This window comes from Chaetodon auriga, chromosome 8 (assembly GCF_051107435.1).
Source record: "Chaetodon auriga isolate fChaAug3 chromosome 8, fChaAug3.hap1, whole genome shotgun sequence".
Lineage (NCBI taxonomy): Eukaryota > Metazoa > Chordata > Actinopteri > Chaetodontiformes > Chaetodontidae > Chaetodon > Chaetodon auriga.
The window spans coordinates 19,433,985-19,573,797 of record NC_135081.1 but is presented as its reverse complement, the minus strand read 5'-3'; the positions used below and the strand labels follow the sequence as shown (position 1 = coordinate 19,573,797).

The 139,813-nt window shown below is 43.2% G+C and overlaps 9 protein-coding genes across 16 annotated transcripts; 3 read left to right on the top strand and 6 right to left on the bottom strand.

The window, feature by feature from the left end:
* The first annotated feature begins 22,596 nt into the window (after nt 1-22,596).
* Nucleotides 22,597-43,831, top strand: dpy19l1l (dpy-19-like 1, like (H. sapiens)). Its single transcript, XM_076737211.1, has 22 exons — nt 22,597-22,976; nt 23,426-23,450; nt 23,548-23,635; nt 24,860-24,997; nt 25,566-25,686; nt 28,360-28,453; nt 28,632-28,689; nt 30,301-30,392; nt 30,824-30,923; nt 32,662-32,739; nt 34,579-34,665; nt 34,920-34,979; nt 35,334-35,414; nt 35,628-35,729; nt 36,076-36,147; nt 38,048-38,115; nt 38,342-38,366; nt 39,197-39,316; nt 39,476-39,650; nt 40,343-40,442; nt 41,053-41,178; nt 41,351-43,831. Exons 1-22 carry the CDS (start codon nt 22,754-22,756, stop codon nt 41,520-41,522), a joined length of 2,205 nt encoding a protein of 734 aa, XP_076593326.1. The 5' UTR covers nt 22,597-22,753; the 3' UTR covers nt 41,523-43,831.
* Nucleotides 43,832-46,221: 2,390 nt separating this feature from the next.
* On the bottom strand, nt 46,222-55,001 carry LOC143324359 (uncharacterized). Its single transcript, XM_076736748.1, has 11 exons — nt 54,944-55,001; nt 53,735-54,029; nt 52,841-52,995; nt 52,433-52,712; nt 52,123-52,263; nt 49,709-49,798; nt 48,657-48,721; nt 47,948-48,233; nt 47,686-47,840; nt 47,067-47,346; nt 46,222-46,616 (listed from the first exon to the last, which is right to left on the bottom strand). The coding sequence occupies exons 1-11, from the start codon at nt 54,999-55,001 to the stop codon at nt 46,466-46,468; spliced, it is 1,956 nt and encodes a 651-aa protein (XP_076592863.1). The 3' UTR covers nt 46,222-46,465.
* A 2,856-nt stretch (nt 55,002-57,857) lies between these two features.
* On the top strand, nt 57,858-78,258 carry smarcc1a (SWI/SNF related BAF chromatin remodeling complex subunit C1a). 2 transcript variants are annotated; one of them, XM_076736935.1, is made up of 28 exons: nt 57,858-58,116; nt 59,753-59,872; nt 59,974-60,059; nt 60,305-60,386; nt 60,642-60,734; nt 60,852-60,921; nt 61,114-61,183; nt 61,296-61,371; nt 61,773-61,898; nt 62,937-63,031; nt 63,686-63,816; nt 65,006-65,059; nt 65,176-65,213; nt 66,105-66,226; nt 66,586-66,657; nt 66,809-66,922; nt 67,126-67,279; nt 67,440-67,550; nt 67,700-67,759; nt 68,137-68,395; nt 68,953-69,114; nt 70,446-70,501; nt 70,742-70,898; nt 71,272-71,450; nt 71,829-71,963; nt 72,476-72,812; nt 72,971-73,096; nt 74,297-78,258. In XM_076736935.1, exons 1-28 carry the CDS (start codon nt 57,931-57,933, stop codon nt 74,386-74,388), a joined length of 3,363 nt encoding a protein of 1,120 aa, XP_076593050.1. In that variant the 5' UTR covers nt 57,858-57,930; the 3' UTR covers nt 74,389-78,258. The 2 variants fall into 2 exon arrangements, with proteins under 2 accessions (XP_076593050.1, XP_076593049.1); XM_076736934.1 differs by having other exon boundaries at nt 62,913-63,031.
* Nucleotides 78,259-82,719: 4,461 nt separating this feature from the next.
* On the bottom strand, nt 82,720-92,273 carry LOC143325096 (valine--tRNA ligase). The gene is made up of 29 exons (XM_076737991.1): nt 92,159-92,273; nt 91,273-91,628; nt 91,047-91,190; nt 90,731-90,932; nt 90,531-90,646; nt 90,338-90,413; nt 90,032-90,132; nt 89,814-89,941; nt 89,513-89,677; nt 89,328-89,409; nt 89,129-89,248; nt 88,791-88,899; nt 88,521-88,700; nt 88,225-88,349; nt 87,981-88,084; nt 87,711-87,869; nt 87,269-87,359; nt 87,025-87,130; nt 86,797-86,867; nt 86,289-86,414; nt 86,085-86,189; nt 85,511-85,658; nt 85,175-85,302; nt 84,731-84,886; nt 84,360-84,584; nt 84,129-84,240; nt 83,475-83,650; nt 83,001-83,150; nt 82,720-82,916 (listed from the first exon to the last, which is right to left on the bottom strand). The coding sequence occupies exons 2-29, from the start codon at nt 91,624-91,626 to the stop codon at nt 82,848-82,850; spliced, it is 3,828 nt and encodes a 1,275-aa protein (XP_076594106.1). The 5' UTR covers nt 91,627-91,628; nt 92,159-92,273; the 3' UTR covers nt 82,720-82,847.
* Nucleotides 92,274-93,044: 771 nt separating this feature from the next.
* LOC143324699 (uncharacterized) lies at nt 93,045-96,857 on the bottom strand. Its single transcript, XM_076737401.1, has 3 exons — nt 96,414-96,857; nt 94,720-95,628; nt 93,045-93,937 (listed from the first exon to the last, which is right to left on the bottom strand). The coding sequence occupies exons 1-3, from the start codon at nt 96,726-96,728 to the stop codon at nt 93,422-93,424; spliced, it is 1,740 nt and encodes a 579-aa protein (XP_076593516.1). The 5' UTR covers nt 96,729-96,857; the 3' UTR covers nt 93,045-93,421.
* Nucleotides 96,858-98,573: 1,716 nt separating this feature from the next.
* Nucleotides 98,574-101,383, bottom strand: ino80e (INO80 complex subunit E). Of its 2 annotated transcripts, XM_076737303.1 has the most exons (8): nt 101,299-101,383; nt 100,926-101,008; nt 100,736-100,806; nt 100,605-100,657; nt 100,378-100,459; nt 99,891-100,008; nt 99,475-99,573; nt 98,574-99,006 (listed from the first exon to the last, which is right to left on the bottom strand). In XM_076737303.1, exons 1-8 carry the CDS (start codon nt 101,324-101,326, stop codon nt 98,800-98,802), a joined length of 741 nt encoding a protein of 246 aa, XP_076593418.1. In that variant the 5' UTR covers nt 101,327-101,383; the 3' UTR covers nt 98,574-98,799. The 2 variants fall into 2 exon arrangements, with proteins under 2 accessions (XP_076593418.1, XP_076593419.1); XM_076737304.1 differs by lacking the exon at nt 99,475-99,573 and having other exon boundaries at nt 101,299-101,382.
* Nucleotides 101,384-103,584: 2,201 nt separating this feature from the next.
* Nucleotides 103,585-106,980, top strand: LOC143324163 (zinc-binding protein A33). The gene is made up of 6 exons (XM_076736413.1): nt 103,585-104,257; nt 104,472-104,567; nt 104,787-105,020; nt 105,666-105,688; nt 105,898-106,013; nt 106,094-106,980. The coding sequence occupies exons 1-6, from the start codon at nt 104,192-104,194 to the stop codon at nt 106,645-106,647; spliced, it is 1,089 nt and encodes a 362-aa protein (XP_076592528.1). The 5' UTR covers nt 103,585-104,191; the 3' UTR covers nt 106,648-106,980.
* A 433-nt stretch (nt 106,981-107,413) lies between these two features.
* Nucleotides 107,414-122,329, bottom strand: LOC143324162 (uncharacterized). 2 transcript variants are annotated; one of them, XM_076736411.1, is made up of 11 exons: nt 121,931-122,329; nt 116,597-116,671; nt 116,280-116,300; nt 115,874-116,149; nt 114,181-114,301; nt 113,851-114,026; nt 113,439-113,581; nt 113,024-113,171; nt 112,612-112,793; nt 112,420-112,512; nt 107,414-111,679 (listed from the first exon to the last, which is right to left on the bottom strand). In XM_076736411.1, exons 2-11 carry the CDS (start codon nt 116,640-116,642, stop codon nt 110,981-110,983), a joined length of 1,905 nt encoding a protein of 634 aa, XP_076592526.1. In that variant the 5' UTR covers nt 116,643-116,671; nt 121,931-122,329; the 3' UTR covers nt 107,414-110,980. The 2 variants fall into 2 exon arrangements, with proteins under 2 accessions (XP_076592526.1, XP_076592527.1); XM_076736412.1 differs by lacking the exon at nt 121,931-122,329 and adding an exon at nt 119,946-120,198.
* Nucleotides 122,330-122,865: 536 nt separating this feature from the next.
* On the bottom strand, nt 122,866-139,584 carry LOC143324167 (tubulin beta chain-like). Of its 5 annotated transcripts, none has more exons than XM_076736429.1 (12): nt 139,300-139,584; nt 136,606-136,714; nt 136,233-136,343; nt 135,882-136,126; nt 134,984-135,761; nt 133,313-133,324; nt 126,195-127,816; nt 125,565-125,705; nt 125,247-125,429; nt 125,008-125,133; nt 124,328-124,438; nt 122,866-124,195 (listed from the first exon to the last, which is right to left on the bottom strand). In XM_076736429.1, the coding sequence occupies exons 1-12, from the start codon at nt 139,354-139,356 to the stop codon at nt 123,992-123,994; spliced, it is 3,699 nt and encodes a 1,232-aa protein (XP_076592544.1). In that variant the 5' UTR covers nt 139,357-139,584; the 3' UTR covers nt 122,866-123,991. The 5 variants fall into 5 exon arrangements, with proteins under 5 accessions (XP_076592544.1, XP_076592540.1, XP_076592542.1 ...); XM_076736425.1 differs by lacking the exons at nt 133,313-133,324; nt 134,984-135,761; nt 135,882-136,126; ... (1 more) ...; nt 136,606-136,714; nt 139,300-139,584 and adding exons at nt 129,773-129,835; nt 130,468-131,735; nt 131,884-131,962; ... (1 more) ...; nt 132,774-132,938; nt 133,580-133,656 and having other exon boundaries at nt 126,195-129,601; XM_076736427.1 differs by lacking the exons at nt 133,313-133,324; nt 134,984-135,761; nt 135,882-136,126; ... (1 more) ...; nt 136,606-136,714; nt 139,300-139,584 and adding exons at nt 129,773-129,835; nt 130,468-131,735; nt 131,884-131,962; ... (1 more) ...; nt 132,774-132,938; nt 133,580-133,656 and having other exon boundaries at nt 125,565-125,702; nt 126,195-129,601.
* Between the last annotated feature and the right edge of the window lie 229 nt (nt 139,585-139,813).

Sequence of the window (139,813 nt, the reverse complement as noted above, 5' to 3'; positions counted from 1 at the left end):
CATGTCTTTATGAGTGTGTGTGTGTGTGTGTGTGTGTGTGTGTTCATGTATTACTCATGTTGTGGGGACATATATGTGTTAACACAGTCATGTTGTGGGGACTTGTCATACTTATAGGGACAAAACGCAGATCTCCATAATGTAAATCATTAAATGTCAGGGTGTGTGTGTGTGTGTGTGTGTGTGTGTGTGTCTGAATGAGGGACAAGTTGTAACGTTTTTTGAATAAAAGTGCTTTATATTATTAAGCTAATGTTAGCTGGCAAGTTATGACGTTTTGGCCTCACTGCTGTTTCATGTCATATTTATATTCCAGGGTACAAACATGAAAATATGTGCAAAAGATTTGCGCAGGAAACTAAAACAACACTTTCACCACTGAGAAGGAGGATTTCTACTTAGGAAATATATTCTGGACAAAGTTACAGGTAGGATTTCAGCATCAATGCAGGATTTTTACACACATGTTTGTTTTCATCTGCACAGACACTTAACCCTCAGACTTCCTCTTCTAAAAGATAAAAATGGCTGCTGTCCCAGCCGTGTCCGGCTGGGTACAGTTATAGCAACATTTCACTCCAGGGGCTTGTAATTGAATAACTCCATCCCTATAAAAGCAATTGTACGGTTATTATCTTCTTAGGGCCCCATTTGTGTGGAGTGGCACTTAAGAGCAGGCTAGTCAGAGGGACTAATCTCATATTTGGATTTTCTTAGTCATCAGATTCACCAATGTCATTGCTACACTGCTGCCGCTGCCCATTTCAGCCGGTGTGATGATGATGGGTTCGCTGTGACCTCCTGACTGAGGTGTGTATGTGTGTGTGTGTGTGTGTGTGTGTGTGTGTGTGTGTGTGTGTGTGTGTGAGAGAGGATCCATGCCGTTCTGTATTGGCAGGACTTGGCTCATCAATGAGGTCACTATCGGGTGTGTGTACGTGGTGACGCTGTCAGTGTGTGAGGTCATTTAGCACATTCTCAGGGTTTGCTGGGGAACCGTCGAGATGTTTGGGGGGGAAGTGAATATGGATGAGATTGATGGACTGCCAGGAGGAATTATTTTCCTGTGCTGATCAATGTCACCCAGTTAAAACCTTGTGATTTGATTAGATGGACCACTTAGCTAATCTCCCTCTTTGATTCCATGTTAAGCACATGGAACGAAAAACACTCTCCTAAAGTTAAGCTAAGATAATAATGGTGCAAATAGACTTTAGGAACATTTCGCACAGCTGGAAGGATAATTTTGGTTTATTACAACTTGGTCATATTTTTGCAGTTTTCATACTGATCAAATTAATTGTTGAGATCACTTCATGACATCGTTACAGTGAAGTCCAACAAGGCAAATGAAAACAGGCCAACAGATTATCTAAACATGACAATCAAACATGAATTGTTTTGCTAATTTTTCAAGAAAAAAAGCCATATTCTCTGGTTGTGGCTTCACATGTGTGCAGAAATGCTGCTCTTTGTTGATTTATCATTTTGAAATTTAATTACAAATCTAAATCTTTGGGTTTTAAACTGTTGATCAGTAAAAAACAGCAGTATGAAAACATAATTTTGTGCTCTCGGAAATTAGAATGAGTACTTTTCACTTTATCCAATGCTTTGATTTGTAACCAAATACATGCAAATCTAATAGAAATCCATCAGCCTCAATTTGTGTTAAATGCCACGCAGCAAACGTTAGCATTCTAGCAGGCTAAACTAAGATGGTGAACATGGTAAACATTCCACTAGCTAAACATCAACTTGTTAGCATTGTCATTGCGAGCATGTTAGCATGCTGATATTAGCATTTAGCTCAAAGCAGCACTTTGCCAAAGCACAGCCTCACAGAGCTGCTAGCATGGCTGCAGAGTCTTTTAATCACGTAGTTTTGGCTGCCTGACCTTACTGTAGTTAAAAAACACTAACAGTGAATACTCAAAAATATCACCGCAAAGCATAATCCGCTATCACTGGTCTCCTTGGTGTGTGAAATCATTTTTGAATGATTCATCTGCAGTTTGGATGCAGATGCCAGGTGAGTTTCTTTGAAATGTGCAGGAGGCGGGAACTCTCACAGTGTGTCTCACATCCAGTTGGTTCCTGATTGTTGAAGCCAGAGCTGCACCCAACACACTTTGGCTGCCAACTCCGTCTGCTTCTTCTGCTCCTCCCGGGGGTGAAAGCTGTCAGAGGGCACGCCAGACGATGGGTGTCAGACTAAATAAACGCCAGGCAGCCAGGCTTATTTGTATGGTGTTAACAGTCTGACTGCAAAACCCCCACCACACCCTTTCAACCCGCCAAAAAGAGCCCTGCCTTCATGATGAACCGGGGCCAGAGACGAGCAGAGGAGCGCCAGATCACACAAACGGAGGGATTTACAATTAAAATATACACTCTGGATAAAAAAACACACGGCTGTATGTAACGTGGGTATATTCAGGCAGACACACACAATGAAAGAAGCTCACGTGGGTTCCAGCCAGTATTGATCTTTTAACATAGGATTATACAGTCTGGCTCTATAGGCTTAGCGGCCTTTAATTCCCTCACAGAATAGATAGACTGACTTTGGCTCTATACATATCTGGATCAATGCAAATCTACTTTCACCCCAGCGGTTCAATTTTAAGCGAATTCCATTAGCCATAAGTAAAAGTTTTCTTGGGTAATGTGATTAGGGTGGGGGGGTGGGGGCCCCTCACCGATGGAGTCTTTCTGAAAGCGGTGAAATGTTTCTTTTTTTTTCTCCTTCCTCTCTTCTTCTTCTTCTTCTTCTTGGTCTTCCATCTCGCTCTGCACGCTCTCTCTTTGTCTTTTTCACCGACGTGACCTGCAGCAGTGGACGAGGGAGTGACGATAACGCTGAGATACTGACTGACGGCGATGCAAGGACACGCACACACACACACACACACACACACACACACACACACACACACACACACACACGCATGTTAGCAGACAGATGCAGGATGGTGGAATGATTCTGGTTTTTAAGGACTGTCACAGATTTTTTGTTCTTTCTTTTACTACAGTTTTAATTGTTGCAGAGTGAAAAAAAAACACCCCTGAAGCAGAATTTACACAAGTGCTGAAATGATTGGTCAATTTGATCAATCAGTCGAATTAGAGACAATTTGTAAAACAGAAAATTTAAATTAAAGAATGTAATTTTGATCACTTTTATTAATTAATCCTTGGGTTTTGGAGCGTGCTAAAAAACAAGCAATTTCAAGGCGTTACCTTGAGCTCTGGGAATCAAATTTTTCTTTCAGAGTTATATTGACTCAAAAATTAACAATTATAACAATTATAACAATTTAGCAGCACAAATTTTTCTCTTTAATATATATATATATATATATATATATATATATATATATATACACACACACACACACACACACACACACACAGAGTATCTATATATCTACGTGTGTGTGTGTGTGTGTGTGTGTGTGTGTGTGTGTGTTTATTATGTGGGGTTTTTTTTCTTATCTTCTTTTGTGGACATGCTTTGTGTGTGACATAAACACAAAACAGAATAAATAAAAACATAAAAAATTTAATGATAATCAAATGAATAAAACCCAATGTGAAAAAAAAAAACTTTTTTACATGCTGTTTTTATCTAAATTGGTCTGATTTTTGTCCCCATCGGTATCTGGTATTAAATAACACACCTAATCCTGTTACACACACACACAAACACACACAACAGTAGATGAGACAGTAACAAGACAACTGACGTCCTCTGATTGGACCTAATGCATCTGGGTAAATAGACACACAACAAAAAAACACACACAAGTTATTCTGAACGTTGTCCTGAGTACTAAATTTAATCACAATGACACAACTGCTTGTGTATTAGGACCATTCACAGAGCTCCCAGCAGCCCCGGCTTTACCTACAACAATAGCATCGCTAATATTAGAACAACAGGCCATGATTCCTCTTCACTTCCACTCTCGTCCCTAACCTGATTTTCTTTTCTTTACAGTAATTCGTTTGGTTTCGGAGGCTTGGAGGGCTGTGCAGCAGCAGCTGTCTGTAAAGCGGATGTCTTTGTTGCGTTGACGGGCAGGAAGCAGAGGTCACCGTCCGTCAGTCACCGGCTTTGTTCGGCCGCTTCCATACGTCGGTTAAAGTGCAGGGCGGGACGAGCTCGGCCTGCTGCTGGTTGTTGAGTTTTGGTCCTGGTATTAAAATTCTGTCAATTACAGGAGAAGTGACTTCATGTCTCCATATGTCCTGTATTGACGTCTGCAGCAGGGACACAATGAACATCTTCAGGTTTTGTCTGAGTGAAGGTGGTTTGTCCTGACAAGCAGACTTAAACACATGGACACCTGTTTGCAACACATGCCAAGTCACTGTTGGCTTTTTTTAATATTTTATCAAATCAGGACCAGTTGCCAGGCAACCTGGAGACTCCAGGAAGTTACGTGGACCCGACTGAGGCACAGTCCAGCACGTAATAATAGGATTTTCAGATTTTATCCAGATTAAACAAACAAGACGTAGAAAATATACTTGTACATACATGGATGTAGAGACTGTATCTGTATAACACAGTGATTAAGTGCAGCTTTGAGGTACGTTTCATGTTCTTTTAGGACAATTTCACGTTACTTTATATTTACACTCCACTTACATCTCCGAGGCAAATCCTACTTTTAACCTCTACGCATTTATATGACAGCTGTAGTTATTATTCACGTATTAATAATGAATGAAGAAGAAACAAAACTTTAATAATCCAATCACTCAACGACCTCCCAGATTTATCCTGTGACACTTTGGAGGGTTCCTGACCCCCATGTTGGGAATCCCTGGACTAAAGAGTACACAGAGTTAAAACCCGCTCCACCTCTGATGCTTTAATCTGATCATATTTCATTTTTCTGCAGAGCGAGTGTTTTTACGTTTGATACCTGAAGCACATTTTACTGAAAATGCTTCTGCATGCTTTTACTTAAGCAGAAGTTTGAATGCAGGACATTTACTTTTACTTCATCAAAGAATCTGACTACACCCTCCACCACTGATGGACTGCGAATGGCACTGAGTGGCTAATATCCATTTAATTAAAGGCCAAACTCCAATGACCTCATGATTTAACAGATTTACTTACTTTCCTTCCAACGAGGGGTCTCTCAAACATCTACATAACTTATAGTTGTTACATCAGTTTTCCATCAGGTGACCAAAAACTATTATCTAACCTCCTTTTTTATTTCATTTTATTTCATTTTTATCTATTTTTCCTTTATTTCATTCATCAATATCAAATTCAGGTCATGTGTTTTCATCATGTTTGTGCCTCATGCACATCAGTCGCAAGCTGTTTCAATGTTTGTTTGTGTTTTACTGTTTATATCTCTGTTGTCTTGTTTTCAGCCTCTCTGTGAAGCCTTGCACTGCTCACATTGCACTGACCTCATGAAAACTGCTGTACATTTAAAGTTTGATTGATTTTGATTGCATGGAAATAAATACGTGGAGCTGAAGCTAAAGGCAGTTCATGTAGATCATCTGCACCGCCTGAGAGAAAAATCTTTCAGTGACCACTTATCAGACATGTTAATTAGCTTTGGTTTCCGGACTATGTGGGTCAGACTTTTTTCTTTTCTTTCCTTCTTCCCTTTATCATCATACTTCTCTGTTCTCTCTCTCTCTCAGCATTCATCTGATGAAGCAGTGAGCTGAAGTACTGCAGTAAAAACCCGCCTAACAAGCTGCTGACAGCGCGCTGAATCAGGGGCAGAAGCAAAGAAAACCGTGGAGATGGATTTAAGTATGCCCCTCGTCATTAGCTTCAACATAATCAAATCATTTTACTCATTCAGAAGTTCTCAGGGGCCCGGCCGGGATGACGAACGCTGTCGAGAAGGCTTCACTCTCCGCTCACTCTCGCTCTGCCAGGAGAGCTGCCTGCTGTCCGGTGTGCCGCCGCTGCCAAACGAGGTCACTTAACAGCTTTTAATTGTTCGTGTCTGTCTCCAGACGCTTGGAAAAGTATGTTGGCACTGCTCCGAAAGATGAAGAAAGAAGGGTTTTAGTGAGTTTAAAGCCAGCTGCAGGTGAGACTGTGGCTAAAACACGTGGACTAAAAATGGAGATTGAGACAGAAAATTGTTTCCAACTTATAAAATGGAAAAGTTGGAAAGGAATTAATTCTCATCTTTCTTTCTTTTTTTTTTTTTAACTCGGCTGTGTAATATTCCACTTTGCATCTTCGTGTTTTAATACATCAATCTTTTCAGTTTCTCAAAAAAATGTATTTTATTTTGACATTTTTATTTCAGTATTACAGCAAAAACAGAACCATTTGAAGTCTGTTTGGGGATCATCAGGCAGCATCATGACAATTTCTGTTTAACTCCATCATCAGTGAAAAGGAAACAGACAAATGTGTTTTTAAGGCCAGAGGAAGTGAAATAAATGTTTGTCTTGTTTCTGTCTCTGAAGATTTTCCTCTGTGAGCTCTGAAGTGATTTTCTTGACTCTCTGCAGCACTTTGTCCTGATTGTGTCTAAGGTCAGGACGCTTTTCATGCTGTTATCTCCCCCTAGAGGAGAGTGGAGGAATAACAGCTGCTGCTCAATGTGTCTCCCAGTCAGAGTGAACTAACACACTGGTTTTTAGAATCATCAGGCTTTTGGTCTTATAGCACCATTAGCATTAGCAGCATTTTGTTTTAGCCAGGAAATGCAAACTTTTTACAATTTCATTTTTAACTTCACATCCAAAAAATATGTGTAGATAGTATTTCTGTGTATTTTGCTGTTACACATAATTGACTTAGTATATGTTTATATGTTTTGATCAAAGCAGTGTGTGTGTGTGTGTGTGTGTGTGTGTGTGTGTGTGTGTGTGTGTTATTTTGTGCATGTATGTAAATGGATAAAGGTTTTTTTTTATTATTATTTCATGCACTGGCCTACAAGAAACAATTAATTATTATTAATTATACTAACAATGATTACATAATCCAGAATGCAGAATGAATTGTAGACAGATTCAAAAATAATGAACCAATTTGAGTCATTTTTATAATCATATTTTCAGAAATTCATGTCTAAAGCAAAACTCATAAATCACAGACAAAACACGAACTGTTAATACTGAAGAAATGTGAGAAATGCCAATTAAATAGTCCATCTTATATATAGACTTTTAGTAAAAGCAGCTATAATCAATATGTTTATATTAACATGACTGCCTGTAAGTGACAGCGCTCAGCTGTACGGAGCGTTTCAGCTTGTTTCAGATCACACTTTTTATTCTCAGGGCCACAGCTTCACTGCTTTGTGTCACTCTCGCCATAAAAAGTCCCGCCTGCTCAGCTCCAAACATCAGACGGACACAGTTAGAGATGAGCTGGTGAACGTAGTGAAGCATTTAGCTGCTAAAGAGTCAGATATTTCCCTCAGGGGCTGGTGGAGACCAAAACAGAGCTAAAAGTGGATTAAATGATGAGATTTTATTTTCATCAGGAGCCCAGTTAAAAAATAAACACTGCTGTTCCTCCATATTGTGTCTGCTGGATGTGTAAATAGTCGACTGTTTGATAGCACACTCGACAGATCAGCTTGAACGGTTAAAATGCTTCAAGATTAAACAGCCATTCCACAAGACAGCGTAAAAAAAGTCTTATTTAAACAGAGATTATGCTAAAATTAGATGAGTTTCCTCAAAGATCAAATAAAGTTTATCATCAGTGTGCTTTCGCTCCACCTTCCAGCCCGCGAATGAGACGTGACGTTGAATGCAGGTTATGGGTCGTCTTATCTGCATGTGTGCATCAAAGCGCCTCATGTCCTGGGTCGAGCTGTTGCAGTTTGTTTGTGTTTGGTCTGAGGCCCCGGGGCCCGGCCAGCTCAGTGACAGACGTGCGCTGCTCTTTAACGCCCCCCTGCCCTCCGTCTCTGAGAGATATATTGTTCCCTGGAACTTTTGGTTCCCATGAATCCGAGCTGTGTGTCCGAGCTGGCGGGAGAAGAGCTGCCCGCCACATCAATTCATCAACACCAGCGGCCGCCCGCCTCGCATGTGCTGTCTCCTCCAAGTGTGCCAGAGGTGTGTGTGTGTGTGTGTGTGTGTGTGTGTGTGTGTGTGTGTGTGTGTGTGTGTGGCCTCTGGATAGTGACACACAGCTCCTTTGTCTCTGATCTGTCTCCTCCTGACATTTCCCTGTTCCGTCTCTCTGTTAATCAAATCACAAATGTAAGAAAGAGTATACCTCAATAATAACGCTGAGTATCCATTTTTGTGTTTTTAACAGTGTTCGTGTGACTGTTGCTCATAATGTGATGTGAAAGTGAAGAAAAGTGCCACAGAAGTAAAACTTCAGATGTTTAGAGCAGCCTTTTCTCCGAGTCAGGCATTTTATTTCCTCTACTGAAACTCTAATGCGTTCAGACAGAGTGCGAAGTGGATTTCAGAGTTGCTGCATTGCTTGAGAAGTCATTGAAAGGAAATTAAAAGGAGAGACGAGAGTGGACATAATTGGCTGCTAATTTACAGTACAAATTGAGGCCAAGACACATCAACAGAAGCTGAGAATTCACTCTCATCGCGGTGTTTGTTTGTGTTTGTGGTGTGTTTTGCGTCCGTCGTTCATCTTTGCGTCTGTTAACTTCCAGCTGATGGCTGCTGAGGAAAATAAACACAGACGAGCCAGATTGTTCAGAAGTCACTGGTGCATTGTGCTGTTTGCATCAGCGAGGATACTCTGAAGGCTGTCCGTCCAGCTCTCCTTACTGTAAATCTAACCCAGGGAAGGTCAGACGTGCTCCGCAAATATTTCACAGCATAAATAAATAACACATCTGGAAACTCTGGGTTTCACGTAGGACTGGGAGGCCATGTTGTTCAACATGCTGCCATTTATGAAAAAGAGCGATCAGACAAAAAGAAAAGTTTATCTTTGAATAGTGACTCTGATGAATATCTGCATTTTACAGAGTCAGTGATAAACTGATGAACCAGCACATCATTTGTTTCACTGGACCACAAGTCAGCAAATTCTTAACCTCCGTGCTTTTGTGATCTGGACAGACTCAGAAGATCCCATCATCGTTTATTTTGAACCAACTAAAAGCCAGCGATGGCAGCCTTTGATTTTTAGCCCATTTCCCAGATTAGAATTCCAAACCACAGAAGAAGAGTCTGGGTTTAAGGCCTGAAACTTACGCCCATCTGCTTAATTTGTCGCAGTTTTCTCTGAATTAATCGTTAACGTCATGGTCTACCGTATTAGGTCCCATTTGTGTTACAGCACACAGCGGCAGACGTCACTTATTCCCTCAAACCTGCCTAATTTATTCATTAAATTGTCCACTTCTGCTACAAGAGTCCAGTGACTGTAAAGAAATTAATTATGAGCAGACAATGAATTATTTATCTGTGTTTGGGCCTGAGATGAAACAAATGAGTCGTATGTCTTTTAAAGCTTAATGATGTTTTATCATTTAGTGTGAGCACAGAGGTTTGTGTCACAGTTCTTAATTAATCAAAGTCAAACCAGGCCTGTGTTAAAAAACAGATTTAAACATGGAAATACGGAAACTTCAGCATCTTCATTTTACATATTAAACGACAATTTACGGAATACTGAATTAGAAAGGGTACTTTGGAGTTTTTTTATTGCTGATCAAGATTAATCAAAAAGAAAATTTGTCAGCTGACACATCAGAAAGCGTTGATATAAATCTAATATAAATCTCAAACTTTACTGAGAATGGCAGATTGACCAATTAAAGGCGTAGAAGCCATATGTGTTTTGAATTAGAGTTTTTTAGCATCCATATGAATATGTTAATCCAGCTGCCTTCAGCCTGTGCAGTGATGATTTGTCAAGTTGCTCTTTAACCAAAGATGGGAGTCAATGAGGTTAATCATTTCTCCACTGGCTCCTCTGCCCAGCCAATCTTTCTTCGTTAGGGCCTTGAGCCATCCGTCACGAGGAGAAAAAGCCTCCAAATTCTCTGAGATTGCCCAACAGTTTTTCAGCCTCTCCCTCTGCTCACGCTCAAAACAATCATCAGCGAAGACAAATATGCACAGCGAATGCACAGCTATCGTAAAAATGGCCCCTGTTCCGGGAACGGCCATCTTAATCTGTTCCGCTCTATCATCCGTCCAATTGACAGGGGATGGATCGTGGACCAACCGCGGGCCGGGAGCCTCGCCGCGGCCGGCCTCGCATCGCGTCTTCCTGGATGTTTGGGGGCCGCAGCTGCTCGTCAGGGCTCCTCGAGCCTCCATTCTGTCAGTATCGGCAGCCAAAACTAAATAAAGATGTTTACTGACAGCCTAATGAACGGATGGGCCCTGGTGATTTAACCTTGATGAATGGTCCTCCCAGGTGTTTTCAATAACGACAATAAGCACTGCAAGCCACAGGCCCACAGATACTGGTATAATGCATTATTAGGCCATTAGAGGCAGGCCAAGAGAGACCACTTATGCACTGGCCTATCAATAATGCGGTGTCCCAGTCCACATTTGGGCCCGGGGAATTAGTCATACTGATATTCTATTTAATAAAAAAATCACAAGACGACGCATAAAGAATCTCATTACATTTTAACAGGGTTACAGTAACCCAGGAGGACTGAGAGTTTAATTTTCATAAGAGCATCCATTCCTCAATTATGTCAAGCAGAGAAAATGTAAATGGCAAATGGAATCCTAACAATATCTAACCAGCAGCGCATTGGCAGGAGAGTGAGGGGGGCTATCTGTGTGTGTGTGTGTGTGTGTGTGTGTGTGTGTGTGTGTGTGTGTGTGTGTGTGTGTGTGTGTGTGTGTGCGTGTGTGTGTGCGTGTGTGTGTGGTTTCTGATCATGCAAAAAACAAGGGAGAGAAGCCTACAATTTGTCAGTTGTGCTCGTGTGATTGTGTGTGTGTGTGTGTGTGTGTGTGTGTGTGTGTGTGTGTGTGTGTGTGTGTGGCCTCCCACCCAGTAAAACACACACACGCAGTGAGGTGTGAGCGCTCTGCAGCGGCACTGGAAACTCAAACTGGTTTTAATGTTGTGTTCATCTCTCTGTCCGTGTTCTTCTCCAAAACTCTGTTGTGAATACAGAGCTGATGACTGACGATGACGATGACAGACGCTTGTGATAATGGATCTTTTCGTGATGATGATGATGATTGCTGATTTGAATTTGATGGTGACAGATGATGATTTTTGGCACTTTTTGCTTTGTTTGTCTTATTGTCAGAATGATTGACTAGCTTTGTGGTTCATGAGAGTGTGTGCGTAACAGGCTGCTGCACTTTCTGTGTTATCACCTGAATGGCCTTTATTTGATGCACTTAAACAAGATGAAAAGATGGATTCTGCTGTCGTGTCTGTTAAGTGTGGACCCAGAGGGGATGAGCTCAGTTTAGCATAAAGCATAAAGAGTACCAACACCTCTAAAGCTCATTAATTAACATGTTAAAGCTTCTTTATTTCAAACACACAAACACTAATGTACAAATGATAATTTTTACGCTCAGTCACAATGTCCACCTGCTGTTTGTCTCACTTTACCAGGAAGTCATTTGCACAAGGTGCCGTCTGTGAACTGATGAAATCAACAATCAACTATTATTTATTGGCTGATTCTGCAAAACCCTGAATATCTGCACATGGCCATGAGGGAATGGTTGATAAAGCAGTGAACATCACTTGGAGATCAGTGACTAAACATGGTGACCAGAATGACAGTTGAACACGCTATGCTCCCTTACTTTCTGTCCTCCCACATTAAAGGCAACGCTACTTCCTGTACTGGCACTGAACGCTGGCATTGGACGAGAATCATGAGATGAAAAATTGTCCAATATGGAGTAAGGCTAGCTGTTTCCCATAATGTCAAAGTATTCCTTTAATATATGTAAAACTGAAACTGTTCAACAGCCAAACACTTCTGATAGTGTAAGACCAACATAAACAGTTTGCTTTCTTATGCATTGCTTCTAAATTGTTCCTGTGGGTTTGTAATCCATGCTGCAGGGAACCCTGCTGCCTCTCCAAAGCTGTTTAGTTACAGCTGGCTAACATGCAGCTTCTGCTGCAGCTGGCTGCCTGATATCGAGCGCTGTGGGGTTTGACAGGCAGAAATCTCCAACGCAAAATGGCAAAATAAGTCGTGATGTTGCATAATGTTCGGTTGTATTCCAGCAAACAGCAGGTCAAACAAGCTACGCAACTTCCACGGCTTGTTCTGTAACTCTGGTGTCTTTGCTTCCTAAACACACACAGTGCTTGAAGGATGATGAATTTAGTTGTAATTCTCTTCTAATTGAATGCTTTTCCAATGCAGAATCACTGGTGCAGTACTCATGAGACACATACAGATAAACACACAATCAGCATCTGTATGTCCTGCAGCTCGAGCACACACACACACACTCAGTAAAATGTTTGGTCAGCTCACAGCACGTCTCATCAGAAACCCCAAAGACTGCTGCTGAAAGGTGTCACTCTGCACTCTGGCACCCCGTCTTTCTCTAACACACAAGCTCACAGACTGTCAGTAGCAGCATTGGCATGCAGCTATAAGCGCCTGGGGGCCGAAGCTGAGGGCCCCTGCAATAATAAACTGCTAATTGAAGGACTGCAGTGAGCAGAGAGGTGTTAGCGGGGCGCCCAGCCGCTGAAAGATCACCGCAGCACGCCGGCCGGCCGAGGCGCTGAAAGAGCCCATTACACCTCGCCTCAGTACCTGGACCCTGTGGTAATGAAATCGCACGCTCACACACACGCTGCCTGGAAGAAATCTATACTCTGTACATCTGACCTGGTCTGTGGACAAGCATACAGACGGACAGACGGACAGGGAAGCACTGCGGGAGTGTTTGTCGACACTGAACAAACCTATTCATTTATGTTTATGTCCTTCAGATCTCACATTGGATAACCTGAGATCTGGAACAGCCTTCAGCTGTTAGCGATGTTATAATGCTCATAAATATGAATAAAGCAGGTTACAGCTAATGTTTCTCTGTCAAGTTACTACATGAACATGAGTCATGGTGGTCCAATGCCTTTTCTCTTTTGACGCCAAAAGTGAAGACTGTCCTCTAAAGAACGACAGCATCAGTATCAGTCGTTTATTTTCTACCGTACAATAGTACAAAACACTGTATTTTATTATCCATATCCTTCCATGCGCAATTCAGAAAATTTCTTTTTGGGAAACTGAGTTTCTTCTTCTTCCTCCTCCTCCTCTTCTTCTTCTTCTTCTAAAGGCATTTTTTTTCTTACTTATATACCTTTTGTATATAATGTACATATATATCATTGATTTTTTTTTTTTTTGTATTTCTTTTTATTGTCTCCTTCCTTATTCTTGCTATTATTGCTGTCTGTACCAATGTAAATTCCTTAGTGTAAATCAGTAAAGTTATATTTTATCTTATCTTAAGTATCCAAAAATAACAGTCTGATCTTCCATTATCTTCATCATATTTATAATGGCTTTCCACTGCAATACAAGAGCAATGTTGCCCCTTTCATTTTCATGTCTTTTAGGAGGATTTCATGTATGTTATCAAGTCCATAAGATCTTTATTGATGATTTGCTCTTTTGTAAAAGTGAATCAGCTGTGAATCAACTGGAGACAGCATTTCCAACAAATCACAAAGTTAGTCATCCAGCTAACTAAAGCCGATAAAATCTGCCTGTGACAATTTAGCTATAAATAAAAAGCCTGCCTGTTGTCCACTTATGTCTGAGATCTGGAAGGCCATTACTTCAAAGTCTGCAGTATTATCACTGTAAATGAATACAAGCAGTGCAAGAATGGAACAAGAGCTAATGGTGGCGTTATGGAAGGGTTAACTCAGACTTGTAAGAACAATTTCCCTCCTCAGGAAGTGGAATTTCTAACATTTAATGCAAAATGAAAACCATCCTGCTCTTTTAAAATTGCTGCTAACAACCTAAAAACACACAGCAGGGTACAGCGGCGAAATGGCCAAAATGTTAGAAAGTTACTTAAATCACAACCACCTCCAACAGCTCCACTGCCTCTCCACGCCTCTCTCCCCCCGCCAGCCTCCGTCTCACCCCCTCTGAGAATGAAGTGAAGGGCCCCAGGAGAAACAGCCCCTTATGCGGCGTGCATGAAGCCATGCAGAACGCTCATAATCTTTTAATACTCGCACAGGCAGGAAAGATTAAACCGTCAGGGTGTTGACAAATGACAGAAGAACCTCGTCAAGTGTGCAGGTCACAGCGGTGGACCCATACACACACACACACACACACACACACACATGCAGTACGTACACACTGCGTGCAGGGTCTTCCCATCTTTCCAAACGGTCAGGGTCTCTTCACCTTAATTAAAGCAATTGGCTTTCCAGGTTGCTTCCCCAATACTTGATCAGGTACGTCTGTAGCAGAGGATTAGACGGAGGATTAGTCAAAAATCGCTGTGGTAATGAGAGAGAGAGAGAGAGAGAGAAAGAGAGAGAGAGAGAGAGAGAGAGAGGGCACATACTGGAAGATGAGGGAGGGTTGAGCAGAAAGAGAGGAATAGAAATAAACACAGACAGACAGACAGACAGACAGACAAAGCCATTAGGATGAGAAGGAGACACACAGAGAGTGAATGGGGTTTCATTCATATCACTCACTCCGTCCACTGTGAGGAAACATTAAAGTTGTCTGTTAAAATGTCTGTGTTTCTTTCTCTCTCTGACATTTTTGACTAAATCTTGCCTCATTAGCATGTTTGTAATTACAGTGCAAGTTTCCTTCCAAATCATAGAAAGCTTTTGTTGGGTATTCCTAAAAATCTCTACTTTGAAACATTAAAACGTTGAGTTTTTACTCCACAGAAACCAAATAGGGAATTTCCTTGGCGTTTTATTTTGGTGGAGCGCTCGGATCGTGTAGTCGAACAGAAAGCTCATCACACGTGTGTCTCTATCAAACACACACACAAATGCAGTGTGTTTGGCAGATGGTCCCACACTGCTAACTGGTCCAGTCTCCATTAGCCAAAAGGTCCCAGCTGGGAGGTTAACAGTGGTGGCGGCAAGGGAGTTTGAAGGTGTGTGTGTGTGTGTGTGTGTGTGTGTGTGTGTGTGTGTGTGTGTGTGTGTGTGTGTGTGTGTGTGTTGGGAGGTTGCTGAAGGAGAGCAGGGCCCCTCTGGCATTGTGTAGGGTCTGAAAAGGAGGTCACTAATTTGGGCTAATAATATTACATAGACCCTACTCTGGGCTGGTTAGGTCTTCATTTATGTGTGTGTGCATGTGTTTGTGAGCGTGCTCTTGAACGTCTATGTTAGTGAGGACCAGTTTGAGTTTCAAGCTATGACATTTTTGGATAGACAACCCATTCGAGAGTTTAGACTAAACTTTTGATTAAGATTATTAGGTTGAGGTTATATAAGACAATTAGGTTAAGGTTAAGGTAAGGGTTGTGGTTGGGCATGTAGGCCTAACATTGGGGTTAGGAGCTCGGGAAGGCTTTATGCCTTGCAAACACATACATACATAGCTTACAGCTATGTGTGTGCGTGTGTTTGAGCATCAGAAAGACTCAAAAGTGGAAAGACGGAGAAGACAAAGAGCAACAAAAGAGGAGTGAGCACTGAGAAACATTAACAGCTGTAAATGAGAAGCAGTGTCACCATCTATGACCAAAGCTACAGGAACAATGCTAACATGTAGCTAGCTAAACCACATCGTCTTCCTCTTCGCTGCAGCTAATCCTCAGAGTGTTCGCCCGCTGACTCTGTTGCTGCTGTGCTTCATTTGTCTGCACAGCCGGCGTGGAGCAAAGCCCGTCATATGACTGCATGCTCTGCACATCGGCCTAATCATATGGAAGAGATGATCACAGGGCAGGAAATCGCAGCACAGGGCCAAAGGAAACAATCTTTCTGCACTGACTTAAGCCAATCATGTCCTCTCTCTCAACTCACCGCTTGGCCTCTCGCTTGCCCTCCGTCCCTCATTCAGCTTTTCCTCTTTAGTTGTACTTTGTGTGCTCACAGTGAACACTGAATATTCAAATTAGGATATTTTTAAGCATGCAGGAAGGTGAACTAAGACAATGAATTTATGGATGAATTTCATGACACCATGTTTCATGGCAAAAAAAAAAGTATGAAAGCTTTGAATGTGTGTTTGATTTCACGTGTCTGTGGCACAGCAGTAACGTTCAGAGCTTTAAAGGTTGTGGGTTTGATTTTCAAGTACTTTTATGACTGTTGAAGTGCAGCAACCAGAGGATGACTCAAAAGCTGTAGCTCAGGATGATAAAGGACTGCTCTAAAGTTCTGAGGATGTGGGTTTGTAAAATTAGCTGGAGACGCCTCTGAAACTATTGTGCACTTAAACTTGATTAAACATATTCATGGGTATCTATAGATTCACCATCAGCTCAGCAACAATCAGCCTTATCAAAGATGAAAGGCACCGACTTGCTGATGTGAGTTTTGATAATAATCGTCTGTTATATCAACTAAAACACTGCGCTGAGCCACCGGCAGCTTTCCTTTAATGAAATGAAGCAACGTCTGTGATGTGTATCACACTCTCTTCGGCCTGATGTCTCCTCTCGGTTTATCTCCCCATCAGTGGAGCGGCAGGTGAACCGGCCGACAGCTTTGTCCCGGGAAGCGAGGGATTCAAACGCTCAAGGTCAAGGTGCGCCGGTAATCCGGGCAGCTGTGTTACCAGGATTAAGGCGAGGCCGAGGCCATCGTTCCATCCACCTCGAACCGGCGTTACCATGACATGACAGAAAAGTACTACAGCTGCAGCACCTGTTGGGGTTAAAGACAGTGCTGGATGAAACATCTGATCATGACCACAAAATTCACATATCACACTTCTTGCGCACGTAGACGCTCACATGGCTGCAATCAAGCACACAACCAGGTGGACTGACCCTTTATTTCTCTGTCACTACACTCATGGACTCATTATTTACCAGTTCACTCACTCAGAATCCATAAACTGACCTTAACATAAAGGAAAACTCCCTCCAGCTCAGCTCAGTCTGCCCCAAGAAGTAATCAGATCCTTTACTGAAGTAAAAGTACCAAAACATCCTCCTTTCCAAGAAACAGTCCCACATTAAAAATAAACATTTTTATCAGTAAAAATGTGCTTAAATTATCAAAGTAAATGTACTTCTTCTGCAGTAAAATGCCCCCTGATACATTATTAGATAGTTAATACTGATGTTAGAACAGCATTTCACTGTTGTAGTTTGGACTACTTCATACATATCTGACTGGTTTAGTCCTAAATCAACTCGAGAGAAGATCAGAAGGTAAATCTGAGGGATCGATGGATGATTAATGAGAGAAGAGAAGTAATAAGTAGATAAATCTGTGTTCACTTTTCTGACTTTCTCTGGTCTTTTTTGAAATATTTTGACCAGTTATTTTAGATAAAACCATCTGAACACATGAATACATGTTTTTTTAATTTTTATTCGAAAAGCATATCTGTCAGACAAACATAGTTGACTGGAAAGAACAATATTTGCCTCTGACCTGTAGTTTTTAGAACAGAAATACTGTAGTACCAGTACCTAAAAATTGTACTCAAGTGCACTAGTTGAGTAAATGTACTGTCACTGTCACCTATGGTCTGTCCGCAGACACATCCTGCAGGAATATTAATGTCTGATGGCAAAAATAGCGATACATGCGGTATCTGAAGAAAATGGGCCCAAAAGCAGCGCAGCTACGAGACGTCATGTGTTAAAAAAACAGTCATTTAGTGCCAAATTACACCTACAACTTCATCTGAAGGAACAGGCAAAATATTGCAAAATATACTGCTCTTTCTGTCTGTCACACACAGAGACACACACACACACACTCCTGCGTCCTGAATGATGTGGTGTTGTGGCCCTGGGGCCCCTGGAGAGTGCTAATTGAATTGGTTTCCAGAGAATACTAATGGGCCTTAATGCTGAGATAACTGATCCTCAAACAGCGAGTGATCATTGACAGCATGTGTTTCTGCTCTGTGATAAACATGTCACAGCTACACGGGGGGCCGGTCAGCCTGTAAATTTAAGCCCCCCCCCCGACCCATCAGCTGCCTCACACACACACACACACACACACACACACACACACACACACACACACACACACACACACACAAACCCTTTGACAGCACCATTCCTTATGCACAAAGACATGAATTTAGATAAACTTATATTTAAATAAACTGATAAATGCTGTCAAATTAACCAGTTTGAAGCTGTCACATTGGAGTTTTTTAGTTTTCATTTCAGAGTAAGAGGCTACGGGATTATCAGATTTTAATACCAACCATCATGGTTCAACATAACATGACATAATTATTGGTTAATAAATAATATATTTCTCCACAGGATTGGAGGAGCAAATGCGTTGCTGACAAAGAGCAACCAGAACGCAAACAACTGCATCTTCCATTGCCTGTTCCTGTGGTTGAAAAGCAGTTCCTTAAAAAAGGGATGTTTGCCTCGATGCATTCGCTATCCTCTAACCTCAACCTTTAACATGATCTTAACCTGAACGTATCCCAACTTTAACCCTGAAAGCTTCAAACAACCATCCTTTGAAGAGGTGAAGTCTGGACAAAATGTCCTCAGTCTGGAGGTGAGACACTAGGTTTGGTCTCCAAAGACAGCAGAATTACAAGACCACACAGACACACAGACACACAGACACACACACACACACACACACACACACACACACACACACACACACACACAGTGCAGTGAAGGCCATCTATACAAATAAAACAAACTAATCAAACAAATATGAATCTTGACAAAACATCAGCGGTATTTCACTCAATTTCCAAGCATGTAAACACACACACGTACACACACACTGTCTTCTCACTGTCCCTTGGTTACTTTGGCATCGATGGCTTGCCATTCAAGCCAGAAGCCTCCTCCTCCTCCTCCTCCTCCTCCTCCTCCTCCTCTGCTTCCTCAGTTCTTTCAGCCATCTGGGAGATGTTTGTGCAGCAGAGACGACCTCGTTACTCTGAAAGTTCAGCTTATAAAGAGTTTCACACCTCAGCCTGCTCACTGACAGGACACACACTCACAAAGACACAATGGAGGTGCTTCTTGGATGCTTTACATTGATAAATGATAGCTCTGCATTAAAAAGGAAGGGACTTTCTTCGGCGTGAACGTGGTTCAATTGTCTAATCTGTATGGGCCAGCTGTCTTTAATTAGTGGGAGGTGCTTTAAGACACACACCCCATGAAGTGTCTTGGATAGCTGGTGTCGCCAACCTCCAGCCACAATACTGACTCAGCCAAAAACCGCCCTGACTGTACCCACACACACTCTCGGCCGGCCAGTGCCTCTGCCATGCTGTGTTTGGTGTAAAAACAAATTCTCTCAGTGCAATCGCAAGCTGAGCGAACCATTTTCAATAGCTTGTCCTTCACCGCCGTTCAGACCAGCAACACCTCCGGGTTTCCTGACAACAACTCACCCTCTGTTACTGTATTTCAGCCGGCCACAAATCAGCCGGGAGTTTGAGAAAATACCACCATGAGGGCGAGGAGGAGCGGGGGGCTCTTGGCGGCTTGGAAACTGGGGTTGATGATGAGAGATGTGGCACGCAGGGACGGGCTTTTATCCCATGCGATGTCCACATGTGCTGGTGGTTTTCAGAGTTTGGACAGACAAAGTCAGGATGGTACAAACACACGCCGCTCCAACAACAACTGCTGTAGGGTGGTGTAACAATAAGCGTCCTGTCAGATGTGCGGGGGCAGTGAGAACGTTCGAAAAAGGCACATGAACCAACACAGAGACAATTAGACTGTTTTCAGAGAAACACATATAAACACGACTGTTATGAGGCAACTGAGACAGTCGCCTTTTTATGAAATCAAGCAGGCTTACGTAAGTTTCCTTATTCAGAGGATTTTGTCTCTTTATGTTTAATTCAGTTTTTTGCAAAGGTAATCTTTAGTTGTAAAGATCATTACAAATAAATTCAAACATACAGGAACAAGTAACATGTACAGAGGAAGATGATAAGTACACAAAAATGCAGCAAAATAAGAAAGTACAGTAAAAAAAAAAAAAAAAAAAACATGGATGACTGTAGCATAATGAGAGTTAGACTGAAGGTATTGTGAAGATGAATGAGTAAAAGGAAAGCTGGATTTTTATGAGCCTCAGAGAGACAGAAGAAAAAAAATGTATTTAACATCTCAAATTACAAACGACTGTAAGAAATGTTCCTACAGATCTCGATCAACAAGTGGACTTTGGTTCACAGATCTGTTTACATGCGTACGAGGGTCCTGCTTATGATCAGATTTTCGGGGTAACGTGTTCTGAACGAATGCAGCAGTTTGGCAGAAACTTGGTGTGTTCAGAGGAATGTGAATCACCAGGTTTCTCCTGTTCCATGTGAACATGATGTGATCAAAAGCAGCATGAAACCCAAAGATACTCGTACACGTGTAAACACAAAGTCAGTTTAAGTGCAGCTCCTGTTTCATTCGAGGTTGACAATGCAAAAAGGGTGGAAAGCTCTGAAATATTGTGAGCTTTCTGTCATTGTAGGTGTCAGAAAAACTATTGAATGCTCCCCTTTAATGAAAGAGGGACTTGTGTTCTTGCATAAGGAAACTCAGCATGTCATTATTGTTTTGCTGCTCTTGTTTAAATGAAAACGGGAATAACACTTTATTTTATGGGTCCCTTCTCAGTCATGAATTTTCAAATAATGTGATGATGATCAGATCTTTGCACAGGCAGCTTTGACTCCATGTCTCTCTGTTTCTCTGGTGAATCCGAGCTGGTGGAGAAAACAAGCACACCGTCTCCAAAAACTTCCATCCACCCCCTCAAACCCACCACCACATCAGATTCTCCAAGCAGCTTGAGCGAAGCTGTCACGATGTGTTTTCCCCTCATGCTCCTTCCCTGATCGTCTCCAACCTAAACAGATGAGATCAAGTCATCCTGATGTTCTGTCAGCAGATAGAGCTCCACACCGTCCAGTCTGGAACAAGGGCAGCCATGTCTCTGCCCAAAAGGACCAGAGTCTGCTGGTCTGCTCCACCGCCAGAATCCTCTCTTGATTTATATTTTCACTTAAATACAGTTTCCCTTCTCCCCTTTACGACTGCTGATGCATCTGCATCCACAGATGGCGATAACAAAGCTGCAGCTGTGAAACAGAAATAACAAATGACAAAGAAAACACTATCTTTAAGAAATTAGAGAAAAAATATGAAAGTATGGGAACATAAAGACCAATCGACAGCTTTAAATAATGTGTGAACTAAATGTTTAATCAGCCTCAGACGAACAGTCACTGTTCTGAGAGTCTGAACTGTTGAAGTGAGTTTAAAGTGCAGATGTATTTTGATCCTTTACTGACATCTACTGGGTTGGAAATGCTGGTGGAACTGGTCTGACACCAACAGGAATTAAAAGGACAAATTCTGTGTGACAAATCTTCATATTTCTGGTAAAATTTAATATCCATAAATGTTAATACTCTTAGCTCTGTTCCGTCTAACCTGCCACTTTATCTTTAGTTTGTTTGTATGTAAATTTGCTGTTTCCCGTGGCAGTGATTTCAGAGGTATTATTAATTATCATGACTCTTCATTTCAATTTGTGGTCTGGTTAGGCTTTAAATTATGAAATACTAAATTAAATTCAGTATCTTGTCATAATCTAGTGAGTCAAATTATGAGACACAAAGTCAAAAGCTTCTAAGTAAGAAACTTAAGTTTTAGTGAAATAAGTCAAAATGATAAGATTCATAAATCATCAGCAGTTTTGACTCAATGGGAGGACTTTAATTGATCATCTAAGCCCTCAATTGTTTATTTATTAATCAAGTTTCTAACTCGCAGAAAATGTTGACTCAGCACCAAAAATAAGGTCTTTTTTCATTGCATTTGGATTCATTTTACTTTAACTGTGTGTTTACTATTTTATAACAGAATAAAAATGCATTAACACCCTTTGACAGTGTCATTCTTCATTTCCACATCTCTCTCCATACCTTCTAGAGGTATTCTTCTCCTCATGGATAGTTTATGACCAAGGTTCAGGTTTAGTTTCAGGACATATTTACAGACGGCTGCCAAGAAAGTATTGGACATGCAAAACGATTATTTCCCAGGTGTATTAGAAGAGACAACATTCAGTTTGATGTGGATGAAACCTGTGACCGAATGTAAAAAGCCCTATTGAAGTATATTGCAACATCTGTTACATATACTGCATACAGTACATGCTGCACGATCCAGAAATAATTAAATCTGTAAATAAATAGCAATAAAAGAGTCATAGAAAGATCAAAAATACAATACAAAACGGATACAGATTAAAAAAAATTAGAAAAAAATCTATCTATTCATTATATACAAGAGAAGAAGAAAACTATTGTCTTAGAAATACTACTACCATAGTGCAGTACACATGAGTCAGTACTAAAGTATTGTTAAATAATACAATACTCTGTAGTACCGGCTGTCCGTTGTCGCCATGGTTACCACCAGAAGCTCTTTGCAGTGGCGCCACACGTCCAGCAGGGGGCGAAGTCTCATAAGATTTCAACGAGCGTGGAGCGAGAAAGCAGCGAAAGCATCACTCAGGTAGTAAAGGGGCAGATCCGAGGACCAGATACGAAGCAACCGTGGGGCTGCCTAGCTCACACACCCTCGTCTTCTTCAACGGCGACTCGCTGCCTACGGTCGGCTCTTCCTGGACACAATGGTGGCTAAAAACAGAAAACAGTCCGGGAAGAGTCCAGCGACCCAGACTGACCGCGACAAGAGCCCGCTTGTTTCGCCCCCTGGCAAAAGTAACGCCAGGCGACCAGGCAGGGAAGGCAAAGCTTTCAACAGCTCCCATCCAAACGGGCTCTCCGGCATCAGACACAAGCTCGGGCTAACTCCCGCTGCAGCCGTGAAGCTGGGAATTACTCTTCTCCTCGGTAAGTTAGGAGCGTTAGCCTGCTAGCTTCCTCTAGCTAACGGCTGCTAACACCGCGTATTCTAACCTAGTAGCATTAGCGGGTGCGCTAAATTAAGTTATCTCCGCCACTGATCAGTTGGCTAACGTTAGCTCACCTAAACGCTAGCTCACCAGCGTTAGCTACCTATTGTTGCTGTTCATTAAAATCGCGTTAAAGTAGTCTGTGTTCTCCTCTGCTTATGTGGCACGTCAGTTCTTCACGTGTTAACAGGTTTTCTGGCAAAGTTGAAGCTAACGTCCTGTGATTTCTCCTCAAAATGCACCTCAGTAGCCACCCATGCCATTTATCCGAGTCTTCACCCTGTAGTTTATCTGGTGTTTGTAGCTTCTTTCTGGGCGTCATTGCAGTTTGTCAACCACGGAGTAGCATTTTACCAGCAGTTAAAGTGAATTGTCTTCCGTCCACAGCTGCTCTGTCTGGGTATCTCCACTGGTAAGTTGCTTTGTCAGCATGTTAGTACTCATCCATTACAGCTGTGTTTACTGCTGGAAGCAGCTCTCGCCTCACATATTTCTCCTCCTGTGATCAGGCATCATCTCTCACAGCTGTTTGAGAATGACAGACACTTTTCACACTTGTCCAACCTGGAGAAGGAAATGGCATTTCGGACAGAAATGGTAAATACTTCATTGTTTGTATGAGGGATGCTCTAATAACATTGTGATGAAGCTGATGCTCTTTCCTGTCAGCCAGTACTGATTCATGTCTGAGCTTTAGTGCAAACAGGTGCAGCTTAAGGTTAAAGGCTTGTTTTCAAAGGAAGATAAAGATATTGCAGTTTCAGTCTCAAAATCATTTTCTGCATTTATCAACTAATTATTTTATTGTAGTCATAAAAATTTTGGAAATATAAGCTCATACTTTCCCATAGAATAGAACAATCCCATGAATGATAATTATACTAAATGTGAGTTGGAGCTTTTGTCACCATAAAGGTGCTCTCACATTTGCCTTGTGTTCATCAAAAATGTTTCACACTCTTCACAAACTGAAGAATCTGTGTGAGCGACACTGCAGTTTGGATCCTCGTATTTTGTTATTATGCTAATAAGGTCATGACACTGCAGTAGAATAATGACTTTGACATTTCCAAACAGTGTGCGTCAGTTTTTCTGTTTGATAACCAAACGAATTTGCAAGGCAAAGGTGAACAAAGGTGAACAAAGGTGAACTCTGACCGACACGGCTGTCGGCCTAAGCTGCACTTTCACAACAAGAAATGCAGAAATGCTTCAGTTTGTCAGTCAGATGGGGAAGTCAGTGTTTGTATTTCAGAAGTGTAACGTGACCATGGCTTAACTTGTAACAATCATTCGAACAATATGCAGAATACTTGGCACATATCTGATTTCTGTGGCGTCTGTTTTCCATCTCTGCCTCTGCAACAGCAGCTGTACAGGTGTGAAGTCAGCAAATGTTTGTGTCATTTAACGGAGCATATGTTTACACATCTCCATCTCGAAAAGTTGATGATATTTAACATGCAGCACCGGCTTCGTGCCCCGTTGAGAGATGATGCTGAAGGTGACACTTTAATCTTAGGCAGACAGAGTATTTTTTCTTCCCTCACCCCTGCTGTGTGCTGCCAAATGGGCTGCGAGCTGTTGCCATCTGCTGAGCCTGTACAGCTCGTATGTGTTTCATCGGCCTGAGTCCGATGTTGTCGAGTTAAATTTGGTGTCTGTCTGCTGTCTAGTTCTCTCTGGATCACTCTGTTCTTTGTCTCGCTTCTTTCTGCTTTTCTTCTCTCTCTCACTCTGCTTTGGGCGTTTCTCTCTCGAACTTCTGTCTCATTTCGAGGTTTTCTGTAATCAAGTGCATGTATCTTCTTTTGCTTCCAGGGTTTGTACTATTCCTACTACAAGACCATTATTGAGGCTCCTTCTTTCCTAGACGGCCTCCACATGATCATGAATGATCGGCTGACAGAGTACCCGCTGGTTATTAACACCCTGAAGAGATTCAACCTCTACCCAGAGGTAATGTTATGAAAATATTCCACCATAAAAGCTCAAATCTCACAGCACACAGTCTCGAAGAATCTCTGTTATCTCTGGCAAAAATGAGCAACAACTTAAATCATGACGAAGTTTTTCAGCTTTGCAGGAATAAATCAAATGATAGTGAGCGGTGATAGTCGTATAAGGCCTGAAGTGCGACCTGGAGCAGTCCAAACATCTGCACGCATTGTGTTTTTGGCTTTTTGCTGCTCAGTGAATTTGTGGAATTTAAAGAAGTGTCGTGCTGGCAGCAAGTATCATGGAATTGGTACATTATGATTTAATACACTCATTAGCTGTTTTTATCTCCTTCATTCTCTGTAGCTGGTTCAGTTGTATTCAGGACCACACTGTTAAAACAAAACAGTGCAGGATCAACATTTTCTGCTCAGGGAAGCAATCCAACACTTCTGGAAAAGTAATGGAATTCTACAGGACTAGAGTGGGAACCCTGTGTGTCTCCACACCTCAGAGATAACAGGACAGAAAGGCCTTTCAGACACAAAATAGGATTTGCAGTGATTATCCCTGTTGTTCTGCTCCCCAGGTGGTCCTGGCCAGCTGGTACCGGATGTACACAGGTGTTATGGGGTACTTTGGGATTCCCACGAAGATGTGCTGGTCCATTAACAGAGGAGAGGGACTTACGCCCGTGGACAGCTGTGAAGGTACCGACTGTCGCCTTGGAGCTCCACTGTGATCTGCAAACACGCTCATTTGTGGACACACATGCAGACGCACACAGACAACAGTTTGAATGACGACTACTTTACACACACACATAGTTTCACTGTAGTGACCTGGAGCTACGCTAACATTTAAGATACTCACACCGTCTCACGCTGAATTCACTGGATGACTAATTTCTTCACAGACTTTGATGATTTCCTTCCCTCGTGAACGGCTGTCACACAGCCTCATGGGGAGTTCAGAGAAAATACAGAAATTTTACAGAAGGAAAGCTGCATCGACTCCCATTTTTTTTTACCGTCAGCTGAAAATAATAATGAAAAATGACTGACAAATCAGTGTTTTCACCTCCAATCCTCAGGTATGATTCTTACATGCACAAATTAAGAGCAGTAAACCATAAAGGATAATCTTTCCAATTAGGACTGTAATTAAGGATCATTTAATTGTCTGATTAATCCGTCCAGTACATTTGTTTATTAGTAGATGAATCATTCAGTCTGTGACAGTCATGACAAAATAAAAGTTTCCTACTGACCAACAGTACAAAACTCACAAAAAATGTTAATTCACAAACAAGCAGCCAGTTACCTTAGCTTAGCATAGCCCAGCTAAGAACAAGAGTATTTCCAAAATGTTGAACTACGTCATTATTAAATGACTTCACTGTCAAGTGAGACAAAAAGCAGCAAACCCTCACATCCCAGAAGCTGAACTGAGGTCATGTCTGCGTTTTTGCTTGAAAAGTGCCTGACAAAAAATTCTGAAAATAATTTCCAATTAATTTTCTGTCAGTCAGTTCGTCACTTAATCAGAACTATTATCAATAAAAGAAAAAAAGAGGTGCAGGCATCTCAAAGCTGTGACAGTAAGGATCTAAACAGCAGCGTGTTCAGCACAGCGAGGGAAATGTGATTATTATCATGGCACCCAGAGGGAAAGAAAAATGCTTTTAACTTCTTACACACAAATAGATATCTGATATTTGTTTGCAGGAACGTTTCCTAGACGGGAAAATCTGCTGACAGCAAACAAGCGAAAACCGTTGTCAGCTTTCCTTTGTGGAGCTGTAATCTGTGTGTTTCTGTCAGTCTCATTAGTGAAGCGATGCACCCCAGGGTCGATGCACACGGGCTGCTTTCTCAGTGTTTACATAAACCTGACGCAAGCTGCCTTGCGTAAACAGCTACCAGAGAGTGGGAACATTTCCTGTAACTGTCAGCGATTAGCAGCGTGTCAGCAGCATTATATTTTTTGGGAGATGCAGAATGGCACAGAGGAGAGCGGGGAGCTTATATTACATTCTGGCACTGATCTGCTGTTGGAACAAGCTCCTTTTTCTGTTTGTTCTGTGATTTATTGTCACGTCACTGTGATGAAAGCTGCTGATTTAGTCAGGTGAAACAGTCAGTTTGTGTCTGCCGCCGCCTGCATCTCTACATGCTCAGTGTCTGTGTCAAAATTAAACTTTAATTAGGTCAGCACGTTAACTGGTGTTTCCAAGTGTTCCTCAGATCTCAAAGAGGCTCATGTTCTCACGCTAATTCAGTTCAGCTTTGGAGTAATTCACATCTGAAATTTCTGTAGATCTTTATAGACTTCCCTTGCAAGCAGACGTTTTGGCCTCTTTACTGTCCGGCCCTGCAGAATCATCCTGTAGTCTGATCCAAACTGATGTCACAGACTCTCTTCAGTGGTGGGAGACCAAAGTTCAGCAGAAAATCGGACAGATGATGGATGCCATATTACTCATATGAACACACAAAAATTTGTTGTGTTTATGTGCACCTTTGTACTTGGATGTCAAACACAACACATAAGAATTCCACATGTACTGAGGATATTTGCATTTCGCATATTGTTGCATCTGCAGCGGTGTTTTTTTAGATAACATGAAATCACAAATGGTATAATGTAAAAACAGGCCACAGGAAGCCTGCAGCAAGGGATTAGTTTGTGTAGCATCCTCATCGGAGCCGCATGAATTTATCACCTGGCCAAGAGCCCTGCAGAGATACCACCTGTACCTGTGCGAGTGTTCAGTTTGAAGGAGGCTTGTGCGCCCACTAAGACGCTGTTCAAAGAAGTCTTATGGATGTAAACTTACTGTTTTCTCGCTGTGGTTAGAATATTTATGGTTTTTAGTTTGGCCCAATCTGAAGGCTCCTTTCATTATTGATGATATGTATTGTGTAATTGTGTAGTCTTTAAAATATCAGAGTTTATTGAAACGTGGCTGTGTCACACTTGAACCAGGGATGATTGCGTGGACAGTGTCTCACATTTGAGTCAGGTCAGGTCAGACGAGTCGAGGCAAAAAAATTCTGACATGCTAGTCTTTGCGTCGGGGTGTCGTGGATGTCCCAGACGCCGCACAACAGGCCGTTCAGCATGTCACAGTGCATGATGATCAACTGTCATTCACGGTTGGCCATGACGCTGGTACTTAGTTAGCCTCGACAAAATTGTCTTTGGCTAGAATCATGTATTCTGAACCAGGCATGATTGCCTGATCAGTGGTTGTAGCAGCGCTAGTTTCAGTCTCCTCAGCGCTCGTCTCCGTTTGAAACCCTGACCTCTGAAACAGCTCACTGTCCTTTGTCTGTCTGTCTGTCTGTCTGTCTGTCTGTCCGGTGTGCTGTGGATGTTAGGGATGGGCGACCCGGCGTATTTCTACGTAACCTTTGTGTTCCTGCTGAACGGTGCGATGATGAGCCTGTTCTTCATTTACGGCGCCTACCTGAGGTGAGTCCACTCCTGCGCTGTCGTCCTCAGACGGCCATCAGAGACGAGATAATGATCTCATCCGTCAGCAGTCGACTATCAGGCCTGGACGCAATACACAGCTTTACAATTTGTCCCCTGTCAAATGATGACCTTTCTGAATCTGTTGTTTGCTCTCTGCCTCTCTCATCTCGCGTAGCGGCAGTCGGCTGGGCGGCGTTGTTACCGCCATGTGTTTTTTCTTCAACCACGGCGAGGTGAGTGCGCCGTCCTTACTATCAGTTTCAGTGAGTCGGGGAAGTTAAACGCTGGTACTATAATTCTGTGCGAGCCTCTCTGGGTGTAAGCTTCTGAAATGTGTAAAACTCCAAATGAAAAAGCTCTCAGAAAAGCAGAGGACGGTCAATAGGGACTCATTTCAGCCCTCAAAGGAGCTTAGAGTTGGTTTTGGCTGGCTTTCAGAGCTTAGTGCCTCCACCCACCTCCGTCTCTCCAGTTTCCCTGAGAACAAATAGAAAGTCTCTATTTTCCAGATCAATACGGCAATATTTCAATCACTCTCTCTCTGTCTCACACACACACACACACACACACACACACACACACACACACACACAGAGCAGTGTTTCTCAGTACTTTCAAACACCCTGCTCTCCTATTTCCCCTGAGTGCAGTGATTTTGCCTTCCCTTTTTTTCTCTGTATGCCTCCGTGCTGGTGACAGCTGTGGCAGAGGCACAACGTTTTCAAGTCATCTGTCCATCTGTCCGTCCGTCTGTCCCATTCTCGTGAATGCAGTATTTCAAGAACACCTTGAGGGAATTACTTCAGATTTGGACCAAATTTTCACTTGGATGCAAAGATGAACTGATCACACATGATACATTTTTTAGCCATAACTCAAGAATTCATAAGCTAATTATAACAAGATTTCAAACGTTTGGGATTGTAACTGTGTTACTCATTTGGTCGGATGCTGAATTGATGACGCTCAGCTTGGGCGTCCAGTGATTACTTCCTTTTTACCAAAAAACACACTTAATACAGTTTATGAGTTCCCTTCAAAGTCGTCACTGCATACATTATATGAGGCTGGATGTGGATGTAAACTGCTACTCGAATGGTTGGCGGAGGCGTACAACCGCAAGGCGCTAACTAAGGTTGGAGTGAGCAGCGGGTCGATAACATAGCAGTGTTCTGAGGTGACAAACACATGTGAGATTGTAGTGTAAAGTGTGTTATTGTTGGCAGCCAGGGAACAGAAAACTCAGGATGTCCTGATTTTTTTGACACCGATCTCAGATACAGATTAGACAACACCAGTATTTACAAAAATGCCACAACTGACCAGTGAACACTCAGGCTACAGCATGAAAATGACATCATTGTTTAATAGCTTTTGTCAGGTTTCAACTGGCAGCTGTAACTGTCAGGAAGCTGCACGACAGTTACAGCTGCCAGTTGGTTGTTACTAACAGCCAATCTCTAAGAAGTCATTTGTTTGTTTTGTCATGAATAAAACCACCAGTGTTAAAAAAAACACAAAAAACACTTGTTACAGCGAGGCTAATTTTGAGCTTACGAACAGCTGCTGCTGCCGGCTCTGCTCCCTACAGCAGGGTAAGAACGCAGAGGCTCCCTCTCCTGCAGCGTACAGCATGTATGAAGTCTTCCCATCAGACATTTGCCAGATGTCTGCAGTGTGTTAGTACAGTATATCACATTTCTGCAATCATAAGCACAAGCAGTGTTTCATTGATATGTATAAATACAGGATTTAATGACTGTTGCAGAGGAGCAAAATACTGTTTGTTTTAGAAAAATTGTGACGTGTTTTCTGCGTGTGTGCGTCGTCCTGTATGTTATCAGAGCACTCGTGTGATGTGGACTCCACCCCTGAGGGAGAGCTTTGCCTACCCCTTCTTAGTCTTGCAGATGCTCCTTCTCACCTACATCCTACGGTAAGTTCAGCGTCCACCTCTGTCTCCAGATCACAGTGGTCCAGATCATCCCGCTACATCTTTTTACCCCGTCAGCAGATTCTCCATATTCCAAAGGAGAAACACAGAAATAATGTAGAAGAATTAATTTTCTTTCTTTAATGTACCCGTCACACAGACTAGTAATCTTGTCATTGCCCGTCCAATAGTGGACGCCACCTTGTGTTGTGAGTGCAGCCAGTAAACAGAGACTTCTTCTGCCACCAGCTTTAAAAAATGAGCTCCGTGTCGTATTTCTGAGGCCGGCTCGCTGCATCTTTGTAGTACACTGTGCTTGTGTATGTGTCTTCTCAGCTGTCTTAATGCATCTTCTCTTATCTCCTCTACACCCACACTTTCTCACCACTCTATTTCTCCCCCCACCTCCTCCTCCATCTCCTTTCCCTCCCCAGGACACGGAACCCGAGCAGGATGGCCATGGTCGCCCTGGGCGTCTCCAATTTGTGCTTCATGCTCCCTTGGCAGTTCGCCCAGTTTGTGCTGCTCACTCAGGTAAAGAGAGAGCAAGAGCGACAGAGAGAGAGAGCGTGGGATGAAAGGAGAAGGGGCAGAGAGATTAGGGAGCAAATAGAGACCTGAAGGGAGCAGGATTCTGGCATGGAAGGTGCAAAGAGTGCACGACTGAACGCAGGGAAAGAGATACTCAAATTACAAAAATTACATAACTTGCATCCTTATTTCATAAACCTCTCATGACATACAGTTTGAAACTATGCATAGAGAATCCAAGCAGTAGCTGAGACTGTCAGCAGGATGGAGTCTTTCACAGATGCAGACAAGTTACAGAGTGAACGTTGCCAGACTGGAGAGCCGGAGCTTGAAGCACGAACAGGTCACAGGTTTAGTTTAGCCCACACTGCCAGCTCCCCCCTCAGGACGCTGCTGCTTTCTGTACAAGGATTGTTCCTTTGTTTTATTTTTGTAAGCTGCTAATTAAACCCATTTGCCTCAGCCGCTGCATGTGTGACCTAACCTGAGGCGAAACACTGTATATCTGCCTGCACTGCTCACTCCTCAGTCTGGATGAATCTGCTCAACACCCACGTCTTAAACGTTTTTAGAATCAGAGAATTGACATTATTACAACGAATTATATGCCAATTTTAATCTCTGTAGTATTACAAATCCTTATTAATACTACGTGTAGTACAGGTACATAGCTATGGAGCCTGGAGTGTGCGACCAGAATAACTTTAGAAAAGTTATCACAGTTATCAAATTTGCATTTAAATTATGTATTTAAAGAGTCAAAGTAGAAAAAAAAATTAAGAAACATCTAAAAAGTTTGAAATTAATAAGTCCATTTCCATGTTCTGTCTTGTGTGATAAGACTTTGCTTTTACGTACCTGCAAGTTAAAGCACTCACAAAAGGAAAACTGTGAACGTTAAAGCAGGAAACGGTGAGAAGGCATTTATGAACTGGTAGAGAAGCAAATGCAATAAGGAAAAGCCTTCAATCATTAATTCATCATTTAGACTGAAGATGGAACGAGGATGATTAATTGGCAAATGAATTGTTTTTGTTTTTATCTGACTTTTGTAATGCATCATTTAAATGCAAATGTGATTCATCAGGTTACACTGTAATGGCTTTTTTAATGATTTCTTGTGGGGCAGTTTAAGTCTTTGTTGGATAGCAGTGGTGGAGAGACGACACAAATGATGAGGACAGTGAAGCAGACATGTCTTAACCTCTGCGGCATGGTGGTGTCACATACTGGCCGTTTACAATCTACTAATGTATTAATTGATCACAATCAAACAAGACAAAGGTCTGTAGTTGTTCCAGTGGTTCCCTCCAGTCTGCATTCATACATATATTCAGTGTAGAGTTACTGTAATTCTGTTTAAATCTATGCAGCTTTCACATTATTTTTGATGTATTTCAGCATATTTTGTTCCTTACGTACATTCAGTTAATAAATAAAAACACAGCACTGTCTGTATCTTTATCTCTATGGATCAGTATTTTAAGCAGATTTGGAAGTTGAAAGCCACAAAGATTTAAATTTCCCTCAGTTGTAGGATGATAAGAAACAGCTGACCTTTAAGAAGTCATGGTGTGCTCATATTTGGATTTGCAAAACGTTGGTGTGGACGTGAAACTGCCTGCATCGTCTGTGCCTGAACTCCAGATGTTAAAGCTTTACAGCAGTTGTTTCTGTGTTATTTAGAAATGTAGTTTTCTGGAGTCAATTATTGAGGTCGTCTGTTTTTGTTCTTTTCCAGGTGGCTTCTCTGTTTGCTTCCTACATCCTGGGATACCTCGGCGCCGCCAAGATGCAGTCCATCCTGGTCACTCACATGGTACAGTAGGAATCCTACATCAGTCCATTAAAAGTGTTTCTGTTTCCTCGCTTTATTTATTTCTCGGTCTCTGCGTCATCAGCTTTGGCTGTGTGCATCGTGTGTTGTTCCCAACATAAGTGAAAGTCACTCCGGCTTCTGTCCTCTGAGCCGTAATGTGCTCCGCCTCGGCTCTCCTTATCTCGCCGGGCTCCTCGGCCGGAAGAATTTCATGAGCCGCGAGGACAACGCCAGCAGAGACGGAATGACTTTTTTTTTTTTTTTTTTCTTTAGCATTAACGATGCCACTGAGCGTGCACGAGTGCCTTTTTAGCATGAAAGAGGAAGAATATGTGGGAAACTTAGTTCATCCTGCCAAGGACGAAAGTACATCTGTGCTGATGTGAGAATGTGTAAAGATGTTTGTGTTATTCCGGCCGTTTGTCCCTCTCCTTCACATTCTTTCCCCCTAATCCCCTCAGCGTGCCCGGGACTGTGTGCTCCACAGATAAGGAGAAGGCCCTTTGTGGTGAGATGGTGGAGATTTGTGTCAGAGAAGGCATATGGCTCTGCATAATTTAGCGAGCTTGGCGACAATGACTTTGGCTTTGTGCGAGAGAAGAAATCCAGAAACACAAGCAGGCGTGTGTGTCCTCCGTGACCTGCAGCGCCGTTAACAAGCCTGAGCAGCGGCACTTGTTGCAGGGCGTGCAGACAGCTCACAGATACTCATTATCCATTCATCTGTCAGTTATTCCCGTGATGTGTCTTCACATGTTGAAATATAGTGAAAACTGGACATTACAGTGTATCGGATCTCAGGGTGACACCTTTAAATCCCCAAAATAATCAATTTTGCAGCAAGTCGTCTCATTGAACAGTGAATATTTGCTTGTGTCCGGAGTCCTCTGTCATAGCAAACTGGATGTCTTTGGGTTTTTAAACACAAGTGATATGAACAGAAGCTTTAAGTAGATTCATTGATCATGCAAATAGTTTATTTATCAGAATTATTCACTGCTTGTTCTGTTGACTAATTGATTAATTGACCGATTTGATTGTGTCAGCGTCTATATCAACTGTTTCATACTCTTTGCCAGTTTTAGCTTTAACTCTTAATCCATTACTTCTAAGCTTTTAATCTCTTTGTTCATTATGTGCAACTGTTTAACCATTTATCTGGAACATTGACGTGTTTTAACTATTGATTTGTTGCCTGCAGTGAAATATTTGAACGCTCTTTTCATTACTTTCAGCCAACTGTCTGAACGCCTCTGCTCGCCTGCTAATTGTTTTAATGCATGAAACTTCTACGTTTTCAAATTGGCCGAGCTCCTTTACAATCTTTTCACGTACCCTCTGCTGAAGGAATGACTGCCCTGCTGTCTACGTAATGCAGAGTGGTGCATTCTTTCACTTTTCACTGTGGGATTAAGCATCAAGAGTCCATTGAATAGGATTATATTGTGCCAGCGGCTGTGTATTTAGAGTTTATTGCATTAATTTAAATCTCTGGAGTGCTTTCAACAACGCTGTCACACAGAAAGACTTACTGACATTTAATACAGTCTATCCCAGACCACCCTCCTGCTGCACAGACACAGAGATGATACTGTCTGCAGGCAGCAGTGAATATGAGGCCGCCGGAAACCCTCAGACACTGGCTTTCCCTCTGAGCTCGCGGCCAAGCTCGCATGTTTGGCATCATCACTAATTACACTGACAGATCATGCACATCAAGCTGCTGGAAAACAGCGGTTAATGTAGCTGGATGGGTTGTGCTGCTGAGTCCGCAGCTGCGTGAATGCTGTAAGATTGTGATGAATGACACCTCCTCGCCTTCCTGTTCCCTCCGCACAGAACACTCTCTTCGTCTGCTTCATCCTGATGTTTGGCAACTCCATGCTGCTCACGTCCTTCTACGCCTCCTCACTCGTCTCCATCTGGGTGAGTTACAGTCCGATACACTGCGAGCACCATCATTGAATGCTCTGAGATTTATTGAGTCAGTGGAGATAAGTTCAGCTTGATCAATGCATCCAGCTGGTCTGAAATAACAAATGCATTAGTTAGAGTAAACGGCACTGCAGAGGGAAATGGACTGAGATGATATATGTGTTTGTGTGTTAGCATTTTGGGTTGATATGGATTGTTTTGTTGTTTAGTGGGTTTGAACTCTGCTCTGATTATTTCTCTTCCAGGCAATCATTGCATTGAGGGATCGATTTGCTCAAGTCTTCAAACCAGGCATCGTCACATGGGTAAAAACAATTGACTTCTCCTTTTCGTGTTTAGAGGCTACATGTAATTTTGCCACTTTTATGGCTGTTTAAATTCAGTCTTCTCCATGTACTCATATCAGAAAAGAAACATACTATCATGAGTCAGTTTGCCTGTAACCAGCCGTCACTCAGATGAACAATGACGCTAAAGCTAGAGGGCTAAGATAATAGGACTGACTGGATTTGTTTGGCCAGTATGAGCAACAACAACAACAACAACAACAACCCCAGCACCTCCAGGCTTTGATTACAGGTTCCTCTCTCAGTTGTGTGTGTGTGTGTACTTGTGTGTACTTGTCAGCCTGCCAGTGTGTGTCTCTTCTGTCTCCTCAGGTCATGCAGTGTTTGGCTTGGGTCGGCTCCACAGTTCTGCTCAAATTCATGCTGTCCACAGTGCTCTGCGCCTCAGATGATGTGAGATACTCGAACTGTACCTTCAGAAATTCATGAAGCTGCTAGTTTTCAGTTTGAGTTATGTTTACAGAAGTTATCATCCTGAGCTAATAAGCTGTTAATAATTAACATAAAAATGCATTCAGGCATTTCAAAGTAAGGAATTAAGGGAAGTTTTAAAGTGCAGAATGAATGTTTATTTAAAAAGTTGGGGGGTTTTTTTGTCTTTTCCAGGCTCACATTAGTGCACTGATCAAGTCCAAGTTCACGAGCTACAAAGACTTCCACACTCTGATGTACACGTGTGCTGCTGAATTTGACTTCATTGAGTTAGAGGTTAGTTCTGTTTTGATCTGCTTGTCCAATCTCAGTTTGCATTTTTCATCCTCATGGGTTTGTGTGCTGAATCGTTCGCAGGTACAATACAAGTTTCGGGCGGTTTTGTATCAAAGTGGCTGGTATTTAGGGAACCAGGTCTGTGCGCTGACTTTCACAGGAAATGGAAACCTGACAGCAGAACCTGGTGCCTCTTTCTGAGTTGCGTTCTCTGTTAGACAGCAGCCTGGTTGTTTGCACAGTGTGATGTGCATACAGCAGAGTGGACATTAGTACATGTCGATAGCTCTGTCTGTCTCATTTCTTACCTCACCTCCCTCTGTCTCTGTGTCTCTCTCTCCCTCAGACCCCTGTACGTTACCTTAAAACCCTGCTGCTGCCCATCAACATGCTGGTGGTTGCTCTCATCGCTGGGAGGGTGAGTCTTCTGTACCTCAGAAATGGACAAACACTTGGGCTTGTTTTCAAAGCAGCAGAATAAACCTGACCAAAAAAAAAAAAAAAACATGTTAGCTACACCAAGCCTGGCTGCAGAGCATGAAGAGGACGTTAAAGAGACTGAAGATCTGCGTGAGGTTAAATCTCCATCAGTAGCTTCATTAGCTCGAGTATGTATCTGAAGGCCTGCCATGTCTGGTTCTAGTTGCTAAGCTGTGATTGTACACTTGTTGTTTGGAGGTTTAACGTCTGTCGGATGTAAAGAATGAAGTCTAATGAAAAAGTGTCTGGACTGTCGTACGCTGTCAGCAAAAAGTATATCAACACAGCAGCTAAGTTTCAAGCAGACTTTTGTCAGACATTACAGAAATATTTCAAGAAACTGCAAATAGTCAACTCAAGGTCCACTTCATGGCTTTTTCGAGAGCTTTTAACCCTCCTTCCAATGTGCCACACTGAACTGTCATCAGTCAGTAACATTCAGTAATTAATGTACATGCATGTATTCATCATCATCATCATCATTCTTTTTAAATCCAGTATTCCTGCACAGCTGCAGATAAAGATAAGGCCACACTAACACTAGTTATACTATTTGTAGAATTAGATTCCAGTCATGGCTGCTTTGGATTGTGTCCAACTCTTGTGATCCAATTTCCAATAACTCCAGAGCGTTGTAGAATCCAAAAGTCAAAATTTATGGAAAAAAGATGACAGCATCTTTTTCATCTAGCGAATATAGAGCTCTAGTCCATTTTTATTGCCTTTCAAAACCAACATTTTCACTGCAGGCAAAAATCTGTTCGCAGTCCTTGCCGCACATGAAGGGAGGCAGCCTGGCATCAGTCTAACTGCACCATAAATTGCATTTATATCACCACCACAATAAAAATTCAGTTTCAGCTGTTATAGTAAATTGCGCGAGTCATTATAAAAAAAGAGTTCACATCACGTATCTGGAGTCGCTTCGTGCTCCTCGCTCCTTCAGCACATTCTCTCTTTATTACGACCTGAGGCAGATATCAAAGAAATCAGCTGTTTGTTGATTGTTGACCATGACCCCAAAAAGTGCAGTGGCAGATATGCAAATGTCTTCATGTTGATGAAACTGAAGGGTTATATTCAGTAAAGAAAGTGGGTTTGGGGATGGGGTTGTAATGTCATAAAATATGGCGACACACATTCGAAAACCTCAATAAAAGTAAACGTCCTAAGTAGGATGCAATGAAAACCTGAGGAGGAAAATGCTGCACAGTATACTGTGTTCGAGTAGCGGGTGTCTTCTGTGTGGTGTCTAATAACGGGAATTGTTTGGATGTGAGTGTCAGCGTGAAGCCTCCCATCTCAGCTTTCAGAACAATACAACAGGCAGCTAGACATGAAGTTCAAATCACTTTAGAGACGTGAGACGCAGCTCACAGCAGCAGGAAGACAAAGCTGGGACTCTGTCTGTCTGTCTGTCTGTCTGTCTGTCCCTGAGTAGAACTGCTTGAATGTAGGAGCCTTTTTTCAGGTCGTACTCTCTCGGTTTCAGAGAGTCGCGGTTGTCTTATTCGCTCTGCATGGGGAGCATAGTTGACGTTTACATGTGTATATTTAATCTTTGAGAAAGGAACAACGGGGAGATAAATTCCTGATTCCTGAAATATTTTAGTGGGGAAACATCAGAGAAAATAACTATTTAAGGAACTGCTCTTTACATAGTCTAATCTCATTATGCCTTGCCCACGCTAAGCTAAGAATACATAAGTCGATTTGACAAAGCATGCTACGCAGTACAAGCTGAGCGAGCTGTTAGGAAGATCTTCTCGTGCACTGCACTGTTTGTAGGACACATGACATCTGAAGTAAAACCCTCAAACAGGATTTGTCCTTTGCAGACCATCCAGGATGTAGTCCGGTTCCTGAGGGACGGAGGGAAGACGGACGATGTTGATGAGACTGCAGGGTGAGCGTCCTCCAGCCTCCTCACTGTCCCCGAATTTACCTGTTCACTCAGTCAGTTACAACAGTTTTCAATACGAAAATAGGAATTATTTTGTAATAATACAATATCATAATAAACTATATAAAATATAGTTATTAACCTACTTTCCTTATTTCAAACATTTGGACATTTGTCTGTCCCCAGCAGACAGCTGAGTTCATATATTTCTGTCTGTTCTGTGTTGCAGGTCTGAAATAGTCGGAAAAGGAGAGGTGAGAAAAAATACTTTTCACATGCTTTGTGTTATTGTGAAGCTCATGCACAGACATTATGAAGATACGATATAACCTAAATGTCAACTCAAAGGCTTTTTACAGCGTCGCTCCATTTTTCCAGACCCGTTTTATTTGATTAGATTCCTCCAGTGCAGTAATGTCTGCTCGGTTACCGTGTCCCCGAGTGGTTTTCATCCCTTCTCTCATTACTGAGAAATGAAAGGCAGCTTCGCTTGTGCTCTGAAATCACGCTGCGCCTCCTTTTGTCAGCTTTGTCCGAGCTGCTTCATGTTAGTTTCTGTAATATCCTTCCCAGGGCAGGGAAATGTTCAGATGTCCACCCACCAGCCACACAGTGGACATTCCCAGATAACTGCTTTAATGTTTCTGTACGGCTCAGTGAGACACACTGCAGAGACCCAGGGGGGCTCTCGGTCCTCACATGGAAAGCTGCCTTTAAAAAGTGCTGAAGACGGAAGTACCATCATCATCACGCAGATGTCATTATGCAGTCTGTCCACAAAGTGTAGCTTTTCTTAAATGAATTCTTTGTCTGTGCCATCACAAGTTCTCCAAGCCAAAGGTGTCGTCCTTAAATTGTCAAGCCAACAATCTAAACCCAACCCAAACCCAAAGATATTTAATGTATAAGCACAGAAAAGGAGAAGAGTTACCCTGTGGAGTTTTTCAACAGCTAGCTGGTAAAATTCTGCAGCATGAATCCACATAAAGCCGTTTGAACTTCTCTAGAAATGTGAATCCAGTCGAGCTCAAATTGGTTTTGATTGATTTGATTTCAAACTGCGCGTGAACGTGTCGCTCTGCAGCTGGTGTACCACAGCCTGCAGCTGGTGGCGTTTGCCGTCCTCGCCGTCCTCATCATGCGTCTGAAGCTCTTCCTGACGCCCCACATGTGCATCATGGCCTCGCTCATCTGCTCCAAACAGGTCCGTCTCGTTCACAGAAATGTTTGTTTCTATAACATTGTCACTGTTTCACCTGTGAAGTTCCTTCTAAGCTTTTGTTATTGTATATTGAGCATTACCAAAGAGACGTTTGAGCACGCCTCGTGTCCTCCAGTAAGGCTGTCTCTGTCTCACCGTCAGTTGTTTGGCTGGATTGGGGAGAAGGTCAAACACCAGATCGTGGTGTTTGCAGTCTTGGCCATCATGGCCATACAGGGAGTGGCCAACCTGCAGGCCCAGTGGGCGATCATTGGAGAGTTCAGCAACCTGCCGCAGGAGGAGCTGCTGGACTGGATCCAGGACAACACGCGGCCTGGTGAGTGAGGACGCCTGCCTCCATGGCTGCAGTGAAAATGACCTGATTACCGTCTTTGTCCTCATTGAGCTGGATTTTCCTTTTTTTTCTATGCAAGTACACTGACTGCAGTTTTTCCACAGGAGTCATGTCCCTTGTATGTGCACACATACTTGATCATTAAAGCCAGCAAAGGTATTCAAGATGACAGGTTGATGCTGAACACTAACGGCACTAAGAGAACTTCTCGTCACTCTTCATGTGCCATTATGGTTCTTCCAAGGTCGTGTTGTACGAAATCTGCTCAGACACGTCCTCTCAGTATCCGGCGTACTTTGACAGTTCCAACAGGCTGAACAAAAATGATATTTCCTTCGAAAGGTCGAGGAACTAAAGGTCAGCGTGCGACAAGTGGGTGACATTTGGGTTATCGCTGTGCCCAGTAAGCGTTGTTTTTGTGAATTTGAAGGTCGAAAGGTGTCCAGACATTGAGGATTAAACCGGGGTAAACTTGTTTGAAATGGTAGCGGCCGTTTTGTTGTCAGTATTGTTGAATATTCATGTGAGCAACAAGCTTAAACTAATGCAGATTCACACAACCTGCAGTGAATAGAGACGTGCTGATTCAGCTGTATGTAGTTTGTGCTGTTGAATTTTATTGTTATACTGATGTTAGAGTGTTGATAAGTTTTTTGTGTGTGTGATTAATGCAGATTCTGTGTTTGCTGGGGCGATGCCCACCATGGCCAGCGTGAAGCTTTCCACAGGTCGGCCCATCGTCAACCACCCCCACTATGAAGACGCTGGTCTGAGGTCAGTGGAAGTCTGTGCTCAGATCAGAAAGAGTTTGTTCTCCAAGCATCCATGTTTGGCTAGAGGCAGTTTCTAATCTTGTTCAGAGAGCTGCATCCTGGTCAACATACAGTACAGCACGTACGGTCTGATACGGCTGTATTCAATGTGGTCAGATTCAGCTTTGACTGGGATTATATATTGGACTGTTTGAATAATAAAAATGACTTAAATCCAGCAGCTGCCTTTATTTCAAACACGGAAACACAGTTAGACCAAAGTATTTCTTCAGCCACATAAACAGTGAGTGTAAGTAGTGATACACGGGACAAGTTGCTGCTGACTGTGTACATCAGTTTATTTTTCAATGACGTTGTGTGGGCGGATGTCATCATCCACATATCTGCAGGTTCAAAGTTCTGCATTAAACCTTTTTCAAGCAGTGAATTCCTGTGTGAGTTAAATCCAGTTGGCTTTGTGGTTGATTGAACTTTGTGGTCAGCTTATCTTTAATGTTGGAGCTTTGCATGTTTTTCTTTATGCCACTGACTGAATCATTTGTCCTGTTCTGTAAAATGTGCCTGACGTCCACCTCGTGCATCCTGACGGTGCTGCTCTGTGTTCCTCGCAGGGAGAGAACCAAGCTGGTGTACTCCATGTACAGCCGCATGTCCGGAGAAACGGTGAAGAGGAACCTGATGAAGCTGGGAGTGGACTTCTTCGTCCTGGAGGACTCTTGGTGCACCAGGCGAACCAGGTACCTCAACACCATGAGCGCGTTGATTTGGGGTATTTAGCTGGTGCTTTCACCCAGAGACAATCACAAAAAGCAAACTTAAGTTGGTTAAACTGTTAAATAAACGGCTTCTGTTTCTGATGAACCTTGTTTTTCCTTTTTCGTCTTTTGTCCTCCCGCCCTCCTCCTCCAGGCCCGGCTGCAGCATGCCAGAGATCTGGGACATTGAGGATCCCCAAAATGTCGGTAAAACTCCCCTCTGCACCCACATGTCCAGAAACTCACGACCCCACTTCACCACCGTCTTTTCCAATGACATTTACAAAGTTCTCAAAGTCCCCAAAGCTGCCAAAGATCTCAGATAACATCGTGGGAGGAGCTGGTTCAGCACGAAACGCGTCCCCGCTGCTGGTCGCTGCCGTTGCTGCTTTTTACTCCCTCAGACCCCCCACAGTTCCTCAGATTCTGTTCTGTTGCTGTTCTGTTACATAGAATCCTGATTTGAAGGAACAGCCCTCGAAAAGAAGCTGTTCACACATCAGTTGTGTTTTTACCGTGCAGAATGACTTTTCTTTGACTTGCGCTGAAGTACATTTTGTCTGGCGGGACCAATCAATGATGTCCACATACTGTGAAGCAATACTCTTTGCAAACTCGACAAAAGCTGACATCCTCTGTTGTTATGCACAGTGTTGATCTCTGGAAAGATTTTTCAGTAGGACACTATTTTTATAATTTATTTATGTGAGCGTTTTTATGCAAACTTCAAGGTGTTACAACATTTTCTTTAGAAGCAAACAGTGTTTTGAAGAATCACAGGGGAACGTTCGTTTCTTGTGTTGGGAAGCTTTTCAGAATCTTTATAATACATATCATTTAGCTTTGCGTCCAGATGGAATTCACTCAAAGAGGATTTTTATCAAAGTTTCACATTGTAGAAAATCTCTTTATTCGGTTATAAACTGGTGGAAAGAAGTTTTTACGGCAAAACAAAGTGAACAAAACGAGTAACTGTGCCCTGTAACAACATTTTTGTAAATACCTGTGCAGTTGTTTTGTAAGATACTGATGTACAGCCTTTAAAAGGTACTTTTTCTTCCTCAACTGATTGTTTATTGCCAAAGTAAGTGTTGTTGTTAAAGCTGCGTATTTGGAGTACTGTAGCTCATGAAAGGTGTTTTTTTTTTTTAGTGGTCTGGAACCATCAGTTTGTGAGTTCTGTAACAGCCAATCCCAACTCTTTGTCGCAGTGGATTTCATGTAGATCTTCTTGGGGCCTCATTAGTGACTGTTGGCATTTTAGGTGATTTTTCTCTTCTTTGCTAACTTGCCGAGAGTTAGATGAGAAGATTGAAACAAGTCTCGTGTCTGTACAGTAAATATGAAGCTGAAGTCAGGGAGCTCGCCTGGCTCGGTTAAAAAAGAAGAAGAAGAAGAATCTGTTTCGAACAGGACAGTTTAGCTCTTTGCATTCACAGCTTGTACTGTCAACAAGTGTCCTTTACACCCACTGTACGTTCAATCAGCAGTGGCACCATCGTTGCATGTTGTATTGATTTGATTGATTTATGTTGTATTGATTTGATTGATTTATTGGTTTCACCTTATAAATCAGACTCAGCGGACTGTTTCAGTGGCAGCCATTTTTTTTATTAGCCCACTTTTCTTTGTCCCTGAAGCTTGGTGCCATCTTTCACAGTAAGGAGAGGAGCTGCTGAGCTTTTCAGCTCACACACTCTGAGTCCACACACAGCAGGCTCGTCTCAGTGTCTTCAATGGAATAGTTCAACATTTTGTAAGAAATAAAAAAATATTCGCTTTGCTGCCCAGAATCAGATGAGAAAACCTCTAAACCAGCTGTGGCTTTACGGGACTGTTTCCTGGCTGAGCGCATCAGTTTCCACTGGTTGTCTCTGTCCAGAAGTAGAATACTTTAGAGTATTAGTATTAGAAAAACATCATTGCAAGTGCACTTTTATTTTTTTGTCCTTAATTTAAAGCATGTTTGACACATATGCTTTTAAAAAGTGTACTTCTAGATAGATGTCATTGAGTTGTACTTAAATGTAGTGAAGATGAATATGCTAATTCCACAGTACTTAAAGTGGTATTTCAAAGAACCTATAAAAGGTGTACTTTATTGTAAGTGTATTATTACTTGTACTTCAGTGTACTTTGAAATAGTGTACTAAATTACAAATACTTCTAATAGTAGTAAAGTGTGCTTATGAAAAGTATAGTTCTTTAAGATAAGACTTTGCAGTCAGCAAGTATTACAAAAAGCAAAGACAGCAAAATCAGTGGCACAGAAGGGTCAAGATAAAAGAGTGTACAGGATATTGAATAGAAAAACACTCTGTATATGTACATTATGTACTGATTATAAGAATATTAAATGACATAACAATACTACTGCCCATAAAAGTACTATTGCCAATATCCTTATGAGAAAAACTACTACTGTCATATGTTGTATTACACTTGAGAAATAGTGTTGCATAACAAGGACATTGACTTTCACGAGTGTTTGTTTATGCACAAAGTGTACAGTTTATAGAAATACTGTTGCCAATATGAATAATAAATAGTGTTCTTGCACAGCTGAGAAAAAATATACAACTTGAAAAATGCACCAGATGAAATGGATAATGTCAGCGTGTATTCGTGTTGAAAACAGTCGTGCAAAAGAAAAGTAGATTTGTGATGTAGAATTGGGGATTTTCCCGACCTTTGTAATGCACTGTTAGCATGCTTAATTAAAATGTACTTTAATTTTGTGTCATTTGAAGTATATGTCCAACACATTGGAGTGTGTTTTGAATGCTCATGAATCCTGATTTTCACTGGTGTACTTCAGTACGCTTCAAGCTTGTCAAAAGTTGTGCCAATTTAGCATATTTACATTTGATGTTGTGCTCAAGGAGTACTTGAGTACTCTTAAGTATACATGAAGGTGAAAAAATAGCAAAGTGTACTTCAAAAACCTGCAAAAAGTAGAATTTAAGTATAATTCTGTTTCTGAAGCTCCAGTTCCTGACCAAGAAACAGTCCAGCTCAGAACCTCCTGTGAAAGCCACAATTTCTTCTTCTTTACTCGTTTTTATGGATTGAATTAACGAGGAATAATCTGTCAAGTAACACGTTTACCTTTGTAGAGAGCCGGGCTTTCCAGTCCAAACTAATCGACCCACTCACTTCACATTTAACAGACGGTGTGAGCATGTTATTGATCTTCTCATCTGAATTTTGAACGTTTCCCAACATGTTGAACTGTTCCTTTAAGACAAGTGATGCCACCGACATGCTCCCTCTTCTTCCTTCAACAGCGTGAATTTAAGCCACAGCCGCTCAGACATTTGGCTGCTGGTGTTCGTTTTTCTGTTGCATGTTTACTCCTCCAACATGACGACACATCGTTCGCTCAGCTTTATGTATTTTTCGTGTATGGAATCATTCTGGTACAGCTCACCTTGGTGCAGGTGATTCACTGACAAGCAATCATACTTTGACAGTTGAGAAAGTCTCTGTGGTGAGATGAAATGAGCCAGAGCCAATCAGACTGGACGCCTTTAATCTGCGACATGTTCTTCTGATCTCGGAGAGCTGTGTATTTATGTCGTGTTCAGACAAAGACTGAAGTTTGGCGGTGTGATCGTATGAGTCAAGTGCCCGTTTTTAAGCAGTGGGGCCGATGTCACACTTCTTGAAACACTTTGACGTAAATAGTTTCTTCCTGTCGCAGGCGTTTGGTGTGTTTGAGATGTCTTTTATAATATTTGTCTATTTTGTCTGTATTTTAAAAAATAAAGTATTTGCCATCAGCACCGCTGCTTTTTCTGTCGTAAATGTTTGTTTGAAACAGAAAAATCAGGCAGATATTTTCTTTCTTTAGCTCATTGTTTTGAATGTTTTGCTTCTTTTCTCCTGTTGCCATCACACGGGCGCACGCCAAAGTAGTTCATTTCCTGAGCGACGTGTTTCCACACATCTTTTTAAGTCGCTCATTGGCGTTCTTTCACACTGAAAGGGGAAGCCTAGCAGTCGCACTTTGCCACTTTGAATGCTGCTGAGTTTTAGCAAACAGCTCAGCTGCTAATAGCTGTGCTTCTGTTCCTGAGTCAGTCAGAACAAGCTGATTGATTGTTTTGAATCGCCTGGAGATTACTGAGATGCTATTTGCAGGTTCAAAATGAACAACAGCCTGAAGGGAAGCTAGTTTTTGAGTCCTTGTGTGTTTAAAGTTTGATTGACCCAAAGAAAAAACCTCAAAACAAGCTGATGCAGCATTACAAATGCTCACCTGAACAAACTGGCTGACATGTTAGCAGCTGCCTTTTTGTGTGTTAAGCAGACAAATGCTGGGTGGATGTCAGACTGCCATAAACCTGGACCATCATGCTACGTGTGCTATCACAGCCCTGGATGGCTGTCAACTCAAATCTGAATGACCTTGAACATTTCAGTCAATGAGGCATTCGGTTAATTCATTAATGCAGGATGGAGTCCTGTGAAGGATACTTTTCTTTGCTGTCTTGGACTGTAAAAGAAGCTGATCAGTGAAGAGGGGCACAGCTCAACTGTCCTTGAAAATGCTTGTTAATGAATCACACCAATTCTTCCACCAATATTTAGCACTGACATTCAGATCTCTGATCTGAGTCAGATGCAAAAGTGATGAAACTAAATATAGTGCAATACACTCTTGAAATTCAACAAACATAACTTAGGTATGGTTAAAAAAGACCAGCCAGCACAGTTCATACTGGTCAGCCAGCAGTAAACATGCTAGTAGGTTAGCTGACTAGCAGCGGTGCGAGCACAGGTCTTAAAGAAAAAGATTTTGTGTCAGCTGAACTGAACTAAGCAAAACATATTCATCATTCAGTTGTGGAAGATTAAATTCTACATATTCAAAAAAAAAAAAAGAAAAGAAAAAAGGTTTTGATCCAGACCAAGGACGATGGAAATGGAAAAGGGTAATAAGCATTTTGTTTGTTTTAATTGTCTTTCTCTGTAGATGACAAACAGTTTTATCCAGCTGCAGGTGGATAAAAAAAAAAAAAAAGTTTACAACTCAAAAAGACAACAACAGCATTAGAAATTAAAATATAAACAAATAAATGTTTTTGCTAAAAATTCCATCATACAATCACTGTCATGCTTGGAGAAGATAATTTCATGAGGGAAAGATTTTGGAAACGTCTTATTGTTTTTTCTGGCGATACTGAAGCTCAAGCTGTGATTCCAGTTATTGTGAATAGATTCAAAAGCAGAATGTTATCGTTTTCCATTGTGAGCGTTGTCAGACCTAATCCAGGCTCGAACCGTAGACCTCCACCTCGCACAGCGTCAGGAACTCTTCGTTTCCCGGGATGACAATGTTAACGTAGCGACCGTCCATCCCATGACACTGGAAATCAGCGGCCGCACCTGCTGGGATACTTGTGATCACAGCGCACCTGCACAGGAAGCAGACATCACTTTGTTCACACTAAAAACAAATACAGGGGGATTAAGGCTGCCTGCTGCAGCTGGAAACAACACTGTGAGAGCCGCAAGACTCAAACAGATAAGTAAAGTCGTGAAAGACATGAAAAAGCGGTGTAGTTTTGAGCGGAACAGCAGATCACAATCACTTTAAACATAGTAATTCATCCATTTTTAGTATAATAAGACCAAGAGTACAACCATGCTAGCAGCTCTGTGAGGCTACACTTAGACGTGTTGCTTTGAGCTAGATGCTAATGCGTGCTAAAATGCTGGCCTTCACCATGCACTGTTTAACATGTAACCAACTGCTAGCGTGGCAAAAAATCTTGATAACTGCAGCTATAAAAGATGTTGATCAAATGTTTCTGGAGATGTAAATCAGGAAACTAGCGGCTTTAAATCAACAGTCGGTCAGCTACCTGGGGTTGTTGTTGCCGTTGTGGTCAAGGGAATCTCCAATTCGGATCTCAGCTTCATTGAGGCGTTCCGGGTTAGCGTCCGTGTTGGTCACCTTCACAGAAAACACTTTATGGGTTTTGCGCAGATCCAGCCGCCACCAGGGGCCGATTTCATTGTTCGTGTGACTGCAGGAGCCGTCTTCCCATTTGCTGCCATGATTCCCATCGATGGCATTGTATGCGATGCCATGCTTAAATAATGACGACTGTGTGGCTTTTCCTTGGAGGGCCAGATTCTCTCCTGCAAGACAGCACATTTACAACAGTTAGCATTGAGAGCTGGACCTATTAGCACTTATCATTAAATAAAATCATGACAAATGTATGTTTTAGTAAACACACGACATGTATGACCTCTGATTACCCATTTCTCCTCATTGACAGACTGTAATACCGTTTGTAGTCATAATGTAGGATAAAGGGAGCATTAACCGCCAGTCATAATCTGATTCCTACCAAAGCCTCTGTTGTGCAAACGTAGCTTGTGAGCAGGTTTTAATAATATCAAAAGTGTATCCTATATGGTGTATAGATCAGATGAGAATCAATGCATAGTGTTCACATTTATAGAAATTCTCACCAGTTGGGGCACGGTACCCATAGACTTCAACTTCACAGAGCGTCAGGATCTTTAATGAACCAGGTAGACCCAAAGTCACATAACGTCCCTCCACACGATCGGTGAAATTCTGAGTGATCGAATTGTCTGAACCGATTTCGGCAATTGTACCAACCCTGACAGAAAGAGATCGAGAGAACACGGCGCATTGATCACATGTCAAACCTGCAGTCCTGAAGGGCTCAGTGGTATCTTCCATCTCATCTTTCTCATATTCACTCACATTGGGTTTTTCAAACCTTCGTTTTCTAAAGAGTTGCCAATGTGGATCTGCAGCCCGTTGATCCTGTGTTGACAGCAGTCTCCTCTGTTGACGATGGTGATGGAGGTGACGATGTAGGACTCCAGCAGGTCCACTCTCCACCAGGGGTTGTTCATTTCAGTGGTGTGGCTGCATGATCCAGAACCGAAGGTCGAGTCAGTGTTTCCATCAATAGCGTTGTAGGCAGCTCCAAATGTATGAAAATAGCGGGCCGACTGGGTCGCTTTTCCTCGCAAGGCCACATTTTCTATGAATGAGACAGTTGATGTAGTGGGAGATCGTTTATCAGTTGTTAAGCTTGTATCAGTATTTGGAGTCAAAATTGTTCTGTGGTCCTGAGGGAGGAAAAAAGTGCAAGCAAATAAACCACAAAGTGTAGAAAACACAACTAAAACAGAAATGCTGCTAGTGATTGAGGAAAAAAACAGCACTAAGCTTCAAAATAAAGTTTCCAGGGGAGACTGGCTTGTTATGTTCTAATGAGACTAACCCTAACCCTATTTAAAATATGTTGATCGCTGGATTTGTCAAAGATTTGTTACCCAACACCCAACATGCTGATGAAGCTGTCTAATCGAAAAACCCGCCATGCTTAGACGTCATTACACAAAACCTTCAAATGAGCCAAATCTGGTGATGTTTTACAGTGAAGACGTCTGATCATACTTACGATAAGAGGTGGCTGAGTCCGTCGCCAGGACGAGCAACACAAGGAAAACATTGTGTGTCATCATTCTGGTTGAGACAGATGAGAATCATTAATAGACCGAATATGGAAAATGTAAACTTCTTCATTATTACTGTCAAAAATGTATAATTAGAATTGCAGAGGAGCGATCATAAGAGGGTGTCATGTTGAATGTGATGACGGAGATTCAAAAGTTTGGGAAGAAAACAATCATATTATTTATTAAGAATTTCAAATCCAGTTAATCTACTTCATCAAGACTGTGTGCGTGTGGTTTGATCAGTTTTGACCGACTCTGCGACAGATGCATCCTGATTGGTGCCCAAAAATATATGACATCATCTTTTTCCCACTGAACCCCGCCCACTTCAACCCAGTGAGAGGAGCTCAGATGAAAACACAAACACTCAAATCTCTGAAACCCAAACTGCTCAAACTTTTGCATAAAAGGACGCGTTCATGTGGGACCTTGTTGCTCATAATAAATAGCCAATTAAGAAAATAGTTTACAGTGTCAGAAGTGAAGATGTGCAATGTGTTAAAAAAAATACCAGACATATGGAGAAAGTACTTTTGATTAACTTTGTTTATTCAGGCTAGCAAGAAACAATTAAACAATTGAGACTGCAAGGAATCAATCACATTGATGATCAATCTGTTTTATATTCTCAGAGTTGGATTACAAGAGGAGGACGCTTCCTGGGGACACTAGAAATTTCTTATCTTGAATTTTAGAGCCTGAATTTGACCAATCCAGTCCGAGCAACCTGATTTTCAGATCATAATTTGAGCACCTTGAATTTTACATTACATTGAGTATTGGACACTTAAAAAAAATGGAAGTTTCAAAATCAGGATTAAGATTTGAAATAGCGCTGCTGTTATTTACTTCCTTACACTGCAGAGGTACATATCTACACGCTCTGTAAAATATTTGTAAAGGAACATCAGCTCAGGCAGTGAAAAGCTGCTCAGTCGAGCAGGAATTGATGTACTGAGATGACCTGATGCACCAAAGAAGTGAAACGTGTTACCTGGAGACCAACAGAGCGAGCACTTCCTTCCTGGAGTCAGATGGTTCAGTGAAAACGACAAACGGCTTCCAAATCCCTGAAAACTGCGCTCTTTATATGAATCTCAGTGTTCACCTCTGAATCAGATGAACCAATCATCAGAAATCAGATCATATTCATCCTCATCACTATCCAATCACACCACACTGCTTTGCTCCCATGCACATGGATTTAACTTCCCTAAGGGTGAATTAAAGGTCAGATGTCATCCAAGTACACGTCGAGAAGTAAGTGAAAGATCTCACAGTACACTGTATCATTAACGCAGTAATCAGAAGACTTATACTGACTGACAGTGGAGGAATGTAACTAAGTACATTCTTAAGTACAATTTTGAAGTACTCATACTTTATTTGAGTGTTTTCATTTTATGCTATAATTATGATTTTGCATGTGATCAATTTCTGAAGTATGATATATTATCATAAACTACCAGACAGTATATAATGTAGTAAACCACCTCAACCAGCTGCAATATTAAAATACTGCCAATGTGTCCATTCATCAGTAAAAATATTATAATTATAGCCTGTATGATACATATCATAAGGGGCTGCACTGCCCAGTGAGTATTTTTACATTTTGCTAATAAAACTCATGTTTTTATGTAAAATTTTTTGTGCAAGATTTTTACTTGTAACAGAGTATTGATACTTTGTCACTGGACAGCCTTCAGACAGCAGACCTGCTGCAATTTAACAGTGGAGGGCAGCGAGTGGCTGAATATTTTGCATTTCATTAACTGTTAAAGTAATAACTTACAGTATAGAAATACTTTGTCTGGTTGTTTTGCAGCAGCCTGATGCTCATCACTCACGATGTAACCACACAAAGTCAAACAGACGAGTATCACACATTTAAGGTGTGATGTCCATGTACATGAAAAATAGCAGAAAACAGTGTTGCTGTAGTTTAAATTGCAGACATGCATCCTTTATTCCAGGGAAAAGCATAAAAACAACAGTTACTGTTAATGCTGAAAATGCTTAGTCGCAAATTTTTACTTTGCGCAATGTACACATGCTCTGAAACTTCTCTGTTTTATGTCAGCTTCACTTCAGTGTTTGAGTGTTTCAACATGTCAGATGCTCTGTTACTTCTCTGTTTTGCTCTCTGAAAACACACAAACTCATCCAATTCTCTGTAATTCACTTATATCTCGAACTGTGAATATTAAGATGTTCAGTCTTATTCTGGTTGTGGACTCACAGGATTCTTGCTGTGCAGACAGTCACAAAATTGAGGTGATTTCCACGCAGAGGTTTAAGTGATGGGGACAACCATGAGTATGATCTTATTAAACTTCAGTTAGACGTTTTGATTCACCAGCAGCAGTCTGCTGAGGAGGTGATACAGTTTACAAACTGCTCCAAAAGAAAGGGTTGACGGGTTAGTTTTTTAAGTTCAAATTTATTTCAGCAAAGATGATGTAATATTCATCTGCATGAAGTGAAAATACAAAGAACAGTTCAGTGTTAGAAAACGTCAACTCAGCAAAAAAAAAAAAAAAATGAACCAAACAGATACCAAAGTATAAACAAAGTTCATATAACATCATGTGTGTGTGTGTGTGTGTGTGTGTGTCAGAAGTGTATACAGTAGGATCACTCAGGGAAGGGGCTTGTGGACAGGCAAGCCAGGCAGTTGTTTGGAGCCCCCAGCCACTTATTTACAACAACGATTATTGATAGGCCTGGGCTTTCAGGGACCTCTGTTGGTCCCCAGACCTTACTTTAAGAACCGCTGATCTATTTTTTCAGTATTAATCTCAAATGATCCCGGAAATGCACTTTTATGTGTGCAAAAACCTAATTTTTGCGGCGGTTCTGTGTCTCTGTTCATGTGATCAGCCAAGTGCAGCCCTCTGAATGTGTTCCAGAAAGACAGTGAAAACGTTTCATCTTTAAATGATATGTGATGTCGATGTTTGGCCCCCTGTCTATGATGACCCTGCATTCAGGCGTAGTCATTAATATAAAATCTTGTGTCTCTACAAACATCTGAACATCAAACAGTGAAGGAACCAGAAAGAGAAACTAAACAAACCAAATCTGAAAGGAGAGAGAATATTTGCTTTCATCAGGTGGACACAAAATGACTCCAAATGTCAGCTCTTTTTGGGGTTCTTCTGCCCCCTTGTGGTAAAAAATGTATTAATGCAGCTTTAAACAATGTGTGTCTGTGTCTGTGTCTGTGTGTGTGTGTGTGTGTGTGTGTGTGTGTGTGTGTGTGTGTGTGTGTGCAGTCCACGAAGTCATCGTTGTGATAGCATTCAGAACAAAGTATGTACAAAAATTGTGATTCATAAGAGCTGCACCATGTAGGACCGGCCCTTCAGGCGAGCCTGTGCAGAATCCAGTCAGGCCTAATCCAGCCTGGAGCCGTAAACCTCCACCTCACACAGGAGCAGGTGCTCGGTCTTTCCAGGAATGACTATGTTGACGTAGCGACCATCCATCCCATTACACTGGAAGTTTCTGGTGAAGCCTCCCGTGAGGCCTGAGATCACAGCACACCTGGCAGAAGAAGAAATGGTGTTGTTTAGTCACCCAATGGTCAGTTGAATAAATGGAATCTCGGCCAAGTTATGCCACACAGACCCAAAGACAGATATACATTACACAAATCGTTATTTATACTGTAGTAGTGTTTTATACTGTAGTAGTGTTTTAATGAGTAACCCACGTGGGATTGTTGTTTCCATAGTTTTCAACAGAATCTCCAATTCGGATCTCAGCTCCATCAAGTCGTAAGTAAGCCTCTCGGTAGCTGGTTACATTAACAGAAAACACTTTATGGGTCTTGCCCAGGTCCAGCCTCCACCAGGGGTTGAAGTCTTTGCCTGTATGAATACAAGAACCCTGGTTCCAGTTGCTGGCACGATTCCCATCGATGGCATTATATGCAACACCTGTAGAATGCAGCGACGACTGTGTAGCTTTTCCTTGGATTGCCAGATTCTCTCCTGCATAAAGCACACATTTCCAGACATCAGCTCATGTGACTGCAGCTGTGTAGAAAACAAGTTCTAGAAAAGCACATCTTGCTTGGTTTCAGTGTCACATTTAATTATATGTAAGTGGAAATTCTCACCAGTTGGGGCACGGTACCCATAGACCTCCACTTCACAGAGTGTAAGAACCCGTCCTGAACCAGACAGAGCCACAATCACGTAACGTCCCTCCACAAGTCGGGTAAAAGTTATTTTTAAAGACTTGCCTGCTGGGATGTCAGGAATTACACCCACCCTAGAAGAGGTAGAGAGGTGTATGGTTTAGAACTGCAGTATTTAAAAGGTACGTAGTATTGTGAATTAATAAATAATACCAACAGCTGACCAGTCTGCTGACAAGCTAACATATGTCACAGTTGATGGCAGGAAACGGTTTCAGTGGTTTTTTAATTCTGATTTTGAAGCTTTGTTTGATCACATACAAAGACCATCTGCATCACAGGTGTCCAGTTTCACTGTCAGGAAATCAAAGGACACATGCCAATCAGATTTATTTGATACTCAGTGGCCATATAAACATGAAAACCAGGTTTGAGTCTTTGGATTCTTCAAACTGTGAAAACATGTGGAGGCAATATAAGTGAGGAACAACCTCTCCACCCCAACGCCTTTTGATGGACTTTTGAACACTGCATTAGCAACCAACTAATGAATATGTGTTAGAAATGAGCACATGCTCAGTGGAAACTACCCAGAAAAAAAGGCAAAAAAAAAAAGAAGAGTTCTGAAATTGTTGATATGTTGCTGTTACCTGGAGGTTGACCCTATCGCCTGATATAAGGATCACCTTTACTAAAGTCATAAAAAACTAATATAACCTGGCAGAAAAAGAGTAGAGGCACTGCGTAACAGAGCAAATGCTACATGTTCAATGAGTGTAGCCAGAGTTTAGTCCATCATCTACAAGCTAATCCATCCTAAGATGAGAAGCATCAGGAACTGATGGCTCATATCAAGTCCTTCCATTCACTTACACTCGGTTTGCAACACCGTTGTCTTGTAAAGAGTTGCCGATGTGAATTTTTGCCCCATTGATCCTGTCTTGACAGCAGTCTCCTCTGTTGGTGACAGTGATGGAGGTTATGATGTAGGACTCCAGCAGGTCCACTCTCCACCAGGGGTTGGTCTGTTCAGTCGTGTGGGAGCACGATCCAAGGTGGTAGTTAGATTCACGGTTTCCATCAATAGCATTGCTGGCAGCCGCAAAAGCAGCTTCCGGTCCAGCGTAGCGGCTTGATTGAGTTGCTTTGCCACGCAAGGCCACATTTTCTATGGATGAGACAGATGAAATACACATTCAAATAAAATGTTCAATTTTTGTGAGCTACTAAACCTGCAACAACTGATTCATTTCCATGCCATGAGAATACACTACATTTGGGATTTTTTTTCTTGAAAATTTCTCCTGTGGAGTATACAACCCAATGGTTTCACTTTCACTCTGCACTGCTACCTTAACCGCTTGCCAGTAACGTGATACCCCCCCCCCCCATGCCTCCCTTGGATATTTGTTCTGGCACCGACAGTCACCAGTCACTAGCTGCGCCTGTCTGCTGTTCAGTGCTGAGCAAACAGTATACGGTGGATTTTTAGTAAATAATGAGCTGAAACTCACTATAAAGCTCCGTAAATCCGAGGGGAGCTGCAGATTCAGGTAGTAATTCTCTGTAGGTTCAGACTGTCACATTGTCTTCACACTGTCATCTCATACATTGTTATAAAAATATTGAATATAGCTGCTTTTAGCTGAACCAATACATTACCTTTTAAGCTTTTTGAACAGCAGAGTCAGTTCAGAGTTTTCACTCATTACATAAAAATCCTGCTGAATGTTTGCAACACTATGCAGACCGCGTACTGGTGTGATTGAGCTGCTTTGACATGCAAAACCACGTTTCAAAGACTACATTAAAACATAGTAGAGTAGCGCACAGTGAGGGTGATATGACCAGCAAAGGTCGATCATGTCACTGCACTGCACACATAACTTCTGCACACAGGAGGCTCCAGGTTTCCACATCACACTCGTGTAAGTAACAGCATCAAACTCTGCACATACATCATTCTGCACAGTGAAGCTCAAACATCCAAGTGAGGCACAATAAAAAAACACATTCTTGAGTGAAGGGAGACTTAAATGTTTTATAACAGAGGAATCACAGACGTAGCCAGATTGAACTTACGAAAGGTGTAAGCCGAGCACGTCCCCAGAAGCAAAAGCAGGAGTGCACCGTGTTTCATTGCTCTGGTCGAGACAGAAAACAGAAGAAGAAATGAATGTTGTCAACATTACTACAACGAGAAATTTATCAACAACAATCTACGTTCCAGAAGTTACAGTAGATGTACAGAGTGTATAAAAATGAAATGACTGTTTTATGATGAATGACTGATGGCAAATAAAAGCTACCTGTGTGTAGCCTCGTCAGTACGCAGTGAACACACCAACCTGAAATAACATCCACATACCTTCACTTGCAAAATGAATTCAGAAGAAGACAAGGAGTTTATGCTGTGTTGATGAATATGATCTGATTTGGACCACACACGGATATTTATGTCCGCTTCTTATCACAGCACGTGCTGCTGATTACTGATGATTCACCACACGTGACTTTATCTTTTTCCTCAGATGTAGATAAGGCTCATTTCAGCTGATCAAGCAGTTCAAGGATCAGCAGCTTATTTCGATTACTTTGCTTTTGTTTGAAGTTTGTTTTGTAAGGAGCCAAAACTTTACTGTCACATTAACTTTCACAGTTACTAAGACGTCCTGGGCGTGTACTCATGAAAAGATAAGACATACAGCCATTAAAATAGGGCACAGGACAAAATAACACAAAGCAGCCTTTGTCCCTTTGCCTGATATCAAATGACCCATTAACTGTAAAACAGACAACATTTAACGAGCACGAGGAAGGAAAGCTTCGAGGAGTGAGGAAGCATCGAGCAGAGGAGGACATGCAAACTGCAGGCAGTTAGTGCAAAATAATGCTAACCAGACAGTCAGCTGAAATATAACAACATGAAATCATGTTACATTTGAGAGGACAGAGAGGTAAAACCAGACACAAGCTCATAAAACACAAACAAAAACCAATCAAATGGAGCAGATAAGGCAAGCATGCAGTGACTGATGGCTGGTTGCAAATGAGATTGAGATTATATGCAAAATATAGAGTCACTATATGTCCTATATTTAAAGGAAGGATGTTACAAGTCCTTGAGACAGCTAATGTGATGGTAGCTTTTAGGTTTATTAACCAGCAGTGAGAGCTTGTTGATATACAGAATCTACAGGTTTTATTATTGTATCAGTGGTAAGAAAGCAAAGGCAGAACAGGATGTTCTATGCATCATAGGTTCAATTTTGTTTTGGCAACAACTTTCTTAACTTTTGAGAGTTGAATATAAGATGACATCTGAAACATATGGAAACATATAACTGAGGCATCCCCATCTCTGTAACATAAACTTCTTGGTTTGACTCAAGACATAAAGTGTCTGTTGTTCCTTTTTGATGATGATGGAGATGGCGCTGTCCAGAGACGAGCAGCTGGTGTAAACCTGCTCCACCTCCTGGCCTTGGACTGACAGAGGCGCAGACTCTCTCCTGCCAGGAGGAGTCTGGTATCAGCTGACAGACGAGGGAGTCGCACTAAAGTACAATCTGGTCTCATCTGAACAAGCACACAGCACGAGAATCAAACATCACCACCAAAAAAAGCAGCGTGATCACATACAGACGTATACAGTAGATGTAGCATGTTTTTATTCTGGCACGTTAAGTAAATCAGAGGAGATCTCTGCTTTCACTTTGAATTGTAACATTGCTTAAATCAACAGTGCAACAATGTAAACATGCACTTTTACTATGACTTTTCCTTTTCTTGGTTACATTTTGTTTTGAAAACTGTGTCGCGTGTACTTGCTGTCTGTCAGAAGTCCACATAAACAGACATAGAACTGTAAAATTAGAGAATATCAATGTTGCCAATATGCTTCCATGGATCATATAAGGCACAACATCCGGGTTTGATTAGATAATGTGTGCACTCGTGTTACTGCTCCTGTACCTAGAAGCCTGTGTGCGTTTACTCCATTAGAAGTTTGTTTGTTTAGCTTGGTTTTTGGTTTGTTCCTAGTTTTGTGTGTTTTCCTACCCACTTGCCACAGTGTGGTTGAGTGTTTGTTTAAGGGCTGTTGTTTGTGTTTGAGAGTGTGTTTTTGTTTGTTGTTATTGAAACTATTGTATGGGGGTTTTTTTTGTTATGTTAGTTAACTGTTTTTGTTTTTGTTCCATGTCTTGTTTCTGCCCCTTGGGTCCCATTAAATAAAAGAAAACTCTAAACCTAACAACGAGGAAAAAAGATAATATGTCCATGATCAAAATAAAACTAGAGACACGTTGAAGATGTGTTTGATTTATGTACACATCAGTGATGACCAACATGGATGAATATAATCATATGAAAACTGACTGACCTTGATGTATTGGCTGAATTAAAGATGAGTGGAGTGTATGCATTAGGCTTGTTTTACTGGATTATGATATGTAACTCATAAACTGCACGTCATTACAATGATCTTATTTGCAGTTAATCCATGTATAAGACAGAGCATTGAAACACTGAAATATGAATGTAGTTTATAGTGTATACAGGTGGACTGGGTGATCAGCATTTGTATACAGGCACTGTGCTCCGTGTTGAACTCGCATTAATAGAAGACAAAAAGATTAATTTGCAAATATTATGGCACTGAAAAAACATAAATGTGTGTTAACAGATAAGGCTAATAAGATTACAGAGAAATTAAATAAAGGATGAAAAAGAAATGTAAGAAAACAAACTACAAAACAGTATCTTAAAAAAAACATAATAAACAAATGACTCAAGACTAAATGAATAAAAGAGAAGGGGTCTTTATGAGGGATAAGGAGAGATATTGCGTGTTTTCTTTTATCACTCTCGTAAAGGACAAAAAACATGTAACTTGAAAGTACAAGTGGACAACCTCATTAGTTGCCTACATTTCCCATAATTCCTTTGAGCTCGAGACTCGCGAGACTTATATTTGGATGCGTTTGCGGCTGCGCAATATCATTCGAAAACTTGCACGGTGAGCGACGCCGTGGAGGAGAAAGACAACGCAGCGAACAAAACACACAATGGCGACGGCGGCGACAACGGCAGGCGGAACGGGCTCAGGCGGACCGGCCACCGGCCCGGTTGGCGGCGGGACCGTAGTGGGACGAAAGAAGGACGGCGGTCCATCCACGAAATTCTGGGAAAGTTCAGAGACCATATCACAGTTGGAGACGGTGCGGCTGTGGATCGGAAAGCACTACAAGAAGGTAAGCTAGCTGCTGGTTCTCCATTGATTTCTATGGTGGCCCGCGTCCAGCATCCACAATGGAGCCTTGCTGTTCTAGCTAGCTGCTGTTACACAAAAGTAGCTATTGCTAAGGTTTAGGCTGTTTATATCGACGTTTACTTTAGTTTGTGACTTACAACATGTGATTCACAGTTAGTACACGTTCGTCACAAAATGCCACAAAATACACAAGCTCCAGTTTCGCTTGAGCAAGGCTGCTTATCAGTTTGCTAGCTAACCGTTAGCTAGCTAACTGTTCATTCAATGTTCGTTAGTTGTAACACGCTCTGGGGAAAAACGTACCCAAACGAGCAACAGATGGGCGTTGCAGTTATTGTAGCTGTGAAACTCGCATTTACAATTTATTGTAAAGCCTAATTAATGTTACTTTGTCGTCTTAACGCATTATCAGGCCGAGGCGCTAACCAAATTTTGGTCACGGGATACCGTGCAACCAGACAACTTAGAATATCAGCTAAATAGAGCCCATCTTGACTTTCATTTCCGCTCAAATTAAATTCTAGTCGGGGAACAATCATCAGATCGCTGTTTGCATTTTGCAGGCGCAGAATTATTTGGTGCTGAAAAGTAAGCCTTGTTGAGTTTTGTCAACACAGCAGCATACCAGTCCGTGCAGGCTCCACTCGCCCACTAACTTAGCCAAACAAAGAATGGTCCCCCTGTCTCTTCATGCTCCCAATCAAACCCACTGACTCGCTTTAGTCGGTCATGTTGAAGAAATCGGGCAAACATTACATTACACCAACCTCGATGAGGAGTCGTGGATGCAGTTTTGGAGACTGGGTCACGTCTGGAATTTAACATTTAAACGCTGCTTCTGTATAAAATGCAAACCCAGATGTTTGTTTACAGTCCACCGCTGTGCCCAAAACAATTAAGTTGGGTGTGTTTTAAGGCTCCAAGTGGGTCTCCTTGACATTGTTCTTGTTATAAATAGACCTTGCATGAGCTTTTTCCCCTTTTGAGTTTGGCTTGTCCTATTTTTCCACTTGCCAGGCTTTGTATCCTTGCAGTATTGAAACTCTATGCCAGAGCAGGACTAAAAACTGTGGCGACGCCAGAAAAAGAATGTATATACAACATTTTGTGAATGGGAAGGACAGTGACGGCAACCTTGCTGAAATGTCCTTGAGCAAGTGTCTCCTGCAAGCTCCTGGTGTTGTTATTGATGCTGACCTTTGACCTCCTCTGTGGAGGGCAGCAAATGAAAACAGACATTTCACTGGGAATTTCCAACAGAATGCATCTATATTGGCAATAATGGCAAATTCACATGATTAGAAATATCCACCCACGAACATTTTGTCATCTGGATTAAATTCACGTTTTTTCAGGCAACCAATTTTGTGGTGTGGATGTGAATGTGGTGTGAATGGTATTTGTCATTATTTTGACCAGTTGGTTAATTGATTGATCAAAAAGTAGCTGGTAGATTACTTGAACACGTTAGTAGTTGTCCCGCTCCCTTAATTGTTGACATACAAATTGTGATTCGGTGTTGTTTGGGACAAGTTGTGCAGCCCCAGATGTTTGTGTATGTCAGTGTCACTGGTGTGTGTGTGTTAATGTTTCCTTTAATCTCTGTTTGGTCCCAGCATGTCCAGAACGATTCCCCCTCCAGTAAATCCTTGGCGGGTCTGGTGGTCCAGCTGCTGCAGTTCCAGGAGGACGCATTTGGACGCAGGGTCAACAATCCTGCTCTTACTAAGCTACCTGTAAGCACAACACACACATGTTGTATTTCAGTGAAAACCTTGTACTGAAATGTGAAGAGCTCTGAAATGTCGTATCCTCATTGTTACTCCTCTACATGCAGGCCAAGTGTTTCCTGGATTTCAAGGCAGGAGGTGCTCTCTGTCACATCTTGGGATCGGTCTATAAGTTTAAGAGTGAGCAGGGCTGGTGAGTTGACTCGTTTGAACATCCATAGAAGAATTCACATTGTCCTAACATGCAAACCAGATGGAAATATTTGTCTCCTCTAAAGATCTTAAGTGGTCCTTTTTTTGGAAGTTTAAGAATAAAATTCTATAAATGAAAATAATTGTTGTGTGTTTTGATGCTGATTGAGGGCATTAACCTTTGCTGTGCTTGAAGGCTGCACCCACTTCTCATATGTGTCGCTGTTCTTTTTCAAATATTCCCAGGCGCAGATTTGACTTGCAGAATCCTTCCCGAATGGACAGGAACGTGGAAATGTTCTTAAATGTGGAGAAGAACTTGGTCCAGGTATAACCCAAACACTCTATGCACAAGCCACTTCTTGATGAGCAGCTCAGTGTCACCAGTTTTCTGCTGCAGTCTGTAGTTGCTCTTCTTGTATTTATTAGAACAAATTCTCCTACTGATGTTTTTTGTGACTTCGATGCAGTTTTACCAAACCAAGCTGCACCGATAGATCAATGAGCAGTCATTGTCTTTTATGTTAATTTTTGGGATAAAAACAATGTTTCTGATTCTAGCATAATGTTTCTGTACTTTTAGAATAACTGCTTGACTCGACCCACTGTGTACCTGTCGCCGGATATTGAGCAGAAACAAGCCAGTAAGCTCAAGGACATCATCAAAAGGCACCAGGTGAGCCCAAACCTACCATGTCAAACTAAGAAAGGATGTATCAGTGAAGTAGTGAAGGGTTGTTTTTGATGGCAGATTCTGTTTTATATGTTGTTTATTTTCCTTTTTATTCTCCAGGGCTCCATTACTGATGACAAGTCAAAGGCCACCCACCACATTTACCCTTCTCCATCCCAACAAGAAGAAGGTGTGGTAGAATTGTCTGTATCTGTCAAGATAGAATCAATTGTTAACAGTATTTTTTGCATACCCTATGACAAATGACATGAAATTGTGAGTAAACATTCAGTCAGTTGTTTTTTAATAGTAACTATGTTCTTGTTTATGTAGCGCTCAGCATTTTATACAGTTTATTGGTTATGGTTTGTGTGTGTTACAGATGAGTGGCTTCGTCCTGTCATGAGGAAAGACAAGCAGGTGCTGGTGCACTGGGGCCTCTTCCCAGACAGGTGAGCAGAGAGGAGGCTCACAAACACACTGTTTTGGTTACTGTTTTTGTCTTGGAAATAGAAAACATCAATGTATTTATCACTGACCCATGGCCGTTTTTTATTCTGTTAGTTATGATACCTGGGTGTCAGCCAGCGAGGTGGATGGGGATGTGGAGGACCCACCCAGCACTGATCGACCGTGGAAGGTGAGCAGTGAGGAGTAGAAGCAGAGAAGGAACTTTCAGCAAGTTCATCATCTTTAAACAAAAATAGAGCTGGGTGTTTGAGAAAGAAAATAGCACTGAACAGATGTTCAGGTGACCCTGTGGTTGTAGTTAATGATGCCTTGAAAAGTACAGTTCATGTCTGTTAAAAGTTAAATTAAAAAAAAAAAGGTCTAACTCTTGTTGCTATTGTCACAAAACGCCCTCTCATTTTCTGGTTTTAACATGCAACAGTGAGTCCATTCTGTTGGGAATTGATGAAGGGAAATGAGGGCAGCGATGTAAAAAGGGTGATTAGATTCTAGTAGCACAATCAGCACACTGACACTCGATCATGGTGAACTACTTGGCTCAACCTCTGCCTCCTTCCCTCTCCCCCTCAGGTCCACGCCAAGTGGGTTTTAGACACTGATGCCTTCAATGAGTGGATGAATGAAGAAGACTACGAGGTGGACGAGAACAAGAAGCCAGTGAACTTCCGCCAGAGGATCTTCCCCAAGGAGGAGGAGGTAGATATTTGTGCTGTGTGTTTATCAGTCCTAAACATTATTTCCAGAGTCTGAAAGCTGCTGCTGCTGCTGTTGTTGTTGTTGTTAGGTATCAGCAATTTTTAAGACTAACCAACAAAATACACTGTAAAACTGTTTAAAAACAAATGCTGGTTTGTGTACAAGTGTGTTTTTGCTGCCAGTTTGTGTTCTGTTGCATGTGGCTGTGGCCTGTGGATCGTGGCTTGTCGTCCGCGTTGCGCCTCTGTCTGTTTGTTGCGCATCCTTTCCAAATCTTTCCTCACTCTTTGTCTCCTTCTAATGTATTTCAGGGTTTCTGTCCAGGTTTGGAAAATGATTTTGAATCATTTTCAGAATTTAAAAATTGGAAAAAAAAGTTGATAAACTTGAGTAGATTTACTAGACACAAATTACAAAGATTTCACGTGATTGTAATTTGATGTTTTGGGAAGGGTTCAATAAAGGGGCAGACATTTAGCTTAAAAATTCTCTCTATTACACCATATCCCTTTGTATAATGTAGTCACTGTCACCTCATGGGAGTACTCTCACAGTTTCTGCTAGCATTAAGATAAGAGGCCATGCAAATGTCTCAGAGCCACCTCTTAGTTTAAGACCAGCTAATCAGAAAGCTGTGTGATTCAAAGGTGTTGTTTTACTTGCATTGAATCAACCAAAAACAAAAATATGTAAACAAAAGATGTTAAAACGTAACAAAAGTTAGGTCCTGATTTGTCTGCGTGAGATGATTTATAGCAGATAAGTCTTTCACCGCAGTGCACGAATCAAGAAGTGAAGGTTTGGGTGAAAGAGAAGCTATTTTGAGCAAGGACAGCATACAGGAACCCTGGTCGTCTCCTCCACCACCACGGCATCCTCCCTCCCCCTCCCTGTCGTCGTTTTCCCACCGCTTCCCCTCCTTGTGTGTGCAACCGTTCCATCCTCTCATTCTGCTGCTCTTTCTCTCATCCTCCATCCCTCGCTCCCTGCGCTGCACGGGGTTTGTCTGATCAGTCTTCCCGTACACCTGATCGCAAGGAGCGCAAGGCCAACTCTGCCGGTAAGAAGAGGAGGCGCTCGCCCTCGCCGCCCAGCACTCCTGCCGAATCCCGCAAGAAGGGAGGGAAGAAGGGGTAAGAGAGACGAATTTTAACATTTCCCTTTATAGCCAGAGGTAGAGCAAAGAATTGAAGTTGGAAAAAGAAATATTGAATAAATGTTGCAGCCTAAGCTTTGAATGATGCTGCAGCTGTCACTTTATATTTTTCTCATAGTCAACAAATCCCACGAAAAGACAAAAAAATCTGTCATTTGTCTTCCCCATGTCCTCTCCTGTCTGTGGCACTCAGACCCAAGCCCATTGGTTCCTCCTGAAAAAGACTGTGATCACGTTCAGCAAAGGCTCAGTAGTTTCCTAAAACAGCCGAACACTGTCGGCATTAGCAGAACTGGCGTGAATAGTGCATTTATTTGGGACTATTTTAAGCAGCAGATTACTACACATTTGGTACTGTAGTGAATATTTACAGCAGCAGGAAGGTGGGATTGACTCCAACTAAACTGCAGTTGCAATGTTCATAGTAATGAAGGAACGTGTTACCAAGCGCATCAAGAAGAAAAAAGGCTAATGGCTTTCTGGTGTGTGCACAGCTAAAGAAGACACCGGAAGCTCTCTGAAACACCTTTACACATGTGATCATAAGATATGTACTGGATTGCTAAATGAGATTCGTGTCGAGGACTTTCATTGGCATTTTAGTGACATATGACTCCCTCTTTGATGTCAGGAACCCGGGGCCTCACTGGAAGCGACGGGGCCACCGAGGCGAAGAGGAGGACACAGAGGAGGACATGACCAAGGACATGGACGACTCCTCGGCCGGTGCTAGCTTGGAGGAGGGCAGCATGTCTAAGAATGGTATGAGCTGAGGGTGTAGCTAAGGTGGACGCTCCCTTTGATCGAACACGTGATCAGTCAGATAACTGGGCTGGTGCAGCAGTTTCTTTTGGCAGTCACAGGACATGATGTGCAGGACACGGCTAAGGAAAAACTGATTGCTCATAACTTTTTATTATTGATCCTCTCAAAGCATTGATAAGACAACAGAGAAACGCAGTGAATGATTTAGTGATCAAAACTGTCGATTATCTGTTTTCTGTCAGTTGACCGTTAGGTTGTTTCAGCACTGCTCGGTAGAAGCTGGCAGAAATATGAGTCTGGGTGAAAGACTTGATGTCCAGCAGCTTGTCATTAGTTGTAGCTGCTGAAAACATGGGCGTAGCCGCTGTATTGAATCACTGAAGAGCAGACGTGGTGCTCCAGAGGAAGGGAAAGAGGTTGTGTGCTCTGAAATGTGCGATTCACAAGCTCCTAAAAACTGAAGGTGACTTACTATGATTGAAATTTTGGGACAACCTCATCTTTCCTTTACCATCTATAAGCCTTGTAGCTGGACTGTCTGTGCCATAATTGTAAGATTACCTTTACTGTTGTTATAGTTTTTTGTGTCTGAAAAGCACAGTTGAAAACAGGCACTCCACAGACTCAAGTCATATCACCAGATACGCAACTACACGTTAGATAATATCCAACAAATCTGATGACGTCTGAGATAAAGTCTGGAATCTGTTGTGGGGTTTCTGTGATTCTCTGGGTGGTTATTGTACACTGGGGCGTAATGATGACAAGAAGATCCACTCGGTTCAAGAGAAATCCTCCACAGACACACAGAACACGTCCCAGTCAGAGAAGAAGGAAAACAACCCGAGGATGTCTTTTCTTAACGATCAGAGATGAATGGAGTGAGATCTGTATTCTCCTTAAAAATTCCCTTTAAAACCAAACACACAATCCTTACTAAAAATGCTCTTTTTAGACCAAGTCCCATCTGAGATGTCCCACTTTAACAAAAATCCCTCAACACACACACACACACACACACACAGATCTTCAGACTCTATTTTAGTGTCCTCTTTTGTGAACCAGAGTGCCGGTTAATGCCTACAAGCCTGCGGCTGAATTAAACGGTTTTTTAATTTTTAAAAATTCTTTTACCACCTTTTCAGCAGTTCACTTTTTCGTCTTTTCTTTTTTCTTCCATGCACAGCAAAGAAAGACAGTGAAAACACTCCGGTGAAAGGAGGGAATGTGGCCGACTTGGGTCCGTATCTTCAACTGAATTGACCTGTTTAGATGTGAATGAATTACATCAGAAGAATAATCAATTTTCGGCCCGTGTGATGCATCTCAGCTGAAGTCTGTTTTTATGTTTTCCAGATGACATGGAGGATGACTCTGTGCTGTCTGGTGGAAAGGTAAGATGATTCCCCTGAACCAAACTCTGTAGGTGTGTGTGTGTGTGTGTGTGTGAGAAGGGGGGCAATAGGGCTGCAGCTACCAACAATTATTGTCATTATAAATAAAGTTTTATTGAGATGAGTAATGATTTTGGCTGAAAAATAGGGTAAGTAATAAATGCCCACCAGATTTTATCAGAGCTCAAAGTCATTGTTGACTGATGACTAAAAGTTAATCTATTAATTATTTTTAATTACTTTCTTGTAAAAATGTATTCTTGAACAAAGAAATACAGCATTATAAGACAAGAGTAGATGAAACTTAACAGACTTTTTCTAGACAAAAGTTAAATCTTGTCTTTTTAAGTTTTGGTGTCTTTGTACTCTGCTCTTTGTCTTGTTGTCTGATGAAGGTCGAAGCATTGTCCCTTTCAGTCAAATAACTCTTTTTATCAACTGTACAAACAATCTGCTTCTTGTCCTTAGTTGAATCTGTTCATTATTTGGGATTTGGAATTGGATGTGCGGATAATAACCTCTCTCTCAGTGTTTTTATTGGTTGAAAAAGATTTATTATTCACAGAAATTACTGCCAATTTATTTTTTGTCAGTGGGTTAATTAACCAAACCTCCTCTTTCACTCTCCCTGGTCTGTTCTCAGAAACTCTTTAATTTTTCCTCTTCGCCCGGGGCCTCCATAATAAAATGAAAATACTTTTCCCACTGTGAAATATTACAGCACCATCGCCATTTGCCCTTCCAGGCAAAAAGATTTTTGATGTTGAGAAACTTTTGGGAAATTGGACTTTTAAAGTTCTTTATTGGCTTCAGTCGGTGCGTCCTAATGCTGCTCAGACAGAACCCGTCTTCATCACGCCGCCCTGTCTGACTCTTTGTCTCCTTCTGCAGGATGACGAGGAGCAGAGCAAAGCTGAAATCAACCGACTGATAGATGCCAGCGAGGACAACGTGACTGAACAGACTCACCACATCATCATCCCCAGCTACAGCGCTTGGTTTGACTACAACTGGTACGGGCTGGAGGAGGAGGATTAACACGCTGTGTGCTCTAATGCTGCACGTCCATTTCATTTGAAGTGTACCAAGGCTTTTGATGAAGTTATATTAGCTGGAATCTTTTTGCTTAAATCCCTAGCTTGATCTTACTTTACAGTTAAAGATGCACTTGAGATTAAAAGCCTGTGGGTCACTGTTATAAAAATACCGTTATATTAACATATTGTATCTTAGACTGGTAGGTTTGAGGGGATCGCACCTTTTGAACAGCAGTTGAACGGGTTATAATACAGCAGATAACAAGCCGCAGTTGATTTTATTCATCATTTAAAATCACAGAAACTTCAAAGATTTTTTTTCCCTTTTCTGCTAGTATCCATGAGATTGAGAGAAGAGCCCTGCCAGAGTTCTTCAACGGAAAGAATAAGTCCAAAACTCCTGAGATGTGAGTTTATACACACATAAGCACAGAGTTACATTCAGTCACCAGACGTGTTTTAAATGTGTAATTCTTGGTTGATGTGTTGCTGCAGATCCAAAGTGATATATTTCCTGTCGCACTGATCTCATTGTGGTTCTCCTCGCCTGTTCTGCAGATACCTGGCCTACCGCAACTTCATGATCGACACCTATCGGCTAAACCCTCAGGAGTACCTCACCTCCACCTCGTGTCGCAGGAACTTGACCGGGGATGTCTGTGCCATCATGAGGTGAGCAGAGTCCCACAAGTGTATGCCGCTGTGTAGAAAGGGAGGCCATCTTATTTTCAGGTTTTAAATTGAAGTAGACATATTCTGTGAAGTTTGTACGAGCTGGTAATTCTAGTTTACAAAATTAATTGAAATAAGTCAGAAAAATGCTGAACAGATAAGAAAATAAAAACATTTAAAATGTAATCGCTGTCTCCCTCCAGGGTTCATGCGTTCTTGGAGCAGTGGGGTTTGGTGAACTACCAGGTCGACGCTGATAGTCGGCCATTGCCCATGGGCCCCCCGCCCACACCCCATTTCACTGTCCTGGCTGACACCCCATCTGGCCTCATGCCACTGAACCACCGACCCCCACCGGTAAGGCCCACTAAAACGTACAAGACAGAGCGAGTGATGGGGAGTTTGTGAAATGCACAAAGGGGAATGAGGAAGACGAATGAAAATCACAGCTGCACTGTGTCGAAGCATCTTGTCTTTTGCAGAACACGTGATCATGTGTTGTGTTTCATCCCTCTAGATACCCCCACCACAGCAAATGCACAGTATGGTAGACAAAGGCAAAGACAAGGCCATCGACCTGCAGAACTTCGGCCTTCGCACCGACTTCTACAACAGGAAGAACCCCAAGGTCAGCACACGACTCACCGAACATCCTGTGATGTGTTTTCCATTTAAAAGAAAAGACACATATAATTCTATGGGAGGCAAAAACGGTAGAAAACCCTTCCGACTGTCTTTATGATCTGCATTAATGTGGTTGTTTTTGGTTTCTTTCAGGCTAAAGCTGTCACCTCCACCAGGGAATGGACCGAGCAGGAGACTCTGCTGCTGCTGGAGGTGAGTCTCACAGGACACCAGAGAGGAAAGAATACTGTTAAAAAAAACTCTGTCCTTCCTGTTTATGTCTCTCTCCGTCTTCCCCACTTCCTTTCCTCAACTCTTTTGTCAGCCCCTCTTCGTGCCCTTCTTGCTTTATAAATCTTTACTCTCTTTCTCTTCTGCCTGTCTCATTTTCAGTCCTCCTCCACTCTCCCTCCAGACTGTCATCTTTTGCCTTACAGCCCTTTAATCTGTACTTCTGTCCTCCTCCTCCTCCTCCTCCTCCTCCTCCTCCTCCTCCTTAGTTACTTTTATGGCCCTGCATACCTCTATGAATATTGCACACAAGATATTACGAATAAGACGTGTATATTCATTCTCCTCACCTCTTTCAGGCTCTGGAGATGTTCAAAGATGACTGGAACAAAGTGTCTGAGCACATCGGTTCACGTACCCAGGACGAGTGTATCCTGCACTTCCTGCGGCTGCCCATTGAGGATCCGTACCTGGAGAGCACTGAGGCCTCCCTGGGCCCCCTGGCTTACCAGCCCATCCCCTTCAGCCAGTCGGGAAACCCCGTCATGAGCACAGTCGCCTTCCTGGCCTCTGTGGTCGACCCCAGAGTGGCATCTGCTGCCGCCAAAGCAGCTCTAGGTGAGAACTGACGGGCGGAAGATAAAATTGCAGCATCACTTCTTTGAAATCTGCTTGAGTTTTGTGATTTTTGGTTCATATCAGCTGAAGTTTTAATATGATAAAAACATATTTACGATGAAGGTCAGGGCTACAGCTCTCTGCATTTGTAGCAGTGCCAGAGATCCCACAACAATATCACTTCACGTCTTGCACTGATAGTGAATGTATATTTAGAAGGACTTTGATGGTGTTCAATCATGACTTTTCCTGAATTCTTTGTGAAGCAAAACTGGCCAATTGTATGCTGCAGCTTGACACCCACATAACAGATGTACACACAACAAACAGGAGAAGAATTTAAGAAACGAACAGAACAGAAACACTGTTAACCATTTAATGGAAAACTATCAGTGGTTAGATGTGTAGTTGATAATGAATATATGAGTAAATGATGTGTAAATATCTGGAAACAAAAGAATCAAAGCAAGATTGACTGTTTCACTTACAAACCCATGTCAGTATTGTCTGTTCATGTATTTCAGTTAATACAATAAATGTCCTCTCCCTGTCTGCAGAGGAGTTCTCTCGTGTTCGTGAGGAGGTGCCGGCTGAGTTGGTGGAGGCTCACGTGAAGAAGGTGCAGGAGGCCGCCCGCAGCACAGGGAAGGTGGACCCAGCCTTCGGCCTGGAGAGCAGCGGCATCGCTGGCACCGCCCCCGAGGAACCTGAAAAGACCGGTGAGTAGAACATGACGAGGGGCAGAAACAGTAGCTGAGGTCGCCCTTTAAGGTCTCCTGACCAGGCAGGGGAGATCAGTGACACTTATAGAAGGGTTAAAGTGTGTAAAACAAGAAGCAGGGAAAGCTATGTTGCTGCGAGTGTTGCATGTTGTCTTCGAAGCGATCAACTTGAATTTCTCATAGGAGGTTTGGTAGTTTTTGTGTACTGCGTCTTCTGCAGCCGCTGGAGGGCAGCAGACAGCAGCAGCATAACTGCAAGCTTTCAGGCAGGGAGAGGCATGTTTGATGTAGATGACTGTGGGTGTCTAAGAGAGGATATGTTGAGGCTAATGGAGGACTGGACAGTGTCTCTTTGTCCTTTAATCACATTTTTGTTGTTTTTCCTCCTTATCTGAATAAAATAATGGTCTTTCTTCATGTGAATACCAGGCAGAGATGATCAGTCTTGGTATATGAAGATGATACACGTATCAGTTTTTACCAGCAGGGGGTGAGGAATACAGAAAAATTGGTGTGCGTGCGCGCACATGTGCGCACGTGTGCATACTGCTGTGGTAACCAGTGGATTAAAACAACAGTGGCAGGTGGGGCAGGGGAGTGGGAGGAGGGGGAGTAGAAAACTGGGTCATTGCACTCTATCATATGTTCATCTCTTTCTCTCTATTTTGCTCTTTGCTTTCTGGAAACATTTCTCTGCCTTTCACTTTTGCACACCACTTCCTCTCCCACACACACACTTTCCCACATATTACCAATCATTTGTTATACCTGAATTAACGCCCTCGAGAGCCACAGTTGCAATCAGTAAACTTAAATGCATGCAGTGCCTCGCCCAGCCCGAAGCACTCGACCACACACCCCACAATCAATATTCAAACCCTTAACACACGCTCAAGTGCACCCGTGACGTGATTTAACACTCAAGCGCCCACACGTATTCACCCTCTCATCTGATTTTGGTCATTTCTTAGTGTGTGCCTGCTCATTTAAAATGCTTTTGGCTTTAATTTCCTGTCCTCTAACATTATTTTTTCGTGGTGTTTGCCTCAGAGAATCCATTTTATTTCAAACAGGATGAATCTCATTCTGTTTGTTGTATCACAAGCGTCAAACATATTGGATTAATTGTGTCATTTCTGTGTCCAGTTATGCATGAACACGATCTCGCCCTGCTTCTTGCTTTGCAATCTTGGTTTTTGGCAGCATAAACAATTTATTGGAGGGAATGAGCAGCTGCAGTGAAAAATCTGACTGAAACTTCTAAAACCATCTCAGTCAGTCTTAGTCAGTGACATGATGCTAACTTCTCTGCCACGCGTCTCTTTCAGAAACGACAGAGGCAGAGAAGATGGACACAGATACAGACTCCCAGCAGGCCGATAAGGTAAGACCACCTTTTGAATGTATCTTCTCCTACGTGTGTGACCTGTGTGTCCAGGCGTCCCTTTACAATGAATGTTTTACAATGAATGCAACCCTTTTTTTTTAAATGTTCTTGTTTATGCAGTTTGCAGCACTTAATCTCACACAATCTTTTCTGAGGCCAAAGTCAGGCCTTCGAGTTACTTCCTGCGGCACTTACACGAGCCACTTATCGTTGTGTGTTTGCGTCCTCACCCTTCAGGCGGAGTTGAAGGACGAGGCGGAGAAGCCCAGCGAGTCTGCAGAGAAGAGCAGCGACAAGAGTGAGGCCACTGAGAAGGTGAAGAAAGAGGGAGCAGAGCCATCGGAGCGCGAGGAGGAGAATGAAGAGGGAGGGGAGGCCAAATCGACTCCAGCAGGTTAATATTGAGTTTCATGATAAAAATAAGGAGATGTCCAACACACTTCTCGTTTGAAGCTCCAAACTAGAGCTTTTCTTCAGCAGTTGGCTCCTAATTATGGCTGCAACTAATTATTATTTTCATTATCAATGAATCTGCTCTTAATCTTAATTGATAAATCGACCATTCTGTAAAATGTCAGGTGTTCAAAAATGGCCGCTAAAATTTCCTAAAGCCATTTTTAGGAGACAGATTGCAGAAACATTTCCTATATTTTTCAACAAACTCGTCCTATTAAAACTTCTGTACAGGAGTGCAGTGCTCTGTGTTGGTGCTGAGTTTTCATCAAAGCCTCCACAGTTGTTGAATGTCTGTCTTCCGTCCCCATCAGACAAAGACAAGGAGGAAGCCATGGAGACATCGTCTTCAGAGCAGGAGAAGGATAAGGAGGAGAAAACGGTTACAGAGGAGGGAGAGGACAAGAGGAAGAAACTGGAGCTTGACATTGAAGAGGGGAACATCGCCACAGCAGCCGCCGCTGCCCTGGCATCCGCTGCCACCAAGGCCAAGGTGAGACTGCAGCAGTGCTGAATCAGCGGAAACACACTTTAACAAGTCTGAAAACTCACACAGCTCCAAGTCATGTTTGATCCTGTTAAGTTTTACTAGAATATTGTGTATTAAAGCGAATCGACAGAAAGCAGAAGACACAAAGATCTTGACTGGAAATCTCTCATTCTGCTGACATTAATGTTGTGGCTCCCTTTAATTGTATCCCACAACTGAATGCATGTGGAATACTAATCGTTTTCTGGGCACTGTTGAAGGGCAGTTTGTAAAATTAGTGAAATATGAAAAGAGCTGCATCAGTTGAGTACATTCAGACATGATGTAACCGTTAATGATATTTACCGCTTGTCTGCCTCCCCTCTGTCTTGATCCTCTCAGCATTTGGCAGCGGTGGAGGAGAGGAAGATCAAGTCGCTGGTGGCTCTGCTGGTGGAGACCCAGATGAAGAAGCTGGAGATCAAGCTGAGGCACTTCGAGGAGCTCGAGACCATCATGGACCGAGAGAAAGAGGCCGTAAGTCAAAAATAAGCCGCCTTGCTTTTGAGGTTATATGTAGATGCTACTGGCCAGCAGGGACCCAGTCCAGCTGCATTAGCTCCAGCATGAACACTTATCTCCAGGCGCTCAGTGAGGACTCTCAGCTGTGGTTATTAATAATAGAGGACATCTGGCAAGTTGAGGTCACACCAATTCACTAAAGTGTAAATGTGAAAAAAGATCTATATATGAAAAAGAGAGTAAACTGAGCCCAGTTGAAGGTAACAGAGCAAGGCAAACCTCTGAAACCTTCTACATTCTCTCAGACTTTTAAAGCACAAAGTAAGGGTGATCACATTCGTCACTTTAAAGGACCCTCAGTGACCCTGTCATGACCTCTGAGGGGTCCCCACATCCACTGTTCTACAACACCATGGCCCTGACCCCTTCAGCCCTCAGTGGGTAGCTGACTGTCATTCTTGGTTTTGTGATGACGGCTATCTTCATTTACTCATCTTTCTTGGCGTTTCCTTCGTCCTTCTGTGCAGTTGGAGCTTCAGCGGCAGCAGCTGCTCACCGAGCGTCAGGCGTTCCACATGGAGCAGCTCAAATACGCCGAGATGAAAGCGAGGCAGCAGATGGAGCAGCAGGCTGCCGCCGCAGCAGCAGCCGCTGCCGCCGCCCAGGCTCAAGGACAAGGACAGGCTCCTGGATCTGGACCGCACTCCGGACCCCCTCCACCGGGCATGCACCCCGGAGGGCCCCAGCCACATCACGGAGCACCAGTGCCCCACCACGGAGGGCCCCCACCTGGTGGTGCCATGCACCCCGGCTACCCCCCGATGGGTCACCACCCCATGGCTCCTCACCACCCAGGACAGACAGGTGAGACACAGGAGGCGCATGGAGGACGTAACTCCATGGAAATAGAAACTCCATCCACCACATCTTTGACTGACTGAATTCGTCCCAGCATCGAGCTGCTTCAGCCCGTCCTCACCACTAAATCTCCACATGTCCCTGCTCTCCTTCCCACTCCACAGGACCGATGGTACCAGGTCAGCCGATGCCCGGACGTATGATGCCCGGTCCGCCCTCTGCTGGCCCCCCTCCTGGCGGCATGCCTCCCATGATGCCCCCACGCCATCCTGGAGCTCCCAATGGCATGTGTGAGTAAAATATCCTACTGCCACACGTTTCCATAGTGTGTGTGTGTGTGTGTGTGTGTGTGTGTGTGTGTGTGTGTGTGTGTGCGCGCGCGCGCGTATACATCAGCTTCACAGGCTTTATTTTTGCTCTTGTGTAAACCGTCACCCAAACCAGGATACTTAAAAATGTGTTGATGTTTTTAGAGTCCAATATTTATACCCCAAACAACTTGCGGGGAGGTTTCTGGGAATCCATATTTACTCTGAGCCAACAGCTGACGGCTGGTATTTACTCAGAATGTCAGCTACAGCTAAAAGTTTGGGTCATCACTGCTTATTAGCATCACACACCAAGGCTGGAGATCGGATTGATTTCTCAGACAGCAGCATGATAACGGCTCAGGAGAAACTTAAATCCCCACCCTCAAAGATTCCTTTTGACAGATGTGTTTGTGCTTCCATCTGTAGTGTACTTGTGATTTGCTCATACACACTTTAAAGTTGCTCTCCAGGCTTTGATTAAACCCCAAAAAACTCATCTCTGTTTGTCACAATTACATATTTAGAAGTTTTTTTCCATAAAAATATCCCTTAATGTCTCACATTGGCTGAGATGTAACTCTGCACCTTTCCTTCATGCAGTATACGCTGGTCTAAGTTGTCCCTCTGTCTCCACCCACCCCTCCACCGCTCACCTGCAGCTTCCACATCTTCACGAGCTGACAAACTGCTTTGAATAACGTTTGCATTATAAAATGTCCTGTCAGCATTTGACATGAATCATCATTTAACTTGACAGGCTGACGTACGCCAACGTTATCTAACACAGAGCAGATTTGTTTGGACTCAGTCGACAAATAAAACACAAACTCACCAATGCATTGGCTCGTACTCGCTGTGTCCCCAAGTTGGCGTCGGGCTTCAGCTTAAGTTTTGTTGCACGGTGCTCTGAAAAACGCCACATTTCTCCTTTTGCAGCTTTGCAAATGAAAACACAACATTTCACCAACCATTACAGACATGTATATAGATATACATATTTTGCATAGCAGAAAGGTTTTGTGTTCGTATATGCATGTTGAGATTGACCCAGCAGACGTTTGGGTGGGTCCGGACTCCAGACCTCCAGGTTGGAAAGCACTCTCAAACCACCGTGGAGTCTCCTTTTCCCCATAAAAATCTTCTTTCTTGCTCTAAAACCAGCATCTTTCCTCTTCCCAGACCCTGGCCCACCACCTGCACAGCCTGAAGCAGTACCTCCAGTTCCTGTGGGTCCTCCAGTGCCCCCAAGTGCTCGAGCGGCTGACAACTAAGACCTACACACACACACACAAATACACACAAAAGCACACACACGCACACGCAACTAACTCTATCTCTGAACCTCAGCCCCCTTTTTGATGGCCTTTGCTACTGGCTCGGTATTTTCCCCTCAGCACTCAAAACTATCGGAAACCTTTATCACAGGACACACACGCACACACACTCAGGGTTCAGTGGCAAGAGTAACCCAATTTCACACGCACACACACATCCAGACTTCCTCTCAGGGCACAGCGGCAAGGGTCGTGTAGTAATAAACACTGTTTTCTGCTCTGTTGGGCCAGACGGAGGCTGGAGAGAATGAGACTGTACAGAAAATGAAACGAGGAGACAGAACGTATAAAAAGCTCCACCTGTCTCACCTTTTTTCTCTTTCCAATGCTGTTTTAAATGACACTGTAACCCCCCGTCTATCTCCTATAACACACACACACGCACACACATGCACGCACACACATGCACACACACACTTCTAGTCCGGTGCCTCTTTGTCCAAGCCAGACACTAGGGGGAGCTAGTGAGACCAGAGGGCCCGGTCAGACATGCAGGGGTGTTTGTGTGTGTGTGTGCTGAGTAACCTGAGCTGTCACACACACAAACACACACACACACACAAGACAAGTAGATTATTCAGATGACGCTATGGATAACACACACGCTCTTGTCTTGTCGAGTATCTACCTCTCGCTCCTCTTTAAATGATACACTGTAGTTCTGTGTGTGTGCGTGCGTGCATGTGTGAAAATGTGCGTGTAGTTAAACAGAGGGCGGTCCGATGGCGGCTCACTCGTCTGCCTCCTCTGACCACAGTTTGTTTATGTAATCGTCGCGTTTCCATTTGAGACTCTTGTATTAATGACTAAAGTTGACTGAGAGAATTAAGACACAAACTAGAGAAACAACCTGAAAGAAAACAAAATGTGTTTTTCTTCACATGTTAATGATTGATTGAAGACGATCGACCAAAACGATCCAGCTTTGTTTCATTTTTTGACTTTGACTTTTTCTAAACTGAATCTAAAGAATAAGAGCAGCTTTATAATATTATTGTCAACAAATCCCATGAAAACAGCCAAAACTAACAATGTGTTCGTCCATCTCTGACTTACCTGCTCTGGTTCTCTGCCCCAAGCCCATTGGCTCCCACTGAAACCATAGATCTCTAACAACAAATATACAGTTTCATACAGACTCAGAGATTTCCCAAATAGCTGACCACTGCAGTTTATATCAGATGTCACTCAAACAGGAGTAAACTGCATATGTTGGGAACTTTTTTTAGTGGCGGGTTAATACACATTCGCACTCTCCTGAGTATTTCAGGCAGAGTGTGTGTAAGTGGGACAGAGCCAAAATAAAGAGCAGTGTGTGTCACACACTGAGTGTGTGGATGTCAACAGTCACTGATGTGTTTTAATGAGGTTTTTTTGATTCCAAGGAAAATGTAAAATATCACCACACTTGTATCATTAATACAAAAGTGTCAGATCTGATTACATGAGAGGAATAAAAAAGGACAAACACACACACCATCTGCTTCTGACCCACACCAACCACAACACTCAAACACACACACACACACACACACACACACACACACACAGAAATGTAAGCTAAGCTGAGGCTCACACTGGAGGCTGCGTGCACACGATGAGTTGGCCAGACCCCGACACAAAGCACTGGACAGCCACACACACACACAAACACACAAACACATACATGTAATCTCCTGCTGACCTTCACATAGCCTTTAAAGAGGGAGAGACGCTGTGATGCCGCTTGACTGAAACATCAGAACGTGAATGACGCTCTTCCTCAGCGCGGTGGGCTTCTAGATGTTTTTAGGTGCTGATACTGTAGCGGATAACCCCCCCTTCCCCCGACCCTTCCCTGCTCACAGTTTCCTAACGCTTAGTGCTGCCTACCTCGCTAACCCCACCTCACACACACACACACACACACACAGACGCTTTTTTCGCCACTAGCCACGGGAAAACTAAGCAATATCCTCATTCCTGTGTATCAACCTGTTTGTGGTCAGTACACTGAAAACTGCGTTAGCAACAGGAAGCAATGTTTTCTCAGTTTAGTCACAAATCCTTTGTCCTGTGATGTTGCAGTAAATTTAAAGGTGAGCAACAAAGGAGGCAAATATCGAACGTTTATTTATGGAAATTATTAGCAACCGATTAGATTGAGAGTTAATCAGGAGCTATTCTGATAGTTACTTCATCATTTTCATCATTTTTCAAGCAGAAATAACAAAATATTCTCTGGTTCCAGCTTCTCAGATGTGAATATTCGCTGGTTTTCTTTGTCTTAAGTGATAGTAAACTTGTTTTGGACTGTTGGACGGACAAAACAAGACATTTGAAGGTGTTGACGTGCACTTCAGGAGTTTGTCAGAGGCAGTTTTCTCCATCCTCTGATGTTTTATTGACTGAAGTATTTGTGTAGTTAAAAAATAATCTGCCCTGTTTAATGTCACTCCTGTGGTGAGTCAACAAAATGTCAGAAAATACTGAAAAATGCTCGTCAGATGTCTTCAGAGTGCTTGTTTCGTCCGGTCAGCAGTGATGGAGCATTGAAAGGTTTAAAGCTGGAAGCAGTAGATCTTTGGTGTTTTTGCATGGGAGTCAGTTATCTCGATTTTCTCTTGACAAATAGACTGAAAGTTCATTCTTAATCCCCCAAAAAAGGAGTTAGCTAAACAGTCTCACTACAACCACCATTAGCAGCTGTTCTGGAGCAGTTGTAGTCCTTCGGATTTCCATTTTTTTCTGACTCTTTCGTGACTTTTGATCCATTTTTGTGTAAAACTTGAGACTAAAAGTTCATCTCGGCCTTGGAAACAATCTCACCAAATCTCCATCAGCAGATGTTCTGGGTTGGAAATGAACCTTGAAGCTGACATGGAGCAGAAATCCTGAATGTTCAGAAAAAGACAGGTTTGAACAGCTTCAGTTTGAAAGACAGCTGCTGAGGAATACCATGTGATTCAGTCAAAAGCTCCAGAAGGGCTACTTCAGCACCCTGTGACGATGGCTTTGCCAACACAGTTCTAAAAGAAACCTTTTTAGTTACATTCATGCATAATTTCCCATCAACATGTTCCATCAATGAGCTCATTTACAACGAATTTAAGAGCATGTTGTCTCAATTAAAGGTGAATTAAAAAGACTGAGACCCTCCTCACACCACTCATTCCCCCAGACACTGAACCAATGGCGCTCATGTCATCCTGCGTCCGTCTGCAGTCGACTCACAGGTTAGAAAAGTTCTCTGTTCACATCATTTTTAAATGTGAAGTCTTAACTCAAACGACTCTTCTCCCCCTTCGCTAGCACTGTTAGTATCTCTGCTACCTCTTCCTCGTTCATCTGCTAGCTACCTCTTCTAGAAATCTTCCTCTCGCTACCTGCTACCTCTACGCGCACCCCTTCGCTACCTCTCGTTCCCGTTTCCTTTCTTTGATCTTTTCGGTTCCCTGCCCACGTGACTGCTGCATCACTGACTGTTGCCCTCTTCTCCCAGACTGCTGGGAGGAGAAAACTCAAACACACGTACAGTCGTTCGCTCTCGCTCTCGTTCATCGCGCCCTCTTTTCCCATTCAGCATCTTTCCAGGCTTGTTCTGTAATATCACTTAAATATGACAGGAATCCCCTCACATATATTATCTTTAATTGCTACTTTTTGTGTTAATGGTAATGTATTTTTAAGACGTTTTGTGTAGATGGAAGTTATCTTTGTTCTTTGGAAGTTTGTAGCATTTGTTCTCTTTTTTTTTTTTTTTTATTTTGTATGGGGTCTGTTGGTACTTGGACCTAGACACTGTCAAATAAACTGTGTTTTGTATGAGGCTGACGTCCTGATCGTTCTTTTCAAGTTCATCTTCTTCACTTCAGACAACATGATCTTTCATAAACCAGCCAAATAAAGAGTCGACCAAGCAAAAGCCAGACCGGTCAAATAAGTCATTTTGGTTCAAACCTGCCTGCTTTGGTTTCAATTCAGGACACAAAACCGCTCTTGTCGACCTGAATCGACAGCTCTGTGCACAGCATAAACCAAAAAAATGTACGACTGCTGCAGACAAATGCAAACCTGTTGTCCACTGAAACCAACTGTAGCCACAGCCAACACACAAAGGTTTGCATATTAAGTCAAATAAGAAGTGGTTTATTTTAATTTTGGTACATCGAAGCTGCAAAGCACTACATAGTAATCTTCATTTGAAAGGTACATTTTGCTAATAATACTTGTGTACTTTTACTGTAGTAGGATTTTGGATGGAGGTATTTTTACATTGTTCTGGTAGTCTGATTGACATACAAGATGTGTGTACGTCTACCACTGGTCTTCAACATTAGAACAGGGTTACTGTTATCAGTAAACCATATAACATTTTACAAGAGGAACAAAAATAGAAGGAAACCGTTAATATAGTAAACATTTAAACATCAAATTTGATAAATAACCCAATCCGTTCATACCCATGCCAAAAACTGGAGATGTGTGTTGCAGTAATTCATAGTAATAGGTCTGTTTTCAGGCGAGCTGCATCTTCAGGAACAGAAACTGGATTATGTGTGTTTCCCTCTTTGTGTTGGGATTAGAGATGTTGCTACAAAACATCGGCACATAGTGTGTCAACTCCAGTCACAGCTTATCGAGCTATTGTGACACATACTCGGCCTTCTGTCGCCCCTCGAGTCTTTTGTTTTGCCGAGATAAAATGTTTTTCCACCTAAGTGTCCAGATTGACCAGGAGGATGTTATTGAGAGGGATGAGGGGCCAGAGGCGATTACTCCCTCTGTGGGATGGGAAGAGGGGGATGAGAAAGGAGCAAGGCGAGAGGACACAATCATCAGATACTGTGGGATCAATGATGGTGCTCATGCAGCTCAAAGCTTTCTAGACTAAATACATTCTCAACTCTGATAAACTTTTTGGTGGCATTTCTCACTATTTCCAGAATTTTTTGCAAGTGAGACTATCAGTCAACCAGCTCCACCTCAACCAACTACAACAGTGAACTCCTGCTTCTACTCTGATGCATGATCATAGTAGATATAATAAATATTATATCTAATGATATGATAGTCTAACTGTCACTGTTGCACTTTTCTTCTTTTGTTTTCAACACTTTTTGTCCACTTTTCTGAGGTAACATTGTCAGTGCAGGACTTCTACATGTCAGAGTATTTTCACAGCAGTATTAGTACTTTTACTTGAGTAAATGATTTTATTATATCTTTATACATCCTTCATTTTGATAGCTCTTACTAAATGGTACCTTTCAGACTGGGTCCAAAATGTTAATGCAAAACTTTGTATTCGTGAAAAATTTACTCTTCATTGATCAACAAATGAGCCAAAGTTTGTGGTCAGATGTTAAAAATGCACCTTAAAAACAGAGTAAAACAACATACTGAATAAGCACAAAACAGCACATCCACCAGTAAAAATATATTGTACACTATACTCAGCAGAAATAACTAAAATTATTTATTTATTTATTTATTTATTTATTTATTTATTTATTTTTTGAATGGAAAGAATCAGAGGTGTTTCCTGACTGAGGAGGACAAACTATGCTGAACACAGATGAGGGAGTAAATGATGGAGTCACTTATGTTAATGTATGTATGTATGTATGTATGTTATTGTAAGATACTGTCATAATTATGAAATGGCAAGTTTTATTTTTTAGATTGAAAAACACATAATTACAGGGCAAAAAACTGAGGTGGTGGATTATTTTCAGATGTTGAGGTAAATATTGAAACTGCATACACTCACTGTAGTATGTATGAGGTCATGGCTGTAGTTTTGTTTAGTATTGGGAAGTCTCATGTGGGGAGGGTGTCTGTTGATCAAAACGGATACATTATGCCCCACCTGTAGGTTTTAATAATTGAGCAATGGCATTTGGAAAACTCAAGTTATCAATCAGAAACATACACTTTGACAATATCAGTGAGCTGCCACAAGGTAGCGCCATCCACCCTTTACCTTTACCCTAACCCCCCTCCTCTCAACCACACTTGGCACAGTCCACGACCACCCCGCTCTACAGATGAGGATAGACTTCTAGGACTGGCACCGGGTGGGAAGTGGAAGGGAAGTGTAGGGAAGACAAAAATACGGGGGTAAGCGTTAACATGCAAATAATTCATGAAACATGTTAAACTACAAAATGTCTTCGCTTCGTTATTTAATGTTTTGACTGAATTATATTATGTGTAAATGGTTACGTCTTATGTCATCAATGCCGCCGGGAATGTTAAACAACGCCAATGCCGGTGAGCCTCCCAGTATGGCTGAAAACACCGCATAGAGACAGACAATAACATGTGTTACACTAGACAGCTAGCGGTAGCTAATCTACTGGTTAGGTAACGCTAGCTAACTGATGTATTGAACTTAATTTTACCTCGACCGTTACCGCTTACCGGTAGAGTGAACTCATTAGTTAACTCACGCTATCGGCTATCGGTTACCGGCGTTAACTTTTTTTTATTTGATCACTGGCTTGAGTTACTTCGTTGTCAAGCTGAAGTGCAGGTGACTCAGTTTCTCAATAGCTTTTCCAGACCGTCCGCCGCTTCACAGCGACTTGACAGGTATGGCAAGCCGTTCCTGCCAGAAATATATGGCAAGCCGTTCCTGCCAGAAATACGCCACATTCAGTCACGTTTCAACTTCATAATGCGCAAAAAGAACGCCGCTTTTTACGCCGTAATGAAGTCCTCCAAGAACGCGCGTAAAAAACGCCGTTTTGCGCATCAAAACGCGCGTAAAATACGCGCGTTTGTGCGCACCACAACGCGCGTAAAAAACGGCGTTTTCCTAGTATGATAATAATCTCCACCCTTCTTTTCTCTCAGCCACTGAACTTGAAGTGTCTGCGCCCAATCGCTGATCAAACAGACCAAATCAGTTCAGCACAGATCTCCTTTGTGGCATAGTTTGTCCTGACTTACCTTGTAGTTTCTCGTAGGTTAATATTTTGGGTGATAGGCAGGAACATATCCCATAAAATAACTTCGTCGTTATTTTAAATTCATCTTCCATGCATCGTTTATTTATTTTTCTTGGTCAATGCTTCTATGTTGTTGATTTTGTTGATTTTCACCGGTTTACTCCCTGGCCAATGAAGTGAAGTGGTACAGTGGTTAGAGCTCTGGAGACACACACACACACACACACACACGTATGTATATGTATATGCAGCCAAAATATATGTCTATATATCCTAACAATGCATGGAAGGGGAGTTTAAACAACGACAGAAATGAGAAGAAGTACAAGTACACACAGGTTTCTGCCACCATGTTTACTAACACAGGGCTGCAAAGTCAGTGGGTTTACATCCAAACAAATACATACAATACAAAGGATTCGAGTAATTAATGCCACTCGCACCTGTAAGCTAAAAGGTCTCTGTTTCAAAGTCCAGAGCTCTAACCACTATACCACTTCTTCACTCCATTGGTCATGGAGTAAACCAGTGAAAATCAACAATAACATAGAAGCATTGACCAATAAATAAATAGATAGATAGATAGATAGATAGATAGATAGATAGATATGCATGGAAGAGGACGACGAAGTTAATTTATGGGATATGTTCCTGCCTATCACCCAAAATATTAACCTACGAGAAACTACAAGGTAAGTCAGGACAAACTATGCCACAAAGGAGATCTGTGCTGAACTGATTTGGTCTGTTTGATCAGCGATTGGGCGCAGACACTTCAAGTTCAGTGGCTGAGAGAAAAGAAGGGTGGAGATTATTATCATACTAGGAAAACGCCGTATTTTACGCGCGTTTTGATGCGCAAAACGGCGTTTTTTACACGCGTTCTTGGAGGACTTCATTACGGCGTAAAAAGCGGCGTTCTTTTTGCGCATTACGGCGTAAAAAACGGCGTTTTTTACGCCGTAATGAAGTTGAAACGTGACTGAATGTGGCGTATTTCTGGCAGGAACGGCTTGCCATAGACAGGGACCGTATCCTCCCGTTTGTTGACGTTACTTCGACCGGTAACAGGAACTTTAGCTGCCGTTAGCTTGGCGCTTTAGCCAAGTGCTCAAGCTTTTCTGGTTCATTTCTTTTCTGTGGACACTGTCTTTATGAAACAAGCTGTATGTTCTGCTTACATGTTCTATTAAATATGTTGAATAAAATGTTTGACATAATGGGCCAAATTCATTTGTTCATTACTTGATAAAAGTATTCGACAAATTGCACAGATATGCAAGAAACTTAGCTTAATAGATTGCCTCAGAACAATACAGTGCGGAAGACAATCCTCTGTTCTAGGAGCTTTATTGAATTCCCTCCACACTACAATGAACTTGGAAAATGAATGTGAAAATTAATACGTCGACATGAAAAAAGTGGAAATAAGTCCTGATTTGCATAACGCTAAGGAGAGAGTTACATCATCTTCCTGAAGTTGTCCATGGCTTCGTTTACTTTCTCGAGTTCAGTTTGGCTCTGCCGTAGCTGTGGAGAAAAGGAAGTAATTATTTACCAAGAATGCACGTCCGACACCCAAAGAAATACTGTGATTCAATTGCTTTTTCCCACCTTCTCAGCATCCTGCTCCTGCACCTTCACTGGCACCTTCTCCTTGTAGTCACTCTTCTCCATCTTCTCTCTCAGTTTCTCCATCTGTTTCTCCAAATCACCTTTCTTTGTCATCAGCTTAGCCACTTCCTTCTCTACATCGATGAGACCCTGAGGGAATTAGAGGAGGTGAAGTGAAGATAAGGACAACAGTTGTAAATTTGGATCTTGTTATTTCAGGAGGAACACAGGAAAAAAAAACTCAAATTCAAGCAGAGGAGATCTAATTTAAATAGTATTCAAGTATATTTAGCTACCTTGATTACCAGCTAGGTGGCCAATCAGTGAATTTAACTGATTTGCAACTGTAAGAACAAGCAGTACATGGCAAATATCACCTCATCCTGTGTCTACGGAAACTGAAACAAAACCAGGACTAATGTATTCACACATCTGAAAGATTCCAAACAAACTGAACACATTACCCGCTCTCACCTTGAGCATAAGGTTGACAGTGCATCTGTCAGACGAAATGGCTACAGCACAGCCCTCTGGGACGGGCTGATTGGCTGTCAGAGGGATGATGGCCTGAGAATAAGACAAGGTCTGGATCTGCAGAGTGTACTTCTGCACCAGGGACACAGTCGCAGAGTCGATGCACTGGAGGTAACCTGAGAGGAATGGGCAAATTACAGTTTAGACATCAGAAAAGATGCGTTCACATGTTTTGCTTAAGGGAAATTCTGGCATTTGTCAATATGGGAATTTTAAACTGGTGGAAAAAGTATTCAGGTCCTGATGTACAAGCAACAACGCCACAAAGTAAAAATATTCCATTACCAACAAAAGTCCAGCAGACAGATTCAGACAAGTCAGACGTGTCATAAGTACAATATTTGCGTCTGAGACTCAGTTAGTTGAAGTATAGAGTAATATAAAAGGGAAATAATCACATAAAGTACAAGTACCTTAAAACTACTTAAGTATGGTACTAAAGTAAATGTACTTTTTCACCACCCATCAGGGGAAGGAGTGTGAACTTCCTCCAGTGTTTCAGTGAATTTCTCATCCAGATAATGAATATTTGGCCTTACGCCAAGATGTATGTCAGAGTAACGTCTCTAAGTTTGTTTATTTGTGCCATCTTACAGTCCGCTCTGGTCTTGGTCAGGTTGTAGTCGGCCCTCAGTGAGCGGATGGTCTTCACCACGCTCATCATGAACTCCATGTCACGGTCCACCTCCTCGCTGTGCCAGCAGAACTGCAACCAATCACAGAAAGGCGTGCGGCTCACAAAGACAGAAGTAGAGCAACACAATATATATGCACACATCAGAGAGTTTCTTTTCAACGAGCCTCATTTTCCCTCCCTCGTCTCACCTCCTCGGGTTCAGGGTAGGATGTGACACTGATGCTGGGGGGGTCACACTGAGGTCGTCGCCGTGGTAACCTCTGGTAGAGTTCCTCAGTGACGAAGGGCATCAGTGGAGACAGGAGGCGAAGACCGACTTCTAAACAGGTGTAAAGGGTCTGTCTGCACACCAGGGCCTGTCTCTGGCTGCTGCTGTCCTCCTCTGCTTTACTGAACACTGGTTTCACACTTTCCTGGAGGACAAGAGGAGCGGGAGGGAAACGATGAGGAACAAGTAGTGGAATCTGTTTTGATGTTGAGTACACAGCCTTTTGCAAAATCATTTACGTCTTATAATCTATCGCAGACAAATGGAGCGGGGCTCCTCAGTGGTTCTTACCAGGTAGACGTCACAGAGCTCGTAAAGCCAGAAGTTGTAGATGGCGGTCGTGATGGCTGGGAAGTCGTAGGCCTTGAAGCTGGCGTCACACAGACCAACAGCAGCACTCAGTCTAGACAGAATCCACCTGTCTGACACGCTCTCCTCTCCACACAACTGAGAGGATTGAATGATGTTTAAGGGAGGAAATGTTGAGATTCAGTTAACACGACTCGTGTGCTGCACACCTCCCCAATCTTAATGTGTACATGTTTCTGAATACAAAGCAGGGCAGCATGCAGGCAAACTAAAACCCCCAGACAAAAAATGGTAGTAAGAAGACAGCTTGACTAAACATTTACTTGGTCAAAATATGGTAGATGTGTCACTGGATGAATACAAATAAGCATGGAGCAGTCTTTGTTTATGTTCTCAGAGTGTCCTTTATCTTTCCCCTGGTCTCACCTGGGCTTTCTCTGTTGGTACAAAGTTGTCTCCCAGTGTCTTCATGGCAAACTTCACAGCGTTCCACAGTTTGTTACAGAAGTGACGGTAACCCAGGATGCGGTTGACATCCAGGTTGATATCCCTACCTGGAAGACAAACGCAGGAATAAATGATCATTTCAGTATCTATTAAAATAGATTTGTAACAGCTGGCCTTGTACTGACAGAACTGTAAAGCCTTTTATTCCAGCGTTTTGATGCATTTTATGAATTCAAGGTTTAGATGCAGGCTGTGGGCCAGTGGAGGCGCAACAAGAGAGAGAGGGAGAAGAACAAAAAAGACAAAAGGGTTCACCTTGGCTAGTGTAGGCACACAAGGCGAACCGGAGAGCATCTGTGCCGCACTCTGGGATGCCATTTGGGTAGTCTGACTTCTGGCCCTGCTTTGCCTTCTCCACCTCCAGCGGATCCAAGTTGCTGTCCTTCAACTGAGCATGAAGACCCTAGAGGGTAGGGGGACAGGGAATGAGTCACCATTTGAAAAACAAAATAATGCGTTCAACAATTGTCATTGTGAAAATGAGAAATCCCTTCCAACCGCTTGATAAATTAATCAGGCAGGCAGAAAAGGACCTACAAAGGAAAACAGTCAGGGTAAAGCGTAGTTTACTACAAGTCCTCCAGTGCCCTCTAGAGGACAGATCTGCTTCGTCTGACAGAGCAGTCTCCACCTAGCTGCTGAGGAGATTGATGGCCTCAATAAAAGCTTGTTGGAAGCAGAGGAGGGTGCTTAATAAGGCTTACATAAGAATATAGGCCTCGGGGGGGCAATGAGTGTGTGGTCTCCATGTAAAAGACAACCCAAATGAGAGGAAAGACTTTATGTATGCATGTATCTGAACATGCATCAAGGTGTGATTAGGCTTTACCTCCAGGGAGATCCCTGTAATGACATCCAGAGGGTCAATGACGTTGCCCAGAGATTTGCTCATCTTCCTTCCATGGGCGTCCCTCACCACTGCATGCAGATAAACCTGGGAAGAAAAAAAAAGCCCTGTCATGTCCTGCTAATAACATTAACATCTTATCCTGCTGTGTTATGTTCCGGTTTTGGCAGTTTTGATTGGTCTCACCTCTTTGAAGGGCAGCTTGCCAGTCAGTTTGAGGCCCATCATCACCATACGAGCAACCCAGAAGAACAGGATGTCATGGCCCGTCTCCAGCAAGGTGCCGGGGTAGAACACATTGAGGTCCTGGGTCTGAAGGTGTTTATGATGGAAATGCAAAAACATTCTAAGGCAACAAAGCAGCACTGTTTAAAAGAGTCTGAGGTGCAGCGACAGGGGCACAGCCCTGATTAATTAACCAAAAGGACACTGAGTGCAGGCCTCCACCAAGGCCGACAGTCCACTCTCCTATGATGCAAATCTACAAACTGTACAATTGATGTCATTGTTACTTGTTTTTGCAAAGCTTAGTTTGAGGGAAAAAAAAGCACTGTTACAATTGTGGTGATCTTACAATTTCACTAGTTCTCCCATGAAAATGTCCCTGGGTGACTGTTTTCTGTACATGTGTTGGCTACTAAATAAAAAAGTGGTGTTTGTGTCAGTAGAAAGGTGGTTGACCTCGGTCTTTTACCTCATTAGGCCATCCGAAGATGGAGAAGGGGAAAATGCCAGACGAGTACCAAGTGTCCAGAACATCCTCATCTGAAACACAAGAACAAAAGTTATCTGATCTGTATGAATATGGAGTAGCATTAATTAAATTAAGTGAATGTGTGTCGTAACAAAACATGAACAGATTAGATCACCTTTAAAGTAACTGTGGTAATGACACTGCTAAATTAAAGCTGTTCAGTCTCACCCTGTCTGAGAGTGATTTTGTCAGTAGGCACATTGAAGCGTTTTGCCGCCTTCTCTCTGGCCTCCTCCTCCGATCTCCCACTCACCCAGTAATGACCGTCCATGTCCTGGAGGGGCAAAAAAAAAAATACAAAAAGGTAAATAAATAAAATAAGAAGGCAAAGAAATGCTGAATAACGGACACAAATAGCTTTCATCTGTCATCTGAAAGCCTCCAGACCTTGGCAACAGTGGCATAGTCTTACCTCTCCTGGTTTCACGGAGGCATCATTGACAGTGACAAAGTAAGCAGGAATACGGTGACCCCACCACAGCTGCCGGGAGATACACCAGTCCCTGAGAGGAAGACGGGTGGACGGATGAAATGGACTCATTACACACTTGATTGTTCCAAAGCATCTATTTCTATAGCTGATTTTCTTTGCTTTATGGGACAGTAAACTATATGTTTTGGGGTTTTGGACTGTTGGTCTAAAAACAAGCAGTATTTTCTGAAACTTTTTACACAAAAATATTCATCAAATAGTCAATAATCAGCTTTACTTGTAGCTCTACTATTGGGAGATTTTTTAATTTTTATTACCCTATATGTCAACATTCAATTTTCAACATTCAGAGCAGTCACTGTGATAAAACTATCTACCATAAATGGCCATTAAAGGGCCATAACTGCTTAGACGTAATTACCTGATGTTGTCCATCCAGTTGAACCAGGTCTTGAGGTGGTGATCAGGGATGATTTTGAGCCGTCCCTCCCTGACAGCATCTGCAGCCTGCTTGCCCATTTCTGCGCAGCTCACATACCACTGCGGCTTCATCAGCGGCTCCACGATGTCCTTAGAACGACTGACAGGGTAAATACACGATGGGGCTTAAAGGATGAGCCTGAATAGGATGAAACGCTCAAAACCACAAATAACCTGTGTTCCACTGATGCACACATGAGCCTCGCTTTACCTGCAGACTGGGACGACCATAGGGTTGTCTTTGACCTCTTTAAACTGGCCTCTGTCCTTGAGAGCCTGCAGCACTGCCTTCCTGGCCTCAAAACGCTTCATCCCCTGGGGGACAGAGAGAAAAGTAAAAAATTAAAGATTAAGAAATAAAACTACACCAAGCAAAGTATGAAGAAGCCTGACTTTTAGTGTCACAGTGGAAATGCAGGCACGGCAGGGGTAAGGGCGATAATGAGATACTGTACCAGGAAGGGGGGAGGCACATTAATGAGGAGGCCATTCTCATCCAAGATGTTGATGAAGGCCAGATTGTGTCTCTCTCCAACCTCGTAGTCATTATGGTCATGGGCTGGGGTGATTTTGACAGCACCTGAACAGAAAATGGTGCAGAGGGACAGGAGAGGCAGAGAGAAGAAAAAAAAAAAAGAGAACGGCCGTAATAAGGAAAGTGGCCTGGCTTGATGACTTGTTATGATTAGTTATTCTGAGCATGCTGCAGACCACAAACAGGCAGACTGTCTCCTCCAGTAATCATGCATACCTGTTCCAAAGCTCATGTCCACAAAGTCATCGAAGACAATCGGCATCTTGCGGTCACAGAAGGGGTGCAGCACCACTTTTCCCTTCAAATGCTGATACCTGGAGTCAGCAGGGTGGACAGCGACAGCAGTGTCTCCCAGCATAGTCTCAATACGAGTTGTTGCCACAATCACTTCCTCATCTAAGGAACAGAAAGAGAGATGTAAACAGTGTTACTGAGGTGGCACAGGGTGTTCAAAATATTCTGCTCTCTCTCTCTGAGGTCATGTACCTGATCCGTCCACCTTGTAGGCGAAAGACACCAAAACTCCAAACTCCACTTTCTCTTTGTAACCAGGCACAGGCAACAGAGTTCTGCCAGTGAGCTCCTTCTTGTCCACCTGCAAACCAAACAAGAGATTTAATCAAGAGAGCACAGCAAGTCTGGATCTGTCGCCATCGCAGCCTTATAACAGGGTTAGCAGAGCAAGGCTGATTGCTGCTGTGGATATCATATCAAACACACCATCTTGGTATTTTTGGTTAAAGCTCAATGAATGCAGAGTGTAAAATCCTAAAATTAATCTCTCTAATAAGATGCACTCTGTATCATTTAACCAAAACACTTGCCTCTATGTCAGAGATGGCAGAGTTCAGTGTGCAGGACCAGTTAACCAGCCTCTTGCTCCTGTAGATCACTCCCTCATCATGCATGCGGATAAAGCTCTCTTGAACTGCATTGGAAAGTTTCTGGACAGAGAAATGGGAAAAGACATGAGAATGAGGGATATCTCCACAGATTCTGTTCAAAGTAGTTCAGAAAACTCACAGGGTCCATAGTGAAGCAGGCTCTGTCCCAGTCCAGAGAGGAGCCCAGCTTCTTCAGCTGGTGGTAGATGCGGTCTCCCTTCCTAAAAAGACACAGGGGCTTAGATATTACTGTGTCTTTGTTCCAATATTCATCCCAGTTGAAATGTCTCACATCTCCTCTTTGCTGCTACTTCATTCACTCACTCATTCTTCCATTTCCAGACTTCCTGGACAAAGTTTTCCCTGCCCAGATCATGACGGCTCATACCCCTCTCCCTCATCAGCTTCTTTTCCACCACCACCTGGGTGGCGATGCCAGCGTGATCACAGCCCGGGTTCCACAAGGTGGTCTCACCTCGCATCCTGTGCCTGGACGGACAGAAGAAAGCACGCACGTTCAAACACACGACTTCCAGATCACAACAAGTAGGAGTGAAACGGATGGACGGAAATCCCATGACGCAAACAGCCTCACTGAAAATATGACTTATTGAATTGCAGTTACCATCTTGTCAGACTATCCTGAATGGCGTTGGTGAGGGCGTGACCCAGGTGAAGTGATCCAGTCACATTTGGTGGAGGGATACACATCATGAAGATGCCACGAGGGTTCTGCTCACTAATAGACTTCCTCTGCAGAATGTGGTGAGGGAGACAGGCATGTTATTGGTGGGTAAAATCACCAAAATGCTGTAATATAGAGTGAGGGGAGAGCTTCCGTACCCCATACTCAGGCTTGAAGAATCCCTGCTTCTCCCACCACGGATACCAGGCAGCCTCCACATACTGAGGACTGTATGAGTCAGGAAGCGGGCTGATGACATCTGACCCCAGAAGAGAAAGAGAGAGAGGTTGACACATGGACCTGAAGCTAATCACAACAAAGGATGATACATGAATTCATATATATGAACCTCGACCATGGAGAATAATAACTCTGAATAACCCTGAAGTCCAAATATACAACATGTATTCTTATTCTGAACCTTCTGTTACAAGAGAAAAAAAAAACAGCCATTCAGATCTGACCTTTTTTCTCCCCAGGGACAGTGGGGACATTGTATGTGATCACTCCCAACTCCTTCTTTTCTGGTTTGGCCTTTTTCTAAAAGAGAAAAGAAAAGCACAACACATGAGACCTGATGGCAAGTGATTTTTAACCTGTGCAGAATGGCTGTGCTGTGGATATAAGCCATGTTTGTAAATAGTTAAATATCCACACCTCTGTTTGTGGCTGCGTCTTTTTCTTCGCCTCCATTTCCTTCTTCTGCTGGAACTTTTCCAGCTTTTCTCTCTTCTTGGCTTCCTTCTTCAGCTGGGCTTCTGTCTTTGGTGGGCCTGAAGGAGGAAAATCAGTTACCGTAAATACCGTTTATACACAAAAAAAGCGTATTCATGAACTGTTACACAAGACATCCTGACCATTAGCTGTGGAATCGGCAGAATCAACAGCAGGACTGGCATTAGCAGCTTTTGCAGCAGCGTTCGTCTTTGGTGTAACCGGCACCATCTTCTCACACAGAGCGATCTTCCCCAACACCTTCAGGAACTGTGGCTGATTTATGCAGGTTGTGAACCACCTGGTAAGGTTGATCAAGACGTTCCTATCTGATGGCTCCAACACCTAAAAAGAAGAAATCATAAATGATCAGACTGTGGTTGGTTTATAGCGCAGTCAAGCACTGACAGGCAGACAATCAGCAACTATGCAGGAAAACCTGTAAGACAGCATACATACATATTTAAAAGGTAGAAGAACCGCTGTAGCTACAGCCATATCAGCCAGGGTCACACTCTCCCCGACCAAGAAGGTTCTCGGTTCCAGCACCTGATCGAGAACCTTTAGAACACGCATCAGCTCTGCACGGGAACTCTGCTGGAGCTGAGAACACACAACAAGTCATAAAACCTCCCAGTAACACACCACACACACATCGAGGTAAGCATTTGGACTCTTCTCCCACCTTCTTGTCCACTCCCATCATCCCCATCAGTGGAAAGATGACAGCACAGGACACCGGGGTGAGTTCATTGTCTGCAAAGCTAAGCCACTGCCACACCTGGCTCTGCTGCTTTGTATCAACACCAGCCCTCTTCCCCTGTAAGGCCAGGTACCAAGATACAGCACTGGCCCCGCTCAGAACGGAGTCGCCTTCCCCAGCGCCCAGCACCAGGGTCGGTCTGGAGCGAGCATTCAGGGACGCAGGAGGGTCCTCTGTGAGGGTCCTCGGGCACGAGGATGGACAAAACTCTGCAGCAATGAGAGCCAGAAGGCTCCTGAAGTCATCAGGGTGAGGGGACACGTAGAGAGTGGCCATCTCTGGTGGATACACAGAAATGACGCGCATATTCAGAACTGCTTTTCACTTCTGCATATTTTCTATCAGTGAGAAGTAGCAAAACAAGTATGCCTGCCATGCTATCAAAGCATATTTGTACCTGTCTGACAGTGAAGGAGACGGTGTGTTTACCAGGCAAATCAGTTCATGTCAGTGTCACTCCAAACTCACATCTACGGTAAGATTAACACAAACTGGCCTAAACGTATTTGAAAACTACTGGTATTTTAAACGAGTAATATCGACGATTCAAACGGCCAGACGACGCTATGTTCGCTGGTTAGTTGTTCCACTTTCTGCAGCTCTGGTCTCTGCCACCTGTACGAAAAGTCAACGCAAACAGGCTAGTTAGCTTTGGCTAATCAGACAAACTAAAAGTCGAGTTTTGTAAGTGCTTGCTGAGCTTCACGTGTGCTGACGGAAGATGCCATCGTTTTAAGTTCGCTTTAAAGTTAGTGTTTAATAAAGTTGTGGTTTGCTGTTGACAATGTCTGAAAGTAGTTCTCCTTACCTTTGAATGAAACAGAAAGAGACGTCAGCTTAAGTTAGCATACACAGCAGACCCACATGAGCCCCCTTGCGCCTCTCTACCGTCTGATGCAACGACAGCTTGCAACGGCTTCCGGGTTTCACGCGCTACTTCCGCCATAAAACGGAAGTCTATGTAATGTTTTGTTTTTTCAGGCAATGATGGTAAAAGTATACAGATAATTAAAAACGTAAAGTAATAATATATGGATAATTAAATATTCACGATTAAATAACAGTACTGAAGTATCGTCAAAATGTGCACAAATGTATCTACCGCAAAATAACGTTATATTACAATGTATTGTTGGATTATTATTAGTATTGCATCAACATATAGGATGCATTTTAATATTGTGACTTGTTGCAATGCAGCCAATTTGTGGTGTGTGTCAGAAAATGGAAAAACCCAAATAAAGTAAAATAGCCCATCTCAGAAATGTATTTTATTGCCTTTGAGTAAAAGTACTTAGTTATTTTCCACATCTGACAAAAGTAGCAATATCACAGTGTGGAAATACAAGTAAAAACTCTGCATTCAAAGTTTTACCGAGGAAGAAGTCTGATAAGTATCAGTTAAATAACCAAAGAGTACTGAAACTAAAAGTACTCACTATATAGAATGCACTCTTTATAATATGTTATTATGGTATGTATATCTTGTATCTTAATTACATTATTGGGTTATTATTATTGATTCTTTAACATGTAAATTACAATGTTGATATAAATATTGAAATATAAGTATTGCTTTGTTTTATTATATTACTGTGTGTTACCATGAGCATTTACAGAAAAGGGCAGAACCAGTGTTGTTCTGTCTTGATTTGAAGGGGGAATCATTTCCATTGTACAAGCACATACAAAGTACAATAAGCCAGCATTTTCCTTTATTCAAATGTACATCTCAGCAAACATTCATCAGAACAATTATCAAACAAGAATTATGTGAATAATTACATCCAAAAGCTTTGCACACAGTGTTTGATCAATCACAGTTGGGTCAAATACAGCAGATAATTGTACAGCCAGCCACAGTGAAGTGTGAGACCTACAGTGGACTGAAATGATGATTCACTAAATTTGATTCAGTGAAAAACAATCCTTCTATAACAACTAAGGCATATCAAGTAACATCAAATTGAAATACCCCCCTTTCTCGCACACTTATGTGCTAAAGAAAGTTACAAACCAAAAATGGAGAAAATATTTGAAAAAGCTGGAGTCTGGACTTTTCCTCCACTTTTCACTCTGACTCCTGCCCAAAACCCGCTCTCACGGCACCAATGACCATATCCACCACCCCCATTACTAACCCCCCTCCCATCCTAAACACATTACCCACCCCACTTCCACTTCTCCATGCCAGCCTCCCAAACCCCCTACCTACAGCTTTCGCCTGACCCCCCATCTCAGACATCACCGTTCCTACATACCCCTCGCTGTGCTCCCACAGCCGCCCTCCAAAGATCTTGGTCACCCACCAACCATTATCCAACGCATCACCAAATATCCCCACTGTGTCTCCAGCCAGGGTCCCCACGCCTGTGACCCCAGTGTGGCAGCTGTTCAGCAGGGCCCCCACCATGGAGGAGGTGCAGTAGTAGGCGCTGAAGAAGCAGGATTCCCCGATACCCAGTAGCATTTCAGCAGCTGAGCCTATCCAGGACAGGAGGTCAGAGGTCAAGAGGTGGAGCAGGGAGAAGGTATCTCCAGGCAGAGCTGACAGAACTCCAAGGTCTTCCTGAAGAACGTAGGTCACCTGAGTCAAGATAAGACAAAATGTCATGTTTTAAGCGAGGTTTAAAAAAGTGTGAATAATGAAATGACTCGAGGGAATGTGATGAGTTAACTCCTCCTGGCCTCACTCCACATTCCAGTATCTGGGAGGAGCAAAGTGCACTGAGGAGATTTATTATACCAGTCAGAAAACTGAACGTGTTAAAATGCCACTCGTTTCTCTACAAACTGACCACACTGAACTAACATCTCAATGGTTCATTTCAGCGTCATCTAAAAAAGACTCAGATGAAAAAAACATCCAATGATTCGTGACATCTTTGTGCTTTCTCTGTGTTTTTTTGTCACATTTTGCAAACTTTGTCTCTTGTTATTTTTACTGATATTGTAAATAAATGAATATCCTAATTTTCCTGTATTTTGCCTGTAATTGGTCAAATTACAACATTACACACAAAGTTCACTTTGCGGAAAAGTGAAAATAGTTGTATGATGTCTTGTGTCGTTCTGGACGAGCTTCTTAAGTCTGATTAAATTACCCTGACGATTATCATCAGGCAGGCTGTATGGAGTGGCAATTATGGGAATTGTAGGATCCAGTATTTTTGGAGCCTGATTAAATGTCAGGACATCTCAGCCTCTGCTGCATCGATTTTGCCCAAAGACTGTACAGTAGTCAGAATAGTGGACAGAGCCATTGTTTTTTTTTTTTTCAGCCTCATGGAGGTGTCATGTTTCATTGCCGGAATGCACCTGTAAGTGTAATATAAAACTATGTTTACATGGTTCAGTCACTTGTATTACCTGTCCAGGTAACTGTGTGATTGTGGAGAACACAGGACGCAGAGGAGCTTTAAGGATGGACATGGCAGTGGAAAGGATGAAGCCCAGAGTGCTGCGGGAGTTTGTGTCTGTCTCTTGTTCATCCACAGTTTCATGTTCAGCTGAGGACTCAAGAGACCCTGATCTGACAGCTTCTGAATGTGTCACATCCCGCCGCCCTTCACTGCCACTCTCTGAAGATTGCGTGGCATCTGCAACATCAGCTTCCGCTGGCTGAGCATCGACGCCGACCACCTGTTCTCCAGCGATCAGTGCCTCCCTGCCTTCCTTAATGTCCTCATTTGGATCTTGGCTGGTGGTATCTGCACCATCCTCCTCTCCTTCAGTGACTCGACCAGCAGTGTTCGAATCTACTTCATTACCTCCTGCGTTTTCACCAGTAAGATCCGCATCCAGCTTTTCTGTATTGTCAGGAAGCCCCTCACTGTGAAGACCCACTGTGATTCCAACAGCTTCCCCATCTGCTCCTCCACAGCCATCTGAGAACAGCTCTGCCACTCCGAGCATTTCCTCCAGCTCCTTCACGCTCACTTGCCTCTCCCCTTCCCCTGCCTCTCTGATTAACCCTACACTGAAGCTACTCTTTCCCTCGGGGGCAGCACAGCACACTGCAGACCACAGCGGCTTCGTCTGACACTCCTCGTCTCCATCCTCAGCAGCCCTGAGACCTCCCACCCCAGTCAGGACGTAGAGATCACCCCCTAAAGTGCTGCAATGGGGAGTGATGCTTGACTGGACCAGTGCTGTGACTGTTGAGTCCCAGTGTTGAAGCGGGGAGTCTATGAGCGAGACGGGATGAGATGGATCTCCGTCTAGTCTGAGAAGGGCTGGCACTGCTACTTTAATGTTGTCTTCTTCTTCTTGCTCTGTCTGAGAGAAAAAAAAACATCAAAACCAAGTGTTAAAGTACGACTGCAATAGAAATCAATATCCTCTGTAACTGATCATTTTCAAATGTAAAGAAGTTCTTTAGTCATATTAAATGAGCCTGTTTAACATTTGAAAAATAGGAAAATGTTTTGTTGCTGTTTTACTGTAATTGTATGTCAACAGTCTCTCAAGTCTCTGATTCTATTCTATTCTATTCTATTCTATTCTATTCTATTCTATTCTATTCTAAATGTTAAAATACCAGAGTTTGATATAATATTTAGTGCAATGGTAGAAGAAATATTTAGATCTTTTATTTGAGTAAAAGTATCAATATGTTTAAAAAAAAACACACACACACAATAATATACTCTATTACAGGTACAATATCCTACTTCAGAAAAAAATTCCACAGTATTATCGACAAAATGTGTTTAAAATATCAAAAGTACTTGTTCTGCTGACAAATGGCCCATGCTACTATATTGTATTATATCAAATATCTGTCAGAAGCAGTTAACTGCTGTAGCTGGTCAAGGTGGAGCTAGTTTTAAATACTTATGTACAATGATCTAGTTCAGTCCAGTTGTGCTGGACGAGTCATCACAAGAATCAGAGGAGTCATGAGAGGATTAACTGAGTAGAAGAAAGTAAGCAGAGTAAATGTACACCACTGACCTACTGCATGCTGGAACGCCAGTCTGTGATTTGGCACAGTTCTTTCAAATACCATCATTCAAAAACAGATACTACTACTTTAACAAGCATGATAGCTGTGTCCTTACCACGAGCTCTCCCCCCTCCTCTCCCTCCCTCTCTGTCCGTCCATGGCTGAGATGGAAGGCCGAGTAGACAACTGTGTCACAGGTCGGTTTGGACAGAGTGGCAAACGCCTGTCCCCCGGGCAGTCTGTGGCAGAGTGGGCGCAGCAGTGGCCCTGCAGAGGCTCCCTGAGGAGGCGTCTGTCTGTAGAAGCAGTGGCTGCAGAGGCTGAAGCCTGGCTCTGAGCTGTCCTCAGCTGGAAGAGACAGGCCTGGGCCCAGCACTGCCAGCAGCCAGACAGCCGCAGCAGCTGCACTGACAGCAGCAGGACACAGCATGGTGGTGGTGAGCTCAGCAAATCCCCCCTCTCTCTCGCACACAGTCACACAGAGCGAGAGGGAGAGGCTTATAAATTATCCAGAGGTTTCCGTATATAGATGGAAAAGATAAGGTGGCCAAGGTTGGCTGCTGATGGCTTGTTGTTTTCTTCACTCGCTCCTTGTTCTCTCCTCCAGTTCGTCTCCAGCCATGTCTGTCTTCTTTTAATGTCAGCTGTACTCTGAGAGAGTGAATCTGTGTTGCAGGCACAATCTTGCTTACTCCTTCATTTCCCTTTCCCTGACAACCTCGCCCCCTCTGTCAGTTCCACCCTCTTTTGACTCTCCCTCTGGCTGTACCTCCACTTCACCCCACCCTCTTATACTCTCTATGGTTACACCTTTAACTCCCATTTCAGTTAGGTACACAAACCAAGCCAACACCCATTAAATGCTGTTGATTACCTGTAAGGCTGGATTCCAAGACCATGGTGGTTATGTTGATTGACACACTCATGTCTCCCATTATTCTTGGTAAAGCTCATTCCTAAAGTGCTGACTGGCTTTGAAATGCTTCCATATCGAGCAGCATTTCTCACTTGAAACTCCAGGTAAAATGTGAGTAACCAAACTCTAAATTTAACCATGTCTGTACATGAAATCCTCATTAAAGCTTAATCCTGACAGTGTCAAGCTATGGGTCACTGTCTCACCCAGAGTGCAGCAATTCTTGAAATCTTACTTCCCAGAGAAAACACACTCCCTTTCATGGCTCACAGATTTCAGCTTGCTTTGCTAAATATTAGAAACAGGCCTGCTGAGACATGTTGGCTCTGACAATTCCTTATAAAATTATTCTGTTGCAAAAAATACAATTTGTAAGGTAATCTAATAACCCAGTCTTGTGCATGTGGAAGAGTGAAGAGAAAAATATCTAGCCCTCTTTTTGACATCTAGAAGAGGTGGAATCCAGCCAGGCTGCCTTCATGTTGCTTAAGAGTTACGACCAACGTCAGCCAAATGTATCCCTGGGCTTCTGTCAAGAGTGCTATCAGGATTCCTTCGCAGAGAGGTCAAGTAAGCAAAACATGTGCAATAACCAGCATGAACAGAGTTTGCATGAACTTTCCTCAGTCATAGCTTTAGTGTTGTGTTGTGAATGCTGTCAGTCCTGCACACAATGAGCACTGCCACAGACGGCAGCATACCTTAGTGACTGAGTACAGCTGTGGAATGAGAGCTTTAGGGTGTGATGTCTTGGGTGGGGCATCAGTCATACTATGACATGTTTATAATACTGTCTTTGCTTTTAAAACATCTAAAACTGTGCACTTGTACACAGGCATCCAACACCTCTAACCACCTGTTTGAGATAAAGTGGATTCTGTCACATGTTGCTGGCAGCATCTGAGACCCGACACGTTATTTAACTTTAAACAAAAAACCTTCAGTCATCTGAAATGAAATATAGCATTTTACATTTTATTCTCTGACACTCACAATGTCATAGGTGCAAAAATAATATATCTCTAGTAACGTGAAGTAGTTTTTTTGAGTTTTTTGATCATTTGTAAAAAAAACAAAAAAAAAACCAGCATAGTACAAATGTCAGGTGTGAAAACTACCTGCAAAGAAGACTTAACATTTAAAACATCTATATCACATTAAAACAACTTAAATGACTGTTATACAATGCAAAACAAATGCTCTCTCAATGCAGGAAACACCTACTCAGTCTGCAGGTTGACAGAATGCTCAGACAAAACATGATCAGCAGGCAGCGTGAAGCTGTGTAAAAAGCAAAGTGTCCAAACATCCCAGCAGCCATGGACTTTTCTTAAATACTTGGAAGCTGTAGTTTTGTCACAGATTTAATTCTTCTATAACTTCACACGATATTGACATATTTTTGACAGTGACACTGCAATTAAGCAAAAGTCCACAGGGGGGCGCTTGGCTCCTCTTTTGAAAATGTGAAATGGGCGACTGAATACAGACAATACATTCAGTCCTTCTGTCTCTCGCGCTGCACACACAAATGCACAACCTCTACATCCCCTGCTTATAAATACACATAAACACACACTCAGGCTCACTCATTAGGGATGTCAATGACGAGTTCAGCCTCGTCTCCCTCCCCTCTGTCCTCATCTCCTCTGTCACTGTCTCCATCGCTGTCTCCCTCCTCCTCAGCCGCATCTCCACTAAGCATCTGTCTGGGAACCCAGCTGAAGGGGCCGCTGGCTGCTGGAGGGGCTGCGGTGGATGATGGGTAATTAGCTGCCATTGGGGCAACAACCTGAGAGGAATTAGGAATGAAACAAAATTGTTAGTATTAATAAGGGGATGAAGATATGATGAAGGAATGTGGGCTATGGATGGATGGCTGCATCACAGATGTACATGAGGACAAGCATGCAGCATGTATATACACTTACAGACATTGTGACCGGAGGGTCATTTCAGCATACAACCAAACTTAAAATGGCTTATGGGACTGAATTTTCTTGAAAAAATGTCCTCTGATGTCACTATTATAAATTACATTTTGAAAACATCAGAAAAACACTGATCAGAAAATGTTTATATATCAAAACCTGTCAGAATGACTGTGCAACAAAGTCAAATTAAACAATACAGAGTTTTCCGACTCTCTAAGGAGAACATCAAAGTAGACATGTACTGCTCCCTTGTACTTATGGATATATGCTGTCACCAAAATATAACCTTATCTCTGAACATCTGATTTCCCCTTTTCCTCTCTCACCTTCCCCGTGGTCTCTTTCTTGTTTTTAGGTGCCTTTGTTTTTCTCTCTTTCTTCATTCGCTCAGCTGGGGGAGCCAAATACTCTGGTGGGAAGGGCATCTGCCCAACACACACGCAGGCCCCAAATTGCCAAATGACCACACAAACACAGGCAATTTACAAAACAGACACACACAAAACACAAAAAACACATACAGAAGTATGAGCAATGCATGGACAGTGAAGCCATTGTAAGCATCAAACGAAAACAAAGGAAGAGATAAAACAGACTCATGAATAAAATGATGAACAGTTAAATAATACAAATAATGCCAAATCAAAAGTGAGTTTATGTTTGCTGATGAGGAGATGACAGCGGCAGCAATGTTACTGTTGCTGGCCGCACTGAGATATAAGGAAGGGACATGGAAACTCACAGTGTTGAGGTAGGGCCCAGAGCCTGACGACTGCAGGGGATTTACACTAGCACGGGACAGCAGAGAGAGATGAGGGGAGGATGATGAAGGAAGACACGCCCCAGGACTACTTCTCCGCCTGAAAGGAGTGCATGAGAAATAAAGAACAACAGACTTCAACAGGAAGATTTTTTTGGTTTGATGTCTCTAAAAATGACTCATTGAAGTCTCAGTTTAGTTACCTGTGGTAACTCGTTATGCTTTAGCTGATAATACAAGAGAACTGCACCATCCATTCACCCACTTATTCAAGACTTAAACACAACGCTGTTGGAGGCCTGTTAACCATTTACACCCTGACCTCTGAAGACACCATAATTTTAAGGTTTCAGTGGTACACTCTACTACATATACTGCGTGTGCACATACATGATCTACTCAAGATACCAATTACACAAATAGCCAGTGGGTCTAATTTCTGAATTTCACCTTAAAATGCCCAACTTACTTCTTTGCTCCATCTCGTTCTCTTTCCCTCTCTCTTGGGCCTTCTCCTTCACTATTTTCTGAAGAAACTGTCGCATCTGAATCTGGAACAAAAAAAAAAACGAACAAGAAAACCTGAACCAACAGGACAGACGACTGGTTACAGCTCTTATGATGGAAATGACAGCACGCCACAGTCATAAACACGTGATTCTTTAGGAGAACTTTGGGATGAGGTGTAACACCTACCTGAGGAGTCTTCATCCACCCTCTCATACTGTAGAAGTCTGTCCAGAAGGAAGCTAGATAACAAGTGAGGAACACTGTTATTTACTGCTCAGTGTATTGTTTAACAAACACGTGTTTTCAGGTACACACACCTTTTGTCTCTGGAAACTTTAAGAAGTTTTCTCTGAGCTCTCCGCAGCTCCTCCTGAAAGCATTCCTGTTCCTGCAAAAGGGAAACCAAACATAGAATCGGTGCGGAGAGGGAGATATTTAAGTATCTGTGAGATAAAGACACACGATAGCTCAGGAGTCACCGTTCACACTCAAAAGGAGGGTACTCACATAAACAAGAAATTTCAATTTTCGTTTCAGATTTTTGTATTTCCGCTTGTAGTCAACTTCAACGTCCGCTTGACCGTTCATTTCTGAAACACAGCACGCAAACGATGAAACGATGAAACCTATCGTCTGCTAACAGCTGTGCTTATACACTGGAGGTAACGTTCGTACTAAAGTCTGCCTGTGAAACGACATAACATTAGCACTGAGGCTACTGTTTGCTAACGTTAGCTAGCTTGTTGGACGCGTTAGCTTGCATAGCTAACTCGCTGAGCTCACAGGCCTGTGAAAATATCCACCACAATTTATTTCAAGCATACAAACATGATTTAGACGATTTGCAACACAATTTCAATCCTTGAAAAAACACTGATACCTCTGGCTTGAGTCTGTCTGTGCGACATGCTCCTGTTTACTTTCGTGACGTCGATTTCATGCGTCGTGATGGGCGGGACGTTCTTCTTCTTCTTCCCTCCCTTAATGGTAGTTTGCAACTAGCGTATTCGGGGCATTGTTGCCACCTTCTGCTTCGGAGCGATAACCTACAGCCTGATCCACTTGACAATGGTTTTGTATTACGATCCTGAAGTCCAGCCTTTGTGAGATCTGTTTGCATACGTCGCTTTTCTTATTCACAATTCCTGACAATGCTCAAATAATCCATTTGGGTGCTTTCATATTATCTCAAACATGCCATTTAAATTGGAATGACAGGTATTAATCTGTCGAAAGTGGTCTATTCTTTCCTTGACCTGACTATTTCTAAATGTTGAATTGACTTTTCATATAAATACATAAACCTCCCCCTTCTTTCATTATTCCATTGGTCTGGCCACTCTTCCACCACTTCATTCCAAACTATTCCCTTGACCCCTGATTTGCTTAATGGTACTTGTAAATCTACAGCGTCTCTCTGTAGAGCTTGTTTTGCCAAGCTGTCCGCCTCCTCAGTTCCCCTCAGACCAACATGTGCAGGAACCCACATAAACAGAATACTTTGTTGAGTCTGGGACCTACTTGTAACACTTTGAATACATTATCTTGACAGCAGGAAATGAAGGATTTCAGGCTCTTGACAACTGAAACAGAATCAGAGCAGAATAAAGTGTTTCCTGGTTTGTTCTCCTCTTTCCACTGCAGAGCCAAGAGTGCTGACAGCACTGAGTACTCTCACAGATTATTTGCTGTACACTTTATTCAAATAACTTTTCTTTCTGGAACTGAAAAAGCAGCTCCAGGTGTCTGATGTTCTGGAGCTTTTGACCCATCTGCATATATTTGTACAGACTGCAAGTTTTTCTCTCTAAAATGAACTGAAAAAGCTATTAACTCTTCCCTGTCTTTGACTCCTTGAGCACCAGCAATGCATGTCTATCAGGGGTGTTGAGTGCGTCCATGCCCCAGCCTTTGGAAGAACCACTGTCGTGCTCAGCTTGATATTAATAACTCCCAGGTCTTCTGCATATTTTTTGCACACCCACCCAAAGCTTGCTCTTTGTCCTCTGCTCGGTTCCCAGCACCTGCCATAGCACTTTGGAGTGGTGTTGCTCTTTATGTGCTTTGAGCTCAGCCCAGTAGTTGGTCATTAACTGCTTCTTTCTAATATCTAGTGGCGTCTCTCCTGCAAGGACGTGCAGGGTTGGGGTGGGGGTTGTCTTGTCTAGCGTTGCTGTCTGAGAGCTTGTGCTTGAACCATATTAAGCTTTTCCAGCAGAGTTTTTGAGGCTGAACCATAGACTACACTGCTGATGCTGACATGATCTGTTTTGGTTTTTTTTTTGGTATAATTTATAATAGAGTCTTTTTGAATTTGCACCTTACTGCTAACCAGTTTCTATTTTTAAGACCCTTTGTGTTAACTTATTCATTATTCAGCTCTTCAACAGCAACATAGCACTGCCCTTATAAGAGTAAACCATGATATTTTGATGAAGTTTGATACAAGTGAGCGCTTGGTGCTGGTTCTGCTTGCTTTTGTTACAGTGGATCATTGCATTATTATTGAACGGTTGAGAACATGGGTTGGTATCTGCCCTCCAGTGGTTCTCTTCATATTATTGTTATTATCATTATTATTAAACACAAATAAAATGACAATTCATGACATCAAAACTGAACAGCCAACACTAATTTCCAGATGCTTTGATTGTCAGTCAGGAATTGCTGCACGTGCTTCCATGACTTCATGCAGCGGGTCTTTGCACCTTACTGAATCATCCTGTCAGTGTCCCCTCCACCTGCCGCATACTGTAGTGCAGAGTTTGCAGCTCAACCTCAGCTCAGCACAGTCACTTGCCAGGACCCGGCACTATGAATTATAGATGAGGAACATTTGCAGAGATGAGTAATGCTGCTTCAGTGCACCCATAGCCAGGCCCCCCTGTGTGTGTGTGTCTGTGTGTCGGTGTGATGGGGTGAGAGAGGGAAGACAGGCAGAGACACAGACAGAGGTAGAGATATGGAGAGTTTAGATGTGGACAGACTCAAGGCAGGTTAAAAAGAAAAAGAAAAAGAGGAGACTTGTGGGGGCAGTGGGATGCAGATATGTACTCTGAGTAGAGCCGACAGCAGAAACGCTGACTGTACGTTTAGAGACAGCGCCCCCCGGAGACAACGTGAAAGCCAAGCAGGGTACAGATAGCCAAACAGCATCCTTTAATGCAAAGCAAGCATTGTAATAGCTCATAGATGCAGCACTGGATCCTCTCACACCCCCAGACATTAGAGAGCCGCCTCGCAAAAATAAACAAGCGCTGCCTCCCTTCCAGGCAAAACAACTGCAGATATGAAACAATATCTGACCGACCGCTGCCTCTCTCCACCGCGAGATTCTTCTTTGTTTCCAAAGACACTGGCAGACAGAAATAGACTCTTATGTGTCTGCTGCCATAAATCGCTGCTGCCAGCCAACCAGCCAACCAGCCAGCAAGCCCTCCTGGCAGCTACAGTCATCTGCCTCCCTACCACTCCTCCTTTCTCTCCTCTACCTTTAATGGATCCATATATTCTCAAGTCAGGCTGTGGATACTGATCTGTGCTTGTCAATACTTTTTCTCTTGTTAATTTTCTGCTTGGATGTATGTTCTTATGGCTCTAGTGTGACTGTAGTCTGTTTTTTTTGTGTGTGTGTTTTCCCTCTCTCCCTCTCCCTCCTCTGTATGTTGTTTTAATTAATTTGTCCCACCTTCTTGCTCCCTCCATCACTTGTTGCTGTTGCGCTTTCTCAGGAGACTTCTCGATTTCTGTTTTGTCCAATCTGCAGAACTGGAATGTACCAAAATCACACCAAAGACACCAACAACAACTGCAATAAACGGCTTCTCTGTGATTACAAGGTAAGGGTCATGTTTTATGGTTTTCACCTGCTGCTGTATTTAGAACAGCTGGAACGACACACACTGTCGCTCATAACGTGACTGTATTTCTGTTAAAGGTCAAATTTCATAGATAGAGAATCTCCTATTGCAGGATATTAAATCAGTAAGATTTCTGTTCCATGTGTGTTTTTTCTACGTTTCTCTGTGTCGTGTGTGTCTGTGTGTGTTACAGGAAAAGCTCGTCCAGGCTATTAAAAGAATCAAGCACGAGGTAGATGAGTGCAGAGAAGCAGAGAGAGAGACGTACATAGAGTCAGTGGAAGTGGAGGTACTGCTGCATTATTAATCCTTATCTTTTACAGAAATACACTCTTTTCATACGCAGCAATTCCAGCTTAACACAAAATAAATGAGAACACATTCATAACAGTTCTGCTGGAGCCTGTTTTGAACGTGATTATCCACATTGTCCTATCCACACACCGAACGTTTAGTCGCACCAAGGCTGAATTGATAATCGTCCGTCTTCTCCCTCCTCGTCTTTCAGAGCAGCTTCGATGCTCTGGAGCGAGAAATCAGAGCCGAGTTTGAGAACCTCCATCGTTTCCTGGAAGAGGAGGAGTGCAAGGACCTCGAGAGACTGAGGAGGGAGAGACAGAAACAACTGAAGCAGCTGAAGGAAAGAGAGAGGAAAATAGCAGAGCAAGGGAAAGACCTGGAGAGAGCCATCACAGTGCTCAACGGCAAACTGGCTGAGGAGGACAGTCCCAAACTGCTCAAAGTGAGGAGGCGTTTTCACTAAAAATCATCTGACTGTCAATGAAGTTTGGCTCATTGTTGGCTTGACTACGCTGTAGCTATATAAAGCTGAGGTGTGGTGATGGGAATGATGTCAATTTGGAGGGTGAGGGTGTGAGTGGGTCCAGAGGAGGAGGTGGAGAATAGTTTGGCCTCCTGCCATAAAACACTCTGGAAACTTCTCTTCACAGCAGCCACAAGTGGGTTTATTCAGGGTCAAGCGCTCCCCTGGGCCTGGGACAAAACGCTGCTCACCTAACTTGTCAAAATAACTGTCTATAATTGTTCCTCCCCTTTGGACTCCTTTGAGCTCAGGAAACAATGTGACTCTGCAGGTTTACATCAAAGAAGCAAATCCTGGAGCTGCAGTGCAGCTCTGGTCGCTGTTCTGCGCCTCTTCCTTGGCCCTTATTCCATCAATTATAGACATTGATTGGATAAACAGTTGACTTGCCTGCTTTCGTGGGTCAAAATCAATTTCTCATTTAGAAGTGAGAGGACAAAAGGCAGTCAACGCACTGGTCAGCAAATAGGAAAGGGCAGTGTAAGGCAGTCTGACAGCTTGCATTTGGAGTCCAAACAAAGACACTTTCACTTTCACTTCCCTAAACTGTTTCTCTCATTGCAGGAAATTCAAGATCTCACAAAAAGGCAAGTTTTCCCAAAATGCATTTCCATCAAACTAACAGCTTTTTACCACCTCTACTATTTTCCCCACATCTCATTTATCTGTGTATGCATGCCTACCATTTCCTCTCATTGCTGCACACCAACCCATGATAATCCTCACTGTGGCGTGTCCACCAGGTTGACACCCATTCATCATTCAGGCCTCCCCTCTTCCTGTTTTGCCCAAGCAGGTCTCAGGTCAGCTTTGTTCCTCCACCGGAGGTAGACACAGAGGTGCGCTCTGGCCAGTTTGTGGGGCCCATACAGTACAGGATATGGAAGCACATGAAAGGCTGCCTTTACCCAAGTATGTTCATACATGTTATATGATACAACACATGCAAATCAACAACAAACTCACCTTATTTGATCTCTATTTGCCTACAGACATTACAGCAGTGACCTTTGACCCTGAGACAGCCCATCCTAATCTATCCCTGTCCCAGTCTTGCACCTCAGTGTGGTTCGAGGAGGACAAGGACACACAGGATTGCCAGGCCAACCCACGACGGTTCCACTATTACTACTGCCTGCTGAGTCATCAGCGCTTCACCACAGGCCGACACTACTGGGAGGTGGAGGTGGGACGTAAGACAGCGTGGAGGTTGGGCGTTGCACAGGAAGATGTCCCAAGAGGGGAAATGGCTGCAACAGGCACCTCCAGCGGCCTCTGGACCCTGGCCCTGAAGGGTGGATCCGTCCTGGCCTGCACCGACCCAAAACCCATCAAGATCAACGTTTCTGTCCGTCTCATCCGCATCGGTGTGTTCCTAGACTGTGAAAAGGAGGAGGTGTCGTTCTATAATGCCATTACCATGGCACCAATCTACACCTTCACTATGGGAACTGTCATGGGTCCTCTGCTCCCGTTCTATAATCCATGTGACACAGATGATGGGAACAACTCAGCACCACTTAAGATCTTTAACCCTTCACTATGATAAGGGGTCGAGTGTCAGTCTAGAGCCAGAAAGATCTGTCAACAAAAAAATCAGCTAGTCAATAAAAAGAAAATGATTTGTCAACTTTTTAATGCTGAACATTTGCTGTTTCAAGCTTCTATAATTTGCTGCTTTTCTTTCATGTGAAAATAAACAGAAAATCTTGGGGGGTTTGGAACAAAACAAGCTATTTGAAGACATCACTTTTTTGGACAGATTGGACAGAAACAGATTTAATGCTACTGCAAATAATTGTTTATTGCTGCCCTGATTATATGTACGACTTACAACCTGCTGAAATTAACACATTAAATGATTTGAAAGCAGAGACATAACACATGGCTGGTACTGTTTTTGTCTTGGTTAAATCTGATGCTTCAAGTAAATCTTGAACTGATGCAGTACTGTGTTTAAAGCATGGCGAAGGTTGGAATTTGCAGCCAGTCTAGCGCCTCGGGGTTCATGGCGGGTGTTAACAGCATTATGATGTTACCTTTGGCCCGTTTATAAATATCTCTGTTGTGCCTGCTCTGCCATCATGTGTCCTGGCGAGGCTGTGGAAGCTCAAAACAAGGCAGCGGGATTAGTGGCACGCAGGGCCTGAGGGGTGAGAAAGTGGCGCGCGACACTGAGAGCAAATGATGGCTGACAGTGAGTGAGATGACTCAGTGAGACAGATGGGACGGACGGCTCTGAGACAGAACTGTCCTTCTGCAAGTTTGTTGCTCCTGGAATAAAAAAAACAAAGACAACGGGACAGCGAACGTCATCGTCGATTGTTTATTCTTAGTATTCCTTTAGACATGAAATAAAGAAAAAACTATTTTCTTTACAAAACATCTGTGTGAAGTGTTGTGCAAAAAGGGAGTACAGAGGGAACATGTGGGATGTTACACCACACCAAGGCCAGAACAGCAGAAGTAAACAGAGAGGATCAGGGCAGAGAAGTGCCAGTGGTATTGAAAGTAGTGGTTTCTATTAGTGGGTCATCAGAGGTGGGTTTGAAACCAAAGTCCCTCTGGCACCAGTTAGATGTAGTCCCACTAGACTGAGCCGTCTTCGAGATGCTGGTAATGTGTAAACCAAAGGCTTTTCCTGCCCACCACACTGTCTGCCTCTCTCACATCCCTACTCACTCTGAGTGGCTTGGTATTACAATCACTGACAATATACAATTGCGGTGGTGCACGAAAATGCTGTTTTAGCAGTCCCTCATCACTTGCTTACCACAACATAACCCCTGAGGGTTACCCACACAAAGCATTAGTCATTCATCTGCCGCCATCGTGAATTCACAAAGTGTGCCTTGATTAATGACATGGAAACCACCCTCACTTACAAACAGAGCACGCTCAGCATTCCTTTTGCTACTCCGCATCACCTGCAAACCCACTTTTAGCATTTTTATACAACAATGTGTCACATACCTCCTACACATTAGCAAATCACAGGCCAGTCAGTGGTATCACATCAGGTGTGCAAACAGCTTTCAACACGTGTGAATGCCTATCAAGAAAAAGGTGCCGTTAGGAGTGTCGGCTAATGACAGAATTCAGGCCAACTATCCAAATATAGAACGTTTTAGGCACTAAACAAAGACAAGAGTCACTCAAATATCTCAAAGTTACAATATCTTTTACAATATGTTGTGGCTTTAAACACATTCACACTCATGACTTAAACACAGCACTTTGTTTTCTTCACATTGCGAGACGATTTAAGCAGGCACATGAACACCTGACTCGACGGAGAAAGCACACATAAAGTACAGTTGTTTCATTCTGTACAAACTGCCTATGCATAGACTCTGCGCGCACAAACAGTCATGAATCATTCACACTCGTACATTACGTGCATCATGTGCACTTAAACACACAAGTCCCAAACACACACTGATGGCCCCACATCACAACCTCACTCCTGCGGTCGCACACACACGCACAGACACGACTTGAGGACAATAAAGGCCTGCTTTTCAGGACCAGTCGTGGGCATGCTGCAGTCAATGCTTTAAGTGACATAGGTTAAACATTTTAATACAACATGTAAATACTGTGAGCGATACTGTACGCTGTGAGCATCATCAGGCTGGACTGACAACAACAGCAGGTAACTGATCTGAACAGATCTCATACAGTCTTGATGGATTTTTACAATATTTGGTTGTTAAATTAGTTTGAGACGTTAGTGAGTATTAGTGTTTATAGTAAATAGTAAGGTATGTGTCTATATTTTCTATTCTGGTTTTAATGTTGGTGAGAAATTTAAATTACAGTCGGTATAGTACAACAACCATTCTATACACTAAAAACATTCAGCCTTCAGGGGGTTAAACTGGCGTACACATGCAATATTTACAAGGCTGGAATGTGTGTGGCGGGTTTGTGTGGCTGTATGTTTGTGTATATATGTATAAAGACAATTTTGAGTATTGTGTGTGGTTCCTTCACAGGTCCAGGCTAGAAATTAGGCATATTCAGTGTCTCACATGATCTACGTTAGAATGCCTTTGTCCATGTGTGCACATCTGACTATCTGACACTGACATCAACATCGAGGCCCCGTTGATTTTTTCATTTTAGTTTATATATTCATTGATCTTTGTATCAAATCTGACATCTAATCCTATCTTGTCATATGGCTTTTTAAAAACGCCTGATATTAATCTACTTGTAAGAAAAATCCATTTGTCAGGAAAGCTACCAAGAAAGGCCAGCTGGTTGTAGATGTGCCTCTTAAGATTTTCCTTCATTTCACTGATCATTTGATTGAATTTTCATGGCTGCTATTTTGTGCTTTTCACAAAAATCCGACAAGCTTTTTCTTGCAAAAAAAAAATCAAGGACTGTCATTGGTTTCCTAGTGGTCAGTTAAAACATGAGGTAGAGACATGCATTTTGTTACGCTAGAGTGTATCTGCACACCTCCTCTGTACCGTACAAGAGCTTCAGCTAAGATTAATTAGTGTTGACCAAACATCCAAACATCCACATATCTCCAAACTCAGGTGGCACAGCTCTGGTCAGATGATATGGCGTTGATAAAGGCCTTGTAGGAGTACTTTGGGGCCAATAAGCATGCAAGCAAGCCATTAGGCATAAATGGTTAAGCTTTTGCCAAATTTCAGAGGGCCAAAGACACTAAAATGGTAGGAGTAGTTAAAAATGATGCCCAGCAAAGGAGAAAGGGAGGAAGGGAGAGGATCAAGGCAGGAAGGAAGCCTGAAAGAAGACAAGGAAGGAAGGAAGGAAAGATAACGGAAAGAAGAAAAACAAAGAAACAAAGCAAGCATGTTCTAACTATTTGAACTCATCAGACATTTTCATTCAGTATTTCACCTTTGGAAAGTCCAACTCACAGCTGGAACACGGTGGTCCCATTGAGTGGCAAGAGTTTCTGCTGGCATGAGCTTCCTATTAGACTTCAGGAATAATGGGATTTTTATAGAGCCACCAGGAAATCCAGATCAAAGACAGTAAAGTGGCTGATCTGGATTTGAGGGATCAGCCTGCAAAACGCATTTTAATCATCTGCGATACCCACTGGGAGTCCGAATCTCAACCTCAGAGAGATTCGGTCTCGCAGAGACTATAAATAGTAGGGTTAGTAGTATTAGTATGTTTTCTTGTGAGGTTAAAGTTCACTTTTTTTTCTATATGTGAATATGTGTTGCACAAGTTTAAGCGTAGAACATCCACATTTAAGCTATGTACAAAATGGCAACAACAGAGTGCCGCTTGTGTGATCAAAAGGGCTTTCGTTTTGTGTCCAGTCAAAGGACCGCCATCACACATTTCACTTGGTTTGTGATGACTGAAAATTTCATGCAGGTATCCACATGCTGAAAGAGGAACAGGCCTTGAGATGGGAGAGGAACGTTAGTTAAAGCTCAGCTAAGGAACTCTTATATTTTCTTGTTTTAATGAAATATTGTAAACCTTTGTGGCTACCCTATTGTGTTAGAAAAGACCTTAACTGGAGTTTTATCTGTAAACTCTGCAAAGGATTTAATTTGCAGTCGGCACATTTTACTGTGAAGTTACCAAAAAATGAGGCTGCAAGGTGCACACAACTAAAATGTTTCCTAATCAACAAGCCACTTTTGTTGTGTGGAGTTTTCGGAATCAGAAAGTCTCAAAGGTTACGTGTTAGTTATAGACAAGTGAGATTATCAAGGTAATACTGTGTTCAGGCATTAGACATGTTAAGCCAGAGTCGTAGCCTCGGATTCAGTGGTTTCTTCGTTATTTGGTAGGGGGTGTTCGATTGTCTGCAGTGGTGGTACGTGGAGAAAATCTGTGGGGCTTCCCTTGGATTTTTGCAGGGGCAGTTCTCAGGTGGTGGTGGTTGAATCCTCAGCCACAGTGCCGTCTTTGCTGGTCTCCAGTGCGCCACCACTGGTTTTCAACTCCACTTCAGGGGTTTTAGGGGGAGCAGCTTTTGGAGCTGAGCCTCCAATAATATCGGCGTGGTCTGGGCTCGATTTGGAATCTGGGCCCGGCTCAGGTGTACCGTTGGTAATAGGTTCCGGTGTGGTCGGTTTGGGGGCCTCCGGTGTGGGAGTCAGGGCACTCTTACTTTCAGGTGTTGGAGTGGTGGCTTTGGGAACAGCTGGTTTAGGCTCCGGACTTGGGCTAGGTGCAGGCTTTGGATCAGGTGCACTCAGACCAGCCCCGGGCTCAGGGCTCGGGGCTGGACTGAGCTTAACATCTGCTGGTTTGGACACGTCCAACTTTGCTTCCACTGGCTGATCAGGGGTTTTTGTTGTCTCAGGTCCTGGGACGTCTTTAGTTTCAGCTACTGGACTGGGCTTAATTTCTATAGCCGGTGGAGCGCTTGGCTTGGTCTCAGCAGCAGATGGTGGACTTGGTTTGGTTTCAGGGGCAACAGAGACGGTTACAGGAGCAGACTCGGAGATTTGATCAGGGGCATCAGTGTCAGTGTCCAGTGGAAGGGCGGTGTTAAAGCCAACGCCAGAGTCACTGGTCTCTAGGTTATCGACCCCAACCTCTTTAGAGGAAACCTCCAGACCCTGAGTTCAAACAAACAAGGTAACTTTATTTGTATAGCACCTTTCAACAACAAGACAATTCAAAGTGTTTTCCAGACATCAAATGATCAGATATAAAGGACATACAAGGCAATAGAAAGGGAACATATAAATAGGATTTAAACAGATTAAAATGAAACAGAAGATAAAAATAAGCTCAAATTGAATAAAACGGGAGAATAAACTTCAGGGTGCAGCTACAGTGCAATGCAAGATAAGGTCAGACTCTCACAAATCGAATTGATTAAAAGGCACTGGCAAAGGGAAAGGTTTACAGCTTTGATTATAAAAACTGAAGGTTGGAGCAGACCTCAGGTTTTCTGGGAGTTTGTTCCAGATATGCGGCGCATAAAAAGTGAATGCTGCCTCTCCATGTGTAGTTTTGACTGTGGGAACATTAAGCGGACCTGTCCCAGAAGACCTGAGAGGTCTGTTTATAACATAGCAGCAGGTCAGAGACGGATTTTGGTCCTAACACCATTCAGCACTTGAGAAACCAATAATAATATTATAAAAACAATTCTTCGTCACACAGGGAGCCACTGCAAAGATCTGAGACCTGGACTGATGTGATCCACTTTGTTGATCTTAGTGAGGACTCTAGCAGCAGCGTTCTGAATAAGCTGCGGCTGTCTGAACGCAGAAAACAGCATAAAAATGGAGACATTATTAAAACCTCTCAAAGACTCAGTTTTAAGAAAAGAACTATCACATATCCTTACTTTAATGTCCACCTCAGTGCTCTGAGATTTCTCCGTATTGTCCGCCTGGGAATGCTTGGATTCCTCGCTGAGTTTGGTGATGTTCTTGACCACCTGTGAAGATGCAGACGAAACAGTAGACATGCATTATAAAGGGATACACATCATTATAATCATCATCATCATCACCAAACTGTCAGTTGCCCCGCTAACCTCTCTGAAGGCCTCCCCCTCATCCTCTTTGCCAGCGTTCTGGGCAATCTTCTCCAGGGCAGCAGCCCTCTTGGCCCTCTTCTTCACTTTGATCAGACAGGACAGGAGACAAACCAGCAGAAGGAAAACCAGCAGGCCCAACAGGGCGATGATGGCCACATACAGTGTCTCCAGCTTGTATGCTGCATGGAGGCATGGTGGGAAAGTGGAGAGGAGGACAGGAGTGGGAGAGTAAATAATTCTGACCTTTCATTGACGTGATGAAATTCCTTTGCATGAATACAGCAGACAAAAGAAAGGGATTATTTGCAGGGCCAAAACAATCGCTGTGGCCATACTATGTTTACAGCTGCAGCTATCGCAGCAACATAGACCTGTGGTTTGCCTGTTTTTCAACCATCCCCATCCTTACGTTGTACTTCCAGGTTGATGCTGGCCACAGTGAATCCGAGGATGTCAATAATTTTGAACTGGCCTGCATCTCCACCCTTGACCTCATCCAGAAAAACCAGTGAGCCCTCCATAGAGAGACGCTTCTCCAGACCCAGCTCCTCTCGGGCCTAGAATGGAAAGACATTAACACATTTATTAAAAAAACAAAACAAAACAACGTGTTATTTATGTTTAACATTTTGCAAATATAGTATCTTGTGCAATATTCTATTTCTTTTTACATATTTTTTTATATATATATATCTTGACATTTGTGCAATAGTAAAAAACACTGTATTTTATTATTTCCTCCATGTGCAATTCAAATATCATTTTTCCATCTCAGCTGTAAAATACAGAATGGGTCTAAAAAAGAAATAAGAGGCTGCAGTTACACTTGTAAATTCTCCCTTGTCCAGCAGCAGATGGGGTGTGTGGTCATAGTCCGGAGTGTAGTACAGGCGGACCAAGGAGCTGTTGAGTATCAGGTTGATCTTCAGTTGTTTCCCGTACGGCAGGATCACAAAGTTTTGGTGCTCTGAGACAACGGACAGACAGAGGAGGGGGGAAGGATGTACAATAAATACATCACAGCTCTCTTTACAGGCCCATGGATAATTTGAAACGCATTAGCCTGCTCGAGCCCATTAACGTTCAGGTCTTTTAAAAACCATTATGGCAGACAAGAGGAGCGTCATAACTAGGAAGGAAACAACAACAACAACAACATCCTGATGGTCGGTTAAAACATGTCAAGCATGGAGGAGGAAAAAAATGAATGACCCCCCCCTGCATTTGTGCTCTCACCTTTGACGTTGAGACACACTTTCCTTTGGATTTCACCACTGGCATCCCTGACAGTGTAGCTACCCTCATCTGCACCCGTGACGGCACTGAGGGTGACCTGGCGCTCGCTGACGCTGATTCGATCCCGGTAGCCCTCCCTGGTCATCCCTGTGACGGTCAGCAGCACCAGAGCAGGACTGCAGGAGGGAGAAGTCAAAGAGGATGAACTTTTCCTCAACATTTTCCTTGTAAATCTGAGCCGTGCTGTCGCAGTGCATGTGCATCACGGCAGGAAAATGTCATTCCAGATTCTATTAGGTTAAAATATCAGTGTAATTTTGCTGACTCTACCTAGATGTCTGGTTGGCCTCCACAGCACTGGGCCTGTACTCCAGGGTGATGGGAGGAATCACCCCTAACAGCGGAATATGGTAGTTGTCTCCATATTTAATGATCTGCTCGTTGGAGCAATCTAGAAGGTAAACGCAGGGTAGTAAACAGCTTGTTCTTGAGTAAAAGGGAGCAGTGAGGTTAATTACAGTGGGCAGGAAAGTGCTTGACATTTAAGTAGAAAGGAGTGAAGGAAGACAGAGTTTATTTGAAGGGGAAAAAAAATGATAGAAATAGAGGTTAAAGTGAGAGAAAGGACAGAAGGAGGGGGTGAAGGAGCGAGAAACGGAGTGGAAGAGGAAATGGCTTGACAGATGTGGCAAAAATTGGGGACAGATTGCAGAGAAAGGAGCACTGATCCAAAAATATCAGGCGAGCCGAAATGAAAGGGTAGAATACAAACCAAACGGAGGGAAAGACAGTAAAGACAAGATAAAGACGGGGAAACAGCAGGGAGGACAGGGGAGGGGAGTGGGTTGGTGGTTAAAGAGCTGCATAATTACTGCCTGGCAGCTTCGGCATGCTTTCACACACACATGCACACAAACACACACACACACACGCATCACTACATCACCTCACAACACACTACTGCCTCCATATGGCACATCTTACACATACTGCCACGCCACAGTCGCCTTTATCCATGCTGAGTTTGAGCCCACTCCTCCGTCTGCATGTTTGAATCGCTCCATCCTTCCCTCAAATTTGTGTGTGTGCCTGTGTGTGTGTGTGTGTGTGTGTGTGTGTGTGTGTCTAATCTCATCAGAACTACCTGTCAGAGTCCAACCTCAACAGTGTTGGATCTCGAGGACTCCAAGGACAAACAGGATGTGTAACTGAGAGGTTTATTCAGCTGCTGACTGCATGACTAAAGCAGGGAAAATGTCAGCTCCTACGCTACCCTGACACTGACTCCAGATCAGATATAAGAGGCTTATTCTTCATCGTGGGGTTGTGGCTCTGATGTCATCCAGTGGTGGAGTATTCAGATCCTTTACTTCAGTAGAAGTAACGATACCACAATGTGACAACAAGTATTACACAGAACTATTATGAGTTCAATGTACTTTAAGTATGAGAGACCTCTTTAGTATTAATATCATATTATTGGAATAAAAAACATATATATTAATATTTAAGTGGATTTTATTATTGTTGTTTGTCAGTGTGGGGCTTCATTTTAACAATTTTACATACTGTTAGGCTTTTCAATCCACTACAATTTTCTTTGGAAATTAAGAAGCACAAAGCGGCAAAATATAAATATTCAAATGAAGTACAAGTATCTCAAACCTGAGCAAGCACAGCACTTGAGTATATGTACTTAGTTAAATTCCACCACTGATGTCACCCCTTTATTTGACACAGTGGATGATTAATTGATGAGGCCATCTTCACCACAAAGTTACCGGGCAAAAACTTTCTTTTTTTTGTGGTAAAAATGCCCAAAATGAACATGTTCGCGGCAACTTGTCGCTTGATTCTTTAGACTAAATGTATTTTTGTGTTGGACCAGTATCATCAAAAGACATCTGCATCTGCCTTTTACAAACTCAACACTTAAACAATACATTCAGAATACAACTGCCAGATTATTTGATGCAAGTCATAGTTGTGTGAACAGACAGAAACATCTCATATCATCCAGTACCTCTGACGATCAGCACGGTGCGTCTGACGTCCTCTGGCTTATCCGGATTCTTCACGGTGTACACGCCCTCATCCCCCTCACCCACAGAGTCTATAATGAGGTGGCTGAGGTGGCGGTTGAGTTTGGCCCGACTGCTGACCACGGTGCCGTCCCGCATCAGGACCACATTGGACAACCACGGAGCAGACCTGTTCCGAAACGAGACCTCCACCCCGAGTGAGGGCAGCATGATGTGGAAATCCTCACCGTGGAACAGGGTCATGGTGTTCTCATCAACTGGATTATACAATGGACAGAGGAAGGAAGAAGCATCGACAAACACATGAGAGGGCAAGAAAAGTTCATAATTCATAATTGATGGGTAAACTTGGAATAATATATGATGCACTGGTGCACTACAGCTTACCTTTCACTGGGGCAGAAAGAGCTGTGAACAAAGACGAGAGAAAAGACAAATGAAAAGCAGCATCAGTAAAATTATCACTGTATTTATCAGTTAAACTCTTTTTCTCACAGATTGTCAATTATTTAACATATTGCCCGAATTGAGCACCGTCAAACTTAACTTAAACTAGTAAACAGAGTGTTTCCTGAGCAAATAATACAGGGTAGCATGACCAGATGATTCTGAAAAGGCTGCACACTGACATCGGTGGATAAAGGCACGACCTCCATATACGCAGATCACTGCTTGGACAGCATTGCTAATGTTTCTGAACATACCTGTGGCGAGCAGAAAGCCGAACGCGATCACACTGACTGTGGCCATCCTGGCTGATTCTTATTCTTCTTTTGTGTCTAGAATGAAAAAAAGGACGATGCATGTATTCATGGAATATATCACTCTTTTTTTTTCTTGAGTCTGGCTCCCTTTGCAGCCCTCCTCTGTGTATTTTTGTATGCGTGCAGGTGTCAGATTGACCCTGTTGCTTATTCACAGTGAAACTGCTGTATGACATCATCCCTGGATGATATCACCCCATGATGACTAAAGCATCCACTGAGACACATACAGCGCGCTTCACACACTGTTAGAAACTGAACATGTGGTTTAATATTGCTTCCCATTCTCCAGAAACAGACAGTCACTCTTAGTGTGAAAGAACATATGTCTTCCGAGTACTGTGGCTATTGCTGATAGTTTTGATATTGGCTGAAAATACAATTACACCCTTCTGTCAGGATCTGCTGTCTGTCCCTGGTCTTTTCCTTTCCCCCTTTCCCTTCGTGTCATTTATCTGTCTGAGGCTGGGCGTGGTCTCCTCCGCTCTCTGCTGTCTCCTGCCTAATCACCTGCGTACCTGCTTTGCATCAGGCTCATCAGACCAGCAGTACATAAGCCTGGCCTTCTTCACCTCTGGTTGCCTTTTTATCTCCAAATGGCTCACCAGCAGTTTGCCTTAAGTTTGAGTATCTTGGTCAATAAACTGTTTTCTTTTTTCACTTTGTCTGTCGGTCTGCACTTTTTGAGTCCAGTCAAACTTTCTAAGCGAAAGCATAACACCTCCTGGCTCAATTCCCAGATCCAGATCACCTCCCAAAATGTAATCAGCTGTTCCTTGGATCAAGGTCAATCTGTGCACCAAATATAATGTAATGATCTGTTCTGCTCTGGCTTTGGACATTTCCTGCTCTCTCTCTCTCTCTCTCTCTCTCTCTCTCTCTCTCACACACACACACACACACACACACACACACACACACACACACACACACACCTTCCCAACAGATGCTAAATCAAGTTACTGTCAACTATCTAAAAGAAAAGTGTCAGCAGCCAATTTACTTTCAGTGATGTCACCACACCACAGTAATCTAAGGTGTAAAATATTCCTCACAGTAGGTTAAAAAAGATTGAAGGAGGTGAATGTTTTTCACAGCAGGAAAATACACGGTTGCTTAAAAAAGCATTTGCTGAGGCGAGCTTCAAACAGGAAACATCCAGAACAGGAGGGGGAACAGGGCGAAATATAATTTCCACAAGACTCTGTAAAGGTTTCTGAGACGAATCCTGATTAATTGCAGCACTGATGGATATTGATGATGTGTACGGCTGGATTCTGTGCTGAGACATCAGAGGCAACACATCAAGGGGTTGGAGCAAAAGAAACTTTCCTGTGGTTTTCATTTTAAAAGCCCAGGAGGGGACCAGGAGGAAACACCTGCAGTGCTCACAGTCAGACAGTGCAGCAGCTGAGAGGCATGCAGTCAAGGTTAACTATACGCTACAAAAGTGCCCTTTTAAAGTGATAACAATTGTATAAATTGGCTTCATTATTCATACAAAAGTGTTATTTAAAAAGGCATACATCTGAGGGCAGAATTTTTTTTCTTTTCTTAGCCTATATATATATATATATATATACCTTTAAGGTGCATTAAGAATTCATTGAGGCTATCTAATCACACTAAAAATAAAAAAAAAAAAACCCTGAAACTCTGCAGAGAACCTCGCTGTCCCTGTAAATTAAATGTATCTGCCATTGCCTGGAGATTATTATTGGACTTCAGATAAAAAAAAACAGCCTGTGGTGGAACTTTTGTGGAGAAATCCAATGACTGTGTCTTTATAACTTAATAAAATACCTGAGCTCAATTTAAAATCAGCCATGCTTAGATTGATGGGCCAAAGTTAGTGTCGTTCAAGGCCATACCAGCAGGCATTTATGTCTTTAAGAGGCTCTTCCCTTCATAGTGTTTGTGCATGTTTATCAGAGCCACCTGGCTTTGGATCTCTGTCAAGAATTGCCTATTGATTATGCCCCTGAATTAAAACACAGCATAATTCATGAATCTTAAGAGAATGCTGAGGGTCTGAGTGACGGCTTGCTTGAGTTTCCAACGGGAAACATCCAGAGTGAGAAGGACTGCGGGGGGAACCTTTTTTCCCCACAAGACCGTCTCTGAGAAGAACTGTGATTAATTGCAACACTGGCGGGATTATGATGATGTGAACGGCCTTCTGCTACACTGAAGCATCTGAGGCAGCACATCAAGAGTTTGTGCAAAAGAGACGTTGCTGCTGTTTTCATTTACAAAGCCCAGGAGGGGACTGGGAGGGAACACCTGCAGTGCTCACAGCCACACTTTGCAGCAGCTAATAAACATGCAGTAAAGATTAAAGTGTCTCAATGTAACACAGGAGAGTTTTTCATTCATTTTGCTGCTGGAAATGATGAGGCATTAAGCCACCTTCACACTGTGCGTACGCTCACTTTCTGCACGTCTGCCACCTGTCTGTCTCTTTGTGTGTGGTACATGAACATATTTTTAAACCGCCACAGCAGAGAGGCCCTTTGCTCTGTTTGCCGGATGAAAATAATTAACATTTCACAGTGTCATTATCTGACAACCAAAGCTGCTGTTTCTCACATAACCCTCTGCATTGTGTCTGCCACATCCGCGTGCCACACTCCGGGCAGAAAGCCTAAAAGCCTACTGATTTTATTGTATCTGAAACAAAATATGGAACAAAGCTGCGTCATACAGAACAGCGTCTCTGGGCAAAAACAAAAAAACAGTTTGTGTCCTTTTGCTACAGTCATCTATATAACTCAAATTACACTGTAATTTTATTACTGCAGACCCCATCATTGTTTCAGGAATTTTTTTCCTTCTCCTCAGGCTTTGAACTCTCATCTGGGGCCACTGTATCCTGCAATGACGGTAACTTCCAGCTAAAAAAAAAAAACGACTGTTGACCCCTCTAGCCGTCGGCATTTAATTAATACAGCATTCTGAGATGCAGAATTGTTTGGCTCTGAAGAAAAGAGGAAAGTGAACCGTGTCCATCTGTCACAGCAGTGAGCCTCGTGGACTCATCACAGCCAATCTGGTGTTTCTACGCAAGATTTGTGAAGCGAAAAAAGTCAAATCTTCTTAATTTCTGTATAATGTCGAGCATTTGAGGCCACATCACGGCCCGCCTCACTGAGCACAAACATGCAAGCAAAACACATGCAATAAGCTATATTATATACACACACACTGGCCTTTGGGCTGCAAACCATGAACAAATATGCCATCTGTTATTTTCCCCTGACGCTCTCTCCCTCCACTTAGCTTCACTCACTCTTTATTTCGTTGGATTCTCCACTCATTCCTCCTTCTTTTCTTCCGTTTTCTCACTTCTGTCACCATTCTCACATCTTCACGTGTTACTTTCTACCACAATCACGACCCCACTGGAGGCCGCCTGTCCTCTTCTGCTGCCTTCCTGAACTTCCTATGCCTCTGTCTGACAGCTCCGTATCATCTCTCGTTTTCTTTCCACCACATTTTGTCTTCTCAGTATGACGCCTCGCCACCCGAATCCTCCGCTCCCTATCTCAGGGCATCGCTCTCATTTTCATTTTTCTTTGCGTTTCTCTCAGGATCTCTTTCTCCTTTTATTATGTTTCTTTCATCCTCTCCTCCTCCTTATCTTATATAATCCAAGCCAGTGCATCCCACTCTGAAATCAAAGCCTGTGTCTGTGTTCCTTCTGACTCCAAACTCGCTACGTACTGAAAGGACAGACAAGTCTTTGTCCGTGGGCTATAAAGAGGCGGAAATGCATTCAATGACTGCAGATGTGGGGACCCTACAAAGCAACCTCTGTGTCTGTACCCTTCATCATTTCTCTTTCATTTTCACTTTACTCATTTCCTTTGCACAAGTGATGAGGAGAGATGGCTCTTCAGGGGGTAAAGTCCCTCTGACAATGAGAGGGCATGCTGGATGTGAGCACGCACACATTTACAGATGCACATACTGTACTCATCTCACAGCACTAGACATTTATAAATCATGAGGCATCAAAAAGAAGTATTACTGCACAAAGAGACACATAACAATGGCTCAATGTTTACTTGAGGTGCACCTCTCTCAAACAAATATGGGGAATTCTTTTGCTGAAATGAGGTGCATGCAAAATGCCATAGAAATTCAAATCTTCCACTCACAGGATCACAAATGTCCCCCAACCCATATCATGTCTCAGATCGAGCTGATGCAGGGAAAAGGCAGCTCAAACAACCAGAAAATATTGTCTAGACAAAATCCAAATACATAATTTCCAAAGTTTATCTTTGATAGGAAGCCCGCAGCAGCTGACAACCCATTTTTGCCTCCGAAGTCGGCTAAAGTGAGCTAAAGGATGAGACAGGTTTCCACCATATTGCTTGCACCTGTCAGATTCATTAAAATCAGTGGACACGAGGGAGGCGCAGGGGTGGAGGGGCCGTGGAGCTGTGTGCAGTATTGACAAACACACTAAGGTACGAACACAGAAGATGTGGGATTCATTTGTCGTGAAGACAAGATTATACTAAAGCTACTGCTGCCACGTGCCTGCATGGGCCTTCATGCAGCTCTGGCCACAGTCTGTGAGCAGCACACTGCAGGTGGAGGCAACACAGCCAGAGAGGCTTCAGGCTGGAGCCTCCTCTCAGATAATGGATGCTTTTAAGTGTTAACTGAGCATTCAGCCTTTTGCACTTCCTTACATGAAGAAACCCTAACCCTAACCCTTCAGGATAATGAGATGATAACAGGATATTTTCCCATAATAATAATAATTATAATAGTAATATTGATAATGGTTAAAATGTTTAGTGTTTTTAGTTAAGGTGGACTAATTACTGGCTTAGACTGAACATACCTGTTTTAATTTACATAGAGGCCCAAGGTGGTGACAAACATCAGACATCATCTTGAATCCTACAAACTAAATCTATACATTTCTGACCCCCTGAATCCAACCAGCAGGCTGAGAAATGAATTAACATATACATATATACATAAAATAACGGCGACTCCATCCCGGGACCGTTCAGGCAGTAAAGGGGACGAACAGATTTGCACACCTTTCCTCATTGGTAGTGCAATGCGTAATGTTAGTTGCTGTTAAACCTGCCAGCTCAAAGTCTCGTCAGTCACCTCCGGGCCGGGACAGCCGATAAGCGCATCAACCAAAAAACTGCAGAATTTAACCCGTCAAGCACCAGTCAGATGCAGGACACACGTCCGCACATGCATGTAAGGTGAAGAAAAATCGCCGCTCCGCAGCTCACCTACCTTCACTGGCCGCTCGCAGCTGCGGTGCCGTCTGCGGGGACGTCGGGATGCTTTTCAGAGGTGAAAATCTGCGCGGATGTAGCCTGTTTGCTCCCTCCCTCTCAACCTCGCCCCCCTCAAGAGCCGCACTTCACGACTCGGGCTCAACATTTGGAAGATGTTCAGAATATGTCGGGCTCTGCTCACTCTCGGAGCCACTCGACTCGTGTCGGGAAACACCGGCCACCCCTCGCCCCCCAAAAGACACCTACGGTCACCTGACAGCGGGGAGGGGGTTTATTTAATGAGATATTAAACCGGAGGGTGCTGCTTCAGCACAAAGCTATGCGTTCATGGAGAAAGTAAGGCCAGCGGTATGTGCAGGGAGGATGAAGAGGGGCTCACCATGCGTGTTTAAACGACATGCCTTGATGCAATGCTTCCCATCACGTCATCTTTCTCAAAAATTTCCACATATACGCCTTGTATTGGTCAGCTGATTTGAACAAAACTAGTCAATGTCATGGGGTTTTGCCATTAAGATACTAGAAATAAGACCAAAATCAAATCTGCACATTCACTGCCCAATCTTAAAAAATACAAAGAATCCAGATGTGTTGGAAGATGCTCGACTGTTCAGTACAACCCAATTCTCACTAAAACCTCTGGAAAAAACAAAAAAATATTATATTATATATTATCATATATTATTAAATTATTACAAAAGCTGAGGGTCTTCATTAGTGAGTCTCAATTCCTGTGCTGTTTTGATCTTAAAGGTTCATTCTTGAGTTTTAAAATGACAAAAACTAAATAAAGAAATGTCAATGCAACGTCCACTTAGTGTTTCCCACACTTTCAGCCAAATCCTGTGGTTTGCCTCTACTGAGCAACACATCGACTCCTGAACAACAGTGTGTGATGAAGCACCAAAAATATGCAGATGAAGCATACCGTTGCAAAATTATTCGTTTTAGTTAAACATAACAGAAGAAAAGTGTAATGTTTTCATTGGTGATACAGACAGATTTCATACAAATACAAACTACAGTTCTAAAATCAAACCTCCTAACAAGCGAAAGAGTCTGTCCTTAAAACACCAATGACACAACAAATCTAAACCAAGATTCACAGCAGGACAGGAAAGAAGCCAAACCTGTACGCTGCTCTTCTGGTGCACAATAACTTGTAAACATGGTCTGAACACACAGTAGGGAAATGTCTGGCAAGAACAAACTCAATAAGGTATTGATGTAGAAGCAGCATCAGCATTCAGGTGCTTCTATTGGAGTCTCGTTGGTGGAGGTAATAGGTTTGGATGAAGCCTTAATGGAGTAGGTGGTGTTGGTTAATGGAGACAGACTAACAACAGAGGTTCATGATTACATCGGTGGTAAAAGGCACAACACGCTTCTTATCAGGACAGGAAATAAGCTTTTTTTCCATCCACTGGCCACTGTAGCTTTCAAAAAAAGACCCCATCGGTTCCACTATTCCACCATCCAAACATGATAATACAACTCTCACCTCGTGGCTGCCAAACTGGCAGGTTGATGCACTTAGCACGCACGCACGCACGCACGCACGCACGCACGCACGCACGCACACACACACAAAGTAGCAGCAATTTTGCAGTGTTAATTCCTGCTCTGCTCGTTATCGTTGTACAAAGAGAAGGGAGGAGCACAGGGGAGGATGAGAGGGGGGAAGTGACAAGGGCGGTTAATGGGTAATCGCTTCCCACCCTGCATAGCAGCAACATCGGTTTGAGCTTTTGTGGCTTTAAGAACAAAAATTTTCCACCTGTACAAGGTGCAAAGATGAGATCATACGACAAGAACGGACTGAGAGTAGTTTTCTGAAACGTTTTGGTTTCCTAAATTTCATGTCTTCTGTCGCTCTCTTGCAAAACAGGATGCTGTACCTGTGAAATTAGTTTATGACATTTGACAGTAAAATTGTATGGATGGTACATCCACAGCAAGTCAAGTCTTTCATACAGACAAAGAGCTGACTCACTAGTGTTTCTACCGTCTCTGATTTGATGGGGAGTCAAATCCAGTACAGTACACCCTGGTGTTACTAAGACTTCTTCTTGCCCCTTCCTCTGCCTCCTGCAGGTTGTAGATGGCTTGCAGGGGCAGGGAGCAAGTGGGTCTGGAAGTCGAGTTTCTGCTGCAGGATCCCTGTGAGAATGAACTCAGCAGTGACCACTGGGATAGACGCAGAGAGAGCCGGACGACACAGAGACCAGTCCTCCTCGCAGGAAATCACTACAGTCTGAGGCTGAGAGGGTGGGGATAAAAAAAGAAGGTAATCAGACACGTCGCGAACAATAAGATTCATGTAGACCACAAAATAATGATCATTTATTGTACATGAGACCTGACTGAGAAAGGCTTTCAGTTTGGCTGGTACCTTGTGAGAAGAGGGCATCTTGGCCAGAAAGGTGGCTCCACTGCAGGTGATTATGTCTTTCATTTGAACTGGCTCTGGCTTCACTGACTTTGTAACGTGGATCTCATATCCCTAAGAGGAAGACGACAAAAGATGCAGTAAGCAACACGTAAACATTTAATCGCTGCAGAAGCGCCTCAGGGAATCAATAAAAGGCACTTGGGAATGTAATTTGGTATAACGTGTATACTATTTCACAATTTTAGCCAGAGGCAGCATAATATGTGGTATCAAACTATCCCTTTGCAGCTTTATTGAAACAGTGCAGGGTAGGAAGGGTATGTTTCAGAAATGGAAACATTGCTGTCTGCTTCCCTCTCTGAAGTGCCCATAAAACATAAAGCAATGCATTAACAATAAATGCCCAATTACATCCCATAAGTCACAGCCTAATGGTAAACAATGAATACTGGGCTCTTGTAAAGATGTGAGCACATTCAACTTCAAAGAGGCCGAGCTAAAAGCAACGCTCGTGTGTAAAAATCAAGCATGTCAGGTCTTTTACAGGACGGCTGTAACACAAACACTTCTGGATTTCAGGATCACTATTCCTCACTGTCGACCCTGTGCCACGCTCACTCCTCCTCTCACTCAGAGGAAACATGTCATTGAAATAAACGGTATGACTGGGTTATGAGTACCTTTAAGAGAAGCTGACTGCTGGCAATCCTCAGAGACTCCTGCAGGCAGAAATTGAACTTCTTCTCCTGCTCCGGATCTTTTACAGCGAAATCATTAGGAGACAGGAAGCTCCCGGCCTTCCCGCTCTGAGACACACAGAGAGACAACATGAGCAGCGAGTGTCTATTTGAGTTTGTCTCTGAGAGAGAAAAAAAAAACTGGTCTGGAGCCAGTTTTAGGTGCTAATATCGCAACTAACCTTTTCCAGCCAGTGTGTGGTAACAATGGGGACTCCTTTAGCCACCGCACACAGGAACTTGACAGTCCTGCGCACCTTATCAGTCACCAGAAAGTTCATGTCCGCCACACCTTTCGCCATGCTGCCTCCTAAACGAGCCAACACTCTCTCCCCTGCTTCATCTATCACGCCCGTGAACAGCACCTGAGCGAATGACGGACACAACATGTCGTTCAGAAGTCTCACACTTCAGTTTTTGTCTGGTCTAAAGCCAAAATGTGTTCATGCGTGCACAACTTCTCAGACAAACGTGACCACGCGTTTACAGAGACAGAAGACCTTGCAGGCCTGGCTGGCAGCTCGGAATCGACCACTAGCTGCCGGGGAACGGGAGGAGGAGCGAGGGGTCTTTGCCACAGGGGAGGAGTCTGGAGGAGCCTGTCGCTTCCGGGATGCACCGCTGGTTGGAGTCTGGGGCTGCTGAACGGGAGAGACGGCGGGGAGGGGAGGATGGGGAGTGAAGCGGGAAAGAGGACAAAGGACAAGGACAAAGCATGAAACACACAAAGAGGACGGTGAGGAGCAAAGAAAGACAAGATAAAGCATAAGAGTAGGAAGTGCCTGTGTGACCACTTAAGTACTTAATTCATTAGTGTATTAATGGCGATGCAGAGTGGGTCAGACTACTCCTGTTGCTGAGAGAGTGGGAGAGACCTGGACGGTCCCTGATGTTGACTCTAATACATTATGATGGTTGGAAAGGCTGACTCATAGACAGAGATGCACCAGGGCTTTTTGCCAAGGTAAAAGCCTTCCTCCTCAAAGACAGAGGTTCTTGGACCCTAATTATATACCACTCAGCTTTCTGTTTGGCCTGATTAATGTTTCAGCCCTCGTGTATTTGTGTCTGCATCAAAGCAACAACTTCGGAGACCTCCAAATGTCCAATGCATGTTTAAAAGTAATCACCTCTGAAGCCTCCACATGTGCATCCTGGTCTACAGATGTTCCACTGTCTTCCTGCTCCTCTTTCTTCTTTTTCTGGATGGCTGATGACCGACCCCTGCCTCTCCTGTCAACAGCCTCCTCCTCCATTTTCTCACTCTCTTCTCCTTCTTTTGCATTCTTCTTTGCTTGCGCGGTGGATGCTCTACCTCTTCTGTTAGCTTGGACAGCAGTGTTTCCTTTTGTTTCACCTTTCGCCTCTGCGTCTGCAGCCTCTGCTGTTTGGGCTTTGTCCTCCCCTTTGGAAATTTTGGAGCTACTGCTGGAATCCTCCTCCATATTTGCCTCCGACTCTCTTTTTCTTCCTGTTCTTTTCTCTTTAGCCTGATCTCCATCACTGACTGCAGGAGCTACTGCTGCCTCCACAGTCTCACTCTTCACAGCTTTTTGGCCTCTGCCCCTGACATTCCTTTTAGGAGGAAGTGATTCTTCATTGGCACATCCTTCCTCTTGGTTTGAAGGGTCTTCCTCACCTGCAGCTGCAGGTTCAGAAGCGTTTCCATTGGCTCGCCGTCGCCCCCTTGTGGTACGAGCCTGCTGGGAGTCTGCTTTCTCTTTATCATCTTCATGGGAAACCGCATCAGAGGATCCCTCTGCCTTAACACTTTTCCTGCCTCTGGTTGGAGGTTTGGGAGCTGAATTCTGATCACTCTGACTTGTGAAGGGAGGGACGGAGGCAGACTCCGTTTTCCTCCCTCTTCCTCGTTGCCTGCCTCCTCTTCCTCTGCTCTGTGAGCTCAAGCTGCAGCTGGAAATCTCAGAGTTGAGAGAGTTGTTGGAGTTTGACCTTGAAAGGCTTCCCTGAGGAGGAGTATCACTCCTGTCCTGATCTGTCGGCTCTGCAGCCACCGTCCTCCTCCTGGTGCTGCTCCTGGCGATGGCTGCCCGGGGCGGCTCACTGGTCCGCTTTGCTCCTCTGCCTCGGCCTCTCGCCCGCTGAGTGTCAACACTGGAAGCAGACCTCTCTGAGTTGACAGAGTTGGAAGAGTTGGAGCGAGATCTGGTTCTCCTTGCTGGGACGTCATCATTGGTTGGGCCTGGTTCCGGCTCTGGGGCGGCGGTTGTTCTTCTGGCTGCTCTTCGGCCTCTTGCGGGCGCTTTGGACTCGCTCTCTTCTTCCTTGTTGTCTTGTTGCTCTTTTATCTGTTTTTCTTTGGCCTCTTGTTCTTGTTTTTCTTTCTCCAATCTTTCTCTTTGTTCGCTTTCCTTTGCTTCCGTCTCCAGTCTTGCTTGGCGTTCTTCTTCCTTCCTCTCCCTCTCAAGTCTCTCTTCGAGTTCCCTCTTTGCTGTCTCCAATCTTTCTTTTTCTTCCTGTTGCTTTCTTTTCTTTTCTATTTTCTCTTTCTCCTCTCTCTCCAATCTTTCTTTCTCTTCTCTTTCTGTCTTTTCACGCTCTAATCTCTCCCTTTCTTCCCTCTCCTTTGTTTCCCTCTCCAATTGTTCTTTTTTCTTTTGTGTCTTGTCAGCTCTTTCCTTTTCTTCCCGTTCCTTTCTTTCCCTCTCTGTTGTCTCTTTTTCTGCTCTCTCCTGCTCAAGTCTTAACCTTTCCGCGTTTTCAGCCTGTAATCTTTCTTGTTCTTCCTTCTCTTTTCTTTCCCTTTCCATTTTTTCTTGTTCTTCTCTGCGACGCTGACCCTCCTCCTGTTTCCTTTCTCTTTCGTTGCTCTCCCTCCTTTCCTTCTCCATTAGTTGTCCGAGCTTTGTGAGATCTTTCTCCTCTCCCAACCTTCCTTCTTCTCGTTCCTTTATTAGGCTTTCATTTTCAGCATTCTCATTTCTTTCTCCTTCCTCATCAATTTTCTGTTGCCTCGTGGATTTTTTTCCTCTTGCTCGCTTAGCCTGCTCTACCTTCTCCTCTTCCTCACTCTCATCCTCATCAGGCCTTGGTTTTCCTCTCCTTCCTCTGGTAGTTGGCAAAGCTTTACTCTTCCCTCTTGTCTGTCTTTCTGGAGGGTCAGAACACTCTTCCTGCTCCTCCTCTTCTCTTGATCTTGCCCTTGTCCCTCTGTTACCTCTAACAGTGATGCCACTGGTTCCAGCTTCAGATTGTGCCCCCTTTCCCCTCTGAGGCGGTGGGCCAGTTTGTGTTTCTAAGGGCTGAGTTTCAACAGTTGAGGTCTCAGAATTAGTGAATGTCTGTGTTTCCTCTTCTTGGATTTGCAGCGGTTTTGCTTTTCTTTTTCGCGGACCTGGAATCGAGTCCTCTTCATCACTCTGCGCACCTTCACATGTACCCATGGGCTGAGTTTCAACAGCAGGGACTTCAGAACTAGTGAGAGACTGCGTCTGCTCTTCTTCAAGTTGCAGTGGTTTTGCTTTTTTTCTTTTTTGCAGACCTGGAAAAGAGTCCTCTTCATCACTTTCTCCAGGTTCACCTGTATACACTGGCTGAGTCGCAACAGCAGACAGCTCTGAGTTTGTGAGCGTTTCTGTCTGCTCTTCTTCAAGTTGCAGTGGCTTTGCTTTTCTTTTTCGTGGACCTTGAACTGCATCCTCCTCATCACTTTCATCATTTCCACTCGTAACCATGGGCTGGGTTTCATCAACACCGATGTGCATGGGCTGAGTTTCACCAAGTGGGAACTCAAAACTAGTGAGGCGCTGCGCCTGCTCCTCTTCAGGCTGCAGTGGCTTTGCTTTTCTTTTTGGTGGACCTGCAATCAAGCCCTCCTCGTCACTTTCCTCATGGTCGCTTGCATGCATGGGCTGAGTTTCAGCTACTGCCTGAGGTTGAGCTGCCTCCCGTTGTTCTTCCCTCTCACTTGTTTCATTCTGTGCTCTGCGCTTGACATTTAGTACAGAGGAAACAAGATTTTCTTCATCCAAACTCTCCTCTTCCTCAAAGACAGACATCAGTTGGGTTTCAGCAATGGCAAGAGTCGATGTGGTGGGAACGTCTAAAGGCTGAGTCTCAGCAGTACTCATGGCTTTTCTCTCATCTTCATGTGTTTCATCCTCTGAATCACTGGAGGGTTCTGGGATATATGCCTGTGTTGCTTCTAGGGCCAAATCTACCTGATCTTCTTTTTCAGACGCTGGTGAACATCCGGCAGGTTCCTCATCCTCCCCATAAGCTTGTGTAGCTTCAAGATTTGACTCATTCTCTAAGGAGGCTCTGTCTGCATTTGAGATAGCTGCATATGCTTGGGTGGCTTCCAGGTTCACACCTACTTCCACAGACGCAAAAGCTTGTGTGCTCTCCATGGCTAGAGCTTGGGCCTGACCATGCAGGTGGTCCTCTGGGGGGTTGCCCCGACAGTCTCTGGTCTGAAGAATGAAGGACTGTGTCTCGGCTACAACAAAGTCCTCATCCTCCTGGCTGTCTGAGCTGGGAGACAATACTTTAGGTCTTAGAGGAGGGGCTACTGCACCTGGGAGAGGAGAAAATAGAAAGAACAGAAAGAAACAGCCAGATAGAACATAGATAGATAGAAAGAATGGAGTGTGCAAGGTTAAAATAAACGTTTTCTCTCTGTTACACCCACTGTCTTAGAAACACACAAAGCTAGGGGTAATTTGACTGTAAAAAGTAATTAACTCACGTCTAAACGGACCAGATGAGGGACTCTGGAAATCCTGAGTATCCATGTCTTTCACCTCTCCTTCTGGAACCATCACACAGTGTAAGTACCAAAATTAAAAGACAATTTAAACAGCCTCGCAGCATTGCCCTGATCTTTGACTGCAGTACACATATAAAGAGGCCACTGCAATATGACTGCTCTGTCATTAAAATATATGAATAGGCTATTCCCATGAGCAGTCTGTAATTGTGTAACTGTAACATGTATTTGCTCAACAACAATACAATTATTGTATTTTTGTTGTTTGCACTGCTGATACTGTTTTGCTGAACTGGGGTAAATAAAGTTAATGGAGTATTTACAAAGAGTGTGGTCTAATGCCTCCACTATAAAACAGCAAGATCCTAAAACCATAATACAAATAAATGAATGTCATTTATGCGAAAGCTGCAACGATCAGTCAATTAATCGATCAACAAAGTTAACTCGCAATGATTTTAATAATTAATTGATCGTTTCAGTCATTTCTCAAGTAAAAATGTAAAACATTTCTCAGATCCAGTTTCTCCATTGTGAAGATTTGATGCTTTTCTTCTTCCTTTATGATAATAAACTGAACATCATTGGGGTTTGGAATGTTGGTCGAACACAACAAGCCATTAGAATACATCAATGACCTTTAGTCGCAGCCTACATTCATTTTATTATGTTACCTGACAACTGTACTGGAGTAGAGCAGTTCTGCAGAGCGGGAACCAGGAACTCGTTCGTATGTTCGCTGCCTAGGCTTGGAATCTGACCCTCACCAGGCCCTCCAAAATCCACCTCCTTGTCTTCCACATCTGTGTCACTGTCCATACCGAGGTCTGCTGGATTGACCCCGTCCCCAGCAGGTGGCGTGCAGGATTCATCCACATCTGTGCCTGCATCAGAATCTGACTGAAGAGCTTCTGACGTGGCATCAGGAGCGAATGACAAGGTCGTGACGACAAAAGGTATAACCAGAGGAGAATCATCTTCCACATCTGTGTCACTGTCAGACAGAACGTCCAAATCAGCTCCTGTGACAGCAGACACCACCGAGGGTTCGCTGATGGCAGGGGCAGCAATAGCTTCATCGTCTGTGTCGCTGTCTAGGTGCAGGCTGTGAGGAGCGGCAGGGGCGGATTCAGGCCCAGTTGGCTTGATGTCTAATCTAGAGGGAGTTTGATCTATTTCTGAGCATTTATTAATTGTTCCACATTCCTTTTCTTCTTCCTCATCGACATCTGTGTCACTGTCGAGGTGGAAATCTTTCGGCTGCATGGAAGGAGCAGAATCAGCTGTGTCCGTGCTCTGAAATGACACTGGTTTTGCTTTTGAAGCAGCATCTGACACAGCAGCGTCATCATCATCATCATCATCATCATCCACATCAGTGTCACTGTCCATAGTGATGGCCTCTGGGTGAATAACTGAAACAACATGAGGTGGTTTGGTGTTGTCAGCAGAGGAAGGCACAGATTTGGGGACTTTGTCTAAGGCACCATCCTCCTCATCGACATCCGTGTCACTGTCCATGTGAAACTGGGCTGTGTCTGGTGGCTGATCAGTATGTGGGTTTGTATTCAAGGTCACAGGAGCAGCAGGTGCCCCTTCCTCCTCTCCCTCCACATCAGTGTCACTGTCCATGTTAAACGCAGGGATCGCATCTGTGAGGATTGCTGGTGTGGACACCGGCGATTCATCTTCTCCTGTAAGACTGACATTGCTTTTCTGTTTCGCTGGCACATGTTGGCCACTTCCTTCAGACTTTCTCACACCCCGTGCCGCTCTTTCTCCCTCCATTCCTTCATCCTCTTCACTGTCGTCCGCAATCGCTTTTTTCTCCTTCAGCTGCCGTCGCCCCACATCTACATCTGTCTCCTCCTTGCTGAAGTTGACATGTCTGTGAGGTCTATTTATAGCGGAGGCGGACGGTGTGATGGGGCTTTCGTCCTCACTGTAAAACAGTGGAAAACAAGGTGACAAGCATTAGAATCCAGAAGTGAAAGAAGATTTAAAATCCATAGAAGTTCGAGATTTCTTATGCCTGAGTTGTGAATATACATATCTTTGAAAATTCCCAGAATAAGATGTTGCCAATGTACCTTTCAGGGACGATTTTGTTCGCGGGACTCAAGAATGTAGAACAGCTGGGACTGGATTTATAGGAGTCAGAATCAGACACTGTAAAAGATAACAAACATGAACTTGTAAAACATCAGCTACAGAGGACAGGGCTTTATTTCTGGATGTATTTACATAGTTTACATACCCAGAGCCTTGCGCCTCCTCTCTGCCACTCTCCCTCTTTCTCCATCTGAGTCCGAGTCAGATTCAGGGACCAGGGTCCCCTGTGGCTGGGTTGGAGTTTGCTCAAAGGACAGGCCTCTAGTTCCGACAGGACTCTTTCTTCTGTCCTCCACATCAGGTATTGACACCCTTGCTTTTGTACCACCGTTGACACGCTTCTTGCTGTCTGTGTTTGTGTCACCTCCCTTTTCTCCAGAGGCATCTGGCAACCTAGCCTTTACCCCTGAATTTCTGCTTACAGGAGTCTTAAAGTCCCCTTGAGAAGAGGCTGTGTCTGCTGCACAGCTGACATACTGACATGGGATGTCCGCCACCACCAAACTGTCAGATTCACTGAGGGCATAGCGTACGTTAGGAGTCAGCTTTAAGCGACCCTTGCGGGTCCCATTCATGCTCCCTAGGTCCCACACCAAAGCCTCTGTGTCTACTTCACTGTGAGGTCCTTTTCTCCTGTAAACAGAGATGCAGATCGTGGCGTGCCGTTTGGATATTGAGGGTGCTGGCAAGGGCAGGGTGCAGGTGTTGGGGTCACGGCCCAACACATTCTCTCCCAAAAAGAGAGGCAACTCTGGGTGACAGAGAACATGCATCATAAGAAATGCTTCAGACAAGAGCAAAAAGTTAAGCAGAGAGTGCATGAATTTACAAAGCACAGGTGAAACAACAGCAGCAGTAAACCACTCACCTGTCTCGGGTATATGTTCATTTTTTAAGATGCACAGCTTAGCCAGAGGTCGACCCCTCTTAGGTTGATTGTCCTCTTCATTTTCTTCCTCATCTGACTCCAAGATTGAGTCGCTGATCATCTGAGTAGCATCCATTCCTCACACAGGATAAGACGGGACGACTGCTGCACGTAAACACAGATGAGTTAACTAGCCTCAGTTGGCACCTCCATGCGGCTAACGTTAGCCTAAACAGCCAACAGTCGATCTCTTTAGCGGCAGGTTTCTGTTGCAACGTTATTCTTGCTCTCATCCAGTTTGTAGCAATGGTGCAAAGAGAGCAAAGCAACGCCGATACAACTTTTATTGAACGTGTGTGAACATGTCCGTCTCAAAACCGCGTCGCTTCACAGCAACCCCACTTCCGGTCAGAATAAAAACAAACGGAAAATAATATCGAAAAGACGTCAACGGCTAGTGTGTGTAAGTTAATTCAAACGTCTGTTTCGTATTCTAAATAGCCTGACTTCTCATTCTAAGTCCGTCTGTTCAATGAGACGAAAATTCTGTTCTCAACTTAAACGTTATTTACTACTATTTCAATAAACAGCAGTCCCAATTAACTGCCTGGCCAATTATCTTGATAACTATGACGGAAGTTTTCCCAATACTTCACGCGAGCGTCTTGTCTGTAATTCACCCAACTGCATGGTAAAATTGTTCAAATGAGCTCATATATGAATTTGCAATGTGGGTGTCTTACGATCTTGTTTTCGCACATGCTTTTACTTCGTACGGCAAAAGATTACAATTATACTGGAGTTACCTTGCTCAGTGTTCAGCGACTGAGAAAACGTTCATGCATTTCCTGAAGAGGGTAGGCCACGTCCACCAAAAGTGCTCAAGCCGCAAGCGATTGGCCGATATGCAGATCAGTCAAACGGAACTCTGTTTTCATTGGGCGACTGAACCTCAGGTTTATATTAGAAGTCTCTGATTGGACCAAAATTCTCCGAAGCGCCATTGTGCGTGCCTTCATTTTCCCGCTGTACACCCGAATCTTAAAGGAGCCTTACAGACACAGTGGATTGAGTGATACAGATACACCCTGATCTAAATTATTGCCTAAACTAGCTAAACTAGTTCAACTGTCTTCATAACTTCTCGGCTTTGTATATGCTAGAGGACATGCACTAATAGACAGATAGATAAAGGAGGATCAATAAAGGCTTAATAAACAATATCAAATCATAAAGAGAGAATTTTGTCACCAAGGCCATTTTTTACTTTGCGGTCTGCATTCTTCAGTGCCATTCAAATACTGCTTCACTTGCTATTCTCATGTTGTTGGCTACTGAAACCTAGAGGCCTTGCAGAGGGTCTCTGTGTGAAAAGGTAGTCCAGGGCAATCATTATTTTAGTTTTGTGCTTACATTTTGCACAAGTCACCACACAGCAACACTGGGGCCGGTGTGGGAGGGCCCAGCTGCCAGGGTGCAATGAGCATATTGTTCTTAGGTTTGACTCATAGATGAGGGAATCTGGCTTGGCGCAGAGGAAAAGCTTGGTCTGTATTTTATCATGCTACAAATTGTTTGTGCACCCTTAACCATCTTACTACTTGCAGAGTAGAAACAACTCTAGACATTACTCCTTATCATATACTATATAATATCTGGTGACCATATCCAACCCACTGCATGTCTGCACTAAGAAAACTGTTTTATAGCTTCATGCTCACGGACCATACAATAAACCTACTTATCCGTGCATAAGAACAAAAAGGAATGATGCAACTGTTTTTCATAGCTGCAGGGAACAACACATGAATGCATCAGCAATCTCTGCCACAGAGGCTGCTGACCTCAACAGAGTTAACATCAATCCTTCACTGAAAACACGCCTTAATATCAAATCCTTTATACTTTCACTGGTTTGAAATGTTATTGGAATGTAATGGTTGAATGGCAGTTGATGTTTTATAACAAATAATTATTTATATGCAAGCATTAATGAAAGGCAAACAAGTTTTCATTTGACAACTTTATTTTCAATGAATCACAAGGGAAATCTATGTATGCTAAAGTTTGATTCTAGCAATGACACTATGTTTGTTCCATGGTTACTTTTATGGTTGTTCCTTTTTGATTATTTTACGTTTTGGCATTGATGTCTTGACCTTCACATCTTTATCTTCAAGCATCGTCTTCAGCCTCTTCCTCAAATTCACCCTCTTCTTCGGCAGTGGCATCCTGGTACTGCTGGTACTCAGACACCAGATCATTCATGTTGCTCTCTGCCTCAGTGAACTCCATCTCATCCATGCCTTCACCTGTGTACCAATGCAAGAAAGCCTTACGACGGAACATGGCTGTGAACTGCTCAGAGATGCGCTTGAACAGCTCCTGGATGGCTGTGCTGTTGCCGATGAAAGTGACGGCCATCTTGAGGCCACGGGGTGGAATGTCACAGACGGCGGTCTTGACATTGTTGGGGATCCATTCCACAAAGTAGCTGCTGTTTTTGTTCTGGACGTTGAGCATCTGCTCGTCGACTTCCTTCATGGACATGCGGCCACGGAACACAGCGGCCACGGTCAGGTAGCGGCCGTGACGTGGGTCGCAGGCAGCCATCATATTCTTGGCATCGAATACCTGCTGGGTGAGCTCAGGGACTGTGAGGGCTCGGTACTGCTGGCTGCCTCTGCTGGTCAGGGGGGCGAAGCCAGGCATGAAGAAGTGCAAACGGGGGAAAGGCACCATGTTGACAGCCAGTTTGCGGAGATCAGCATTGAGCTGACCGGGGAAGCGCAGGCAGGTGGTGACCCCACTCATGGTGGCGGACACCAGGTGGTTAAGGTCTCCGTAGGTGGGTGTGGTCAGTTTCAGAGTACGGAAGCAGATGTCGTACAGGGCCTCGTTGTCAATGCAGTAGGTTTCGTCTGTGTTCTCTACGAGCTGGTGGACTGACAGGGTAGCATTGTAAGGCTCAACCACTGTGTCTGAAACCTGAGGACAGAACACACATAATCTTTCTTCAGTCTCATGATCATACAGGAGAAAACCAGAGGCAAGAGAAACTAAAATTAAAACCTTAAATTCTCATGCTCTGTCACAAGAGTACGCTACCTTGGGGGAAGGCACCACACTGAAGGTGTTCATGATACGGTCGGGGTACTCCTCACGGATCTTGCTGATGAGCAGGGTTCCCATACCAGACCCAGTTCCACCACCAAGTGAGTGGGTGAGCTGGAAGCCCTGCAGGCAGTCACAGCTCTCTGACTCTTTGCGGACCACATCAAGGACTGAGTCCACCAACTCAGCTCCCTCTGTGTAGTGACCCTTGGCCCAGTTGTTGCCAGCACCACTCTGACCTGGAGGGGAAGGAATAACATAAAGGTGAGCCATTCTTTCCCCTGTGTTCATAAAAGGCTTTACTACTCATTCACTAATGTGAGAATACGTCTTCATTCCACCCACCAAACACAAAATTGTCGGGTCTGAAGATCTGCCCAAAGGGTCCAGACCTCACAGAGTCCATGGTGCCAGGCTCCAAGTCCACCAGAATTGCACGGGGTACATATTTACCTCCTCCGCAAGAAAGAGAGTGAGAGAAGATGTGGATAGAGATTGAGGGAGAAGGGGAGAGAGAGAGAGAGAACATACCAGCTCAATAATACAGGAAACCACAGTCTTGGATGTTAAACGGGATATATAATGTGAGAAATACCATGTATGACAGCAGGCATGAGAAACATATCTGAAGTTAGAATGATATGGCAAAGCTGAAAGTACGTTTGCATAAATGTGCTCCTTATTTATGTACAAATCAGCTGTCAAAGAAGCGGCTTACCTGTGGCCTCATTGTAGTAGACACTGATCCTGTCCAGCTGCAGGTCACTGTCTCCGTGGTAAGTCCCTGTGGGGTCGATGCCGTGCTCATCGCTGATCACTTCCCAGAACTGCAGTAACAAAATGGAAGGTATCATATGACAGTCACATGCAAAGAAAGTACGCATCTATCCATTAGCAATGCGGTTTAAAGGACTGGGGACTTTAAATGAGGAAAACAGCAGTGGGTTTGCATTTTTGGATTCTGATGAAAATGACAGGATTTTTCCCCTTTTACCAAGCCATATCTTAACCCCTTTAATACAATGCAGCTGTTAATATTTCCTCAGTCGCTGACTGATGACTTAGCAGAATGCAGTTCTTCTAGATGTAAAATGCAAAGGAGGGAGCACAAAGGGGCTACAGATCGCACCACAGGCAAAACTGAGAATAAACTCCCATTTGCTGGCCGTCACACTACACTGAAGATGCTGATTGTCTTCAGATCTGTATTCACGTCTTGTTCTCTCCTCAAATACCAGAATCAAGAGTGAGTTTGCATTAAATCCTCTAAGGACTCCTATAAGACTGTTGCATACGCAGGCAGCCATTCGCATGCATATATATTTGTGATATCTTCCAACTGGGGCTTTTTTTTGTCATACAGCCTCTATTTTATGCTAACAGCAGCAATAGGAGGATTTAGAGTAATCTGGATAAGCGAGCCGTATTGCAGCTCAGTACTTAAGAGATTGGGAGTCAGCTGTGGTTTAAGTATCATGACATTTAAACAGGGCCATGTAAAACAAAAATGACCAAGTGACCTTAATATGAGGGAGTCCCAAATGGGATAAAGAGAAGAACAAAAAGCTGAAAAAGTACGACCAAAAAGATCGAGAGACTCAGATATTTGACAGTAGCGCGATAGATGGCTATCAGTAAAGATTGAAAATAATCATCGTGAAAGAATGAGGACAATAAGACAGAGGAGCAATGCCACACCCTGACCTAATTCACCACAATGTAGCCCTTCAGCAATTCTGTCAATCATATCCACTGGACATCTGAGTCAGTGAGCCCTGGGGGACTGGAAACAAATGGAGATCCTCACTGCCAGGCCACCAGTCGTACTTTTAGCACCACATTGGGCAAACACAAATTATACTCCATGCTTGAACAGGAGAGCTTGATATTATACTAGTTTACTGCATTAACTGTAAATGCACAAGCCTATATGTACATATCATTTATTGTCCTTGACATTAAAAAAATATTAAAATTTGTTAAAAAATAAAATAAAAATAAATCAATAAAAGTATAGAAAATAGTTATATGTTGTGTATACTTCCTATAGCCATCATTCCAAGACATTGGCAGCAATTGCATATTAAGGCAATTGACAGCCCAATGACTTCACCCACTGTGCATCAGCTGTTTCCTCCATTCCTCCCCCACCCAACCCCTAATTTGGTTACAAGAGGAAAGACATTGATTACAAAGACTGTCCTGCTTTACTGGACATTAAAATGTCCGTCAGCACAGCATCACTATGATAATGAGGTATCCTACAATATATGGGCCATTGTTAACGTGGTCTCCGAGTAGTCCTGTGTGTGTTTGCGGGGTCCCACTTAAACATATGCTGTCTGTAACAAATGATCAGTTGTAAAACAAAAGGAGGCAATAAGACAGGCATAATAATGGGCCAAGAAGGCATGCACTGTAGCAGACGGCAATTGTTACTGTAAGACTGGGTCGGTGATGTATTGTACTTGTGAGCCAGACTGCAAGTAGACTATTGTTTCAGATGTATTAAAATTGTAAATAAATTGAAAAAATAAAAGCGAGGATATGAGCGTATTTCACTGCTAAAAGCATTGACGACGTCTCTCAGAAAATGCACAATATCAGTCTTTTTAAAAGGAGCACTTCTTTCTTCACCAATTATCCATGCCACACCCTTTCCACAGCTCCTCTGCTTTCTCACCGGCTGAAACGGCAGTCTGCATGTACAGCCTGCAGAAATAAATTCTAATCAATATGGGCTATTGATCCATCTGTCATTTGGGGAGGAAAAAAAAAAAAAAACTAGGCCTCCCATTCCAGCTCCCAGTCATTGTCTGAAAATACCAGCCATATCTGCCTGTGCAAGACAAAGAAAGCAGGGGAATGAAGGGCTGACTGGAGGGCTCTGACAAGTGAAGAATAGACCGATTTTTTTCTTTCTTTCTTCCCCCAGACAATGTCTCGAGGTCAGCTGGATCCTCGCTGTTGAGAGACGAAGACACACCCGGTGTGGTGTGAACAAAACCCGTCGAGACACAAGAACCCCGTTATGCCGTTATATGATGAGAGCGAGCACGGTCCGCTGCTCCACACCCACCCACCAGTTACCGCAGTGCACAAGACTCAGACAGAAAAGCACAAAAACACACATGAACAATGGGCTGCCACGATATATGAGTGATATTTTCGGATTTATTGCGTCTTTACACACACAAATGTAAGAAATGTCTGGTTTTTATTCATGCACAATGAGACAAAAGGGGTACTGTTGTCTTTATCCATAATCAAACAATCAGCCACATAAAGATCTCATAGAATAAAACTAATGAGTGTGTTCTGCATAATGAGCCTTGGGCGTTTTCAACACTGGGGGGGGGATTCGTAATTTTGCAAAGGATTCAATAAAATCGCAATAATTATATTTTCTTACCTTGGCACCAATCTGGTTACCGCACTGGCCGGCCTGGATGTGCACGATTTCCCTCATTGTGGATGCGAAAGTTTAAGAGCGACGGGCAGAGAGGTTTCTTCACGGTGTACGAGGAGCCGACCGCAGACTAGACTTAAAGAGCCGGACAATGCATTTATAATGTTGGAGCGAATCCAGAGCGAGGCTGGGGCCGGGGAGCAGGCGTGGCTAGACCCAGACCCAGCTGCTGTGAGCGGGGATTGGCTGCGACGGCTGACCCGAAGCAGGGACGAGGAGGAGCGCTGCTGCAGCTCAGGGAGGTGAAATTAGATATGGAGATTGAGCAGAATTTTACCAGCTGGTGTCCAGAAACACACAGGAAGATGTATCGCAGCTTCTTCTTCTTCTTCTTCTTCTTTTTTTTTTTTTTTTTTTTTGAGACAGTAGAAGGAATAACCGATCAGCTGTTTGGAATCACTCCCCTTACTGTAACACTCCCTGCAGAGAGGACAGATGGCAGATATCTCAGTTTCAA

Excerpts from the sequence above, each read along its gene's own strand:
- dpy19l1l (XM_076737211.1), top strand. The coding sequence starts at position 22,754 with ATGGTGGCTAAAAACAGAAAACAGTCCGGGAAGAGTCCAGCGACCCAG. Across the intron at positions 34,666-34,919 it reads CCTCACTCGTCTCCATCTGG|GCAATCATTGCATTGAGGGA; the intron begins GTGAGTTACAGT and ends TTTCTCTTCCAG. Across the intron at positions 39,651-40,342 it reads CCAGGACAACACGCGGCCTG|ATTCTGTGTTTGCTGGGGCG; the intron begins GTGAGTGAGGAC and ends TGATTAATGCAG.
- LOC143325096 (XM_076737991.1), bottom strand. The coding sequence starts at position 91,626 with ATGGCCACTCTCTACGTGTCCCCTCACCCTGATGACTTCAGGAGCCTT. Across the intron at positions 84,887-85,174 it reads TACCAACAGAGAAAGCCCAG|TTGTGTGGAGAGGAGAGCGT; the intron begins GTGAGACCAGGG and ends CAATCCTCTCAG. Across the intron at positions 84,585-84,730 it reads AGCTCTGTGACGTCTACCTG|GAAAGTGTGAAACCAGTGTT; the intron begins GTAAGAACCACT and ends CTTGTCCTCCAG.
- LOC143324162 (XM_076736411.1), bottom strand. The coding sequence starts at position 116,642 with ATGGCCACAGTCAGTGTGATCGCGTTCGGCTTTCTGCTCGCCACAG. Across the intron at positions 116,150-116,279 it reads TCTTTCTGCCCCAGTGAAAG|TTGATGAGAACACCATGACC; the intron begins GTAAGCTGTAGT and ends TGTATAATCCAG. Across the intron at positions 112,513-112,611 it reads AGGGGGAGGCCTTCAGAGAG|GTGGTCAAGAACATCACCAA; the intron begins GTTAGCGGGGCA and ends GCATCTTCACAG.
- LOC143324699 (XM_076737401.1), bottom strand. The coding sequence starts at position 96,728 with ATGCTGTGTCCTGCTGCTGTCAGTGCAGCTGCTGCGGCTGTCTGGCTG. Across the intron at positions 95,629-96,413 it reads AGGAGGGGGGAGAGCTCGTG|ACAGAGCAAGAAGAAGAAGA; the intron begins GTAAGGACACAG and ends TTTTTCTCTCAG. Across the intron at positions 93,938-94,719 it reads TCACACAGTTACCTGGACAG|GTGACCTACGTTCTTCAGGA; the intron begins GTAATACAAGTG and ends ATCTTGACTCAG.
- LOC143324167 (XM_076736425.1), bottom strand. The coding sequence starts at position 132,909 with ATGGATGCTACTCAGATGATCAGCGACTCAATCTTGGAGTCAGATGAG. Across the intron at positions 132,657-132,773 it reads TGAACATATACCCGAGACAG|AGTTGCCTCTCTTTTTGGGA; the intron begins GTGAGTGGTTTA and ends TCTGTCACCCAG. Across the intron at positions 125,430-125,564 it reads CTGCCAGCCAGGCCTGCAAG|GTGCTGTTCACGGGCGTGAT; the intron begins GTCTTCTGTCTC and ends TCATTCGCTCAG.
- ino80e (XM_076737303.1), bottom strand. The coding sequence starts at position 101,326 with ATGTCGCACAGACAGACTCAAGCCAGAG. Across the intron at positions 101,009-101,298 it reads CAGACAGACTCAAGCCAGAG|AAATGAACGGTCAAGCGGAC; the intron begins GTATCAGTGTTT and ends GCTGTGTTTCAG. Across the intron at positions 100,009-100,377 it reads GAACGAGATGGAGCAAAGAA|GCGGAGAAGTAGTCCTGGGG; the intron begins GTAAGTTGGGCA and ends CACTCCTTTCAG.
- smarcc1a (XM_076736934.1), top strand. The coding sequence starts at position 57,931 with ATGGCGACGGCGGCGACAACGGCAGGCGGAACGGGCTCAGGCGGACCG. Across the intron at positions 60,735-60,851 it reads ACATCATCAAAAGGCACCAG|GGCTCCATTACTGATGACAA; the intron begins GTGAGCCCAAAC and ends TTTATTCTCCAG. Across the intron at positions 63,032-63,685 it reads AAGAAGGGAGGGAAGAAGGG|GAACCCGGGGCCTCACTGGA; the intron begins GTAAGAGAGACG and ends CTTTGATGTCAG.
- LOC143324163 (XM_076736413.1), top strand. The coding sequence starts at position 104,192 with ATGTACCAAAATCACACCAAAGACACCAACAACAACTGCAATAAACGG. Across the intron at positions 105,021-105,665 it reads ACAGTCCCAAACTGCTCAAA|GAAATTCAAGATCTCACAAA; the intron begins GTGAGGAGGCGT and ends CTCTCATTGCAG. Across the intron at positions 105,689-105,897 it reads ATTCAAGATCTCACAAAAAG|GTCTCAGGTCAGCTTTGTTC; the intron begins GCAAGTTTTCCC and ends TTGCCCAAGCAG.
- LOC143324359 (XM_076736748.1), bottom strand. The coding sequence starts at position 55,001 with ATGAAACACGGTGCACTCCTGCTTTTGCTTCTGGGGACGTGCTCGGCT. Across the intron at positions 52,264-52,432 it reads TATGGAAACAACAATCCCAC|GTGTGCTGTGATCTCAGGCC; the intron begins GTGGGTTACTCA and ends TTCTTCTGCCAG. Across the intron at positions 49,799-52,122 it reads GTGGAGGTTTACGGCTCCAG|AGCGCAGTTTTCAGGGATTT; the intron begins GCTGGATTAGGC and ends ATTCATATAAAG.